At 40.6% G+C, this 144,179-nt stretch overlaps 4 protein-coding genes across 4 annotated transcripts; 2 read left to right on the forward strand and 2 right to left on the reverse strand.

The window, feature by feature from the left end:
• Positions 1 to 4,974: 4,974 nt before the first annotated feature.
• On the forward strand, positions 4,975 to 55,682 carry rrp12 (ribosomal RNA processing 12 homolog). Its single transcript, XM_060925909.1, has 34 exons — positions 4,975 to 5,177; positions 5,813 to 6,033; positions 7,301 to 7,384; positions 7,657 to 7,733; positions 9,928 to 10,033; positions 12,916 to 13,032; positions 19,761 to 19,899; positions 22,984 to 23,111; positions 23,232 to 23,330; positions 23,445 to 23,536; positions 23,630 to 23,741; positions 24,340 to 24,440; positions 24,703 to 24,817; positions 24,987 to 25,129; positions 31,511 to 31,632; positions 31,799 to 31,863; positions 31,977 to 32,139; positions 37,425 to 37,579; positions 37,720 to 37,787; positions 40,641 to 40,734; positions 40,832 to 40,990; positions 41,108 to 41,188; positions 41,279 to 41,384; positions 46,962 to 47,069; positions 47,165 to 47,322; positions 47,449 to 47,540; positions 47,646 to 47,804; positions 50,502 to 50,668; positions 50,786 to 50,899; positions 52,940 to 52,986; positions 53,068 to 53,143; positions 53,279 to 53,346; positions 55,090 to 55,172; positions 55,257 to 55,682. Exons 1-34 carry the CDS (start codon positions 5,039 to 5,041, stop codon positions 55,357 to 55,359), a joined length of 3,861 nt encoding a protein of 1,286 aa, XP_060781892.1. The 5' UTR covers positions 4,975 to 5,038; the 3' UTR covers positions 55,360 to 55,682.
• A 2,668-nt stretch (positions 55,683 to 58,350) lies between these two features.
• antxr1d (ANTXR cell adhesion molecule 1d) lies at positions 58,351 to 104,608 on the reverse strand. The gene is made up of 18 exons (XM_060925910.1): positions 104,261 to 104,608; positions 100,864 to 100,935; positions 100,677 to 100,748; positions 100,480 to 100,561; positions 100,355 to 100,385; positions 100,185 to 100,258; positions 100,014 to 100,082; positions 99,016 to 99,096; positions 98,840 to 98,900; positions 92,959 to 93,057; positions 92,637 to 92,706; positions 80,475 to 80,553; positions 79,228 to 79,323; positions 79,094 to 79,132; positions 68,057 to 68,155; positions 67,582 to 67,749; positions 65,464 to 65,544; positions 58,351 to 59,000 (listed from the first exon to the last, which is right to left on the reverse strand). The coding sequence occupies exons 1-18, from the start codon at positions 104,407 to 104,409 to the stop codon at positions 58,746 to 58,748; spliced, it is 1,677 nt and encodes a 558-aa protein (XP_060781893.1). The 5' UTR covers positions 104,410 to 104,608; the 3' UTR covers positions 58,351 to 58,745.
• A 917-nt stretch (positions 104,609 to 105,525) lies between these two features.
• Positions 105,526 to 107,860, forward strand: prdm8 (PR domain containing 8). The gene is made up of 4 exons (XM_060924730.1): positions 105,526 to 105,604; positions 106,039 to 106,258; positions 106,420 to 106,651; positions 106,778 to 107,860. The coding sequence occupies exons 1-4, from the start codon at positions 105,582 to 105,584 to the stop codon at positions 107,809 to 107,811; spliced, it is 1,509 nt and encodes a 502-aa protein (XP_060780713.1). The 5' UTR covers positions 105,526 to 105,581; the 3' UTR covers positions 107,812 to 107,860.
• A 4,978-nt stretch (positions 107,861 to 112,838) lies between these two features.
• gdf10a (growth differentiation factor 10a) lies at positions 112,839 to 116,456 on the reverse strand. Its single transcript, XM_060924731.1, has 3 exons — positions 115,877 to 116,456; positions 114,388 to 115,289; positions 112,839 to 113,979 (listed from the first exon to the last, which is right to left on the reverse strand). Exons 1-3 carry the CDS (start codon positions 116,103 to 116,105, stop codon positions 113,788 to 113,790), a joined length of 1,323 nt encoding a protein of 440 aa, XP_060780714.1. The 5' UTR covers positions 116,106 to 116,456; the 3' UTR covers positions 112,839 to 113,787.
• Positions 116,457 to 144,179: the final 27,723 nt, after the last annotated feature.

Consider the following 144,179-nt stretch of genomic DNA (forward strand, 5'->3'; position numbering starts at 1 on the left):
AGATTTCGATCAAACTCGCATACAATGTTCCTCAGGTGGATGTGCATAAAAGTTGTCAAGATGGTGGTGCCATGGTTGACATATGGCTAACACATCAATCAATCCTAACAGCTATAAGACAGAGTTATCGTTGAACTTTCACCACCAACTTTGTACTTAAGTGAAATATGCCACACCCTACACCCACTAGTGAAATGAAATGATACATATCCATTGGGGTGCTATAATAAATGAGCTTACATTTTGTTTTATATCTGCACAACTGTAGGGAATAGACTCAAATTGTTATATCGGCAGACCCCTGAGTCCTCTTGCATCTTTTTTTTTTCCTTACACATGAATTCATTACTTTTGGCTAAGATTTACTTTTGCCATCTTTAATTTTCTGAAAATTTTTTTTAAAACTAGCCCTAGGCTAATTTGTCTATTCTAGACTATTTTAAGGTAGCGTGGTGGCTACGATTATCGACAGTCCATAATTATCAACACCTTTTCAGATTTACCAATAAAAAACAATTTTACAAAGGTGAGTTTCAGTTACAACAGTTATTATTAGTTAATTAATCAACCCGGAAGACCCCTCCCCCACCCTTTGATCTTGTCATCTGATGATACAGCTCATTACCTGAGATGGATTTTTTTTTTAGCATGATCAGTAATTTGAGGAAAACCCGGATGTTATCATCGCAGGTAAGCATGGTGGAAAGATCATGGACATGTTTTTACTTATCAAATTCACCGATATTTCATGATCTCCTTGTCAAAACCTTCTTTGCTTCTTAGTCTTTCATTTAACAGTCACCATTTTGTATCTAAACGCGCGTTTGAGAAGTCCCATGAGGTGTCGATAATAGTGATCACTTTCACTGGTGTCCACCATTATCGACACCCTGGGGAATTAAGTGACATTTACAGCTGTTATGGATCGATCTTTGTGTAACATTGTTGAAGTTGATGAAGTACTTTAAAAAAATAAAACTGTTGTGATTTATGATAATTTTTTTCTGATTCATAACAGAATGGAATGCTTATAGAGTATTTGGAATCCTATTGTAATAAATAGAATTAGACCAGAATTAAATTCCTAACATATAAAAAAGTACATGCTTGAAATATTCAGATTTTTCTATTCCATTCAGAATTTTTTTTTTTTTTTTGCAGTTTGTTGTAAATATCTACCACATATTACAATATCAGTAGACATTTTATATTTTGGTTCAAGGAATGACATGCGACCTTTGACCTGGATTTTCATGTGGTTACAATGTCACAACACAAGAAATTAATACAAGCAGCAATGAATGATTAACAAAATATGATCTACAAAAATACTTAGAAAGTGGAACAAAAAGATTTTCTGATAGGTTAAACCTTATCAGTTCATTTGTTTACAAACATTATTACTTCCTCATTTACGTCAGCACCGACATCAATATATTTATATAAAATATATTTTGTACTAAATGTCTGTGTACTACAAATTTTAAATAAAACCTATGTTTTGTTAACTTAATACAACCCCGATTCCAAAAAAGTTGGGACAAAGTACAAATTGTAAATAAAAACGGAATGCAATAATTTACAAATCTCAAAAACTGATATTGTATTCACAATAGAACATAGACAACATATCAAATGTCGAAAGTGAGACATTTTGAAATTTCATGCCAAATATTGGCTCATGGGGCGGCACGGTGGTGTAGTGGTTAGTGCTGTCGCCTCACAGCAAGAAGGTCCTGGGTTCGAGCCCCGGGGCCGGCGAGGGCCTTTCTGTGTGGAGTTTGCATGTTCTCCCCGTGTCCACGTGGGTTTCCTCCGGGTGCTCCGGTTTCCCCCACAGTCCAAAGACATGCAGGTTAGGTTAACTGGTGACTCTAAATTGACCGTGAATGTGAGTGTGAATGGTTGTCTGTGTCTATGTGTCAGCCCTGTGATGACCTGGCGACTTGTCCAGGGTGTACCCCGCCTTTTGCCCATAGTCAGCTGGGATAGGCTCCAGCTTGCCTGCGACCCTGTAGAACAGGATAAAGCGGCTAGAGATAATGAGATGAGATGAGATATTGGCTCATTTGAAATTTCATGACAGCAACACATCTCAAAATTGGGACAGGGGCAATACGAGGCTGGAAAAGTTAAAGGTACAAAAAAGGAACAGCTGGAGGACCAAATTGCAACTCATTAGGTCAATTGGCAATAGGTCATTAACATGACTGGGTATAAAAAGAGCATCTTGGAGTGGCAGTGGCTCTCAGAAGTAAAGATGAGAAGAGGATCACCAATCCCCCTAATTCTGTGCCGACAAATAATGGAGCAATATCAGAAAGGAGTTCAACAGTGTAAAATTGCAAAGAGTTTGAACATATCATCATCTACAGTGCATAATATCATCAAAAGATCCAGAGAATCTGGAAGAATCTCTGTGTGTAAGGGTCAAGGCCGGAAAACCATACTGGGTGCCCGTGATCTTCGGGCCCTTAGACGGCACTGCATCACATACAGGCATGCTTCTGTATTGGAAATCACAAAATGGGCTCAGGAATATTTCCAGAGAACATTATCTGTGAACACAATTCACCGTGCCATCCGCCGTTGCCAACTAAAACTCCATAGTTCAAAAAAGGAGACGTATCTAAACATGATCCAGAAGCGCAGACGTCTTCTCTGGGCCAAGGCTCATTTAAAATGGACTGTGGCAAAGTGGAAAACTGTTCTGTGGTCAGACGAATCAAAATTTGAAGTTCTTTATGGAAATCAGGGACGTCGTGTCATTCGGACTAAAGAGGAGAAGGACGACCCAAGTTGTTATCAGCGCTCAGTTCAGAAGCCTGCATCTCTGATGGTATGGGGTTGCATTAGTGCATGTGGCATGGGCAGCTTACACATCTGGAAAGACACCATCAATGCTGAAAGGTATATCCAGGTTCTAGAGCAACATATGCTCCCATCCAGACGACGTCTCTTTCAGGGAAGACCTTGCATTTTCCAACATGACAATGCCAAACCACATACTGCATCAATTACAGCATCATGGCTGCGTAGAAGAAGGGTCCGGGTACTGAACTGACCAGCCTGCAGTCCAGATCTTTCACTCATAGAAAACATTTGGCGCATCATAAAATGGAAGATACGACAAAAAAGACCTAAGACAGTTGAGCAACTAGAATCCTACATTAGACAAGAATGGGTTAACATTCCTATCCCTAAACTTGAGCAACTTGTCTCCTCAGTCCCCAGACGTTTACAGACTGTTGTAAAGAGAAAAGGGGATGTCTCACAGTGGTAAACATGGCCTGGTCCCAACTTTTTTGAGATGTGTTGTTGTCATGAAATTTAAAATCACCTAATTTTTCTCTTTAAATGATACATTTTCTCAGTTTAAACATTTGATATGTCATCTCTGTTCTATTCTGAATAAAATATGGAATTTTGAAACGTCCACATTATTGCATTCCATTTTTATTTACAATTTGTACTTTGTCCCAACTTTTTTGGAATCGGGGTTGTACCACATACTGATTATTTTTTATATAAATAATCATCTGGATATCGATAATTGGAGAACAGTGTCGATAACTGTGGACAAAGGTGTCATGTGATCTGATACGCAGAGTAATCGGGAATCAACTCATTTTTTCTAGTGGAAGTTTGAGTAATTATTCATGCACAATTTATGTATTGAAAATCTTTTCTACTTTTGCAATGACCAAAAGATTGTTAAGGTGTCGATAATTGCTCCGCCACTCTATTTTATTTTTTCGCAGTCTTTTAGATCCATTTAATTTAGTTAGAAAGTTAATAACTGTAATTAACCATTTAGTATGTTATTAATTATTAACACTTCATTAGTTAACTAATTATTCATAAAATCTTATGATAACGGGGCGGCAGGGTGGTGTAGTGGTTAGCACTCTCGCCTCACAGCAAGAAGGTCCTGGGTTTGAGCCCAGCAGCCAACGAGGGCCTTTCTGTGTGGAGTTTGCATGTTCTCCCCGTGTCTGTATGGGTTTCCTCTGGGTGCTCCGGTTTCTCCCACAGTCCAGAGACATGCAGGTTAGGCTAATTGGTGGCTCAAAATTGACCGTAGGTGTAAATGGTTGTTTGTCTCTGTGTCAGCCCTGTGATGACCTGGTGACTCTAAATTGACCGTAGGTGTGAGTGTGAATGGTTGTCTGTGTCTATGTGTCAGCCCTGTGATGACCTGGTGACTTGTCCAGGGTGTACCCCGCCTCTCACCCATAGTCAGCTGGGATAGGATCCAGCTTGCCTGCGACCCTGTAGGACAGGATAAAGTGGCTACAGATAATGGATGGATGGATGTTATGAGAACCAAATGGAAGGGATGTTCCCCTTTCTCTGAATACAAACCTTCCCAGAATACTTTTGGGAACCAATTGTTATACCTCACCTGCTATACCTCAAGTGTCCTTGAATGTTTATTTGCTTCAATATGTATGTATGTGTGTGTGTGTGTGTGTGTGTGTGTATGAGTGTTTAGTCTATGTCCAGTTCTTATCTAGAGTGTTTATACTGTTTGTATTGTTTATTTCAATTATTTTTTATTTATTGCATTGCCTGTTTGCACCGTGGGTCAGAGAGGACTGTAATTTCATCCGTGATGTATGTCGAGCATGTATAGCATATTTGACAATAAAGTTGACTTGACTTGTTAGTTGCTGTAGGATTTATTAAAATTTTATTATTATTATTATTATTATGTCACATTGAAGCCTATTCTAAACATGTGTTATAAACGTTTTAGTTTATATATTCCTGAATCTCACACAGTGATTTCCACCGGTCTATATTAGTAACCAGGATATATTTTATTATTTATATTATTATATAATGAATATATTTTGTTGTAGTTCAGGTTAAATTGAACGGAATGTGTAAGTTTATTTTCTCAGTAAAGTGCACTACAGCTTATCTCAGCGAGTCGCGCGAGAGCGGCGCGTAGTGATGACGACATCTGAAGTGCGACGTGCAGGCCGGAGAGAAAGCGTGGCTGAGCGTTTCAGGGATCGCTTGTCTTTCCAAAATGGTGAAATCCGGTAAACTTCGGTCTGGAACGGCGCAGAAATTAAAGCGATGGAAGAAAGGACACAGCAGTGATTCAAACCCACAGACCAGTCGGTATCGACAAGCTGCCAGAAGCCGATTTTTCAGTCGGCCGATAGGTAAAAGTTAGCAAAGATGTGTTTACGCAGTTAAATGGGCAGCTCCTGTGTACACGTGGGTAATGTTGCTTAAAATCACACATACAATCACAATCTGCTGCATGTTCACTTCTAAACAGGGAGCTAAATGCATGCATTTTTAAATGACTCAGCTGTAAAGTTTTAACTTTGTTCACTTTGATGCATTTGGAAACCCCTATGATATTTTGGTTGAACTATGCAAAGCCCTGTTACAGTGAATGTTATAAACATGATGGGCTGATTTTTGCTTTATAACCCAGTTGTATATGTATAAAGTTACATGTATTCTGTAGACAATGATATATGTAAATATACATGTACTGCCATGTTTCTGTTCTAGAGAAAAACTACAAGGGCACTTGGTAGAATGCATACCTTTACCAAGCCACATATTAGAATATACAGATGTTTACATACATATTTTGATTTGCGTTAAAATCTAATCTTTGACACCATGTCCCACCTTTCATCAAAATCTGTTCACTACTTTGAGTTACGTTTGGAACAGGCAGACAAACAAACAGAGGTGAAAACATAACCACCTCCAACAAACTCGGCGGACGTAACAATAATCTGTGCTTATACGTACTGTACTGTTATTTTTTCTTTTACAGAAAAAAGTGATCTTACGGTTGATGCTCTGAAACTGCATAATGAGCTTCAGGCTGGGTCTCTGGAAAGAAAGAAAGATGGCTTGGAGGATGCCATGGATGAGACAGCAGCCCTCACTGAGAGAACATCAGGCACATTTCTGAGTGGACTGTCTGATTGCTCTAATCTGACGTTTAGAAAAGTTCAGCGGTACTGGGAGTCTAACTCTGCTGCACACAAAGAGGTTTGCGTCATGAGTGCTTTTTAATGTAATCTGTTCACATTAATGACTGTTTAAATCATGTTTTTGCCCTGCATTAAAGGGGAATGGAAGTCATTTTTAAACTTGCTTTATTTCTTAATGAAGGTGTTATTCAATTACCTTTTCAGTTTTATTAACCTTATATCATGACTCATATTGGCATCTTGTATTACACTTATCGGCCTTTTCGGTTTTTAGCCATGTTGAATGTAGTTCGTATGGTCCACGGCAGGCATCGCTTATCCACGTGATGTTCACGAGACTTATGCGAGACTTCAAACATGAAGTGTCAGTGCCGCCATTTTGAAAACTGTTTACACAGCGGCCAGATCGCCATGTCATTCCAATTTAGATTAATTTCGAGATTTGCCAGCTTCGTCAGTGATGGAGATTATTCCATGCGACTTCGAACCATTGGTTAAATGAAGAAGAAAAAAAAAAAGCTTTTGGACACTAGTTCGTCGCGCTGGTATTTGCGTCATTACTGTCACACAATTAAAACGTGCCAGATCAGGCGGCTGGTGAGTTTTCAAAATAATAAATATATGCATGTGTTTTTGTGATAAATCCATATTATACTGAGCACTTTTCCCACATTAATCAATACAAAGTAGCTGCACCTTTCAGTTCTTTTAAATCAAGGCTGAATACTTTCTTCTTTGCCGGTGCCTTTTATTAAATCAAGTTTGAGGCTTTTAATTTGATTTCTTTCAGCGCGACCACAATGCATGATGGGATATATTGCTTTGGTTAGTGACAATCGGTTGTAAACTACTTTTCGTGATGCATTGTGGGATACTTTGAGTGCACTATATAGGGTGTAAATAATCTTCCCTAAGGTTTCAGACAGCACTACAAAATGGCGTCCCCGCTATATAGTGCCCTATATAGTGAGTAGGGAGCGATTTCGGACAAAGGGAAAACTTCCGGCTTGATTACGTCAGCATTCGAAGGAGGGCGCGCGTGTCTTTTGACAGTGTTGGCAGATGCTGGTCACTTTGATTTCCGCTGTACGTTTTACTTCTGTCCTCCGATGTCTCGCACAGGTCTCAACGAATCTCGTTTACGGCCATTGCTTTGACATATAGACTGATGTAGCGTATTTCAAGCACGCATAACTTGCTATAGTAGTGACAAAATGGCTATCAGAAATGCATTCCTACATTTTATAAAATGAGATAATAGGATTTTGATAATAAAAAATTTTGCCTTCAGTTCCCCTTTAAAATACATGCTATCTGTTATACAGATCTGTGCTGTACTGGCAGCTGTTACAGAAGTGATTCGCTCTCAAGGGGGAAAGGAGACAGAGACAGAATATTTTGCTGCTTTGGTGGGTCTCAAACACACACACACACACACACACACACACACTTCATGTTGAAATAGTTCCATAAAACAGAATGAGTTCCACTGGTGTATTGCAGTAAAGTGCTATAAAAACACCATTACAAACACCACTAACACAATCATCAATTTATCTATATGTTATGTTTTGTAACATAAGATTTAGTAAATAAGTGATTTTAAATTTTAAGTAATTTTTCTAAATAGTTCTTGATGCTGTCAAGTTTATAAACTAGCCACAAAACCTCTTTATATTAGATGACGACCCTCGAGGCAGTTGAGAGCAGTGAATCGCTGGCTGCTGTTGCCTACCTACTCAACCTGGTAATGAAAAGGTGCGTCATGTCCACATTCCGTCCATATAAACACACTAATGGGAAATAATACCAGTTTGATTTACAGCACACGAGAGGTGCACATAGGGATTGGGATCCTGTGAGACCCAAACAATATTGCAGGAACAGGTTTATTAACTGTGTATTGGCAACTTGTGCAATGCTGCACATTGGATTTACCTCATTCGTTTATTTATTTTTGGTAATTTCTTTACTGGTTTGTTGTAGTTTCAAGTGCTTATTTACTTATATTTTGGGAAATTTCACCAACCAAGCCCATTCTTGGGCTTTAATCGCGTGACTTTTCTTAGTGATTTCATTTCCGGTAAAACAGCTGGTGGTCTAGCAAACCAAAACGGCTGCTGTAGTGCAAACACATAGCGATAACTTATCAGAGTACGCTCGTAATCTAGAAGCCACTGCTCGCTTTAGATATATTCAGAAGATTGCTATGCGCAATGGAATCGACCCCTACAGTCTGGGAAAGAAGGATTTGTCATACGATCTCGAAAACTACCCTTCAGTTGAGTTCCCTGACATCTCGAACTATCTGGTGTTGCAGACATTCTTCTACACCGCAAAACAGATGAAAGCGTGAAAGAGTATGGAGGCTTACAACTTTTTTTGTATGTGGCTGGGTAAAGGACCTCGGTATTTGCAATTTGGTTGCAAATTTGAATTTCCCTCCGGGGATTAATAAAGTAATTCTGACTCTGATCAAGTCACTGCCTAATGAATCCTGGATTGTTTTTGTCCATGTGTGTGTGTTTTTTTTTTTTAATGCCTCCGTCACCGTAAGGTGCAGGACGCATTATGTTTTCAGGTTGTCCGTGCATGCGTCCGTCCCGAAACCTTGTGAACGCGATATCTCAAAGGCTAATGAAAGGAATTTCACCAAGCTTTCACCATTTGTGCGCTTTGGGACAAACATGAACTGATTAGATTTTGAGATCAAAAGGTCTAAGGTCAAAGTCACTGTGAGGTCAAATGTCTGTCCGAGAACCTTGTGAACACAATGTCTCCAAGGCTAATATAAGTAATTTCACCAGGTCAAGATTACTGTGAGGTCAAATGTCCATCCCCAAATCACAACTTAATAAGGCGTGTAGTCTACCGGGCGGAGGCATCCCCATCGACGCTGTTGGCGTCGAGTTCTATCTAGTTTTTTAAGCTTTTTGTTTGCGTCTTTACAACAAAGCGTTGCAAGTTGAAGTATAAACAAACAACAGTTTACTTGATTCTCACTTGTATTTGCTCTTATCTCTCAGATAAATCATTCACAAAAATCATCTGAAACCCCTTTAAAGACCTGGATCTTAGTTTAACAAGATGAAGTGATCATGGCGCATTGTAACTCTACGGCTTCGTAACTAAAAAAAAAAAAGTACCGTAAAATAACGACACATCGCAAGAAAAGTACTTGGAAAACACTAAGGCCATAGCCGAGAGGGAGATACAAAGCGATCACTGCAAACTCGAGCATGCTTCGACTCGGCTGCCTCCGATTTCAGTGAGGGGTTCAAAAGCCTCCTTTCTTGACGTCTTTTTCTGAAATCATGTGTTCGTTCATCCTTTTTTTATTAGTTCACGGGGAACCCTGAAGAAACTTTTCAGTTTCACGGTTTGATCGATTTGGACAACCTAAAACAACGCAAGCGTAAGGCATTTTTCATGCAAGCAATGCACCTTCTCCGTACAAACGCTTTGTCACCTGAGTTTTGGTAGACCACCAGCTAAAGTTTTGAATAACTAATGAGGCGGATGTGATTTCACGTGAAACCCAAGAATTAGAGAACAGCACAGACAGGTACAAACACAAGTAACTGCAGGAGTGGGTAGGATTTGTGAAACTTTCTGTGGGAGCAAGTGGGATTGGTCAGAATTCCTTTGGGATGGGGGGGGGGTGTTTAAAGAAACAGTCCAGCGTATCTGCAAAAAAAAAGTGCCGTTTGAGTTACACATATCATTCTGAATCTCCTGAGGTTTCACGGGTTCTATCTGGTGAAGAACTAGTGAGCAATGTAAAGTTCTCAGTCTTGAGTAATATTCATCTTCATAGTTTGTTACTGTGCCGTATACTAGCTTGGTTAATTGTCATCAGAGTGACTTTGCTGTCAAAACATGAACACTGGTTTGAATAAATGACTGGAGAAACGGTTAATGCTATTTATTTTAACATGGACTCTGACTGTAGGGTGCCTGCTCCAGTGCTGATAAAGAAATTCTCAGACACAGCAAAAGCCTTCATGGATGTCATGTCAAAACAAGCCACTGCTGACTGTGTGTCCTGCGTTCGATGGGTATGTTCTGATATTTCTTCCATTCTGATTTCCCTTTGTATTAATGCATTTTTTTTCACAACACTATATGCAGTATTTATACTAATGAAATATACTGTACACTGAGAGGCTCTGGTTGAAATTATGGATCTTTGTGGTGACTGGCATAGTACTGTTTTGTGAGGGGCGCAGCCTACACCAGTCACCGAAGAGAATCCATAATTCCTGGTGCCTCTGAGTGCATGGTGTATTTGATTTTATATCCCTCATCAAAAAATTCCAAACTAAGTGTTAAGATTGAATCTCGACATAAACTCACTGAAGGCAGCCACGTTTGTTGTTTACGTCGGCGCGACCTTCGACCTGCGCATGTGCAATGTACAACCCCGATTCCAAAAAAGTTGGGACAAAGTACAAATTGTAAATAAAAACGGAATGCAATAATTTACAAATCTCAAGCTGATACTGTATTCACAATAAAACATAGACAACATATCAAATATCGAAAGTGAGACATTTTGAAATTTCATGGCAAATATTGGCTCATTTGAAATTTCATGCCAGCAACACATCTCAAAAAAGTTGGGACAGGGGCAATAAGAGGCTGGAAAAGTTAAAGGTACAAAAAAGGAACAGCTGGAGGACCAAATTGCAACTCATTAGGTCAATTGGCAATAGGTCATTAACATGACTGGGTATAAAAAGAGCATCCTGGAGTGGCAGCGGCTCTCAGAAGTAAAGATGGGAAGAGGATCACCAATCCCCCTAATTCTGCGCCCACAAATAGTGGAGCAATATCAGAAAGGAGTTCGACAGTGTAAAATTGCAAAGGGTTTGAACATATCATCATCTACAGTGCATAATATCATCAAAAGATTCAGAGAATCTGGAAGAATCTGTGTGCATAAGGGTCAAGGCCGGAAAACCATACTGGGTGCCTGTGATCTTCGGGCCCTTAGACGGCACTGCATCACATACAGGCATGCTTCTGTATTGGAAATCACAAAATGGGCTCAGGAATATTTCCAGAGAACATTATCTGTGAACACAATTCACCGTGCCATTCACTGTTGCCAGCTAAAACTCTATAGTTCAAAGAAGAAGTCGTATCTAAACATGATCCAGAAGCGCAGACGTCTTCTCTGGGCCAAGGCTCATTTAAAATGGACTGTGGCAAAGTGGAAAACTGTTCTGTGGTCAGACGAATGAAAATTTGAAGTTCTTTATGGAAATCAGGGACGCCGTGTCATTCAGACTAAAGAGGAGAAGGACGACCCAAGTAGTTATCAGCGCTCAGTTCAGAAGCCTGCATCTCTGATGGTATGGGGTTGCATTAGTGCGTGTGGCATGGGCAGCTTACACATCTGGAAAGACACCATCAATGCTGAAAGGTATATCCAGGTTCTAGAGCAACATATGCTCCCATCCAGACGACGTCTCTTTCAGGGAAGACCTTGCATTTTCCAACATGACAATGCCAAACCAAATACTGCATCAATTACAGCATCATGGCTGTGTAGAAGAAGGGTCCGGGTACTGAACTGGCCAGCCTGCAGTCCAGATCTTTCACCCATAGAAAACATTTGGCGCATCATAAAACGGAAGATACGACAGAAAAGACCTAAGACAGTTGAGCAACTAGAATCCTACATTAGACAAGAATGGGTTAACATTCCTATCCCTAAACTTGAGCAACTTGTCTCCTCAGTCCCCAGACGTTTACAGACTGTTGTAAAGAGAAAAGGGGATGTCTCACAGTGGTAAACATGGCCTTGTCCCAACTTTTTTGAGATGTGTTGTTGTCATGAAATTTAAAATCACCTAATTTTTCTCTTTAAATGATACATTTTCTCAGTTTAAACATTTGATATGTCATCTATGTTCTATTCTGAATAAAATATGGAATTTTTAAACTTCCACATCATTGCATTCCGTTTTTATTTACAATTTGTACTTTGTCCCAACTTTTTTGGAATCGGGGTTGTACCATGCTCTCGCCTGCCTCGCTAGGCATGATCATGATACATAGATCTACACACACAGAAATGCTCGCGGAGCCACAGCTGTGACTCGAGTCAGCCGTATAGCTTGAAATTGTGATGTCAGTTCATGGTATATCCAGAATGTACCATAACTGACTCGCACAATATCCATTTTGGATGTCACAACATAGATTGCTTAATCAATGGTGGAACTATTTTATGTCACGTGAGCCGTCCTTGGCCAATCCCTGCACGGGAATTTTTTGATGAGGGATATAATGTTAAATATCGTATGTAAATGGATTATTTAAAAGTTATAGTGTATTGAGAGAGGGTTATCTGTGTGGCATTGCAGAGTATGAAAAATATTAAACTAAGTTAATGTTATTGCACTTAAATAGCAATAGAAATGTGATTGACAGAGGTTTTATTAAACTGAAAATGATGATAAGTAAATGTAACGTATGATGGGTTGTCGTTCCCAATAATCACTTTTGACAAAACTAAATGCAAAGTGACTTTTGTAACATGTAAATGCAGAACTATCGGCTGGCATAGTATTCAGTTATAGACTTCTTGGTTTTTTTGGGGGTCACAGCTTGCTGGAACAGAATAGATTATTGGATAGAGGTGTTTTTGTGCAGTCCGTCAGCCCTAAAAGTCATCAGCATACTAACGTGCACTATGAAACAGTGAATGTTTTATATCAGTGTAAAGTCACATTTAGCTATTGAGCCAGCTTAACCCCATTTCAGATTTATTTGTCATCTCTAAACTGCAAACAAACTCCGAAAGAGAGGAAATTGTACACGCCATCATGCCACAGTTCCCACATTGAAAGTGTTCTCATTTGTCCTACATTTGGACTTAATTTTCTTCATTATCCTATTAATGAGGCAAGGATGTCCCGTTTCCTTGCAGATCTTGTCCTGCCTGGCCACATTGCTGAGAAAGCAGGATCTCTCCGTGTGGAGTTATCCATCCACCCTGCAAGTGTATCACGGTCTCCTCAGCTTCACTGTACACTCGAAACCAAAGGTCAGCATTTCAGAGCCTCGAACATCTCCACAGCATTTTTAAGTGATGCTTTTTACAGTAATGCTTGCCTTCCCCAAAAATAAACATAAGCAAACAAATAAATAAATGACTGTGTACAGAATTGGGTATGTGCTACAGCCCAAGTTGTAGCATATACCTATGACTGTGCAATATGTTTTGATAGATATTTTCTACATTGTTTATATTGGCAATGTTGCAGAAACTGCTTTTTGATAGTTAGTTTATATGCTGAGGTCAGAGCTAGGAGCTACTAGCAGTGTAATGGAACAAAAAGTATGGACATGCAGGTCACAGAGCGAAACACAGATTGGGCATCAGTCTGACTGAAGGATGAGGAACTTGTACCTGAAAAGGGAAGTCTTTCTGTCATTTCGGTGTGTTTTGGGTATAACTAATCAGACACTGACCGTGAGTTGGCCTAGTGGTTAGCGTGTCCACCTCTCGACCGGGAGATTGCGAGTTCTACGTTCAGTTCCAAGTTCACGGTCGGGTTATACCAAAGACCATGGCAAGGCACGCTGCAATACAGATGCGAGTGGGGAAGTCAAACTCTTGTGGTTACCAGAGGACTAGCCCCCCACTGTAACCCTAGCTGTATAGACCCTTTTCACTGACGTCACCGGAAACCAGAAGTAAACAAACCCTGCGCCATATTGGAAGACCAACAAACTCGTGATCAGGGGGAAATAACGGCAGCGCGCGGAATTTAAACCCACGAGGCACTTGATTCATCATAAACCTACAATGGTAAACTTTTGTGCTGTGTTAGGGTGTTCCAACAAAGCTGATGGGAAAGGTGAAAAGAAGTCTTTCTACAGAATACCAGCTGTGATTGAGACACAAGGGGAGCAAACCAAGGAGCTTTCTGCCAGGAGACAGAGAATAAGTGCATTACTGAGTGTCTGAGCAAAGGAGAGCCTGAACGTTGCAACCAACACTACCATACATAAAAGGAGTTACAGAACGCATCCAACGATCCATGAGGAAATACCACATCAACACCCCGGTCAAACCATACAAGAACCTCCGACAGCTGCTAGTTCACCCCAAAGACAAAATACAACTGGACAATAAATGCAACATCATATATGAAATCCCTTGCCATTCATGTAATAAAGTTTATATTGGAGAAACGGGCAGATGCTTCCATACTAGAAAAAAAGAACACCAAATAGAATGTGAAAAAGAAACAACAAAAAGACTCACAAGATCCGAAAAAGAAAAAGCACACCAAGAAAACTTAAAATCAGCCATTTCAGACCACTGTAATCATATAATGAATTGGGAAGAGGCCAGAGTCATTCGCGCTGAAGAAAATAGATTCCAACGTTGGATTTTAGAGGCAGTGGAGATACGAAAGCGTGCGCAGAGAACGATGAACCGGGATGAGGGAGCGTATGCACTGTCGCACACCTGGAGTGCCGTCCTGGAGGAGCGACCTGACAGCAGGAGGCGTGAACTACCTGTCAAATTGGGCGGGACGTTCACGCCTCCGTAGCGTAACATCAGTTGATAAGGCACGTCACCACTCGACATCTGGTGACTGTTTGAAGAAGGCGGAAGTTTATCGCCGAAACTGTCAAGGTAACATCTTAAAAAATCCTTGTCTTAAAAAACGAATTTAAAGAATAGTTTCAATAGGTAGACATAATGAACTTTTACTACATGTTGCAACCTCCCTATTGGCTGTTTATTGGTTGTTTGTAAAAATGTATCAGTTGTTGCCCTTCCCACGGGAATCATCGCGGGCTCGAGAGACGAGACCTGACGAGTTAGTTCGTTGGTAGCAGAACAAAATGTCTGGACACAAATCGGGTTTTCAGAAAAGGAAAGAAAATAAACGGAGGGTCGAAAATACAAAAAAGGAGGCAGAAAATGCAAAACGAGTTTTAAGGTAGGACAAATGGTTAGTTTTCTGAGGCAGCCCGCCGTGGCTGCAGGCTTTCAGTTGTCATTGAATGGTTACTTTTCTGAGGCAGCCCGCCGTGGCTGCCTGCAGGCTTATTTATTATAGCCCATTTAGTTAAAATAGTTGATATAAAATGTTTATAGTTATAGTTATGTGATGGTTGTCCTGATTTAGACTGTTTTTTTTGGGGGGGTTGCGCGATGTTGCACCCGGGTCCAGATTAGGGCAGAACCGGCCCTGGCTACATTTCAGGTGTAGTTTGTTTTATGAATGTATGTACTTGCATAGATGTGTACTTGGTCTTCCAATATGGCGCCTAACAAAATCTCACAGCGCGGTGACGTCATGCGGTAGCCCTCTATAGGCGAGAGGCTGAGGGCTATCGAAACTGAAATTGGTGCCACACCCATACACCTTAAAGACTTGGTTAGTACTGGGACAGGAGACTGCCTGGGAAGACCAGATTCTGGCATGAGAGGGACTTTGACTTTTTTTGAATTGGACACTGACCAGAAAACATTTGTAAGGTATACTACTGACTAGTCAAGAAGGCCTGCAGTTATTTTGTATCAAGCATTTTTCCCCCCATCCATTTTAGAGAAAACGTAGTATATTGTGATCTGCACTCACAGAGCACTTTATTAGGAACACTTTATTATACTAATACTGAGTAGGGCCTCCCTTTAGTCTCACAACAGTCTCCAATTCTTCATGGCATGGATTCCACAAGATGCTGGAAACATTCCTTTGAGGTTCTGGTCCATGTTGACATGATTGCATCACATAATTCCTGCAGATTTTTCAGGTGCACTTTCAGTCTGCGACGCTTCCGTTCTACCACATCCCAAAGGTGTTCTTCTGGATTCAGCTCCAGTGACTGGGAAGACCACTGAAGATCATTCAACTCATTGCCATGTTCAAGAAACTAGTTTGAGACTTTTTCTTTGTGACATGGTGCATTATCATGCTGGAAGTAACTATTAGAAGATACGCATGGTCAGCAGCAATACTCAGTACTGTGGCATTCAGGCCATGATTGATTGGTATTAACGTGCCCGAATTGTGCCAAGAAAACATTCCCCACACCATTACACCACCTCCACCAGCCTGGACTGTTGATGCAAAGCAGCTTTGGTCTATAGATTAATACTGCTGGCACGAGATTCTGACCTGACTATCTGTGTGCCTCAGCAGAAATCAAGATTCATCAGACCAGGCTACATGTTTCCCGTCTTCTTCTGTCCAGTTTTGGTGAGCCTGTACCCACTACAGCCTCAGCTTTCTGTTCTTGGCAGACAGAAGTAGAACCTGACATGGTGTTCTGCTGTGGTAGCCCATCTGCTGTGATATTTGACATATTGTGCATTTTAGAGATGTTTTTCTGCTCATTGTACAGAGTGGTTATCTGAGTAACTTCAGCCTTTCTGTCGGCTCCAACCAGTCTGGATGTCGCTCATCAACGTGGCGTGTCCGTCTGCAGAACCGCCACTCACTGGATGTTTTTTCTTTATTGCACCATTCCGTGTAAATTCTAGAGACTGTTGTGTGTGAAAATTCCAGGAGATCAGCAGTTGTAGAAATACTCAAACCAACACATCTGGCACTAATAATCAAAATCAGAGATGACCTTTTCTCCCATCTGGATGGTGATTGTGAACATTACCTGAAGCTACTGGTCCATATCTGCGTGTTATGCATTGCACTGCTGCCACGTGATTGCATGAATGAGTAGGTGTACAGGTGTTCCTAATAAAGTGCTCTGTGAGTCTATTTAATTTCAAGATATGAAATTATCCATATTTCGTCCACATCACCCATCCCTATCCCAAGCAGTGTCAGTTCATGGGCCACAAATCTTCTGATGTTTTTCATGCTTTTCTGTCCTCAATCAGAAAAGCTTGAAGGTTGCAGTCTGATTTGCTCTCCAGACTGCGCTGTATACCCTCTGCTACATGCTGTTTGGAGCAGTTAGTAGTGAGTGAACTCGATGATCTTGCGTTTGTCAGCAGGCTATGGGAAAAGGTCTGTAGTCATTCCTCTGTCATGTGAAGTCAAATCGGTGGCTCTTGGCATTTATTAACACTGTTCCGGCTCCTTAGTGAGTGCGTTTACATGCACGTAGAGGAAATCGAATTTCTGCCGTTGCTCGACTGAAATCAAAGTTCTAAATGGCATGGAAACACCTTAGCTCAGCTGAAATTGAACCAAACTTGATTTCTCGTAATCAAGCTACACGACCTAGATTATGCGATTTTTGCCGAGCTACTTGGTGCATGTATACCCTATCGAGCTACGTAGTCCAGCTACTTACTTCAGCACTGCCCCTTCCGGAAGTGACGAGTGACGAGACCACAAGCGGGAAACACAACAGCCTCGGTCGGCATGACACTTCACCTTAGCCGCCACTTTATTAGGAACACTTGTGTCTGGGCATGTACGCACCTAGCCTGGGCCCGCCCATCCTAAGCGTGACGCAACACGAGGGCCTGTTGCGAGCTTAGTCTGGCCAGGCAGGCTATCTACAGCTCTTCCAAGCTCCCGAAAAATCGGGAACCAATCAGCTTTGAGCATTTCCAACGGCCCTGGGTAGAGGTGTGTTCAAGGCACTGACGTAGTAGAACTGCGACCGGAAGCCATAGATTGTTTACAGAATCTATGCCGGAAGCGCTTCATTCACGCTTCCGCATCTATTACGCATAGATGCTGTATTGAAAGCATTCAACGGGAAGTTCTCATTGAAAACGGAGCAAAGAGCAGCCCTGGAGGTATTTATTGAAAGGAAGGACGTTTTCGCCTTGCTCCCGACCGGCTTCGGTAAGAGTTTAATAATAGGATGTCTGTGGTTTAATCTACCAGTTAGCCCCGTCACGTCACATACGTCAGAGGAAAGAGTGATGTGATTGGTTTAAGTTTCGTCACAGCCTTTTCTGGCTTCGACCAGTAGCATTTCAGGGAGGCAGGTCAACCACGGGCTCTGGGAAACGGTTGGGCTTAATATCTTGGCCAGACCAATAGCTCGTAGAGCTTTGCAGTCGCGTTAGCCAGACTAGTACGTACCCATTTCCAATTAGTTGGTAAGTTATTAGCATGTTAGCAGGCTAACAGTTAATATGTTCACCATTACAGATCAACTTCAACTTAGTGGCCATTTTATTAGGAACACTTCTGTTCGTACATCCAAACTACAAACACTCTTCTTGTGAGCACCAAATCTATGGTGAACACGGAACTGATAACTTTGTTTATAGACCCATCCCATGTGACGTCACGACAAATGCGGCTACCAGAACTACCACATGCGGCTACTACATGAACTACCAGTAGTCTACCACAGCCAACAACGAGGAACAACGATGAAGCATTGAGAAGAATATAGCCATCAAAGAAAGTTTTTACTTTCAGCAAGACTTCCATCATGCCATTATATTGTTGTGCACCTGGATGTAGTAACCATCAACACACAAGGCAAGATTTATCATTTTATCGGATCCCGACAGATGCTGACCAACGGAGAAGATGGATGGTCTCTAAAATATTGGCAAAATGATGTTTATTGACACAGCAATTGTGTGTAACGGGAAGCATTTGCATATCCGAAGTGTTGTGTTTACATCAAAGATAAAATAAACCGATATGACAACGACTGCTGCTGCCAGGTTGGGGACACAAACTAGTAGAAAGGAAGTGTGCCAAGAGTGCCAACACACTTCCTTTGTGGTCGATTCTGCTTTAAGGTAAGATGCATTTAATTATTTGTCTGCTGTGGGTTTGGAATCGGTAGCCTGACCAATTCGTTCATGTTTGTGGTGCCATTTGTTTGTTAATGCGTGTTGAAATGGAAGATTGGTTGTTGACATGATTTCCAGTGATGCTTTGGTGCTGCTGTGGATCAGATGTGTTGAGTAGCCTGACTGTGTTTTTTTTTTCTTGCGTGTGGTATCATTGTTGACGCGAGGTTGTTTTTTGAACATGCCAATGTGGACATGATTTCCCCTGATGAGTTATGACTTCAGACGCAATCCGTGTGTGGAGGTGTGGAGTCCGCGTGATATGTGCGTAAGATAGGCTTCTCATGTGTTTGGAGATCCGCACTCCGAGACAAGCGCAAGTACCCCCCCCCCCCCCCCCCCCCCCCCCCAAGGGAAAAAAAGGGACCCCCCGAAAATATCAGCATAGTTCGAATACTGGGTTGGAGAAAGTAATGGCAAATAGTGAGTGCACAAACCATAGAAGGTAAACTGTACACAGCGCCAGGGCAGTGTGATGGTATGTCTACTTTTAGATTGTGTTAGCTTATCAATGAACACACTCGTCACTCGACGAGTTTCACGTCTTTACGACGGATACTTAAATGTGTGTTAGGTATTATTGTTGCAGTCTAAGCAGTCATTGTAGCAGCTAGATGAGCGAGAACCGAAAGGGTCTGTGCCATAAACCGTTATTTCTTCATGTCCAAAATGGCGGTCGCGTTTACGAAGGTCACGTGAGTGGGAAGGGTCAATACTCTTGAATAGCTCTTCTTCACGACGACAACCGGAAGTGTACCAACATGATGGGGCGTGTAGCGCCACCTGTGGCTCGGGTGCACAATGTACCTCACACAATAGCTTGATTTCCTTGTGTGCATGTAGGATTGGATTTCTCTGGCACCCCTGCTGGGACCCTTAGCTCGATTACCGACAGCAGCTCGATTTGGATGTGCATGTAAACGTACTGAGTGAATGTTACAAGACTGCCCTGAATGCAGCTCATCTCTCACAGGTAATTAACTTTATTGCTGGTTTGCTGTATGTTACAGGTACGTAAAGCAGCTCAGCAGGGCGTGTGCGCCATCCTGCGTGGCAGTGACTGCTTGTTTGGAGAGAACGCGCCCAGTCACCACCCTGCTGCTGTTACCACTGCCAAATACTGCATTAAAGAAATGGAGCAAGCAGGAGGTAGGTTGGTATCAAGTTGTTGAGGTTTAGATTCTAGTTTTGCAGACCATCCGACATTAACCCTCTGGGGTCTGACGGTATTTTCTGGCGCTCTAATGATTTTGGCATGCTCTGATTTTGTTGCCAATTTCAACAAAACTAAGCAGTATTTTCAAAGTCATATGACTTTTTTTTTTTTGTATTCAGTGCAAGTTCAGCTACAATAATATCTATGTAGTATGTATGTCATGATTGTACTTTTTTTTTTAATAACAGATAAATCAAGATGTTGTAAAAAGCAGTTTTGAAAATTGTGTTGGGTTGTGTGGGGGAAAAAAAAAAACATGACCTTACCCATTGTGACGAACCGTTTTGATTAGTTGAGGTGATTCTGTTCAGTCTTAGGAATGGATCAAGCACAAAAACTTACATCTGCTCCATTGATTTGGACAATTAACTGGCCATCAAAAAAATATGTCCTATTGTTTTGGGATAAAGGCTTGGCAGTGGGAGGGGTATTCAATGAGAAATTTAAAAAATTTGCATTCAATGAGAAGAGTGAAAGCCCCTCCCACTGCCGACTCTTAATCCCATCAGGTCAAGTCACAATGGGTAACGTCATGTTTTTTCACACGTTCCAACACAGTTCTAAAACTGCTTTTTACAACAGCTTCGTTTATCTGGTATTATTATTATACCCCCGCAAACAAAGTTGGGGGGGATAGGAATCACCCTGTTCGTCCATCCATGTGTCTTGTAAGTGCAACTCCTAAATGGTTTGATGGATTTTGATGAAACTTTACACAGTTGCAGTATACCACCTGAAGATGTGCATGAAAGAAAAAAATCACAGTCCGATGTTTGTTTCAAAGGGGAGATAATTCAACTTGTTTCCTTACATATGGCAATATATGATGACTGGCTCGTAAGCCGTAAGGGGGTATTCTATAGTGAGTTTACTCACAGTTCTAGTTTGACTTTATTTTGGTATTTGACTCTATTCAGTGGGTCTTGAAATTAACTTTTGTACTATTTTACTCAGCTCAGAGCCACAACCAACTCGGTTACTCTGTCATTTTGCTCCCACTCCAATTCCAAATTTTACTCTCTCAACTTAAATTTAACCATTTTTGAGGAAAATGCTTTTAACTCTGGAAAAACTGCTCAGTCATTTTTCCTGTGTATGCATTACAGTGCACGCATATCAACCGATCTGCTTGTCAGAAATAGAATAAATATTTACACTTACTCAAGTTGATCTTCAGCTGGATCAATTCGAAGTTAAAAAAAAAAAGCACCGCTTATCAGTGTTGCAGTTCTCAAGATTGAATTGAATCGCTGTCCTGAATCATGAATTGATTCGCTGCCCTGAAGTTGAATCGCTGTCCTGAATCATGAATTGATTCGCTGCCCTGAAGTTGAATCGCTGTCCTGAATCATGAATTGATTCGCTGCCCTGAAGTTGAATCGCTGTCCTGAATCATGAATTGAATCGCTGTCCTGAATTATCCGAAATGCATAAAATCTCTATGCCATCTCGCAACAAGTTTTACCTCCAAATAGCCTCAAGTATGTCTGACAGATTTCATCCTGTTTACGGTGGGCATTCCCACTGTAAGAGAAACCAATCGAAACCAAAAGAGTGAAAGTGATTATCATGCCGTTACCATGTGAACAGTCTTTTATGAATGCGTAAGTGGGCACTCCGACGCCGGTGTGACTGAGTAAGGTGACAAGTTTTATGTTTCATCTAATTTAGGTAATTTTAAAAATTATATTATTTGGCAGTGGGCACATAGGAAAGTATAAAGGTTCTGTCAATATGTTTATCATGCTTGTATGATAAAAACTTGCAAAGATATTTATCTAAATACATGACCTACTGTTCTAAACCTGCCGAGCTTTGTCGGCAAAGCTCGCGACCCCAGAGGTAGAGCCCTGCACTCCTGCAGGAGTCCCACGGGACTCGCGGGACCTGCCGCAAAGCAGTGTGGCGCGGGACAAATTTTGAAAGCTCATTGCGGGCGCGGTCGGGACCGGAAGTGCACATATGCGCGCGCGGGCGGGAGCGGTGATAAGCTGCAGTCCCGCTAACTAAAAACGTGCTTGAAATAAAATTTATAAATTATTAATTTATGTCTATCATATATAATTTGTGCTGGATATTTTATTTGGCATTAATAAAAACATTTTAAGATGCCTAAATTTGCAGAGAAAGTCAGATTGCCAGATTGAGTGAGGAATGGCATCTTAAACTTGCCATTGATCACCTTAAGGGGAAATTCTTTGATCACTCTAATGACTCGCAGTTCACACCCAGCTAGCAAGAGAACCATGAGTGAATTGATTTACTTGTTACGTTAGTCTACAACTTTAATCAGAGAGACAGGTTACACAGGGACGGTAGCTGTCCAATCAGAGGCGGCCAAATTTGCATATTACAGGAAGGATTTCTGGGATAGCATTGAGTCAAGCCTACCGTCACTGTGTAACCTGTCTCTGTGATTAAAGTTGTAGACTAACGCAATTCAATTCACTTCTTTTACTAGCTCTGCTTTGCAATAGAAAAAAAAAAAACATTGGTACAAAGCAAGCCCATTCACTTTTTTTTGCTGATCAGAGAATTACAATGGTTTCTCATGTAATAAAAATGTGCGATTTGTGATTAAATATTTTAATCGGTTGACAGCACTAATTATTATTATTATTATTATTAGAGATACTACATGCTGAATTCAGAAACAAGGTAAACAATAACAAACGTGAGCTGTAGATATTTATGCTCAGATCCACTCAAAGTAGGGGGCGGGGCACCATCACGCTGTGTCAAGACAAGAACTTTCCTGAGAAATAACGCGAACATTTGCATCATGCAGGATTTGCGGGCGGGAGCGGGACAAAATATGGCAGGCGCGGGCGGGAGCGGGACTGAATCATAATTTTTTTGTGGCCGCGGGCGGGAGTGGGACTGAAAATCATAATTCTTTGCGGGCGGGAGTGGGACTGCACAATGCGGGCGTGGGCAGGAGCGGGACTGAAAAATCCGACCCGCGCAGACCTCTACCCAGAGGGTTAACCTTCCTGCACTATTTGGAATTTGAACAGGTAGCAAGGAAGATACGACCACGCTGCATGTGCTGGGGCTTCTGAAGGAGCTGATTACTACATTTCCTCTGAGTTCAGTGAAGTCTTGCTGTGAGACTCTTCTTCGTGTGATGACCCTGAGTCACATGGTGAGAAGATATCTGTATTTTCAGTTGCTTCCAGGGTATGGATTTGTATACATTAACAGTGTTGTACTGATTTTTTTGTTTGTTTTTTCCCTTCTTCCTCTTCCCCTCTTGTGTTCAAAGCTAGTGACGGCGGGTGCGATGCAGGCTTTCCACAAACTCTTCAGTGGAAAGCCAAACCCCTCGTCCATGTCTGCAGAGCTCAATGCCCAGATTATCACAGTAAATCTGACACACCTGCAGCATCACACACACACGGATATTCATCCAAGATATTTATATTATTTATTTAATTAATCCTACTTACTGTTTTAATTTGATTTTTCTTTCTGCTAGGCTTTGTATGACTATATCCCTAGTGAAAACGACTTGCAGCCACTGCTAGCATGGCTTGCTGTCATGGAGAAAGCCCACGTCCATTTATCCAGGTAGTGTTTATCGCTTAATTATTGTGATTTATGGATTTATTTACTGTGCGATTCAGTGAGTGGGGAAAAAAAGCTGAAATCTGTTGTGTTTAGCTTACAGAGCTCTTTGAGTCTGGGTCACCTTCCTCGCCTCTTTTCCGCTTCCATGTCCTGTCTCCTTTCCCCACACACACAGGTCATCGCCGCCGCCACACAGACTCTGAAGGTGGGTTATAAATGGTTTTGGATGGTTCTATGTGGTTTATGGACTTTTTAAATTATTATTATTATTATTATTTTTTTTTTTGAATAAGGTTGCATTCTGCATCTATTATTATTATTATTATTATTATTATTATTATTATTATTATCCAGTAATCTGAATCCGGCAGTTAAGCCCTCTGAAGATGTACCATTTATGTTGTTTAGTGTTTTTGATAATCGTTTATATGAATTACTAGTTTTTATTGGAAAAAAAAAATTTTCTTCTCCTATCAGCTTGCTATTAAGCTTGAAATTGGGACCATAGTACAATACATTATTACATAGTTGTAAAGTAATAACGGTTACAGAAGTAAGAAATCATCTACTGTCTTTGTTGAGAGGTTCTGAGCAAAGAAAGCAATGCATTTAATTCTGTGGTGAACAATCAGTAATTTGGGTTTTTTAAAAATATCCCTTGTTATGCCTTTTGGACAACTACCAATTAAAACCAAGAGCTCAGGCACAAAATCTGCTTGTCTACCGATTTGTTCATTCCTGAATTCTGTTGAATATGCCTGTTTGTACTGCTACGGTGTTTAGTCTGATTATTCCTATCCTAGACCCTGCTCAATGAGTGTGTGGCACCTCATATGGCAGAGATCGGGCCTGTTCTACCCAGTGCATCTGCTGGTAATGGGCTTTACGTCTGTAAAATGTTCCGGTGAGTCTTGATTTGTTCAAAATGTATTTTTTAGATCTTTTTAAATATTGACCCTGTAGATCGCCATATATTACATACAGATTGTCCAAAAAGACCTTTTCCCAGTCCAAAAACTCTGTTTCCAAATTCCACCCCATCTAAGCTAGAATATACAGTACATCGACAAGTCTAAATTTAATCCAGCCCAGGTTATTTTTATGCAGCGGATCAAAGTTTTTCCTCACATTCACTCTCTTTTGTGTTGTGTTGTATTGCGTTGCAGTGTTGTGGAGGAGGGCTTGTCCTATCGCTTCCATGCTTCATGGCCTTTTGTGCTGCAGATCCTTGGCTGCTTCTACAAAGCTGCAGGGAAACAAGCTCATCCTGTTATGATGAAGGTGAGAGCTCTGACTTTGGCAGTCTTCAATTTTGGGCATTAACGTTTTGCATTGATGTAAATCAGTATGTTAATTAGTGATTTGAATAAGATCAGCTGGTTCTCTGATAACAGAATAATAATGTAATCCTCAATTGCAATCATTTTATTTGTGTGCTATTGCTTTCCAGAGTCTGCAGTCTTTGAGTGATCTGCGTGCAACGCCACAGTTCCCGTTCTGTGGAGAGTTGGATTTGGCAGTAGGGGGCGCAGTGGAGAGCATGGGCCCACAGGTGGTCCTCAGTGCTGTCCCACTCCTCATCACGGGAACTGAGTGAGTCATTGTGGTGGAACGCCATAGAGTTAACGTTGTACTAATTCAATTTTAGATGACTGGATGGATTGCAACGTTTGTTCATAAAATGCATCCCAAGAAGAACAACAATTTTATTCATCACATGCTTGTGAAATTCCTTTTTGCATTTAACCCATCGGAAGTAGTGAACACACAGATGCGAGCAATGAGCACACACACACATACCCAGAGCAGTGGGCAGCCATGCGAACAGCGCCCGGGGAGCAGTTGGGAGTTAGGTGCCTCGCTCAAGGGCACCTCAGCCCAAGGCCGTCCCATATTAACCTAACCGCATGTCTTTGGACTGTGGGGGAAACCGGAGCACCCGGAGGAAACCCACGCAGACATGGGGAGAACATGCAAACTCCACACAGAAAGGCCTAACATGCTGTTAGGCATTAGATTTTGCTTTTAGGTTAATATTAAAGCAGCAGGAGGGAGGATTTTGGAATTGTGCGTACTCTTTCATAGGAAGAAAAATCATTGAAGAATATTCAACACCTGGGATGTGCTGGACTGTTCTCCACTGCATGGATTGATTACATGGCTGCAAGTGCAGAATCATACACTTTCTGAGAGAAATTAGGGCTGTGTCTCGAACGGCATGACTCACAATTGCTTATTCAAGAAGTCATCAAATAAAGAATAAAATAATTTTATTGGACACAGTGTGACACTTACCGTTCTTGAGAACCAGATGAAGGAGCAAAACGTTTCTCGCTGGGGATGTTGCTATTAAGTTATAGCATGCATGAAAATCCCTCACCTTTCAGCGAAATTCGCCGTTTTGAAACCAAAATGGGTGACCTATGTGAATCGTGTAGATCTGATGAGAAAAAAATTTGGGGGGGGGGGTTTGATATTGACCCAAAGGGCAAGGAGGTCGCTTCGCACCCATAGACAGCTCGTGCCAGTTTGCGCCTCCTCCTCCTGCTTTGATATTGACGCCATAGCGACGAGTACATCTCGCTGCGAAGGGCAAGCAGCATCATTTCGCGCCTCTTCTCCTGCTGGCCAGAGCGTGCACACATCAGTCAGAGTGCAGACCAGACCACCAGAAGCTGGATTGAGTCATCGGACTGAATTTCCTACTTTTTTCAAGCTTTCCTGATTTGCCATCAAAACAAACAAAACTTCCGGCTTGATTACGTCAGCATTCGAAAGAGGGCGCGCGCGTCTTTTGACAATCCCTGTGTCCGAAATTGCTCGCTACTCACTATAGAGGGATTTCACTGACGTCACCCGAAACCAGAAGTAAACAGACCCTGCGCCATATTGGAAGACCAACAAACTCGTGATTAGGGGGAAATAACGGCAGCGGTATGTGAACCCACGAGAATAAAGTGCAGTGGCAAACGATTTAAACAAACAAATCTGAGCTGTTTTATTTATGATTTATTGGCCCAACAGTAGACTTGAAAGAAACCTGTGTGAGACTTGGCAAAAAACTGTGGATATAATGGATAAGTCTGTGCATGATCTGTGGACACTTTGAGGTAAGCAAACGCAAGAAATTCAGATTTAAAACATGCTAAATTGGCCCCAAGTTGATAACTGTATGCGGAGCAAGCCTCCCAGACTTCTACAATTTAATAATAATAATAATTTAGGATGGTTTGGGGCTTGCTCTCCCTCCTATTATATAAATAAAGCATAGTTGTTGTGTAGGCATACATCATAAATATATATGTATATGCCTTAATAGTAACAAAAAGTATTAATTTTTCAACTGAAAAGATATATTATTAAAAGATAAATATCAACAAGATTACCTTGGCCATAACTATGTGTAGGTTATTCTTAACAACAGCTGTAATATCACGAACCAAGCCACTAACAACATAATTGTAAGCCTGTAGCCCTTTGTAGGCTTTCAAGTCATCAGCAGTGTAGGCACTGGGTGTAAACAACAAATAGTTTACAATGTCTGGGTAGCAAACAGATGGCAGAATTGGTGTCAGGTCCTCCTTATGTTTCCATTCTCCCTTGCCGTGAGTCTTATCATATGGGTCAAACCCATCAATCACAGCCAGTTTCTCCACATACCGTGCCCTTTCTGCAGCTGGTAATGTACTCACATAACCAGAATTATCATCCATCGTGTCACTTTACTCTCGCTCATACTTTGTTTTATATTGTGAGTGCATGTACTTGGTCTTCCAATATGGCGCCTAACAAAATCTCGCGGCGCGGTGACGTCATGCGGTAGCCCTCTATAGGGCACTGTATAATGGAGACCCCATTTTGTAGTGCTGTCCGTGCTGAAAGAAATCAAATTAAAAGTCTCAAATTTGATTTAATAAAAGACAGCAGCAAAGAAGAAAGTGTTCAGCCTTGATTTAAAAAGAACTGAAAGCTGCAGGTACTTCCATATCTTGGCAGGCTGAATGGTATGCTGGGGCACCTCTTGCCAGCAGACCAGGATATCCAGAGGGAACTTGTGCGGTTCAGTGTTGACCTGACCATCCCCAGCTTCAAGGAGGGAGAGAGCATCGTGGAGTGGTGGGGTCATGTCTTCGACAAACCAGACAAGTACCCCTCCCTGGGTGCACTGGTTAAGTGTTGCCTCTCCATCTTTCATGGACCTAGAGTCGAGTCCTCATTTAGTCTGATGAATGATGTAATTTATCAAAGGAGTGGCAACATGAATGTGGAAACATTTAATGCAATACAGACGGTCAAGTACACGCTGATGTCCAGGGGGAAGACAGCTATGCAGCTCTTTATAAGGGAGGATGTGAAGTTTGGGGAAGTGGACAGAACATTGTGCAAGAACATTAACTCTGCAACAGCCACATACAAACACCAGCAGAGGGTGAACAAGGAGGAAAAGCAGCAGCAGCAGAGCAAGTATGGCTCTCAAGCAACTTGCAGTGCTCAGCAGGCCAAGAAACCGACTGCTGAAGGAGAGAAGCGGGCAAGGCTGAAACATGTGGCAACTCGGTGAAAGCGGGCCATGGAGACACTGGTGGTCCAGGAAAATAAAAGGAAAAAATGATCACTATTCCTTGTGTGCTCTCCACTTTCTTCGTTCTATTATTTGCATTTTTTTCCAGGGCATAATTTCACTATAACTACATGTATTTGTACTGTATGTCCTTGTGCAAATGCCAATACAGTATACTTAGTAAGGAGGCTATAATATTTATTCTGGGGGAGGACCCCCCAAACAAAACAACACCAGAGGCCACGTCACCACTCGCATACCCTTCTCACCTTTTTCACCCCTGACCCGTTTTCATGCCTGTTATAGGACTAAATACATCATTTTAATTTTAAGCGTAGCCTATCTGACATTGTGCTCTTTTGTAGGTCTGATGTTTGTGTTGATGAACAAGGATGCAAACACCATTATTGAATAATAATAACGATAATGATGCAGTGCAATGAACTCGCAGAAACTTGACTAGCAGACTTGTCACTTATCTATGTTGAGTCACATAAAATACTTTGTTTTGAAATCTCATCTCATTATCTGTAGCCGCTTTATCCTGTTCTACAGGGTCGCAGGCAAGCTGGAGCCTATCCCAGCTGACTATGGGCGAAAGGCGGGGTACACCCTGGACAAGTCGCCAGGTCATCACAGGGCTGACACTATTGGCCCTTTTCCACTACCCTTTCTCAGCTCACTTCAGCTCACTTCAGCCCGACACGGCTCGCGTTTCGACTACCTTAGAGCAGCACGACTCAGCTCGCTTCAGCCCTGCTTAGCACCCAAAACTCGCACAGTTTTGGAGTGGGGCTGAAGCGAGCCAAACCGAGCCGAGTGGGGCTGGGGGCGTGAGGAGACACTCCCCTGTGCACTGATTGGTGAGGAGGAGTGTCCTCACATGCCCACACGCCCCGCGAGCACGCTGGGATCTGTAAACACCGTAAACCCAGAAGAAGAAGAATTACGAATTACGAGAATTTCTGAAGCCTTATGCGCCTCGCCTTATCTATACGCTCTTGCCAGTATCTGTTGGCGTTGTCGGTGACAACAAGCCACAGCACCAAGACCAGCAACACTAACGACTCCATGTCCTCCATGTTTATTGTTTACTATTCGGGTCGTGAGATTACCGCTTAAAAGGTCACTGATGTCACTGTTTGCGCCGCCTAACGACATCACGTGACGTCCACCCACTTTCGCTAACTCCACCCAATATGTCCACCCACTTCCAGTCAGCGCAGTTCAGCGCGGTTGTAGTCGAAATGCAGCTCCAACAGCCCCACTCAGCTCGACTCAGCCCAACTCGGCACGGCACGGCTCAGCCCAACTCAGCCGCGTTGGTAGTGGAAAAGCGGCAATAGACACAGACAATCATTCACACTCACATTCACACCTACGGTCAATTTAGAGTCACCAGTTAACCTAACCTGCATGTCTTTGGACTGTGGGGGAAACCGGAGCACCCGGAGGAAACCCACGTGGACACGGGGAGAACATGCAAACTCCGCACAGAAAGGCCCTCGCCGGCCACGGGGCTCGAACCCGGACCTTCTTGCTGTGAGGTGACAGCGCTAACCACTACACCACCGTGCCGCTGTTTTGAAATCAATAAAATAAATCACAATTCCATCTTACCTTTGAATAGTTTTAAGCCAAACTTCATAGCATCTTCAGTGCTTTTAGGAACAGCATTTTCTTTCATAATTTCTAATTCTTCCTCACTTACAATGACAAAGCGATTGGCCACTATTTTGCCAAGTATCGAGAAATAGTCTGAATCTCTCGACCAATCAGCACATGCGATCTTGTATAAGAAAGAAATGATCAGGTAGTGCAGGTCATTTTAGAGTAAAGCATAAAATTGAAAGAAAAATCTATTTAAAAAATTATAAATTGCTGGATGTTTGTATTGTAACCCTTAAAGGCTATAGGCAACGGTCGGAGGTGAAACGTAGAATATCATCTTTATTGTCTAGAAGAACGACCCAAAAAGCAAATTCAATTTTCCTAGTGTTTAATTTTCACCCTAAAACTGAATAAAACGGTTAAAATATACTGTTTTGCCCAATTTCCGAAGGTTTGTTTACATCTCACTTATGCGCACTTTCACCGCCAGGGGACCGTCATTGTGACGCCATTTAAGCCAAACAGACCGGGAGCAGCTCTGTGTTTAATTGCAAACCGAGCACACGTGTACGGACTTTGGTTGTGTAAAATGTCTGATAGCAATTTTGAAGTAGGAACTCTCCAAATTGAATATCAAGAGGTGAAACCATATATGTATGAACCTATGGCTGTTGTGAAGCAATCGGTGAATGCGGCTCACTGGTTTGACCGTGCGACCTCTGAATCGGACAGCGTCTCGGCCGACTCTGATCGCAGTGACCCCGGACCTCAGCAAGACTCGCGCCCAAACGATTTATCCTGGTAGTTATGATAAATTCTTACTTTCGTCGTAATACTAAATAAGGGCCCTTTTGAAGAATAATTAAACCGCCTTCCCTCGTGGATATAGGGAACGATTACTTGACAGTGTACCAGTAGGCCACATTAACCTGCCATCCGCGGCATTATACTATTTATAGCCTACTCTAAGCGAGGAAATATCCCTTTGTCTCATTTCCACAATGATTGTACAGGATCCCTCAGGATTCTTGATTTGTCAATTGCAAGCAAAAGTAAAAATGTTTACCTCCAATCTTCTCCTTTTGCTTGAGCGTTGCTGCTCCGTTTCTTCTTTAACTGCTTGATTTTGTTTCACGCGCACAATCCACTCTCTCCGCCTCATCTCCCTTTCCGGAAAAAAACAACCCACTCGCTCCGCCTCTTCTCCTTTTTCGGAAAAAGCCAACCCACTCGCTCTGCCTCTTCTAGAAAAAGCCAATCCTCTCGCTCCGCCTCTTCTCCTGTCTCGGAAAAAGGTAAAAACTTTTTCCTGAACCGGTCCCGTTGTTACAGTTCATGGCACAACAATAAGGCATGGTTTTTCTTGGGAAGTTCCTGAACGCATGTCTGCACTCAAGCTGAACGGCAATGTAAGTAAACGAAAGTGGACTCAATTCAAGCGGTTTGTTTGGCGGTTCGAGTGGTCACGAAAATAGCCGAACAGAAATTCGCCACGATCTGCGCTAACTTGTTAATAAGTAGTAATTAAAATAATACTTCTTGGGACCAGAAGAAAATTACAGAGGTTTTTTTTTTAACATATAAAGTTTCAAATGTGCATAAAATTAAAACCGTTGCCTATGAGCTTTAACTTATCTGATACTGCTGCTATTATATACTGCATTATTACATACCAGGAAACCCAGTTTACCTGGTTCAAACTGTTCTCCTGTTATACTAGGTTATCCTCCAGTAAGGAGGTGTGGTGTTCTGATTTGGCCTGAGTGTTGGTTTTTGTGTGTTGTTGTTTGTTTTTCTTTCAGTGATGACCTGGAGTTCCCACGCAGCTGGCTGATCCCAGTCATCAGAGACAATGTAAAGAACACCCAGCTGGCATACTTCACCACTTACTTCCTTCCCCTGGCATCCACACTAAAACAGAGAGGTCAGTGCATTCCCCAAGAGGGCATACACGCACCTTTTTAGAGATTTGAAAAACCTCTGCTTTCATTACGTTACACTCCGAATGCATATGTTGACTTTGTACTTGTGTAAAGTGTTTTTCAGTTTAGATCGAATGTTTTCTGACTCTGATGGATTTTCTTTTCCAGCCGATGAGTTGGAGAAGACGGGACAGAAGCTCGTGGCAAAAGTATATCAGACCTTACAGCTGCAGGTAACATTGACAATCCATACACCTGGTTAAGATTCACAGATGGATTTTAAAGTTATTTCTTGATTTATAAATGCATATACACATTTATATTGTTTGTGATTTTTCTACCTCAGATCTGGTCGATGCTTCCTGGGTTTTGCACTAAGCCCACTGACTTGGTCAGCTCATTTAAGGGAATTGCCCGCTCGCTGGGTATGGCAATCACTGAGCGCCCTGATCTCCGCATGTGTATCTACCAAGGCCTGCGCACACTCATCCACAAGAGCTGTGAGACAGGTCGGTAACTATGTGGCTGTTCAGCATTCAGCGCTGTGCGTGCATGTGTACACACACACACACACACACACACACACACACACACACACACACCCATTATCCAGAGGTGATTTTATTTTAGAAAACTGTATCAATGGGCAATTTTTCGAAAGCAGGAGTCTATTTCCTGTTACTCGATACTATGATGTACACCAAACCCTTCTGGCCTCACCCACACGTCCCTATTACCCCATTCCCACTCACAGTGAAAACCATTTATTTTCTGTTGTTGTTATGCAGGAATGGTGTCCTGTGGGCACAGTTGAAATGTTAATCTACCCCATGGTGACCTAATAACATTTACAGAAATCTTTTATCACCATCAGTTGTGACCAGTCGTGACATAAATGATATTGCAACAGCACTATTTATACTGCCTCAGTGTAGAACAATCAGTGGTGAATTCAAAACCGCAAGCAGGTAGCTGAAACCGTGGATAGGTGCAAACTGCACACTACCGTTCAAAAGTTTGGGGTCACTTTGAAATGTCCTTATTTTTGAAAGAAAAGCGCTGTTCTTTTCAATGAAGATCACTTTAAGGGTGGTTCTCCACCATAGTTGCAAATTGGTGTCACCTCACTTAACAAGTATTCTGAGACCAGGCCTTTAAATAAAATCAGGGTGTCTGTGTTCATATGCCTTCCTATTGATTATAAAAATTAATTGATATTCAATTTTATCCACTCAAATATAATAGTGTTGGTAGAATTTTTCATTGGAAATACCCAAGGGGGTCCAAAATGCGTGTCTCATACATCCCAGAAGGAAAATAAACCCTTGCTGAAAAATATTTATTGGTGTTATTATTTTGTGTCACCCATTTAAATATGATCAATATTGTCCATGCAGCATGAAGAAAAGCACATTTTGAAAATATTTCCAATACTAGTCAGAAATTTTCCCGCCAAGAAATTGATTTTTGGTGTCCCAAGTAATTAAGTCAGTACGCTAACGGTACTAACTAGAGACACCTGGGGAAAATGGACAGAACTATTCTAATGAGATGACTGCAGTGCATTGTGGGAATCCCACAAGTTCAAGGGAGGGAAACATTGAATTTCATATTGTGGTAGTTTTCCAGCATTGTTCAGGTTTGTATGGCAATTTATAATAGCAGTCAATACACTAACACTTCTAGAATGATGTAGGCCCAGCTTTGTCATGAAAACATGTTTGTGCCATGAATGTGAGTTAGAAGACCTTTCAACTAGACTACAATGCACAGGCATCATATACACATCTGCACCCTGGTGACCAGATGATGAACTATTTGTCCATACACTAACAGTCCATACACTAACACCGGGGTCTGTTTGTGTACTGACTCTTGTGTTAGTGTATTGACCAATTTGATAGGATGACAGTTTGATGTCTCTCGATCCCTTTTGTCAACCTACTAGTATATAGGCCTATACCTAGTACATGTATCCTACCAGGATATCTTTAAAGGTTTTCTGATTAGGCCTAGTCAATTTCTGAGAGTGTCCCCGTCACCAGAAATTCCAAGAACTCTAGGCACATGATGATTCCTACATCTACATGGGCCCAACTAGTAAAAAATCACCCAGATTTGGTGTAGTGATTGGGACATTTATCCAGCGCCTGGTGTAGTCATGAATTTGGACATTGTTTGGATTGACTAAAATGTCAAAAGCACGGGCAAATTTAGAAAAGTGAGGAAATGTTAATTAGGCTACTTTATAATTGGTGTCATGAAATGTTGCCTTAGGTTCTTATGTTTTGTTCCTAATTTTGTTAACACATGGTTAATGTTGTTGCCATTTTTGAGGTTCAAAAATTAAATCTATTACTGTTCTGCTCAAATAATCAACTTCGTTGTCTTATTTTTGAACGTCAGTACACAAACATGCTGTCAGTACACAAATGCTGCACCCTTTTAATACATATATTTATTGTTCTATTGTGATAAATATACATTTTCAAATAGAATTATTTATAATAAGGCCCAGATTTGTAATTGGGGTCAGTTATAGGGGTGTGCAAAAATATCGATACGGCGATATATCGCGATACTTTGTCTTCCGATTCAATATCGATACTCAAAATTTGAATATCGATATTTTTTCAAATAATAAAATCATGTTTCAGACGGGTTGTAAATCCAGTACGACTTCCGCACCTCTGCTCCGTGAGGTGTCGCTGTGCCGCTACCTCACTGCAAGGCACTCTTCGTCTTCTCTTTTTTCCCCGGCGGTTGCAGTGAGGAAAAAAAACAGGCAAGCATGGCTGTTAACATAAACCTAGAGACGCCGCCGAACTTTAAGGCAGATGTTTGGAGGCACTTTGGATTCCAAAGGAAAGGAGAAAAAAAAAACAGTGAGCCGGACGAAGAGAATGCATTTTGCAAAACCTGTTTTGCTCCAATTAAATTAAGATGCTCCAATTAAGATGCCCACTGCACTTTTCAATGTGTTCCAGACAGTGTGTTGTTCCTGCAAAATAAGCACAAGTTAAATGTTCTCCGGTATATGTTCTCAAGTTTACAAAGAACAAATTGATATTAGTGTTAGCATTGAAATGTATGTGCAGTCTGCAGTGCAAGTTTTAAGTTTTCATAAAACAATTTGATTCTGCTTGTTAAGCAGCACTGATGTGTCCATGCTTACAGAAAAGTTGATAATACTAGCACAGAAATGGGAATTTTCTGTATGTTGTAGTGAAGCAACTCTTGGTTTTGCCAGCAGTGGAATAGAGACAAATATATGTCTGGCAAGAGCGTGTAGTTATGTATATGAAACGTAATTTTACAGTGGTCAATAAATTCTGATTTTCTTCAGTGACACAGATATCGTGATGTGGTTGAAATTTCTTGCAATATATCGATTATCGCAGAATCGCTGTACTGTGATATTATCGTTATCGTGGGCAAAATATCGCCATAGTATCGTGAGGTATCTGGTGATACCCAGCTCTAGTCAATTACATTTTGATTTTGGTCAGAGATTATGGATTTATTAGGCATTTCAGAGACCTGTTTGTGTACTGACAGAGACAAGGGCAACCTTGACCTTTGACCTTGAATTTTGCCATATCGAGCAATAAGAAGATACTTTGATAAAACTCCAAAATTGGCTACCAGAATTCTGCCTTATGAATTTATCAGTTTGCTCAAGGTCCATATCCCAATTTGCAACTATAGTGGAGAACCACCCTTAAACTAATCAGAAATCCACTCTATACATTGCTAATGTGGTAAATGACTATTCTAGCTGCAAATGTCTGGTTTTTGGTGCAATATCTCCATAGGTGTATAGAGGCCCATTTCCAGCAACTCTCACTCCAGTGTTCTAATGGTACAATGTGTTTGCTCATTGCCTCAGAAGGCTAATGGATGATTAGAAAACCCTTGTACAATCATGTTAGCACAGCTGAAAACAGTTGAGCTCTTTAGAGAAGCTATAAAACTGACCTTCCTTTGAGCAGATTGAGTTTCTGGAGCATCACATTTGTGGGGTCGATTAAATGCTCAAAATGGCCAGAAAAATGTCTTGACTATATTTTCTATTCATTTTACAACTTATGGTGGTAAATAAAAGTGTGACTTTTCATGGAAAACACAAAATTGTCTGGGTGACCCCAAACTTTTGAACAGTAGTGTATATAAAGCTTATTTTTTCCATGTACTCGCATGCCTGTGATAAAGTTTCATTTATAAACTACACACAATATCAACAGTAACTAATAATAAACGAAAAGTTATAACAGTATACTATAAAAAGATACATGAATGTGCGTGCTCTCTCTCTCTCTCTCTCTCTCTCAAATGAACCGGATTCTAACATTTCCACTTAATATATATATATTTTTTTATCATGGTTGTGGTTGGAGATGGATGCAAATGCAGAACCATTATTTACATAGGATAATCAAAGCAACAAAAAGACACCAGGCGTGAAAAGACAACAGTAGAAGTGAGGAACACAAATGAGCATTGGCATGGAAAATAAAGAAATTAAGACAAATTAACAGAAGTTGGGTTTTTTAATAAGGCGAGTAATAAGTGAAATTGTAAGCAGCTGTGCGTGGTTATGTGGGAGCTGTAGTTCGAGGGGTAATGCTTGTATGCTTGAGTGAGTGTGGATACAGTGTATAAGCACTGTATGTACACTGTATAAGCAAAAATGTTGTTATAAATAGCCTTTGCTTGAACAAAACAAATGTTCAGAAACAGGAAGACAACTCTGTCAACAGAGAAATGATACAGTTTGACTTGTGCCATGGTGCTAATTCGCTAAAATCTTGCCTTGGGCTTTTCACAACAATGGACTTGCCATCTCATGAATTATACATTACATTCGGGCTCGCGGGTGGCACGGTGGTGTAGTGGTTAACGCTGTCGCCTCACAGCAAGAAGGTCCGGGTTCGAGCCCCGGGGCTGGCGAGGGCCTTTCTGTGCGGAGTTTGCATGTTCTCCCCGTGTCCGCGTGGGTTTCCTCCGGGTGCTCCGGTTTCCCCCACAGTCCAAAGACATGCAGGTTAGGTTAACTGGTGACTCTAAATTGACCGTAGGTGTGAATGTGAGTGTGAATGGTTGTGTCCATGTTTCAGCCCTGTGATGACCTGGCGACTTGTCCAGGGTGTACCCCGCCTTTCGCCCGTAGTCAGCTGGGATAGGCTAGAGATAATGAGATGAGATGAGATGAGATGAGATGAGATGAGATGAGATGAGATGAGATTTGGGCTCGCATGGTTCACACTCCATAGCATTACATTTAATATAATTAGGTGGGTATATATGGTACCTGTTACTTTTCTGTTCTGGAAGACTAAGTGGGAATGAAAATTGATCTTTTCTGTGCTTTTCCTCATACAGTAATGGATTTCAGACGTGAATAACACTCTAAAAACATCAAACTCTCCGCTACAATATTAACGCAGTGTAGCAAAAGATAAACACACCCATTTCTGCTTATTTTCCTGTGCCTTTGGGGGTCCTAAATGATATCCTACGGTACATGCCCAGGCAGAGGCCCACACCCTAACATAGGCTCACTGTTTTGGCAAAAGATAATATTACTGTATTACTATACAGCTGGCGCAGGAGCCCTCAGTGACTGTTTGTTTATACCACTCCTAGCTGCAGTACATTTACTGTCACTGGCAAAGACGCACTTGCAAATGTCCCGTTAACTAATGTGACAGTCTGAACAGTGGGGTTTGTGTGTATCCCTCTATACACTTGCATACTACAGAGTAATAATGAGCTTGTTTGTCCTTTGCTGCAGATGAGGAGAAGGCGGAAGTGGGCCGCTACGCTAAGAACTTTTTGCCCATTCTGTTTAACGTGCACACACAGCAGCTAGCACCTGGAGAAAGCGACCCATCCAGGCTGGCTGTGCTCGACACCATCAGAGCTTACCTCTCGGTCACCGATCACAAGGTAGCTCACCTTTTTACCTTCTACTCAACCTACTGTAGTTCAAGTCGTATGTAAACTTGATATTCTAAAGAATTATAAGGAATCTAATTGTCAAGCTGGTTTAATAAGTGTGTGTTTTTTTTTATTTTTTATTTTTTTAGATGGTAGGTTCATTTCTTCAAAAAGCCTTGGAGAGGCTGAGCAGTCCCGACAGCTCCGAGTTCACACGGTAAATACAACTTCACATTCCCTGCACACACAGTGTCAAATGGCCTCCAGCTAAACACTGCTTTAGTGCCAGTCTGCTTTTTATTGTACTTTTCAAAGAATTCCTTGAAAACTAGATGAGAGAGAAAATCCTAATTTTGTTTTAATCTTATGAACACTTTTTAAGATCATCAAATGCTGGATTGCTTAACATTTTCCAAAAGTAAAATACAAGAACTATGAAGAAGTGGCCTTTTGTTTTTATGCACCAAAGATGTGGAGTAACCTGCCCTTCATCATCAGGCTTCTTCTCTTAGTATTTTTAAAAAGCTGCTTAAGACATCCTCTTTTTAAGTTTGTTCCTATCTTATTAATCCAAACAATCCCTTATTGTTTACTTTTTTTGTGTGTATTTTATTTGCATTTTTTGTGAAATACTTTGAGCTGCATTTAAAAGTAGACTGCCTTTCAGACTTTTCAGGTTTAGGTCATAAAAATAATTTTCCCTGACACCCAATTATTTTTGTTTAGTGGACCGACAGCTACTGAATTCGAATTCTGGTACAATGAATGAATGAATTTAGAGCCACGTGGCCCTAAATTCTCTATTATTTCTCGCTTCATCATGATGCAATGCGAGATACTACGTCATGCATCGCGTGGTAGGCTTTCCCCGTTTGTACAAGGCATTGTGGGATACAAATTTGAAACAGGAGAGGAAAATGGCGGATGTGAATGAACCGTGAAAGACCGGCTACAGTAACGGAAAGCGAGAAGCAAAGACGTTATGTTGTGAAGGAAAGGAAACACAGGACCAGACTAATAAAGATCGGCGGTCAGCGAGTACCTCAGTGTGATCAGCTGTTCGTTTAGCAACTGAATGATGTAACGGTCAGTGCACAGTCAAGGTAAACCTGTAGATGGCAGTAATGCAACACTGGATGCTGTAAAATCCAAGAGAAATGGATGATGATGACGCCTAAAGGTAAACCTACACATGCGCACACCGGACTTCTCTGTCTGCTTGACTGCAAGAAGAGAGCGATTTCATGTACATTATTTGCTTGGGAATCCGCTCAAATTAAATAACTTCCCAGCCACAGAATGGCCTGGGTTTTTTCCATAGATATTACAGAAACAAACATGTATCACATTGACCAAATTTCAGAGGGAACTAAATTTCACGAAATCGAAAGGCCGTCTACTTTTAAGTGTCTGAAAGGTGCCGTATACAGTGGTGCTTGAAAGTTTGTGAACCCTTTAGAATTTTCTATATTTCTGCATAAATATGACCTAAAACATCATAAGATTTTTACACAAGTCCTAAAAGTAGATAAAGAGAACCCAGTTAAACAAATGAGACAAAAATATTATACTTGGTCATTTATTTATTGAGGAAAATGATCCAATATTGCATATCTGTGAGTGGCAAAAGTATGTGAACCTCTAGGATTAGCAGTTAATTTAAAGGTGAAATTAGAGTCAGGTGTTTTCAATCAATGGGATGACAATCAGGTGTGAGTGGGCACCCTGTTTTATTTAAAGAACAGGGATCTATCAAAATCTGATCTTTACAACACATGTTCGTGGAAGTGTATCATGGCACGAACAAAGGAGATTTCTGAGGACCTCAGAAAAAGCGTTGTTGATGCTCATCAGGCTGAAAAAGGTTACAAAACCATCTCTAAAGAGTTTGGACTCCATCAATCCACAGTCAGACAGATTGTGTACAAATGGAGGAAATTCAAGACCATTGTTACCCTCCCCAGGAGTGGTCGACCAACAAAGATCACTCCAAGAGCAAGGCGTGTAATAGTCGGCGAGGTCACAAAGGACCCCAGGGTAAGTTCTAAGCAACTGAAGGCCTCTCTCACATTGGCTAATGTTCATGAGTCCACCATCAGGAGAACACTGAACAACAATGGTGTGCATGGCAGGGTTGCAAGGAGAAAGCCACTGCTCTCCAAAAAGAACATTGCTGCTCGTCTGCAGTTTGCTAAAGATCACGTGAACAAGCCAGAAGGCTGTTGGAAAAATGTTTTGTGGACGGATGAGACCAAAATAGAATTTTTTGGTTTAAATGAGAAGCGTTATGTTTGGAGAAAGGAAAACACTACATTCCAGCATAAGAACCTTATCCCATCTGTGAAACATGGTGGTAGTAGTATCATGGTTTGGGCCTGTTTTTCTGCATCTGGGCCAGGACGGCTTGCCATCATTGATGGAACAATGAATTCTGAATTGTACCAGCAAATTCTAAAGGAAAATGTCAGGACATCTGTCCATGAACTGAATCTCAAGAGAAGGTGGGTCAACATCCCAGAGTTGAAGCTGTTCTGTACAGAGGAATGGGCTAAAATTTCTCCAAGCCGGTGTGCAGAACTGATCAACAGTTACCGGAAATGTTTAGTTACAGTTATTGCTGCACAAGGGGGTCACACCAGATACTGACAGCAAAGGTTCACATACTTTTGCCACTCACAGATACGTAATATTGGATCATTTTCCTCAATAAATAAATGACCAAGTATAATATTTTTGTCTCATTTGTTTAACTGGGTTCTCTTTATCTACTTTTAGGACTTGTGTGAAAATCTGATGATGTTTTAGGTCATATTTATGCAGGAATATAGAAAATTCTAAAGGGTTCACAAACTTTCAAGCACCACTGTAAATAAAGTTCACCTTAGTTACTACTAAAGCCCTCAGTTACTAAAGAGACTTGCCTTTTATGAAAAAGGTGGTTCAGAAGCATATATAAATAATATAAAAACGAGAATATTAGAAATTTAAATCTCATTTTATAAATTGATGAGACTAAGCACCGTTCAGTGTGCAGCTGCTGTATCTGATTGTATCTGATTGCTTTCCCCAGGCTTACTGTGATGGATTTAGTGGTAGCCATGTCTGCGTTTGTGGACGAGGAGGCTATGGCACAAACATGTGAACAAATCAAACCCCATTTGCAAGTATGGCTCACAGATATTCGGTTTCAAACCATGCAGTCTAAATTTCACTTATAGCTGGTTGTAATGTGTTTGTTTGTGTCTGTGGATGCCTGCTCAGAGTAAGGAGTCTGGTATTCAGAAGAAAGCGTACCGGGTGTTAGAGGAGATGTGTGGCGGAGAGAGAGAACCGTGTAAGAGTTTCGTCATTGCAAATCTGGAACAGCTCAAGGTTGTCCTTCTGGACAGTCTGAAGAGCGCGTCCTCACCTGCCAAAAGAGTAAGAACTCTGCGGGGACATCAGTGTCTGAATGTTTACCCGGATGGTGCTGAAACACACACATATATATATATTACATTACTCTAGCTGACTTTTTTCCCTCCTGTTATTGTACAGCCCAGACTGAAATGCCTTAGTCACATTGTGAAGCAGCTGAATGAAGAACACAAGGACTTCATCACTGCACTTCTCCCTGAGGTAGCGTGCGCGCACACACACATATGATAACCCCCCCGTCTAGTTCTGTGTGTTTCAGGATATTCATAATGCTAATTAATGTCTTATCAGGTTATAATTTGCACGAAGGAAGTCTCTATCGGAGCGCGCAAAAATGCCTACTCCCTCTTGGTGGATATTGGCAATGCTTTTATCCGGTTCTCTGAAAACGCCAAAGGTAAGTCTGATTGATTTTTACACACTGAGCACAGCAAACTGAGTGATTGTAAAGTGTTGTGTGTTGCAGGTTTGTCTTACAGAATAGCTGAGATAAAAGTACCCATAATTCAATAACGCTTGTTATACAAATCAGAACGTATCAGATCGTAATGCTCTGAGAAGATATTTCATTTCTCAGGCTATGTTGGGTCCTTGTTGGTTATGCAAAATTAGTTATCTATCAGAATTGTATAAGTAGTACTTGTCCCCTTTCTGTTAGTGGGGTGGGTTTTGTGGTTTTTTTTTAAAAATCCCGTTTTCTCCCCAATTTGGTCACCTGCGAGCTCTCTCCTATCTTATTAGAGCTCCTAGTCAGTGAGGGTGAAGGCAAATGCATGCTTCCTCTGTGGCCCTGTTCACACCTGGTCTTAAGATCTGTCTCGGTTGATCCGTTCACAAACTCCTAACCGTTTACACGGGATCAGGACACTTCGTCCAATGACCATTTCATCCAATAGTTGAGACATTTTGTCCAAAGCCTTTTTCATACGCACTATCAGTTATTTTATATCTGCGACAAGATCAAGAAAAAATCAGAAACTAAGAACAGGAAACCGAATCGGAAAACCAGGGCATCTACACGGGAGACTAAGGCCGAATCCCATTTCACCCCTTGGACCAACCCCTTGGCCCTTCCCCTCCATTTTGCGCGTTCACGTGAAGGGGTAGGGGTATCCCAATCCCAGTTAACGCAGAGGGGTAGGGGAAGGGGTAGGGCTTCTGTACCCCTCCAAACGGAGATTTTCCTGGAGCAGACTCCGAACAAAGGGGTTTGAGTGACTTCCCACAATGCCATGCGGATTTCAGCGAGATTTCATGCGGATTTCAGAAAGATGGCGGTTCCCGCGGCGAAAGATTGTCATAAATGTATTTTCTCCATTATTTACGTGTTTTAAGTTGTTATCCAGAGGAAACACGCCGCTTGATTCGCTTTCGAGCTGAGAATGAGCAGCGATTTCTGAAATCCAAGCTGCTGCTAAAAAGCTTTGGGAGTGAGTATTGTTTTCGGTTGCTTGACTGCGTACGTTTTGTTCTGTTATTCTCGCTTTTATTGTTTACATGAGTGTTCTGACACCTCATTCTGTCGGATGTGGTGCACGAAGCGCCAAAGATATCCCATTCAGTGGTGTTAGTTAACAAATCACACCCTGCCAGCAGAGATTTCTGTTCTGGCTCTGACTGTAGCGGCTGGTCGCAGCCAATGACGCATTTGGTCGCGTTTTGCTAACGTAAACGCTGACGGAGGTACGCGATGACGTATGCGATCGTTGAAGGGCTATCCCAATACGTAAGGGTTGAATTTCAAGCCCTATCCCTTGTAGCTCAGTTTCAAGGGGAAGGGCCAAGGGGAAGGCGGAGGGGTAGGGGTAGAAATTAGAATTGGGATTGGGCCTAAGGCTCGGTAATGTGCACCGATGTGGCGTAATACTTCACACCAAACATGCGCTTTCTCAGTCTTTATATAGGCACACTAATGCCTCTTGATCATGTGCAGGTGAGCCTCATTAACCGCGCATGTGCGAGAGTCGGCTCGGCGTGCGTGCAGTCCAGAGTGCGCCCGAGAGTCCTTCAGGTGCACGTGCCAAAGCGCGCAGGACTGACACCTACATTATAGTTGGGGCCTCAAAAAAGGATATCTGACAAGTGTGACTCATACGAGTATAGATTTTCTAGGTAATTTGGTCTAATAAAAATGATCTCTCCCCACAAGCGGCCCCAGCCGAACACGCCTGAAGCTGACACTCGCTGATTCCCATCATTTCCGGTTTTGTTTTCATTTTTCAGTGGCGGCCCCCAACATGCGCAAGGAAGGAGTTTTTGTCGAATGTTTCTTGGATTTTATGTGAATATTAGATAAGAACCCATCATTTTGACCACACTTGCCGAGAAAGGTGAGTCTGGGGCAATCTTTACTCGCCATTAGATTTCACAACTTGCATTTGGTGAGTGGCGAGTGGTTAAACTACACGCTGCAAAAATGTGTTTTGCTTCAGTCAAATTCCTTTGAGAATTCTTCCTTTTTTCGAACGAACAAACAAATACCTGAAATATAAAATAATTGATAGTGCGTATGAAAGGCTCTGGACGAAATGTCTTAACTATTGGATGAAAAGGTCATTGGATGAAATGACCTGTATCTGTTTACACATGGCATTTTGAATGTGTCACCAGTGCATTTGTTTTCAGGCAGAAATGTCTAGCAGATCCTATCTCCTGTACCTGTACTGACTCTTTCAAATGTTTTCACTGCATGGGCTGTTAATGAAGCTGCATTCATAGATGCATTCTCTTTATTCATTAGCTTATGGCCCTTTTCCACTACCCTTTTTCAGCTCACTTTAGCCCGACACGGCTCGCGTTTCGACTACCTCAGAGCAGCATGACTCAGCTCGCTTCAGCCCTACTCAGCACCCAGAACTCACACAGTTTTGGAGTGGGGCTGAAGCGAGCCAAACCGAGCTGAGTGAGGCTAGGGGCGTGAGGAGACACTCCCCTGTGCACTGATTGGTGAGGAGGAGTGTCCTTGCATGCCCACACACGCCCCGCGAGCGCGCTGGTATCTGTAAACACCGTAAACCCGGAAGAAGAATAATTACGAATTACGAGAATTATGAAGCCTTATGCGCCTCGCCTCATCTATATGCTCTTGCCAGTATCTGTTGGCGTTGTCGGTGACAACAAGCCACAGCACCAAGACCAGCAACACTAACGACTCCATGTCCTCCATGTTTATTGTTTACTCTCCGGGTCACGAGACTACCGCTTAAAAGGTCACTGATGTCACTGTTTGCGCCGCCTAACGACATCACGTGACGTCCACCCACTTTCGCTAACTCCACCCAATGTGTCCACCCACTTCCAGCCAGCACGGTTCAGCGCGGTTGTAGTCGAAATGCAACTCCAACAGTCCCACTCAGCTCGACTCAGCCCAACTCAGCACCGCACGGCTCAGCCCAACTCCGCCACGTTGGTAGTGGAAAAGCGGCATAAGTGGTGGAGAGCTCTGCTGTTCATTGTAATTGCCAAACAATGATTTACAGATCATCTCGCAGTGATTACATATTTTCCAGCTCAGGTAATGATGCAGTCAGTTGGGCGGTCCTTCCTTGCTGTCTGGGATGCATGTAGATGCTTTTGTGTGATCACTACAAGTATTCTGCCACCGGTTATCCTCTGGTGGTGGTAATACGATGGTGGCTGTTAGGACAAGGTGTTATAGTAACTTGCAGTAACAGGGCTTTCGTTGTATTGGTGTTTTTAAAGTGAACATTTAATCTGTCTTTTTCCAAATATCTGAAAAGAAGAGGTGTTTATATTTAGTGTACTTTTATTGCAAATGTAAATTATATTTGAAGTGGCATAAAATAATTTACATTTTACTTGACAATACCTGCAGGCCCTGTGCACAAGTAAGCATGCTATATGCTACGTCCGTAGATGCATTGTATCCCTGACCTATATATTTATTTATTCATTTATTTATTTATTTTTCTTTCCCTATGGATAAATACTTATAATTTATGGATATTGGATTTGCAATGGATTAAGAGTATGTGGCCTTTCCATAGCCCATGTAAAAGCTACTTCAGATCCCATTACTTGGCCAAGTCAGTCATCATTAATCCAACCCCAATTCCATAAATTTGGGACACTATGTAAAACTTAAATAAAAACAGAATGTGAAGATTTGCAAATCATGGAAACCCTGTGTTTCATTGAAAATGGTACAAAGGTAACATATCAAATGTTGAAACGGAGATTTTATAGATTTTTTTTTTTTAAATATTTGCTCATTTTGAATTTGATGTCAGCAACACGTTTCAAAAAAAGTTGGGACAGGGCATATTTACCACTGTGTTGCATCACCTCTACTTTTAACAACACTCTATAAATGTTTGGGAACTGATCCAATTGCTGCAGTTTTGAAAGAGAAATGTCCCATTCTTGCCTGATATGCAGTTTCAGTTACTCAACAGTTCGGGGTCTCCTTTGTCGTATTTTGCGCTTCATACTGCGCTGAATGTTTTAAATAGGAGATACAGTAGGTCTGGACTGCAAGCAGGCCAGTTCAGCACCCGGACTCTTTTACTATGGGGCCATGCAGTTTTAATATGTGCAGAAAGCGGTTTGGCATTATCTTGCTGAAAGAAGGAAGGCCTTCCCTGAAAGATTTTGTCTGGATGGCAGCATATTGCTGTGAAACGTGTGTGTGTATATATATCATTCAGCATTAATGTTGCCTTCTCAGATGTACAAGCTACTCATGTCATGTGCACTAATGCACTCTCATACCATCACAGACGCTGGCTTTTGAACCGTGCACTGATGATAAGCCGAATGGTCCCTCTTTTCTTTAGCCTGGAGGACGCGGTGTCCGTGATTTTCTAAAAATAATTTCCACTTTTGATTCGTCAGACCTCGGGACAATTTTCCACTTCGCCTCAGTCCATCGTAAAAGAGCTCAGGCCCAGAGAAGGTGGTGGTGTTTCTGGATATTGTTTATATATGGTTTTAACTTGCGTTTGTGGATGCAGAAATGAACTGTTTTCACGGATGATGGTTTTCTGAAATGTTCCTGAGCCCATACAGTGATTTCCACTACAGACATGTCTGCTTTTAATGCAGTGTCGCCTGAGGGCCTGAAGATCACAGGCATCCAATGTCAGTTTTCAGCCTTGTCTCTTGCATACAGAGATTTCTCCAGATTCTTTGAGTCTTTTAATGATATTATGTACCATAGATGATGTGATCCCCAAATTCTTTGCAATTTTACATTGAGGAAAGTTATTCTTGAATTGTTGCACTTTTTGCCCACTCAGTCTTTCACAGAGTGGTGAATCCCTCCCCATCTTTACTTCTGAGAGACTCCGCCTCTCTGGGATGCTTTTTTTATACCCAATCATGTTACTGACCTGTTGCCAATTAACCAAACGAGGTGTTTGTTTGTTTGTTTGTTTGTTTGTTTGTTTGTTTGTTTGTTTGTTTGTTTGTTTTGGGGGGATTGTATTACACAACTTTCTTCAGTCTTTTGTTGCCCCTGTCCCCAGCTTTTCTGAAACGTGTTGCTGACATCAAATTCAAAATGAGCGTGTATTTTTCAAAAAAACGAAATTTCTCTGCTTCAACATTTGACATGTTGTTTTTTGTACTATTTTCAGTGAAATGTAGGGTTTCCAAGATTTGCAAATCATCATATTCTGTTTTTATTTACATTTTACACAGTGTCCAAATTTACAGAATCGGGTTGTAATATGATGGCAGTTTTTCAAGATCTGATGTAGAGTTGGCTTGTGGTTCTGTTAAGAAGGTTGCATTGGACACGGTTGGTTGGGAAGCTTCTTTCTTCTCTATCTGTAAATACTGAGTATGTTAACAAATGTTTGACTTTTTGGTCATGCATACAAATTTGGGCAGTAAGCATTTGATGTATGAGCAACTCAAAAAAAAAAAATGCGGTGATTGGCTACCTGTGAAGTGGACATGTCTATTTATGTTGTGCTATGCTAAAAACACCTGAAATCCCTGTATGTTTCAGATGCCTTAAATGAGTACTTTGGCCATGTGTACATTGGGCTCACTGGATCAGTCACGATGATCACCTGCACTGTACTGGCCCTTACCAGACTTGTCTTTCAGTACAAAGGTAACCAACATAGTGTTTTGGAGAGAAGTATCTAAAGAGTATAATTCTAACAGGACTGTGTGTAGAGGGCTGGTTCTGACCATAATTTTATTTAGACTCCATGGACATATCATCCCTGGAACAACTCCTGCACAACATCTGCTTGCTGCTCACTTGCAGGACACGGGAGGTTGTCGGGGCCTCTTTAGCCTTTATCAAAGTCATCATCTTCATCCTGGATGTAAAAGTTCTAGCCAGTCATGTGACGGTTATTGTAAGTATAGAAGCCAAATATGTAATCTCTGTCTCTATTTTCCTCTTTTTTTGTCCAGTGCTAGTTTTACTCGAAGATATTTGGCTCAAATAACATTTTATATATCCACGTTTTATCCTCTGTCAGATGGAGGGCATTGGTGCTATGAAAGACGATATGAGAAGGTACTGCAGGACAAAGCTGAAAAACATTTTCACTAAATTAATTCGCAAGTTTGGGTAAGTTAGCTACAGTCCTGTCAAAGCTGCACTTCAAGATGTGCTTTTCCCCTGTGTATGACTCTAAATGAATTGTTCTGTCCATGCTTACCTCTGTGTGCTCAGCTTCGAGCTGGTCAAGAGCATGCTGCCTGTGGAATTTCACAAAGTGCTGGCAAACATCCGTAAAGTTGAGGCCAGAAAGAAGAGACACAAACTGTTGAAAAAGACAGAGGAGGAAGGTTCAGACAGTGAGGAAGACACTCCTAAAGCCAAGACTGACAGGTGCTCAAGCTTTTTAATGTGCATTGTTTTGTTTTTGTTTTTTGTTTGTGTGTGTGTTTTTTTTTTTTTTTTGGGGGGGGGGGGTATGCCCCACTAGCCGAAAGGCCTGAAGGGGGATTATGTTGTGGCGATGTCCGTCCCGGGAAGGGTACTCACCTTCTGAAATCAACTACTCTCGCAATTTTTGGAAGAATTTCACGCAACTTGGCAGGATTTTTTTGTTATGTGTCAGTAATGCACATATTTTGTTAAATTCGGTTACATTTTACCAGAGTTACAACCCTTGATTAACAAAATTATACTTTGACAATTTCATGAAGGCTAAAGGCCTTGTTATATGACGGTAATACTCGTATTGCAATTTAATTTTTTTTGTGAAAATTTTACCAGAGTTTTGACCCTTGATTAAATACAGTGGTGCTTGAAAGTTTGTGAACCCTTTAGAATTTTCTATATTTCTGCATAAATATGACCTAAAACATCATCGGATTTTCACACAAGTCCTAAAAATAGATAAAGAGAACCCAGTTAAACAAAATATTCTACTTGGTCATTTATTTATTGAGGAAAATGATCCAATATTACATATCTGTGAGTGGCAAAAGTATGCGAACCTCTAAGATTAGCAGTTAATTTGAAGGTGAAATTAGAGTCAGGTGTTTTCAATCAATGGGATGACAACCAGGTGTGAGTGGGCACCCTGTTTTATTTAAAGAACAGGGATCTATCAAAGTCTGATCTTCACAACATGTTTGTGGAAGTGTATCATGGCACAAACAAAGGAGATTTCTGAGGACCTCAGAAAAAGTGTTGTTGATGCTCATCAGGCTGGAAAAGGTTACAAAACCATCTCTAAAGAGTTTGGACTCCACCAATCCACAGTCAGACAGATTGTGTACAAATGGAGGAAATTCAAGACCATTGTTACCCTCCCCAGGAGTGGTCAACCAACAAAGATCACTCCAAGAGCAAGGCATGTAATAGTCGGTGAGGTCACAAAGGACCCCAGGGTAAGTTCTAAGCAACTGAAGGCCTCTCTCACATTGGCTAATGTTAATGTTCATGAGTCCACCATCAGGAGAACACTGAACATGGTGTGTATGGCAGGGTTGCAAGGAGAAAGCCACTGCTCTCCAAAAAGAACATTTGCTGCTCGTCTGCAGTTTGCTAAAGATCACGTGGACAAGCCAGAAGGCTATTGGAAAAATGTTTTGTGGTCAGATGAGACCAAAATAGAAATTTTTGGTTTAAATGAGAAGTGTTATGTTTGGAGAAAGGAAAACACTGCATTCCAGCATAAGAACCTTATTCCGTCTGTGAAACATGGTGGTGGTAGTATCATGGTTTGGGCCTGTTTTGCTGCATCTGGGCCAGGACGGCTTGCCATCATTGATGGAACAATGAATTCTGAATTATACCAGCGAATTCTAAAGGAAAATGTCAGGACATCTGTCCATGAACTGAATCTAAAGAGAAGGTGGGTCATGCAGCAAGACAACAACCCTAAGCACACAAGTCATTCTACCAAAGAATGGTTAAAGAAGAATAAAGTTAATGTTTTGGAATGGCCAGGTCAAAGTCCTGATGTTAATCCAGTTGAAATGTTGTGGAAGGACCTGAATTGAGCAGTTCATGTGAAGAAACCCACCAACATCCCAGAGTTGAAGCTGTTCTGTATGGAGGAATGGGCTAAAATTCCTCCAAGCCGGTGTGCAGGACTGATCAACAGTTACCAGAAACGTTTAGTTGCAGTTATTGCTGCACAAGGGGGTCACACCAGATACTGAAAGCAAAGGTTCACATACTTTTGCCACTCACAGATATGTAATATTGGCTCGTTTTCCTCAATAAATAAATAAATGACCAAGTATAATATTTTTGTCTCATTTGTTTAACTGGGTTCTCTTTATCTACTTTTGGGACTTGTGTGAAAATCTGATGATGTTTTAGGCTGTATTTATGCAGAAATATAGAAAATTCTAAAGGGTTCACAAACTTTCAAGCATCACTGTAACTTGTACTTTGACAATTTCATGAGGGTGTATGTTCTTCTGAAATCAACTCCTTTCACAATTTGTGGAGGAATTTCACCAAACTTGGCAAAAGGCCTTGTTATATGACAGTTATACGCATATTGAAATTTCGTTTAATTTGGGCAAATTTTACCTGAGTTATGCCCTTAATTATTAACAAACTTGTACTTTGGCAATTTCATCAAGGTGCGCTTGCTTTCTGAAATCAACTTCCCTCACAATTTTTATCCCCCACTGGCCGAAAGGCCTGAAGGGGAGTTATGTCATGAAAATGTCTGTTCCGGGAAGGGTATTCACCTTCTGAAATCAACTCTTCTCACAACTTTTGGAAGAATGTCATGAAACTTGACAGGATTCTGTGTTATATGTCAGTAATATGCATATTGCAATTTCATTCAATTCAATCGCATTTTACCAGAGTTATGGCCTAGTTGCCAGCAGGGGATATTGTCCTCTCAGAGCACTCTTGTGGTTTTTATTTATTTTATTTTCATTTATTTATTTATTTATTTATTTTAAAGGTGTGAACGTGCACAGCTATGTTCTTCTCATGTCATAAAAATGAAAATGTTTTCACGTCCAACGCATTTTTAGAGTTTAGAGGAGAGATTACTGAGCTAGAAGGAAGCACTAAAATCAACTTCCTTTTCCTCTGTGCCTGTAGTATCGAGGACATCCTGGCAGAGACGGACTCTAATGATTCAGAGGACGAGAAGCCTAAAAAAGGCCAGAAGAAGCCAGTTAAACAAAAGGCACAGGCCTGGCTGAAAGAAGGAGTGTCTGATGAACCACTCAACTTCCTTGATCCTAAAGCAGCACAGAGAGTTCTTTGTAAGTTTTTTTTTTTTTAATTATTGATCTTTCAGTAGAAGAAGTAAACAATAATACTAGTTGATATATATTAGATTTAAGATTAGATTTTGGTCATTTAGTTGTATTTCCTTATAGCCACCAACCCTGACTTGAAGAAGGCGTCCAAGATTGAGCATGGGTTCAAGGTGACATCAGACGGGAGATTGATCATTAAAGATGACGATGATGAGGAAGATGATGGATCTAAAGGTAAGATGTAGTTTGTGTTGTGCCGCATGTGAATCTGGGCTTTTGGAAGGGTGTTACTAAGGGGGTCATTTCACCGAGAAATCTTCCCGGAAGACCGTGCTGCGATCTCAGAGCATGGCTTGGTCGCCGCAGGTCGTACGCAGTCGACGGTTGACCGAGGGTTGGTCACGCCTTGGTCTTCCGTGGTTGCACGTGGTCAAGGAATGGTCTCCTCGACAAAGAGATCGTAGCTTGGTTTTTTGACATGTCAAGAAACTGAGCCTCGACCTAAAAGTCGCACAGAGAGCGTCGAAAGAGCAAACAAGGTCGAGGAAAGGATGCATTGGTCGAGAGACAATCGAGGCTAGAACGGGGATGAGCGATGCTCAGTCTTCTCGAGCGAGAACTGATGGGCCGAGCAGCATGGTTGTGCTGCTTGGCCCGTCCTCGACACTCACTCGATCCGTGCGATCTAGCTTCACTTTTTTGCGATCAAGCCTTGCTCCGCGCAACCTGTCCCAGACCTTCCCTAGACCTGTATGCTCCCCATTCTTCCCACGATTGGATTCTAAAGAGGATTAAGGTGCGACCTACTTCAACCAATAAAGATCGACCATCGCTTAAGTTGCGACCTACCTTCGCCTAATCCTATTAAAGCTACGCGTACTGAATGTCATATAAATAGGGCGCATAAATAGGGTGCATAAAGAGGACTAAGGTGCGACTTACTTCAACCAATAAAGATCTACCATTGCTTAAGTTGCAACCTATCTTCGCCTAATCCAATTAAGCTACGCCTACTGAACGTCATATAAATAGGGCGCAATAGCATGATGCAGAGCGATTGGGTCCATGTTGCCCCTTCGGAGGCTGGTCAAAAACTGATGGTCGGCCACCGATCGCCGGGCCTTTTTATACGGTCACAGTGGGTCACACGCAAATCCGGGCGACCGTGACAAATTTGCGCGTAGCTCAGGCGAGAATCTGTCTAGAAAAGATTGAGAATTGAGCGTACAGAGCGAGGCTAGAACGTTTATATCGCAGGCTAAATCGTATTGATCGAGGGTACGTTGCAATTGTATGTAGCTAGATCGGCCAAGATTGAGCCTTGATCGGCCGAGGTCGCGCACTTGCGAGGATAGATCGCCGAGAGATCGACGCTGTGTCGGAGATTGATTGAACAGAACGAGCCTTGGTCATGTTAAGATCGCATCAGATCGAGTGGATAGACGCAAGTAGAGCGTATGTAAAGCATCTACAGAGCGTATAGGACGCAGGTAGAGCGTACACATCGAAGGTCGAACGAGATAACATCGAACATAGAGCGTACACAGAAAATAATGGGTTTAGGTCGCACGGATTTTGCCCGCGACTACGGGAAAACATAGCTGTGATCATAGTCGCACGCGATTTTTCCAGATCGTACTCGGTGAAATGAGGGGCTAAGAGAAGCACTGTTAGTGCTTCTCAGTCCAATTCTGTCCCTCTGTTGTGAGAGTTGCGATGGAGCAAATTTTGTGAACTGTCTTAAGGGAGGTGCCCTGAGGTTTGAGGACCACTGCTTCAGAAACATGCACCTCCCGACAACTGCTTCTGTGATTTCGAACCGGTCTTATGCTCATCTCAAAGACATGCGGTTAGGTTAACATGGGACGGTCTTGGGCTGAAGTGTCCTTGAGCGAGGCACCGAACCCACAACTGCTCCCCGGGTGCTGTAGCATAGCTGCCCACTGCTCTGGGTATGTGTGTGCGCTCATTGCTCGCATGTGTGTGTTCACTGCTTCAGATGGGTTAAATGCAGAGGATGAATTTCACTGTGCTTGAGTGTACATATGACAAATAAAGGCATCTTCTTCTTCAAGGCTCCACAATACACCCATATCTAGCATCTTGTATATTTTTAAAACCGTCATGTACTTGCATTCTTACTATATGATGCTGTATTGTGCAGCTCGTTAGGGTTCTAGATTTACGTCAAGATTTTTTAAAAAGCTATATAATGACTGTCTATTGTTAAAAGTGCTAAACAGTACACTGAACTGAATTGTGCCCCCCCTTCAGATGACAAGGAAATTGATGACATCCTGAAGGAGGCTGGAGTGAAAACGGTGAGGAGTTGTTGATCTTTTGACAGTGTTGTGCATGCAAATGAACATAGTTTTTAATATTTTAATCTTTCTTTTGAGCAGAAAAAGAGCAAGAAGAGGAAAATTGAAGATGATATGGATGATGATATGGAGATTGAGCCACAAATGAAATATAAAGGTATGACACCTTTGTATGTGAGAAAATTACAGAAGCAAAAAGTGTCCATGGTGGAAGTGCGTTTCTCTGCATTTTAGCAGCATTGTTTCAAAATAAATTTCTTTCTATAATTTAGTAACTTTTTTTTTAACTCAGCTGGTGGCAGTGGGATTCACAGACCTCTGGGAGGAAGACAGGAGACGGGTGCTGATTACAAAGCTAAGGTAAAGTTGGATCTAATCATCGAGAAATGGTTATCAGTGTATAAACATAGCTCGTAGAGATGAGGGTTGTTGTTTTTTTTTTTAAATCCCACAGTGCTACTGAATTCTCAGATCTGATTAGCCAGACGTTGTTGAGATAAGAAACAGATTGTTACTGTGCTAATTGTGTTTATCCTTTCTATAACAACTTGCACAGGGATGTCTTGTGTCAGACGTGTCACATGACCTAAAGAAAATGGAATAATTGTTGATTTTACTCAAGTTTTCTGTGAAAAGGCAGTTATTTAGCATTTAATGGAGGGGTTGACCATGTCGGTGCTTTGTAATAACCAAAAGACTTAACTGATTAAGTTTTCCAACATGGGAAAGTCTGTAGGACAGAGGGGCTTTGTGTTTCCACAGTAGCATTTTTTTTTTAATCCCCCAATGGTTGAAAGGCCCAAAGGGGGATTATGTCGTGGCAATATCCATCCATCCATCCATCCATCCATCCCGGGAAGGGTGCTCACCTTCTGAAATCAACTTCTCTCACAATTTTTGGAAGAATTTCACAAAACTTGGCAGGATTCTTTGTTATATGTCGGTAATATACATATTGCAATTTCATTAAATTCAGTCGCATTTTACCAGTTACAGCCCTTGATTAACAAAATTATAATTTGACAATTGCATGAGAGTATGTTTTCCTTCTGAAATCAACTCCTCTCACAATTTTTGGAGGAATTTCACCAAACTTGACCAAAGGTCTTGTTATATGTCGGTAGTACGCATATTGTTGTTGTTGTTGTTGTTGTTTTGTTCAGTTCGGTCACATTTTACCAGAGTTGTGGCCCTTAATTAACAACCTTGTACTTTGACAATTTCATGAGGATGTACGTTCTTCTGAAATCAACTCCTCTCACAATTTGTGTTGGAATTTCACCAAACTTGGCAAAAAGCTTTGTTGTATGACAGTTATACACATATTGAAACTTTGTTTAATTTGGACAAATTTTACCAGAGTTATGCCTTTGATTATTAACAAACTTTGGCAATTTCATCAAGGTGTGCTTGCTTTCTGAAATCAACTTCCCTCGCAATTCTTATCCCCCACTGGCTGAAAGGCCTGAAGGGGAATTATGTCGTGGCGATGTCCGTCCGTCCCGGGAAGGGTACTCGCCTTCTGAAATCAACTCCTCACACAATTTTTGGAGGAATTTCACGAAACTTGACAGGGTTCTTTCTCAGCAATACGCATATTGCAGTTTTGTTCAGTTCAGTCGCATTTTACCAGAGTTATGGAATAATTGACAGCGGGGGATATTATGCTCTCCGAGCACTCTTGTTTGTCTTAACTGAGAGAGAGAGGGGAAAGGTGTGGCTGGTGAAGGGAGGACTGTTTATAGCTGCTGTAATGCATGTGATGACAGGACATAACTTTGTTCCACAACTTTTAAATGAAACCATAACTGGATAAACCCTATGATGTGCCATTTCTTTAATAACTAAAAGATTTAATAATTGATAAATAACAGTGGTATAGAGGAGTAAAACCCTTCAGTATATGCTGTTAAGGAAAATAATTATCTTTGGGGTGGTAACGATCCTCTGATTTTGCTTCACGTTGGGCTGAATCACATCGCCCCATCATCGATTTATTTTCCAATTGCAGCACAGCCGATTGTGTTTAATTCTTTTACATAAACCTGAGTTAATTATAATGTGATAAGAACAAAGTGGCTAATAAGTGTGTTGTCCATGCAGAAAGGAAAAGGTGACATTAAGAAGATGGGGAAGCATGACCCGTATGCCTACATCCCTCTTAAGAAGGCCCAACTCAACCACAGGTAATGAAGCTGTGGAGTCCCTGAAGATGTTTTGCCAGTATTTTGTGATGCACTCGGTCTGATCTAGTGATTTTGTGTTCACAGGAAAAAGGCCAAACTGCAGGGCCAGTTTAAGGGTATGGTCAGAGGAGCGAAGAAGGGAGCGTTGTCTGGAAAGAGAATGCAGAAAAATAAGAGGAGAGCCTGAGGCAGATATAAGCATGTGCAATATTTCAAAATATGGATGGACAGTTGTGTTTATGGACTACCTTAAAGCAGTTAGAGTTCAGATCAGATGATTTTATCACACTGCATCATGCTTTGTGGCTTAGAAATGTGAGGAAAGTTGCACAGATGGTGCAACTAAGAAAGCTGTTCTGCTACGGAGATAACTAACGGTGTTCCTCTCATCAGTGTGCACTGCTCTTCAACAAAGTGTTTGTTTTAAAAGTGGAAATGGGTGGATTGCACAAGATTGTATTTTGATGTGAATGTATTTATGCGTTGGAAAGTAAACATGGTTAAAACTCAGATGACCGAAGGAGTAGCTTGTGTGGTGTTTTATCTTTGTTTGGAGAGGGAAGGAAAAAAATCACTATTCTTATGGGTTTAGTTCTCCCATAAGAATATATTAAAAGAAGTATATTTTGTGTGTTCTAGGTTTTTTTTTTTTGGGGGGGGGGTCTCTTAGGAAAGAGGTTTTTAATAAAACGGTTTGATTTCATAGAAAATATGTAGTTGTTTTTCCTCCTATAAATTCAATAACAATGTGCTTTAATTGGGGCGGTGTAGTGGTTAGCACTGTCGCCTCACAGCAAGAAGGTCCTGGGTTCGAGCCCAGCGGCCAACGAGGGCCTTTCTGTGTGGAATTTGCATGTTCTCCCCGTGTCTGCATGGGTTTCCTCCGGGTGCTCCGGTTTCCCCCACAGTCTAAAGACATGACACTGACACTGGGTGTGTCTAAAGACATGACAAAGCTGACACTGGGGTGGCACGGTGGTGTAGTGGTTAGCGCTGTCGCCTCACAGCAAGAAGGTCCGGGTTCGAGCCCCGGGGCCGGTGAGGGCCTTTCTGTGCGGAGTTTGCATGTTCTCCCCATGTCCGCGTGGGTTTCCTCCGGGTGCTCCGGTTTCCCCCACAGTCCAAAGACATGCAGGTTAGGTTAACTGGTGACTCTAAATTGACCGTAGGTGTGAATGTGAGTGTGAATGGTTGTCTGTGTCTATGTGTCAGCCCTGTGATGACCTGGCGACTTGTCCAGGGTGTACCCCGCCTTTCGCCCGTAGTCAGCTGGGATAGGCTCCAGCTTGCCTGCGACCCTGTAGAACAGGATAAAGCGGCTGCAGATAATGAGATGAGATGATTTATATAATATTTTAATAGGGCACAGTTTAAATTGAGTGTATATGCCACAAAGACATTCAAGTAGTTTCTTCCCCTGCAAAACAAATGTTTTATTTATTTATTTATTTATTTATTTATTTGGTGAAGCTTACCTTGGAGAGACCTAATTTCCTGTAATGTCTAATTAGATTGGAAACAGCTCTCGGACCATTTCTCCATGCAGAACCTTTTCTTCTTTGTTTTTTTTATTTGTACAGGTGGGCTGCAGTCTTCAGTTCAGACCTCAGGTGGAAATATGGAGAATGGGATGATTTATTGCCGTGTTGAATTTAAATGCTAGTTTTGGGATATTGTCTTGGTAAAAGACTTGTCTATGGCCAGATCTTGAATTCCTGGCACAGGTGACTGGGTTTTGAGCTAAAATATCCTAGTACACAGTATCCTCCTAAATGTGTGCTCATTATATCCATAAACTTTAATTTATTTAAAACCCCCCCCCCCCCCCCCCCCCCCCCATTTTTAAAACACCCTTTAACCCTTTAGGGTGGGGGAAAAGGGGGGATTTCACATGGGTGCAAAATCATTTAGACCTTTAGCAAACAGGAACTCGTCAATCCGGATGTCGGTATTGGGTTGGCCAGCACTCAGAGGACTTATATTAATATCACATGCAAAACGGGAAAAAAAATCTTTCTTGTGTCCTTATTATAGTAGTTTGTAGAGTGACCTACAGTAGAGATAGTTATGGAAGTCTCATTCATAGACTGTAAAACAGGTTCTACAATTCATCACATGTTCCTTCCAAGTGTTTGATTTGCAAAAGTTCTTGATGTAAATGAAGAGTTTCTGCTTGGTGTGAGGGACAATAAAACATAAGGTGATGGTGTTAAACTCTAAAGGTGGATTTGCAAAATAAGGTCCTAAAATGTAAAGTGACTGTGAACCAATGGTCTATGTGTCCATCATATCTGAACTGAAAATGTGAAAAGTACGCCTGGTTAATGTAATTAAATTAAAGCAGGAGAAAAGTCACTCTGTTACAGAGGTAGTAAGCATTTAGGTTTTGAGCAGAAATGAACAGGCTTGCTAGTACCAGAATGTCAGCGTAGGTCCAATCCCAACACAGAAATCACTAAATACAAAATACGCTATTATTCCATATAACATCCCTTTGAACTTGCTTCTAACTATTATTACTCAACCTCAATAGGTGAGTCGGTGAGATGGGGGGGGGGGGGGGGAGTTGTTTGTGTTGGCAGTGTTAAGGCCTCTCCAGTGTCAGATGTAGGTCAGAGTAGGACTTGTGCAGAAAACACGTGCAGAATGAGAGAAAGTGGATCTTGGGGGAAGCACCAGGACTACAGAGCACACCAGACTGAGACACAACAGGAAATATTCACTACACCACGTCTCTGCAGTCCAACAACAGGCTGGACCCATATATGACCTGGTGTCTTTCTGGTATAATCAGTTAATATTTAAAATAAATACTATGTACATTTGGTTACAAAAATGTTTAATAAATGGCAGTAATATTTGATTAGTTGTGTGTGAGAACAAGAAGAGAACAATTTAGTTTGGGTGTTTTTTTTTTTTTTCTCCAGAGAAAGTTGTTCATATACAATAAAAAGTAAGTAAACACAATTACATTTAAAAAGTTGATCACGTAGTCTGCAGTTGAAGCATCCAAAGTATAAAAACCCAAGCCCTGCTTTCCCCTCGACGATACAGTTTTAAAAATTTGCAAAAGTAGGCCATGTTTAGTGTCCTGTAACAGTGGTGGACACCCTGTCCTTCTATGCTCAAGTGCTTTCCAGGAAACCAAGGTGAAATAAATTAGAGGATGGAACTGCCCTGCAGTTGCAATTACTTTATTTTTTTTTCAGGTATAACCAAGTGATCTAAGGATAGTGCCTGCAGAAATTACTTACAGCTGACTAACCTACACTTCAAAATGCTTCAGCTCTTGATTCTTCACCTTTCTGCCAAAACCTTAAGTCGTCCATTCATGTAGTACATTAACATGTCAATTTCATTTCCAAGCCTAAAATAAAACTTTTCCAAGACTTGTACATACTGACTACGTAACGTGATAATTCACAAAACAATATGACTCTTTTAAAGCAGACCCAATACCCAACTAAATACATTATATCACATATCCATCTCTGGGGAAATCAGTAGTTGACTTTTTTTTTTTGCTGTCCAGCAACAACTCTTAGTTAGGGTGCTTAGGATTCTGCATTGTTCTCAGTGCTGGTTCCCAGGGCAGGGTGGGGGAAGAGAGGGAGGGGGTCTTGGGGGTGCTCGTGATGGTGGGGGCCCATGGGGTGATCGCATTGGTGGGGGTCCGGGTGGTGAGCGGGTTGGTCGGTTGGGAGGTGCTGAGGAGGAGGGGTGCATCAGAGGTCTGTGCTCTGCTGGGGGAGGTGGAGGTGGAGGACGGCTGTGCGTTGGAGCCCTGACTGCCTCGTCTTTCACCCGGGTAAAGTTGATGCATCGACCCTGCAGGCACACAGCAGATGGCAGGATAAGTGACAGTTAAAAGCTAAAGCTTACCTCCTTGTCATGTCTGCACTTTACCATCCAGTTCTGTTTATTACTTAGCAAAGATGCCCCACTGACCCAGGCCATCACTTTATTTTCACTATAAATGCAAAACGTTTTATCCATGAACCCCAGGGGGCCGTAAAGCATAGATAAGGGGTCTTTTCTAACAACAACCCACCATTATCAAAGCTCTTATAAATAACGTCAACTGGAATCTAATGTCAATTTTAATAAAAATGGGTTCTGTGAGTGCACAGTTCCAATTAAAAGGCAAAATATTATTGTGCACATTTCAATAATGCCTGATTTAAAAAAAAAAATTAATAAATAGTGTTTAAAAAAGTGCCCTATCATTTTGAATAGTTGGTCTGTAAAATAAATATCAACTGAGGGGATTTAATAAAAAAAAAAAAAACTTTTTTCATCTCTTATTTGTACATGTACACTCCTGCCCTTAAAAAAAAAAAGATCCTTTTCACTGGAAAAAAAACACTTTTTTTTTTAAACAGTAAAAGGGATCTTTTTAAGGGTAGGCATGTACATGTATGAATAGGAGATTAAAAAAGTTTTTTCCCCTTTTTTTTTTTTTTACAGTAAAAGGGATCTTTTTAAGGGCAGGAGTGTGTATGTACAAATAGAAGATTAGGCTAATAACGTACTAAAATCACCTCTTTGTTTCATATTTATAGCAGCCATTTAAGAAACATTTTACAGAGTTACTCTCAAGTCAGAATAATCTAATCATAATCATGTCTAATCACGATAATTAAAAAAAAAAAATTTGTTGGCTAAACAAACTGATCCAAACAAGTTTCATCCTGAAAATTATTTTAAAGTCATTTAAATTTTTAAAGTCAGTTCTGCACTGTTCTCTATAAAAATAATTAAAAACAAACCAAGCATAAGGGTTAAAAAGATGTTATGTAGGAGACGAGAGGGTGAATTCTAGTACAGCTCTAATATCTACAGAGACAGAAGAATAAAATATCATAAAAGAATCCTAATCTCAGAGTGCTGTGTCTTTGCCCAGATGATGATCCTTAAATAGGCACAAGATTTCACACACTCAAAATTTCAGCTGTCCGTCATCATTCGGCCCCTAAAATCATGGTGGTGGAGTTTTAGGAGTTGCAACATTGCACTTTAGGAAAGTTGAGTATCAGTGGAAAGGGAAAAAAAAAAAGCATCCTCCAAAAGGAAATAAAACCTGCATTCTTACAAGAAACCTGATTCATCATTGTCAGGAGGGCTAAACTTTCAGAAGCCATTGTGAGAAAGTTTTCAAAGGTCAAAGCAAAGAAAAAGGTATTCAGAGTGTACTTTACGCATCATTTATTGTGAAAAATAAAACATTCAGCAATGTTGGACTCACGAACTGCTGAAAGTGGAACAACTTCCTCCTTTGTCAGAGTACTAGACATACAAGTCTCTAGAGACCCATCTGTAATTCCTTTTTTTAGACATGCGTCTGAATAAATCCATTAGGAAATAAACTAACGTCATTTTCTATCAGTTTGTAAAGAATGAAAGTAAAAATAACAAATGTATGTACTCACATTTGCTCTAATAAAGTCAATAAAGGATATCTGTTAAAGGTTTATCGAGCTAGATGAAAATGTTGTGGAATCCATCTAATTCTAATCAATCAGGTACATGTGATAAGACTGGTGTCGATGCTCTATTGGCGAAGTGGAACAAAAAGCACAATGCTTGCTGATGAATATTTGTGCGGTGTTGAATCCAAAAAACAGGGTCAGAATCTCCTTTAAATCCATTTGAATTACTTTCACTTGAGTGGCAATGAGAGCAGCCGTCAGGGAGGTGCCACTTTCTGCCATGCTGCTTGATTGCTCAGCAGACAAACAGATGGAGAGATTAAAGGCCACGAGCCAGACCATGACAGGAGAGATTCCATCTTTTGTTCCAGGTCTCTATAGCACTGGTCATAAGTGACCAAGAGCATCACTTTCTGTTTTATGGGCCATAGCGATGAGGACACATTCAGGAAATGCTGGGTAGTTCACATTAACTCGGTCCACACAGCCGGTCAATCTTTACAGCTAATGATGGGAAAGAAACTCTGTGACCTCAGCACAGAGTGTAAAAATATGCACTGATGTTTACTGAATTTTTGCTGTCTAGCATCATGCAAGTTGTCAGATCACATGCATCGCTTTAGCTTTGTGTGCTGTTTCACGCCATGTGTATTACATATACAGTAATAAAAGAAACAGTTTTATAAAATCACCAGCACAGGAAGAGAGACATGTACAAAATTAGCAAGAATTTCCTCTCCATTAGAGTGCATTGTTCAGCTGAAGCTTGGACGTTTTTCTCCAATCTGGTCTGCACATGTAAAAGTCATTGATTACAAGTCAGTACTGTCATGATGTGACATGATGTACTGATTTGTACATGTGAAACGCCATGTGGTCCAGGTCTGGGTACAGCAATGCACCAGATAGTTGGTGGTTGTTCTGACACGTCTTTTTAGGAACTGCTGAGGGACTGCTGCCAAAGCTTGAAGCCTGCTGGGGGACAGCCACAGTAGTTAAAACACCATATGGTCTGATTTCCCCTGCCCCCTTGCTCTTCCTCTCTCTCTCCCTTCTTCCACCAGCACATCTGCACAGCATTCAGGAGGTTGCATTCTCATTCGGCCCATATGCTCACTCCGGTATAGGCCTGGTGCTCTGCTGCTCGCCAAATTGTCCCATTCACTACACATGACTGCTAGAGTGATGGCTTCAGCCTCCCAGCTAGGCAACCATGAATTAATCCCCATCACCCCCAGTGCCGCCCAACAATGGTCAAGCACAATAAAATTCAAACCCTACCCTGCTCACTTGCCCCATGTCACATTAGAGGGCTCTCGGTTTAATAAGCTGTTAAATCAGACCACCAAGTATCTGTTTGAGGATGCTCTGGCTCTGACCGAGATCCCAGGAGACAAAAAAAAAAAAAAAAAAAAGGCTGAGCAACTCGAGAGGAAAATCAGTTCAAAACTTAAAATCACATGATTTTCATTCTCACTTGTACATAATGCTCACTGGGAAATCCTGCGAGTCAGAGTGGGCCCTTTTGCCTTTACATACCAGTAGGTCATTACCAAACACTTCCCCCTTTCTCCTATGAATTTGCTTTGTCTTAGCAGTAAATGGGCAGATCCAGACCATGCAAGGTTACTCACTTTCAGCCAGAGTGGCCTTGTAAACCAGGCGGACAAAGGATTCGACAAAGAAAGTTTCAGTGACAAGAACTCCTTTCTTCGGAGAGTAATAAAACAAACCTGTCACCTTTGCATCACAATGTGTGCACTGAGGCTTTTACATAATGAGTTTAACCTAAATGGCCTCTGTGTTATATATTAGCTATAGGTTCTATGTTAATGTTGGGTATTAATATTAACCAAGTGCCTTTTCTCTTCTCTAATTTCTTGCCTTTTTCTCAAGCAAACAATCAAAGAAACCCCCCAAAAAATCATAAAACAAATCAACTAATGCAGGTGTGTATCTGATGTAGTCTAATCAGTTTCTTTTTCATTTTATTAATCTAGCCTCACTAGTTTCAACACATTACTGTTGTGGGTCTTTCAACCACACATTTGAAATGAAAGTAAAATAACAAATATTAATATATTTAACGTATTAACATATTACAAATATCTGGTTGTACCCCAAGTCTGGATGCTCAGCCGCCCAACTTCAGAACTTCAGACTGGCCAACAAACCACAAAACCCTTGCAGAAGGGTTTTTTTTTTTTCATTTTTTTTTTCCCCCCATACATGGAAAAGAGCAAAAACATCTATACATACCTGTTATTTTATTTTCTAAATAAAGAACTTCTAAAGAATTTGTGTTCATTTTATTGATATTTACTGTATATAATACAATTCTTCTGAGTATAAATATGGAGATGATGATAGGAAATCGTGCGTGCTGATTGGTCGAGAGATTCAGATTATTTCTCAAGAATCACCTTGAGTGACTTGGCAAAAATGGCAGCCAATCGCTTCATCACTGTAAGTGAGGAAGAATTACAAATGATGAAAGAAAATGCTGTTCCTAAAAGCACTAAAGATGCTACAAAGTTTGGTCTAAAACTATTCAAAGGTAAGGTGGAATTGTGATTTATTTTATCAATTTCAAAACAAAGTATTTTATGTGACTTGGTGTACATAAGTGACACAAGTCCCATTATATTCGCATGCTGCTTTTGAAGATTGAAATAAAATTTTTTTATATGATTTTTTTTAAATAATCACCTGTGTACTTATACTAAAACAATTATCTACCTCAGGCTCAGTGAATATCGGTGAATAATAACCTCGACTTCATCTCATCTCATTATCTCTAGCCGCTTTATCCTGTTCTACAGGGTCGCAGGCAAGCTGGAGCCTATCCCAGCTGACTACGGGCAAAAGGCGGGGTACACCCTGGACAAGTCGCCAGGTCATCACAGGGCTGACACATAGACACAGACAACCATTCACACTCACATTCACACCTACGGTCAATTTAGAGTCACCAGTTAACCTAACCTGCATGTCTTTGGACTGTGGGGGAAACCGGAGCACCCGGAGGAAACCCACACGGACACGGGGAGAACATGCAAACTCCGCACAGAAAGGCCCTCGCCGGCCACGGGGCTCGAACCCGGACCTTCTTGCTGTGAGGCAACAGCGCTAACCACTACACCACCGTGCCGCCATTGTTAAATATAAAATATTATATTCTTATAATCTATAATTATTTATATAATTATTCTTAAAATACAGAATTATTCTTACAATCTAAGCTGTTATCTTAGCAAGATCAAAGGTTTGAATAAGACCAAAACTGAAAAATACTGCCATTTCACAGTGCTATAGAAGGATATAAAAATAAGAAGTGATTACGGATACCATTACCAAAAGAAATAAGTGACGGAAAATTGCCAGAATCAGAAAACATTTACAAAAGAGAAATGAAAAAAATATTTTTAGAAAGTAAAATAGAAGCCTTTATTGTCCTTCCCAAGTTATAAAAAAACACACTACTCTTCCTAGTGTTTTTTTTTTTATTTTGTTGGTAACTCCTGTGTAAAGCATCCTTGGGTTTGTGAAAGGTGCTATATAAATTAAACTTATTATTATTATTATTATTGTTTTTGTATTCAGAAATATCATTTTGGCTGTTTCAAAGTTCATACCTTAAGGTTATTAGTTTGCTGAAATAAAAGGAGACAGAAGAGGAATAGCTGGAGAGAAATCAGCACGTGAAGGAGATGTAGTAAAACAGTGAGTGTGTCAGAGTACGTGAACAGAGAGACTGCAGCAAGCTTGGGAGTGTATTTACTGTGGTATGTACTGTCTGTGCCAGGGCAGATCATGGGATATTGTCCTGCAGGTGGGCACGAAACACGCGGCTTACTGTGGACATGCTCAAACCAGCCTGAATGCTACAGCTGTTATCAGCCAAGCCCTCTTCTTTAGTGAATCTGCTGCCTTTCCCGATGCTTTTCGAAGCTTCTGTGCAGTATACAGAGCAGCTGGGCACTGATCCTGCCTCACACAAGCAGCCTATTCTGCAGCGCAACTCAATAAGACAAAATTCACATGAGTCCTTCCACAATGAGAGTGGAGCAATAGCTTGGCCGACTCAATAGAGTCGGACTGTATGGTCTTCATCGCTCCGGCCCACATGAAAGATGCCTTTCATAGCCCTGCAGATGTGTTGCCATGATACGGTCTGCTATGGCAGAATAACGCAACGTGTCGCAGAAGATCTCACACATTGAAAAATGTCTTGTCAGAGAAACAGGGCTAGAAGAAGAGACTGTACTGATAGAAATCTGCTCCGTATGAAGGAAATAACTGCTGTCGTTTAAGGTGCAGAGTGTCACTGCGTTTTCAGTGTGCAGGTTAGTGATGGAGTCGCTCTCATTTCCGAAACTGCTCCAATGAACAACGCAAATGTCTTAAGTGCTACAATGACAAATATTCATGATTGTTATATGGATAGAAATAATACAGAAGTAGTGCAATTTTTCTTTTTACATTTCTAAAAATACTTCGGCTGAGCAGCGATGCACAGCAGAGTGCCAGTTTAAACTCTGACCCAACGATCTTGTCTCCTTATTTTTACACACAAATGCACACACTGAATCCAACCAATACAAAATTCATGAAGTGAAATCATGCACTTCAATAGTTATATGCTAGTGAACACAAAAGGAAGAAAAACACAGTCTCCGTGTGAACCCAAAACCACCTTATAAGGCAAAGAGGCATACCAGGTCTGGTCATGGAAGCCAGATAAAACTACATTCCATAGATGGAGACTGTGATATTTGGTCATACATCTCACTCAGACACAGCCTGCTACAGCAAATACATGAAGTAATAATTTATTGGATGGATTTATATATTATTCCTACCTGATCTCCAGGCTGGGGCCTCATGAGGGACACTTGGTCATATCCACGGCGGAGCAGAGCCCACAGAGCATCCAGTTTCCCCTGAGCAGGGTGGATACAGAAACAAAAATCACTCAGTAATTACCATAAACCTACATCACTGATAGTTTATGAAACACTGGCTTTAATTAAAATGTCTTATAAATGTGAAAAAGTGATATCCAAAGGAACAAGCCATGACAGGCCACATCACACTCTCCTGTCATGGATATTTTCCTACAAGGGCACATCTTGAAGTGTTTGAATAATACTCTTACACCACATTAACATGCCAATGATTACAATTTTCATTCAGTTCATTCATTCATGTCATACATTTTATCCATTTATAGTTGCATTTAATGCTGTGGAACAAGTTAGTTCCTGTTATTGCTTCAGTTATATTAGCTATAAACAGTCATTTGCTCATTCGTCTCTTTTTCCTCTCTCTTGAAATTAATAAAAAGAAGTAGCTTGTTATATTACTGAGAAATCGTAGTGCTGCAAAATCTTAAAGACTCTCCCATGGTGGAAAACCTACTGACCATTACAAATTGCTGACACTCCTTCCATTAATACAAAATAAACTTCTCAATATACAAAATTTTACTATGCCAGTGATGACATTTTGCTGTTTTAGATAACAACATTTAAAAAAAAAATCCATTTATCATTGCACTTAAATTCTATGGAGTATACAGCATACAAGTCATCGTCCAGTCCAAGAATCTGACAACATAATAATAATAATAATAATAATAATAATAATAATAATAGGCGGCATGGTGGTGTAACGGTTAGCACTGTCGCCTCACAGCAAGAAGGTCCTGGGTTCAAGCCCAGCAGCCGGCGAGGGCCTTTCTGTGTGGAGTTTGCATGTTCTCCCAGTGTCTGTGTGGGTTTCCTCCGGGTGCTCCGGTTTCCCCCACAGTCCAAAGACATGCAGGCTAGGTCAATTGGTGGCTCTAAATTGACCGTAGGTGTGAATGTGAATATGAGTGTGAATGGTTGGTTGTCTCTCTGTGTCAGCCCTGCAATGACCTGGAGTCTTGTCCAGGGTGTACCCCACCTCTCACCCATAGTCAGCTGGGATAGGCTCCAGCTTGCCTGTGACCCTGTAGAGCAGGATAAGCGGCTACAGATAATGGATGGAAGGATGGATAGCGCCTTTCTCACACCCAAGGTCGCTTTACAATTAGGGAGAAAAAAAAGAGTTCACCAAAAGAGGTCAGGATTTAATTCTAATGGCGTAGCTACCACAGTTCCACCAAAAGGCACATGAAGATAAATCCCATACCACCTGCACAGCTGCCGTGACACCGTCGGGCAACATCACTTGGAACACTACGCCATGGATCCACAAACTGAGCACAGAAACACTGCCACACAGAGTGCTGGTACGTCCCAAACCACCTGCACAGCCAACGCGACGCCACCGGGCAACATCGCTGGGAGCACTGCACCAAGCACAGAAGCACCGTCGCACAGAGTGCTGGACAACCCTGATGTTAAAAAGAGCAACGAGCTCATTGCAGTCCATAGCGAGGAGCACAGGCACCCCCCACGGCGGACCAAGGCCTGGAGGGAACCGACGTACATTTGCAGAAATATTTTCACTAATTTTACCAGATCGCTATGGATTTTTGTTTTTAAGATACGCTAATATACATTATCAAGTCAACACACCATGTACAAAGATGCTTCATTTATTAATATCACACAATACGCATTAAATTCATGCTATACAAAGCATCGTGAGAATACCTACAGGTCAGGTAAGCATCACCGCTTACCACAGGTAGTCGGATCCTAAACCACTGGTCTGTTGGTTGAGTGTGGCTATAGCCCATGTAGCCAGCTAGTGGTAAAGTAAACAAATGCCCCATGACTGATGCTAAGTGGTGCATATATATTTCTGTCCGAGGCATGTGCATCGGTCTGGATCCGTCCCCGTCGTTGTGAATGAGCTGTTACTACAGAACTGATAACGTATAACAACAAGCACTTTAATCTAAAGCTGTGGTATAATAGTTGGCTAATGTTCAGACATAAATGACGTGCATAAATCTACAGCAAAATATCTGTGGAGAAACTCAGTACCTTGATGGGAGTGTACCACCTCCTCTGCTGTGAACGCCGGTATGCTGTCGACCTCCTCGGTTTGGGCTCATAAGGCTCAAACTCCTGCTCAGGTAACTTCACCACCGCGTTCTTGGGTTTCTCCAGCTTAGCGCCTTCCTCTGTAGAGCCTTTCTCCCCCCAGCGCACCTAAAAAACAGCAGTAAAACAATCCTTATGGACAAAAAAGGAACCTAAAAATCCTTATGTTTGTGTATTTTTGTATTTATGACCAACACCTTCTATTAATAGTTTTAATGCACCATTACAAAACAAAAAAATAAACATAAATGTATCCACAATTATTAAGGAGAAATCGTACGTTATATAATAATGTTCAAATGGCATCGTTCTTAAATTCATGGTTGCTTTACAAAATCCATATCTCCTGATATGCGTTCTAAAAAATGTATTTAAAAAGTTATTTCAAAACTACAAAAGCAAAAAAAATGATTACCTCCATTCTTTTAATGCCTCCAACTCCTCTGCCCCCATAGTAAGAGGCATCAACTGTAGGCCACTTCTTCTTTGGCATCCCATTCTCATCATCAGACTCCTGAACACACACAATAATTTCTTTCATGAAAAGATTAAACCCGAGTCACTGAATGCACAAAGCCCCAAACCTTTTCTGTTCAAGACTCACTCTGAGTCGACTTCCACCCAAACAGGATAAACACAAAAACACATCTGAACCATGCAAGCGACACAAATAGCATCCTTATTGTTATTCCTAATCAAAGGGAAACTTGCATCCATTTAAACCCCAGCAGACAGAGGCTCTTGTTTATGGATTCAGTGTTAAGTGGCACAGATGCACACACTAAAGCTACTCCCACAAAGCTCTCTTATTTCACATAAGCATTGGTGACTGCTCGCCGTTGACCTCTGGGAACAAAATGAGCACAAGAGGACCATTCTGCATGTTCTGCTGCACGGCACCCGTGTACTCTATCATGCTGGAGGTCGAGGCTCTCTCCTTATAGTTGCTCACTTGTACTGCTGCAGTACCAGCACATATGTCACTGTGTCACTGACACTAATCGAGTCAGTCGGGTGTAAGCCAGTGAAGCTTTATGCACACATTTTGTAGTTCTGATAAAAACTTCAATCAGATCAGTCTTATTTTATTCTGCAGACATTAAAAAAAATCCCAAAGAGTTTAATTCACATGTATGGGAGCTTAGGGGAGCGGGTTTACCGATGGATGATGCCAGTGTAATACAATTCCACATTGCTTTACACAGAAATGCTTTTATTTCAAAACTGTGAAATGGATGCCACCAACTATTATTCAAGGCAATAGTTAGCAGCAGTGTACACACATCTGATCATGTCCTTGTTTAAAGGTTTTAGTCTATTCATGTATCTTTGCCACAAAAGAATAAGTAGATATACTGATATCATTTTGATGTGAATATTGACAATGAATACTAAAAACCCAATTATGTGCGTGGAGTGAAGCACCATACTTCAGAGAATACAGAAATGCATCGACCTGATTTTTGATGGCTTTTGCGACTATACATCGTCCATAAAATACACATACGTGTACCACCACAGGGAACCCGACCATAAGTGCAAGGCAACGTATCTCATAAACACTTGACCACCAGACCATGAAATTTGTATCTTTATTTACATAAGAGTGATGGGTTTTTATCCAGCGCTTACTTTTAATTTGCTTTTTAAAAAATAATATGCGATTATTTACTAACACATTTTAGACTCATTGGGAGCTCTGATGAGTGCCTAAACATACAAACATACATACATACATGGCAGCACAGTAGTGTAGTGGTTAGCACTGCCGCCTCACAGCATGAAGGTTCTGAGTTCAAGCCTAGTGGCTGATAGGGGCCTTTCTGTGTAGAATTTGCATGTTCTCCCCGTGTCTATGTGGGTTTGCTCCGGTTTCCCCCATAGTCTAAAGACATGCAGTTAGGTTAACTGGCTACTCTAAATTGTCCAAGTGTGTGAATGGTTGTTTTCTCAAGCCCAGAAATGGGAGGGTTGCGGCAGGAAGGGCATGTGGATCAATAGGGCCCACATGCACTGTAACCTGGCAACAGTGCTGGACAAGGGAGAAGAAGATTTTATATATATATATAAGGTCCGGGTTCGAGCCCCGTGGCCGACGAGGGCCTTTCTGTGTGGAGTTTGCATGTTCTCCCAGTGTCCGCGTGGGTTTCCTCCGGGTGCTCCGGTTTCCCCCACAGTCCAAAGACAGGTTAAGTTAACTGGTGACTCTAAATTGACCGTAGGTGTGAATGGTTGTCTGTGTCTACAACCCCGATTCCAAAAAAGTTGGGACAAATTGTAAATAAAAACAGAATGCAATAATTTACAAATCTCAAAAACTGATATTGTATTCACAATAGAACATAGACAACATATCAAATGTCGAAAGTGAGACATTTTGAAATTTCATGCCAAATATTGGCTCATTTGAAATTTCATGACAGCAACACATCTCAAAAAAGTTGGGACAGGGCAATAAGAGGCTGGAAAAGTTAAAGGTACAAAAAAGGAACAGCTGGAGGACCAAACTGCAACTCATTAGGTCAATTAGCAATAGGTCATTAACATGACTGGGTATAAAAAGAACATCTTGGAGTGGCAGCGGCTCTCAGAAGTAAAGATGGGAAGAGGATCACCAATCCCCCTAATTCTGCGCCGACAAATAGTGGAGCAATGTCAGAAAGGAGTTTGACAGTGTAAAATTGCAAAGAGTTTGAACATATCATCATCTACAGTGCATAATATCATCAAAAGATTCAGAGAATCTGGAAGAATCTCTGAGCGTAAAGGTCAAGGCCGGAAAACCATACTTTTCCACTACTTTATGCTGGAATACTCATCATGGGTGATTTCAACCAATTCAAGCCTGGCGCTTTATTGACATCATTTAGCCTCAAGCAAGTTGTAAACAAACCTACACGTGGCAAGAATATACTTGATAAAGTATATACTTCTATGCACAAGTACTATGACAAGGTCGACATCTTACCACCGATTGGTCAATCTGACCACTCTTGCGTCCTGTTACAGTCTACAATATCTCGTGCTGCCCATCAACAACCTGTTTACTCTATTAGGAGAAAATGTAAACCCGCGAACAGACGGGCATTTGCTGAGGCTTTGTCTTCCATAAACTGGACCCCCTTATATAGAACGGTATCTGTAACTGACCAATTTGACCTCTTCTCGCACACTTCGTTATCTACCATGGACGCTCATCTACCACTGCATAAAGCCAAGTCCCATCCTAAAGACAAACGATGGATAACAAAGGATATTAAAGACATCATCTCCAAGAGACAGCGGGCTTCAGGGATGAGAATGGGACATTTAAAAAAACTCTGAAATGCCTGGCCGGTCTAGGGGGCATCTGCCATATATATATATATATATATATATATATATATATATATATATATATATATATATGTGTGTGTGTGTGTGTGTTTTCAAATTCAATGATGGTTTAAAATGTTTATAAACTTTAAGATTATATAATATATATACATATATATATACAGTGGTGCTTGAAAGTTTGTGAACCCTTTAGAATTTTCTATATTTCTGCATAAATATGACCTAAAACATCATCAGATTTTCACACAAGTCCTAAAAGTAGATAAAGAGAACCCAGTTAAACAAATGAGACAAAAAAATCATCTCATCTCATTATCTCTAGCCGCTTTATCCTTCTACAGGGTCACAGGCAAGCTGGAGCCTATCCCAGCTGACTACGGGCGAAAGGCGGGGTACACCCTGGACAAGTCGCCAGGTCATCACAGGGCTGACACATAGACACAGACAACCATTCACACTCACATTCACACCTACGGTCAATTTAGAGTCACCAGTTAACCTAACCTGCATGTCTTTGGACTGTGGGGGAAACCGGAGCACCCGGAGGAAACCCACGCGGACACGGGGAGAACATGCAAACTCCACACAGAAAGGCCCTCGCCAGCCCCGGGGCCCGAACCCAGGACCTTCTTGCTGTGAGGCGACAGCGCTAACCACTACACCACCATGCCGCCCACAAAAATATCATACTTGGTCATTTATTTATTGAGGAAAATGATCCAATATTACATATCTGTGAGTGGCAAAAGTATGTGAACCTCTAGGATTACCAGTTAATTTGAAGGTGAAATTAGAGTCCAGTGTTTTCAATCAATGGGATGACAATCAGGTGTGAGTGGGCACCCTGTTTTATTTAAAGAACAGGGATCTATCAAAGTCTGATCTTCACAAAACATGTTTGTGGAAGTGTATCATGGCAGGAACAAAGGAGATTTCTGAGGACCTCAGAAAAAGCGTTGTTGATGCTCATCAGGCTGGAAAAGGTTACAAAACCATCTCTAAAAAGTTTGGACTCCATCAATCCACAGTCAGACAGGTTGTGTACAAATGGAGGAAATTCAAGACTATTGTTACCCTCCCCAGGAGTGGTCAACCAACAAAGATCACTCCAAGAACAAGGCGTGTAATAGTCAGCGAGGTCACAAAGGACCCCAGGGTAATTACTAAGCAACTGAAGGCCTCTCTCACATTGGCTAATGTTAATGTTCATGAGTCCACCATCAGGAGAACACTGAACAACAATGGTGTGCATGGCAGGGTTGCAAGGAGAAAGCCACTGCTCTCCAAAAAGAACATTGCTGCTCATCTGCAGTTTGCTAAAGATCACGTGGACAAGCCAGAAGGCTATTGGAAAAATGTTTTGTGGACGGATGAGACCAAAATAGAACTTTTTGGTTTAAATGAGAAGTGTTATGTTTGGAGAAAGGAAAACACTGCATTCCAGCATAAGAACCTTATCCCATCTGTGAAACACGGTGGTGGTAGTATCATGGTTTGGGCCTGTTTTGCTGCATCTGGGCCAGGATGGCTTGCCGTTATTGATGGAACAATGAATTCTAAATTATACCAGCGAATTCTAAAGGAAAATGTCAGGACATCTGTCCATAAACTGAATCTCAAGAGAAGGTGGGTCATGCAGCAAGACAATGACCCTAAGCACACAAGTCGTTCTACCAAAGAATGGTTAAAGAAGAATAAAGTTAATGTTTTGGAATGGCCAAGTCAAAGTCCTGACCTTAATCCAATGGAAATGTTGTGGAAGGACCTGAAGCGAGCAGTTCATGTGAGGAAACCCACCAACATCCCAGAGTTGAAGCTGTTCTGTATGGAGGAATGGGCTAAAATTCCTCCAAGCCGGTGTGCAGGACTGATCAACAGTTACCGGAAACGTTTAGTTGCAGTTATTGCTGCACAAGGGGGGTCACACCAGATACTGAAAGCAAAGGTTCACATACTTTTGCCACTCACAGATATGTAATATTGGCTCATTTTCCTCAATGAATAAATGACCAAGTATGATATTTTTGTCTCATTTGTTTAACTGGGTTCTCTTTATCTACTTTTAAGACTTGTGTGAAAATCTGATGATGTTTTAGGTCATATTTATGCAGAAATATAGAAAATTCTAAAGGGTTCACAAACTTTCAAGCACCACTGTATATATATATTGTGAGTGATAATGGAGGTAACCGTAACGATATATTAGATTCCTCCTGACTCTATCTTTGACAATTTAAGTAAAACGTACCTTTTTGCTTTTTTGTTTTGATGTGCTCCTGGATGTTTCTAGCTCCTCTGTTTCCATAATTGATCATATCTGAGCACAGAATACACAGAACCTTTCCCGGCACGTCCACTTTTCGGATATGTTCCGTCAGGCACGTCGTCAAAGTTTGTGTCCCTATCTGCACGGTAACGCTACTATCGAGCCATGCCCATCGGAAACAGTTCTTTACAGTTCTTTCCCATTCGATTTACCGATTTCCCTGGCACGATCCTCATTTTTGCGGTCCAAAACTTTCGCCATATTGGTGAAGTAACTTTGAAAACTAACCAAAATAACTAGAACTTAAGAAGTGATCAAAACCGTGTACGTATAGCTTGTTTCTCCGTGAATTGTAGAAGTGAGATGAAACTAGTGCCAAAACATTGCCGGAAATCGTTGTGAGTTGTCGTTAGAATAAATATTGAAGAAAGCAATGACGATTTCCATTATAACAGCTGCAACTAATTTTACGATGAGCATTGCCGAAAGATGCTGGCGGGCGGTTGGTCGGGCCTGCCTGCTTGTGCCACCACAAGCCTCGCCTCGCGCAGACCCCTACCCCCCCCCCCCCCCCCCCCCCGCCCCCCCGAAATTTTCTCAACGGATTTACACATTTCACAAAAATGACATTTTCAGCAGGAAAAATTTGGAATTCCGCAGATCCGCGGAAAATTCTCATCCCTGGGGCTTGGTCATCTGGACACACACTTAAGTACAACTTCTACAGAAACTGAGTCAGAAAACTCTGCAAGTCAGCTCGCAGTAAATACTACGACAGCAACATCCTCGATACCAAGAACCAAGTTGACGCTGACAAATGGTGGAAGAACGTGAAAGCCATGGCTGGTCTACTGAAATCTGAAGCACTGTCAAGTATTTTGCATGAAGGTCAGTTCAAGGAAGGGATTGAGCTCGCTGAGCTAATTGCCTCCTCGTTTTCTGATGTTGCCAACAGCCTGCAACCTCTCCAGTTTGAAAGAATTCTGGTAGACCATGTTCCAGACTCATTTACCATCACAAGCCAGGAAGTGCAATCTGAATTAGAAAGACTTAGCATCCATAAAGCTAGTGGTCCTGACGACATCCCTAATTGGATACTGAAGTCGTGCGCACCTGAACTGGCTAGACCAATCTGTTCTATCTTTAACTCTAGTGTCGCACAGGGAACCGTACCCTCTCTTTGGAAATGCGCAGATGTAATCCCTGCACCAAAAACAGCTAAGCCCAAGGCGGTTGACTCAGATTTAAGACCTATCTCGTTAACACCTGTCTTGAGCAAGGTATTAGAAAGCTTTGTTTCATCTTGGCTGCTACGGTACATCGGGCCTTGATAGCCTCCAATTTGGGAACACTATAAACTGCTCTACAACACACGCTCTGATTCATTTGATTTACAACTGGCTACAGGCACTCGATAGCCCTAGTGGTGTCATTATCAGAGCTTGTATGATTGATTTTTCCAAGGCCTTTGATCGAATTGACCACAATATTCTCAGAATGAAATTGCAAGTGCTTGGAGTCCCACCGATTTTGATCAATTGGTGCGCAGACTTCCTCAAAGAATACAAGATGCGGGTCAAGCTCGGTCAAGTGAAATCATCTTGGCATGGGATAAACGGATCAGTACCGCAAGGCACCAAACTGGGACCAATCTTCTTCTTGATCATGATTAATGATCTTGGATCCCATCTCCCAATGTACAAGTATGTCGATGACTGCACTGTTTACGAAGTCGTCTCAAGGACGTCTAATTCCTCACTCCAGGCCGCTGTTGATAACGTCGCTATATGGACTGATCACAACAACATGCGTTTGAATGTCAAGAAAACCAAGGAACTTCGAATATCTTTCATTAAGTCTCCTTTGGCACTGGAGAGCCTTTCCTTGGCTGAAACTGAGATTGAAGTTGTTGATCACTTCAAGCTTCTTGGTGTAACTATCCCTTCCAACCTTACCTGGAATTCCCATATCAATGACATATGCACTAAAGCCAGCAAGCGGTTGTATGCTTTGCGTATCCTGAAATGCTCTGGCGCCCCACCAAAAGATCTGATAACCGTCTACTGTGCATTCATTCGTCCTGTTCTTGAGTACGCCTGCCAGGTTTGGCACTTTGCTCTGCCACAATTCCTTGCTGAAGAACTAGAATCCATTCAACGTCGAGCACTAAAGATCGCTCTACCAAGCTTGTCTTATAATGATGCTCTCTACCATACTAAGTTATCCACCCTCAGTCAACGAAGACTGGCTCAATGCCAGAGACTCTATAAAGAAGTCACTCTTCAAGAATCTAACAAACTGAGGGATCTGCTATCGGATACAAAAAAACATTCATACCATCTCCGGAACCCACGCAACTATCAGACGTTCAAGTGCAGGACTAAGCGATTTCAAAGTAGCTTTGTACCTAGCTGTGTTAGGATATGGGATAATGATTTATAGGATTTGATTTTTTGATTATTATATTTTTATAGAGTAATAAGATTTTTATTTGTACATTTGTAAATATCTATTTTTCAAACTTATGGTTTGCAATTGATATTAATAAAATATTATCACATACTGGGTGCCCGTGATCTTCGGGCCCTTAGACGGCACTGCATCACATACAGGCATGCTTCTGGATTGGAAATCACAAAATGGGCTCAGGAATATTTCCAGAGAACATTATCTGTGAACACAATTCACCGTGCCATCCGCCGTTGCCAGCTAAAACTCTATAGTTCAAAGAAGAAGCCGTATCTAAACATGATCCAGAAGCGCAGACGTCTTCTCTGGGCCAAGGCTCATTTAAAATGGACTGTGGCAAAGTGGAAAACTGTTCTGTGGTCAGACGAATCAAAATTTGAAGTTCTTTATGGAAATCAGGGATGCCGTGTCATTCGGACTAAAGAGGAGAAGGACGACCGAAGTTGTTATCAGCGCTCAGTTCAGAAGCCTGCATCTCTGATGGTATAGGGTTGCATTAGTGCGTGCGGCATGGGCAGCTTACACATCTGGAAAGACACAATGCTGAAAGGTATATCCAGGTTCTAGAGCAACATATGCTCCCATCCAGATGACGTCTCTTTCAGGGAAGACCTTGCATTTTCCAACATGACAATGCCAAACCACATACTGCATCAATTACAGCATCATAGCTGTGTAGAAGAAGGGTCCGGGTACTGAACTGGCCAGCCTGCAGTCCAGATCTTTCACCCATAGAAAACATTTGGCGCATCATAAAACGGAAGATACGACAAAAAAGACCTAAGACAGTTGAGCAACTAGAATCCTACATTAGACAAGAATGGGTTAACATTCCTATCCCTAAACTTGAGCAACTTGTCTCCTCAGTCCCCAGACGTTTACAGACTGTTGTAAAGAGAAAAGGGGATGTCTCACAGTGGGAAACATGGCCTTGTCCCAACTTTTTTGAGATGTGTTGTTGTCATGAAATTTAAAATCACTTAATTTTTCTCTTTAAATGATACATTTTCTCAGTTTAAACATTTGATATGTCATCTATGTTCTATTCTGAATAAAATATGGAATTTTGAAACTTCCACATCATTGCATTCCGTTTTTATTTTCAATTTTTACTTTGTCCCAACTTTTTTGGAATCGGGGTTGTATGTGCTAGCCCTGTGATGACCTGGCGACTTGTCCAGGGTGTACCCCGCCTTTCGCCTGTAGTCAGCTGGGATAGGCTCCAGCTTGCCTGCGACCCTGTAGAACAGGATAAAGCGGCTAGAGATAATGAGATGAGATGATATGTGTGTGTGTGTGTGTGTGTGCACTGTAAAAAAGAATAGTTGAGAATACTTGAAATTTCAAGGCAACAGTCTGCATTAATAATTTTATGTTTTGCCAACGATGTGCCCATGATAATCCAAACTATGATAACACTGTTATCTTTATTAAGAATTCTTAATTAAGTCAATTTTCAATTCCTCATTCTGCCAACATAGATTTCTCTTTTTGCTGAACAGTGGCATTCACAGTAGTGCAAAAAGGCAATTGAGGTTATCACAATTTTTTTTTTTGGGGGGGGGCTTTTTTCATCTTTATTTGGATAGGACAGTGTAGAGAGAGGAAATGAGCAGGAGAGAGAGAGATCAGGAAATGACCTCAGCTCGGAATCAAACCCAGGCCCCCGGATTTATGGTATGGCGCCTTATCCACCTGAGCCACGACAACATGAACTTCAACCGGAGAGAGAACCACATTGCCCAGCCCTTGCATTTGGGAGAGGAAACCACACGTCTTGGTCATTCAGAGCATGCGCTGAATAAACACCTGTGACAATTATGTATTTTCAATTCAGATTATTCACTATTGTATATTTACACATCATTGAGGTGCACCCTAACAGTTTGATGTGGATTTTTCTTGATGTGGATAATTCTAAAAAATAGAATTATGCTTTGTTCAAGTAATTCCATATTCACAATTGAATGGACAAGAAAATATGAATAATTATTAACGAACAGAAAAATCCACATCAAACTGATAGGGTGCACCTCAATGATGTGTAAATATGCAATAGTGAATAATCTGAATTGAAAATACATAATTGCCACAGGTGTTTATTCAGCACATGCTCTTAATGACCAAGACACGGGGTTTCCTCTCCCAAATGCAAGGGCTGGGCAATGTGGTTCTCTCTCCGGTTGAAGATCATGTTGTCGTGGCTCAGGTGGATAAGGCGCCATACCATAAGTCTGGGGACCCGGGTTCGATTCCGACCTGAGGTCATTTCCATCTCTCTCTTCTGCTCATTTCCTGTCTCTACACTGTCCTATCCAAATAAAGGTAAAAAAAAGCCCCCCCAAAAAATTGTGAGAACCTCAATTGCCTTTTTGTACTACTGTGAATGCCACTGTTCAGCAAAAAGAGAAATCTGTGTTGGCAGAATGAGGAATTGAAAATTGACTTAATTAAGAATTTTTAATAAAGATAACAGTGTTATCATAGTTTGGATTATCATGGGCATACATCGTTGGCAAAACATAAAATTCTTAATGCAGACTGTTGCCTTGAAATTTCAAGTATTCTCGACTATTCTTTTTTTACAGTGTGTATGTGTGACTTGAATTATTCCTTTCGGACAGAAACAAATGCAAATATGTCCAAAACTTGATTTTCCTTGATAACAATACTACTCTCATATTGTAGGCGTGTCCTAAATCCATTCCAACCCTAACTCCACACAGTAAAAACCTGAGACATAAATGAAACTGTACAATTTAAATTAACACTGTAGGTCTTTGAATCTGTAGAGGTGATTTTGATGCATGTTAAGATCCTGCCATAATCTTATATTTCCACAATGTAGCGGTACTATGTGGGGGATCTGAAGGATAAATAAAAAATATTAGAGCTCATACAGTACCACTTTTTCTTTTCTTATCCATTTGTGTGTTTTTTAAAGATTACTAAGCATTTTCTTTAATTGAAGCCCTTCCTGTTTAATTGAAACACAGTTAAACTATTTCATACAAAAAAATCACTTGCATTGTAAGCATAATAAAAATTATAAAAATCATTCCTAACAAAAGAAAAAAAACAATCAAGTCTCTTTATATGTAACCATTTTCAATCCCAAAAATAAATTTCTTTTCCAATTCCAACTCCAATATTTGGAATTTGTTACATGATCCAACATATGATATGTTTTTTCTGATATTCGATCCACCATGTGTTTTGTTGGTATCAACCTGATACCAATATCGGGTATCAGATCAGTGCCATCTCTAATAAACATACAGTTTTTTCAAAGCACGTGGACACATTTAAAAAATAATCACAAAAGTAATACAGAACACAAACAGAAAAACACACCAAAAATATTGTGAACGCTAAACTTACAGGCTCAGGTGGTGGCGGAGGAGGTGGCTCTTTAATGACCTGTTTACAATACAAAATTAAATTTTATCAAATACAATACTGATGATAATACTAAAGAAAGCAATGAGAACAACCTCAAATCAGTACATACTCACCACAGTACAGCACAGAGGCCAGAACCACCACATCAGCAGCAGACCCACAAGCAGGAAGATCACCAGTAATGAAACGAGGAGAATGATGCCATCAAACTGCACTCAGACAATTACATCAATAAACCAGATCATTTCCACATCAGCCAAGACACAGCACACAGTGGAAACAAGTGAAGAGAGAACTTATCAGAACTTAAGAGGCCGAAGAGGAACTATCACAGATCAGAATGTGAACTTACTTGATAAAAAACAGATTCCTCTGATGAAAGAAAGCAGAGGAGATCTCACAAAAGTATAGAGAAAAGAGAAGGAAAGGAAAACAGGACATGTGAGAAACCAAAAGAAGGGACAGAGCAGATACTAAAAGGAAGTCAGAGAAACAGAAATAACATTATCAGCTGAATCGCAGCCTATAAGCTACTCTTTTTGCATTGGCCTTTTTCTCTCAACTGCAATTCAAATGAATTTTACCAATAAAAACTGTAAAGAAGCAGTTTTACACAAGTGTCAGTTCAGACCCCTAATAAGCAAGCCAGAGGCAACAGTGCCAAGGAACAAAGAAATGAGTAAGAAACGTTCGTCCATCATACTCTGGGTGATGCTGTATAGTATGATGATTAAAAAATTAGAGCAGACAGATGTAGAAGAGTAAAGTCAAAGAGTAATAAGTGAAAGGACATTTAGTGACAGCATACTATGAATAACAGTCCTGGGATAAACACAAAACTGTCTTCATGATTACAGCAGCAGTTCTTACACTGCAAAAATAATATCATAACAAATGAAAATATTTTTAATACTGGTAAATGTACCTACATTTCTTATTATGAGATTATTATGCATCAAATATAAGATTATTCAACCTGTCTTAGATGCTTTTACTCATTTCAAGCTTTTTATTTGCAGATAATTTTGCTTCTTTCTTTAAGTACGTTTAGAAAATTATCTGCTTCATGTTAGAAAATTATCTTCCAGTCGAACAAATTTTACTTTGCAGGAAATGATCAGAAATGGGATTAATTATCATATATTTGGTTTATTGAAATCGTACAATAGGAAACACTTGATCGATTTGATGATATCCAAAATATTCCCAGATGCATTGTTGCAGTGTAGGTACAAGTCTACAGTATCCAGTTGAGATTTTCCATTTATAAAATGTTTTGTGAAAAGTGCAAATATTTAGGTTGTTTTGGATAAGAGGATGCTGCAGTATCAGTCCTATACCACATCCTAGATATACTTACACATTCAGTAGTGGTGATATACACTGAACTAGTAATGTAAGACAAGCCCTCATTCATGCTGACCTGAAGATATATCACCCTGCATCAGAGCACAAACACAGATACAAAAAAAAAATTAATTAAATAAATAAATCAAACTTTCAGCAGCACATTCCTCCAGTGACCTGTATGAGCTTGTCTCAGTTTTCTTCCATCAGAGCTCAGCCCTGGCAGAGTGGACTCTAAAGCTGAATAAGACTGTATGTTTACAGTTCTGCCAAAAAAAAAAAATCCTAAAAAATGCCTCAATTACATCCACTGCACTGTTCCCTGCTGTGTATCAGATTTCACCATTGGAATGCTGGGAGAATGTAAAAAAGGTCATTAGACTGACCAGAGCCATTTGGACACCAGTTTTCCCAGAACATTACCATGAGGTTTAGATGTCAGAGAAAGATGGGATGATAGGAGGACATAAATTCTAGATAGCAAAGAAAAGTGGAATGACAGAAGTGGGTTCTGGTATCAGGCAGTATGAGGAAGAAAGGAAGGGAAAAGTAAGACATTTCCTTGCTCTGTCTTATAGACCCTCCTTAAAAAGCCCAGAAGTCATTATCACAATACCAAGGGAGTGCACACCCATATATTTGCTCATTATGTAAGATAAATTACTGCATATTTGTCAAGTTCAACAGAGAAGAACCCAATGTCAATGTTTTAAAATGAGATTTGCTACTTTTGTTATAGGTTATGGATCATTCCCAGCTTTTGGACACTGAAAATCCATCCATCCATCTTCTGCCACTTGTCCGGGTCCGGGTCACAGGGGTAGCAGCCTAAGCAGAGCAGCCCAGACTTCCCTCTCCCCGCCACCAGCTCTTCTGGGGGAATACAAAGGCATTCCCAGGTCAGCTGAGAGATGTAATCTCTCCAGCATGTCCTGGGTCTGTCCCGGGGTCTCCTCTCAGTGGGGCATGCCCAGAGAACCTCCCCTGGGAGGTGTCCAGGGGCATCCTAACAAGGTGCCCAAACTACCTCAACTGACTCCTTTCGATGTGGAGGAGCAGCGGTTCTACTCTGAGTCTCTCCTGAATGACCAAGCTTTTCACCCTATCTCTAAAGGAGAGCCCAGCCACCCTGCGGAGAAAACTCATTTCAACCGCTTGTATCTGCGATCTCATTCCTTCAGTCACTACCCACAGCTCGTGACCATAAGTGAGAGTGGAAACATAGATGGACCAGTAAATTGAGAGCTTTGCCTTTTGCCTCAGTTCTCTCTTTACCACAACAGACCAGTTTAGCGTCCGCATCACTGCTGATGCTGCCCCGATCCGTCTGTCCAACTCCCACTCCCCCCTACCATCACTTGTGAACAAGACCCGGAGATACTTAAACTTCTCTACTTGAGGTAACAACTCCCCCCTGATCCGAAGAAGGCACTCCACCCATTTCTGGCTGAGTGCCATGGCCACGGACTTGGAGGTGCTGATCCACATCCCAGCTGCTTCACACTCGGCTGCAAACTGTCCCAGCGCATGCTGTAGGTCACAGATTGATGAAGCCAACAGGACCACATCATCCGCAAAAAGCAGAGACACGATCCTGATGCCACCAAACCGGACATCCTCCACCCCTTGGCTGCACCTAGAAATTCTGTCTATAAAAGTTATGAACAGAACTGGTGACAAAGGGCAGCCCTGGTGGAGTCCCACATGCACCAGGAAAGAGTCCAACTTACTGCCGGCAATGCGAACCAAACTCCTGCTCCAGTCATACAGTCCGAATGGCCTGCAGTAGTGGGCCCTGAACCCCATACTCCTGAAGCACCCCCCACAGGGCACCATGGGGGACACGGTCATAAGCCTTCTCCAGGTCCACAAAACACATGTAGACCAGTTGAGCAAACTCTTATGCACCCTCCAGTACCCTTGCAAGGGTAAAGAGCTGGTCCAGTGTTCTACGACCAGGACAAAAACTGCATTGTTCCTCCTGAATCCAAGGTTCAACTATCGACCGGACTCTCCTCTCCAGCACCCCAGCATAGGCTTTCCCAGGGAGGCTGAGAAGTGTGATCCTTTTTAAAAAGGGGGACCACCACCCCAGTCTGCCAATCCAGAGGCACTATCCCCGACCTCCACACAATGTTGAAGAGGCATGTCAGCCAAGACAGCCTAACAACATCCAGTGCTTTCAGGAACTCAGGACGAATCTCATCCACCCCTGGAGTCCAGCCACCGAGGAGCTTTTTAACCACCTCGGCAACCTCAGCCCCTGCAATGGGCGAGTCCTCCCAAGCACCCTCAGACTCTGCATCCTCCTCGGACAACATGAAGGTGGGATTGAGGAGATCCTCAAAGTATTCCTTCCACTGCCGGACAATGTCCCCAGTTGAGGTCAACAGCACTCCATCCCCACTGTAAAAAGTAGGGACAGAGCACTGCTTCCCCTTCCTGAGCTGCCAGACGGTTTGCCAGAATCTTTTCGAGACTGACCGAAAGTTGCTTTCCATGGCCTCACTGAACTCCTCCCACACCCGAGTTTTTGCTTTGGCGACCACCAGAGCCGCGTTCCACTTGGCCCGTCGGTATCTGTCAGCTGCCTCTGGAGACCCACAGGCTAACCAAGCCTGACACGACTCCTTCAGCTTGATGGCTCCCCTCAACACAGGTGTCCACCACCGGGTTTGGGGATTACCGCCACGACAGGCACCAACAATCTTGCAGCCGCAGCTCTGCACGGCTGCCTCAGCAATACAGAACATGGTCCACTCAGACTCAATGTCCCCATCCTCCCCCGGTATGCAGTTGAAGCTCTGCTGAAGGTGGCAGTTGAAGATCCAATGGACGGGAGCCTCTGCCAGATGTTCTCAGCATACCCTCACTACACGTTTGGGCCTACCAGGTCTGTCTGGCCTCCTCCCCTGCCATCCGTTCCAGCTCGCCACCAGGTAGTGATCAGTTGACAGCTCTGCTCCTCTCTTCACTTACAGTGGTGCTTGAAAGTTTGTGAACCCTTTAGAATTTTCTATATTTCTGCATAAATATGACCTAAAACATCATCAGATTTTCACACAAGTCCTAAAAGTACATAAAGAGAACCCAGTTAAACGAATGAGACAAAAATATTATACTTGGTCATTTATTTATTGAGGAAAATGATCCAATATTACATATCTGTGAGTGGCAAAAGTATGTGAACCTTTGCTTTCAGTATCTGTTGTGACCCCCCTGTGCAGCAATAACTGCAACTAAACATTTCCGGTAACTGTTGATCAGTCCTGCACACCGGCTTGGAGGAATTTTAGCCCATTTCTCCGTACAGAACAACTTCAACTCTGGGATGTTGGTGGGTTTCCTCACATGAACTGCTTGCTTCAGGTCCTTCCACAACATTTCCATTGGATTAAGGTCAGGACTTTGACTTGGCCATTCCAAAACATTAACTTTATTCATCTTTAACCATTCTTTGGTAGAATGACTTGTGTGCTTAGGGTCGCTGTCTTGCTGCATGACCCACCTTCTCTTGAGATTCAGTTCATGGACAGATGTCCTGACATTTTCCTTTAGAATTCGCTGGTATAATTCAGAATTCATTGTTCCATCAATGATGGCAAGCCATCCTGGCCCAGATGCAGCAAAACAGGCCCAAACCATGATACTACCACCACCATGTTTCACAGATGGGATAAGGTTCTTATGCTGGAATGCAGTGTCTTCCTTTCTCCAAACATAACGCTTCTCATTTAAACCAAAAAGTTCTATTTTGGTCTTAGCTGTCCACAAAACATTTATCCAATAGCCTTCTGGCTTGTCCACGTGATCTTTAGCAAACTGCAGACGAGCAGCAATGTTCTTTTTGGAGAGCAGTGGCTTTCTCCTTGCAACCCTGCCATGCACACCATTGTTGTTCAGTGTTCTCCTGGTGATAGACACATGAACATTAACATTAGCCAATGTGAGAGAGGCCTTCAGTTGCTTAGAAGTTACCCTGGGGTCCTTTGTGACCTCGCCGACTATTACATGCCTTGCTCTTGGAGTGATCTTTGTTGGTCGACCACTCCTGGGGAGGGTAACAATGGTCTTGAATTTCCTCAATTGGTACACAGTCTGTCTGACTGTGGATTGGTGGAGTCCAAACTCTTTAGAGATGGTTTTGTAACCTTTTCCAGCCTGATGAGCATCAACAATGCTTTTTCTGAAGTCCTCAGAAATCTCCTTTGTTCATGCCATGATACACTTCCACAAACATGTGTTGTGAAGATCAGACTTTGATAGATCCCTGTTCTTTAAATAAAACAGGGTGCCCACTCAGACCTGATTGTCATCCCATTGACTGAAAACACCTGACTCTAATTTCACCTTCAAATGAACTGCTCAATCCTAGAGGTTCACATACTTTTGCCACTCACAGATATGTAATATTGGATAATTTTCCTCAATAAATAAATAATCAAGTATAATATTTTGTCTCATTTGTTTAACTAGGTTCTCTTTATCTACTTTTAGGACTTGTGTGAAAATCTGATGATGTTTTAGGTCATATTTTTGCAGAAATATGGAAAATTCTAAAGGGTTCACAAACTTTCAAGCACCACTGTAAGTGTCCAAGTCATATGATCATAGATCAGATGAAACAACTACAAAATCAATCATTGATCTATGGCCTAGGGTGTCCTCATGCCATGTGCACTTATGGACACCCTTATGCTCAAACATGGTGTTTGTTAGGGCCAAACCGTGCATGGCACAGAAGTCCAACAACAGAACACCGCTCAGGTTCATATTGGGCAGGCCGTTCCTCCCAATCACACCCCTCCAGGTCCCACCATCATTGCCCATGTGTGCATTGAAGTCCCCCAGTAAAACAATGGAGTCCCCTCATGGTGCACTGTCTAGTACCCCCACTCAAGGACTCCAAGAAGGCCGGGTACTCTGAACTACCATTTGGCGCATAAGCGCAAATGACAGTCAGAGACCATTCCCCGACCCGAAGGCACAGGGAAGCGACCCTCTCATTTACTGGGGAGAACTCTGATGTTAGCGCACCGAACTGGGGGGCTACCAATAGCCCCACCCCGCCCAATGCCGCTCACCCTTGGCCACTCCAGCATAGAAGAGAGTCCAACCCCTCTCCAGGAAATTGGTTCCAGAGCCCATGCTATGCATTGAGGTGAGCCCAACTATATCTAGTCGGTACCTCTCAACCTCACGCACAAGCTCAGGCTCCTTCCCCACCAGAGAGGTGACATTCCATGTCCCAAAAGCCAGTTTTATCAGTCGGGGATCAGTACGCCAGGGCCTCCGCCTTTGGCTGCCACCTGATCCACAATGCACCAGACCCTTACGGCACCTCCTGCGGGTGGTGGGTCCACAAGAGAGAGGTTCTGTGTTGCTCATTTGGGCTGGGCCCGGCTGGGCCCCACAGACATCAGCCCGACCACCAGGCGCTCGCCAACAAGCCCCTCCCCCAGGCCTGGCTCCAGGGTGGGGCCCAACACTAAAAATAATTTATTCAATTAAATCAATTAAATAATTAAATAACGTATTAAATTAAATTCAATAAAGTGTTAAATTAAACAAGTTTATTAATAATAATAATAATAATAATAATAATAATAATAATAATAATAATAATAATATCAGTTATCATCATCTTAAAATGAATAGTTAGGAGAATGAGTGTACCTTATCACTGATTCACAGCATAATACATTTTGCATTATTACAATAACATATGGTATACTGATCATGATGACAATGGGAATAAGAGCTGTATGTAAGTGAGAAGAAGAATTTTGAATAATCAGAGAGGGAATTTTAATGGGGTGGCACGGTGGTGTAGTGAGTAGCACTATCGCCTCACAGCAAGAAGGTTCTGGGTTTGAGCCCACCGGTAGGGGTCTTTCTGTGTGGAGTCTTTCTGTGTGGAGTTTGCATGTTCTCCCCGTATCTGTGTGGGTTTCCTCTGAGTGCTCCGGTTTCCCCCACAGTCCAAAGACATGCAGGTTAGGCTAATTGGTGGCTCTAAAGTGAGTGTGAATGGTTGTTTGTCTCTATGTGTTAGCCCTGCGATGACCTGGTGACTTGTCCAGGGTGTACTCCGTCTCTTGCCCATAGTCAGCTGGGATAGGCTCCAGCTCACCCGTGACCCTACACAGGATAAGTGGTTATGGATGGATGGATGGAATTTTAATGGCAACTTGTGCATGTGAGTATTTTTTATACATTACATTAAACAGTCAGTAGCAGTTAAAGAACAGTCCAGTTCTAAGGTTAAACAACAGACTGTAAATTAAAAAAAAAAGTAGAAATGGAACATTGCTCCACATTGTCCCTTCTAAGCTAGTTTTACCCCATGTTCTCACAATTCTCCCACTCATTAACCAGCCCTCCACAATCATGCAACAGCCATCAACTAGGAAGAGTGAAGGCTAACATATGCTTCATCTGAGACACAGGAAGTCATGAGTTGAAACACTAGAGTAAAGTGCTAACTGCTCTCTTCCAGATACACTACCAATCAAAAGTTTGGACACACTTACTCATTCATAGGTTGTTCTGTATTGTATGGAATTATGTTGTAAACAAAATAAGTGTTAAAAAATAAAATGTTTGATATTTTAGATAGGCGGCACGGTGGTGTAGTGGTTAGCGCTGTCGCCTCACAGCAAGAAGGTCCGGGTTCGAGCCCTGTGGCCAGCGAGGGCCTTTCTGTGCGGAGTTTGCATGTTCTCCCCGTGTCCGCGTGGGTTTCCTCCGGGTGCTCCGGTTTCCCCCACAGTCCAAAGACATGCAGGTTAGGTTAACTGGTGACTCTAAATTGACCGTAGGTGTGAATGTGAGTGTGAATGGTTGTCTGTGTCTATGTGTCAGCCCTGTGATGACCTGGCGACTTGTCCAGGGTGTACCCCGCCTTTCGCCCATAGTCAGCTGGGATAGGCTCCAGCTTGCCTGCGACCCTGTAGAAGGATAAAGCGGCTAGAGATAATGAGATGAGAATGAGATGAGATATTTTAGATTCTTCAAAGTAGCCAGCGTTTACCTTGATGATGCTTTGCACACTATTAGCATTATCTTAACCAGCTTCATGAGGTAGTCACCTGGAATGCTTTTCAGTTAACAGGTATGCCTCGTCAAAAGTTAATTAGTGCAATTTCTTGCCTTCTTAAAGTGTTAGAGATCAAACAGTATAAGTAAATAATAAAAATACAGTAAATAGTCCTATTGAACGACTGTAGTAATCCATATTATGTCAAGAACCGCTCAACTAAGTAAAGAGAAACAACATCCATCATTACTTTAAGACATGAAGTGTCTTTTAATTAATAAAAATAAAGAAAAACAAGTGAATTAGAAGGTGTGTCCAAACTTTTGAATGGTATCATTATTGAAACTTTTGAATGTGGCATCATCAGGATTCTAACTCTTAATCCCTCCATGATATGGCAAATAATTTTTGCTGTTCCACTTCTAATACTTGATCATTTTTGAAGAATGAGATGTTTTCAGTAAAAGAAAGAGGATTATTTGTGATATGATGAGAAGTTTGACACTAACTGCCCATTCTTATGGATATGAAAGCTGTCAGTCTGCCCCTCTGGACTCCTCTTATGACAGGTCTCTTAAAAATGGAAGCTCATCCAACATGAGACATGCTTCCATGTTTGGCTCCATCATGGGCATTAAAGTATGAGCCTGGTGGAAATATCCACAGCTTTCTCTTTTGAGGCTATCCTCCTTCCATATACACAAAGAAGAAGAAGAAGACTGAGCTGTCAATAAGATACTGTAGGGGTTTCACTCCTCATCACTAGCTCTCCCTCGATTTCACTTCTGTCACATGGTTCTGTCCAGAAGGCCTGCTCAATCCCCCGATAGCCCCTTGTCAGGGGGAGCAGAAGCAGAATGAACAGGGCTCCGGTGACACAGCCATCTCACTCTCCATCAATCTGGCAGTGGCTGGCCCTTTTTAAGCACATATTCCAAGAGCCTTTGAGTCATCCTGCATTTGGGCGACAGCAGTGACAACTTTATCCTATAAGACATCTCCAATAGAAATGGGGGGGGGGGGGGGGGGGGGGGCAGTTTGTGCCCTAAAATCAGCTTCTCCCCCACCTCTCTCCCATCTTCTCTCCAAACATGACAAACATCTCATATGGCCATCTACAAATCTGTTAATAACACTGACATACATTACATTTGACATACTGGTTAATTAAGTGTAAATAACTGTGTGCAGTACCTGACCAAACTAGTCTTTAATGTATGTTTATTACTAGCATGGCCATTATCATGAGCCTTTGTAATCTCATGATAACAGTGTTCTACAGAAGTACTCAAAAGGCATACATGAATAGAGGTCAAGATCAATCAAGGCTTAAATTAGATTTACTGATATGTATTTACTTACAGAAATAATGAAAAACTATTATTTTATAATTTATATATGGCCAAAACGTTATTGATAATAATAAATACTAGCTTATTGTTAATAATAGTTTATTCAAAATATAGTATTAATACTATTAACAGCAAGAAAAACAAACAGAATATGCTTAGGATCCATTCAAAATTCATTTCAGTCAAGTATGGATAAAACAAGTCATAATTTGTTGGATAAAAACAGATTGTGCTATGCTCATTGCTTCCATGAAGCGTGAGCTGGTCATAACCATGGGAACAATAGATAATCTAGGTTATTGGGGAGGGGGCAAATAAAAACCTCTCATAAGTAGCAGTTCTCCAGGCAGAAATATTTTGTTAATGAGGGCGGTCAGAGGAGAAAAGCCACATTGGTTCAAGCAGACAGGAAGGCTACTGTAATTCAAATAACCACTCTTTACAACCATGGTGAGCAGAAAAATATTGCAGAATGCACAACATGTTGAATCTTAATGCAGATGGGGTACAACAGCAGAATATCACACCAGGTTACACTCCTATTAGCCAGGAACAGGGATCTGAGACTACATTGGGCACAGACTCCCCAAAACTGGACAGCTAAAGATTAGCAAAAGACCAGACAAAATCTTTTCACAATCTTCAACTATCCAGTCAACTGTCCAGACATTTTCCACATTCGGATGTGAAAATAAACTGAAGCTCTTGACCTGTATCTATATTATTTTATATATTTTGCTGCTGTCACATGATTGACTGGTTGGATAATTGCAGGAATAAGCATGTGTACATATGTTTCATATGTAACATGGCCGGTGAGTGTATGTGCTGATTTTTTGTGCTTTAAAGGAACAGTCCACCGTATTTCCATAATGAAATATGCTCTTATCTGAATTGAGACGAGCTGCTCCGTACCTGTCCGAGCTTTGCGCGACCTCCCAGTTAGTCAGACGCAGTCCGACGCGCTGTCACTCCTGTTAGCAATGTAGCTAGGCTCAGTATGGCCAATGGTATTTTTTGGGGCTGTAGTTAGATGTGACCAAACTCTTCCGCGTTTTTCCTGTTTACATAGGTTTATATGACCAGTGATATGAAACAAGTTCAGTTAAAAAAATTGAAACGTAGCGATTTTCTATGCTATGGAAAGTCCGCACTATAATGACAGGCGTACTAACACCTTCTGGATGCTTCGGCAGCGCATTGATATCTGAGCTCCGTATCAATGCGCTGCCGAAGCGCGCAGAAGGTGTTAGTACGCCTGTCATTATAGTGCGGACTTTCCATAGCATAGAAAATCGCTACGTTTCAATTTGTGTAACTGAACTTGTTTCATATCACTGGTCATATAAACCTATGTAAACAGGAAAAACACGGAAGAGTTTGGTCACATCTAACTACAGCCCCAAAAAATACCGTTGGCCATACTGAGCCTAGCTACATTGCTAACAGGAGTGACAGCGCGTCGGACTGCGTCTGACTAACTGGGAGGTCGCGCAAAGCTCGGATAGGTACGGAGCAGCTCGTCTCAATTCAGGTAAGAGCATATTTCATTATGGAAATACGGTGGACTGTTCCTTTAATATTGTACTATGTAACAAACATGTCAGGATAAATGGATTATAATAAAGGTAGGCATTTGGTTTGAAACATACTGAGTTAAAAGATGAAGTTGGCATTGCCCTTTTACACGCTAGTACATTAGAAATATTCCCAAAACATTACAATACCCACAAGAGCAAACTTTTTTGTACTGGAAGGCATGAAATTGTCCTGGCAATCACATTCACGAAGCAGGCTTGTGCTAAGTTCAGGCCAAGCATCTACTAATGACTCTGAACACTCTGTCAGTCAGCAGACTCAGAATACATATCAACCATGTCTATAAAACAACATGACAAACTGTATGAGGAATGTTATGGAGAGCTAATTATAATACACAATATATTAGTAAATTATAGGTTCACCATTACTGCCATTCTTCTTGTTCAGTCTATTAAGGTATAAACAAACTACTGCTTAAAACAAGCTACTCTTGTGATTAAGCTGTGTGTGATGCTACTCCTGTGATGTGAATTATCCACCAGGACATACCACCTACCTGTATGTACAAACTTTCTGATAAGGTCTACAGTAGCTCTTCACAAGAATCCAGTTGCCTTTCGGCTTCCTGGCTTCAATAAATTGAGTTTAAACCACTTCTGAACCAGGTTTGCACCACATTTGGACCAGATAATAAAAGTAACATTTGGACCAGCTCTGTAAATTCACAAATGTTAATATTAATTCAAATAGCTAAGAATATAGCTTAAACAAGTGTCCATTATGCACAAATAACTATTTTTAATATAAATATGGAGGTGACTATAGAGAATCGCATGTGCTGATTGGTCGAGAGATTCGGATTATTTCTCGCTAATCACCTCGAGTGACTCGGCAAAATGGTGGCCAATCGCTTTGTCACCGTAAGTGAGGAAGAATTAGAAATTATGAAAGAAAATGCTGTTCCCGGGTGGCACGGTGGTGTAGTGGTTAGCACTGTCGCCTCACAGCAAGAAGGTCCTGAGTTCGAGGCCGGCGAGGGCCTTTCTGTGTGGGTTTCTTCCGGGTGCTCCGGTTTCCCCCACAGTCCAAAGGCATGCAGGTTAGGCTAATTGGTGGCTCTAACTTGACAGTAGGTGTGAATGGTTGTCTGTGTCTATGTGTTAGCCCTGCGATGACCTGGCGACTTGTCCAGGGTGTACCCTGCCTCTCACCCATAGTCAGCTGGGATAGACTCCAGCTTGCCTGCGACCCTTTAGGACAGGAAAAGCGGCTACAGATGATGGATGGATGGAATGCTGTTCCTAAAAGCACTAAAGATGCTACAATGTTTGGTCTTAAACTATTTAAAGGTAAGGTGGAATAGTGATTTATTTTATCTCTTTCAAAACGAAGTATTTTATGTGACACAGTGTAGATAAGTGACACAAGTCTGTACGCACCTTTATTATATTTGCATGCCGCTTTCGAAGCTTGAAATAAAATTTTTTAATGCAATTTAAAAAAAAATAATCACCTGTGTATTTATACTAAAACAAATATCCGCCTCCGACTCAGTGAATATCGGTGAATAATAACCTCGACTTCTTCTCAGCTATTATTTACTGATATTCACCTCGCCTTCGACAAATAATTGTTAAATATAAGACCCAAGTGGATTTAATCTATTTGAAAAAAAAAAAAAGACAAAGACAAGGGCTATGAAATGTAATAGAGTATGATACAGATGATATGCATTGATATAAATACACAGACCAAGTGTTAAGTTGCTTAGAAAAAGACCCCTTTAGCAGCAGGACCATGGCTCTTTCTCCCCAGCAGACAAGAATTGGTTCAATCATAGAAAATCTACTTTGACAAGAACAAGACATAAATTCCTCAAGGTGTCTAGAGCCAGTGGTGCTCGACATTATGCAGCAAGCTTGAAGCACAGCATGCAGCTACTAGCAGCTCATTTGCTGTGAGAGAAGATTACGTAGATATCGGGCTCTATGTTTTGCTGCCTCTGTGCATTCCAGGCTTATACACACATTCATGTCTTCTCAAATGAGAGAAGCCAATTCTAGTTACCTCTCATCTTTTAGAGATGCTAATTAAACATTCTGCACAACACATCTGGTGTCTTACCGTGTTAGAACGCATAAAGCTTGACTGGCGCAAAGAATTTACAATGACATTGACCTCAATTTTTCAAGGGTAGTGATGTATTAGGGCAAAGAAGGTAGTGATTGGCTTTGACACTTACTTTCCAACTTCATCTATAACTGGTGCTGGGCAAAGCAGAAGTGTGTCCTCAATGTTTACAGGCTTCTCATCTATGGATGGATGGATGGATAGATAGATAAGAAAAACAGTATGCAAATAAGCTGGCAGTGCTCGAAAGTGTGTCAGTTAACCCTTAAACTTGCATCAGCCTTCTGTAGGTCCAAATACTTTTTTTTCTCAAATATATAAACCAAATGGTAACCTTTAAGACTGAAATTAAATTTATTTAAATTGACCCAATTTACATCTGCAAATATAACTTGGAAGTAATTGTAAAGTTACTCAAACTCACTGTTACTTACCGACTGTGACCGTGTCATTGATTTTGAAGCTGCACAAGACCTGATTGATGTTTCTGGCATACAAAAAGCCGTTGCCCCTCACAACCACTTGGAATGCCTCTGCAAGAAATACACACCAGGAGGGTTTAAAATTCCCGTCGAAGACACTACTCTTCTTTACACACATCTATAATGATTTATTCATTCAAAAAGAAATATGTAAAAAGTATGAAATGATCAGAAACTGTAACTGTGTGATTACATCTTTGCATATAATAAAAACAAACTTCAAAATATCACTGGCCTATGTTTCACTGGCCTTATATAAGATAATGCCAGTTGTTTTTGAAAAATGCCATCAAGTGTGCAAGACCATGGAGCATGCGACAAATCCCACACATTCCCCATTTTAACTTTTCTGAAACACTCTACTCAATGGGAGAGTGTTAGAGAGCATATTTTCCCACTGGTACTGGTGATAAAAGCCATGTCATTCTCACATCTTGCATCTCTATGCGCTGTTTGACTGGGGAAGGGTGGCGCTGGCGGCTGACAAAGCTGGCTGTCTGACCTTTGTGCTGCCTGAGGCAGTGCTGCAGCGCTACTGACGGCTGCTAAGTAACATATGTTAGGAAGAAAAACACCCTCGACCTCAGTGGGTGTTACAGAGTGATCATAAGCTTATGCGTTTACGGGGAGGATTTAGAAAGTGTGAAAATCAAAAGGTCTTACTTCTTTCAAAGGAAAATCTCTGCTATATCAGTGAGCATTCTTTCAACCTTTAAGAGTTGACCGAAAAGTTCACTGAATAGAAAACAGACATGATTCCATCAAGGAAACACTGCGGTAGGTAAATGTCAGGCGAATATCAGTGCTGTAAGACATACCCTTACATTATCTGTTGTTTCTTTCACCTTATGGGATAATATTTCCTTCCTAGTACATTCTTAACTACTTTAAAAATACACAGTGTATTAGTAAGAATAATTGCATTAATCCCAATGACATGCCTCAGCCTCGCTCTGCCTTTGCCTGGCTTTCCTCAGCGCTGCCTGTCTAATGGGACATCTGCATGGCTGAAATCACTAATTCCATTTAATTTCAGTGACTGGAGCATCTTTGTCCTTTTCTTCCCCTGTTACTGTCAGATGTGGTGTGTTAGGTTGTGACAGGGCAGCAGGGGGATAAAGGTCAGCGCTGGGGAGTGCAGTGGGTACTGCTTGGAGCAAAATGGTGAGCAGGGGCTGGTACGTTGCTGACCCGCACCCACCACACCACGCTGAGAAACTGACGGTTCCCATCCACACCTTAGTCCTTGACTGGCCAGGTCTCATTAAGCCAAGGTGACAAGTACAAGAAGGGACTTCAATCACTGCCAATGAACGTTGGGGTGCTGGGGCAATGGCTGAGCAGTCATCAACGCAACAATCACTGTCATGTCAGATATCAGGCTATGCTCTCATTGTGGTGAGAGATGGCCCGTTTTCAGGCTGTGTGGCCTGGTCACTTCACATCAGCCTCACATATGAGAGGGCTAATCATGACATTGTCTATAATAGACTGAACAATACCTGTGCCATTAAATTACATCTTCCTTGTGTAAGACAATTTGGGTAAGAATTTTCATCCTTTTCTGCATCCTTACTTAATAATACAAGTTAATATGAAATGATTAAACCTAATGCATGGTGATAAAAGAATTATTAGTCCATGGTGGTTTTCACAAATGCATTTTTATAGCATCTGTATTAATTACTGGGCAATATGTTACACTAATATACTTATGACAGTCATTGTCAGTAAATGTTTCCATTAAGGATTAAGTCCATCAATCATTGCATTAATAATGTAAATTTGACATGTTTGGAATTATTAATAAATTCTTAATTTCCCTGAGGGAACCCTCCCAAAGGGATCAATAAAGTTTTATCTAATCTAATCTAACAAAATGTTTAAAGAGTGTAAAAAAAACATAATCAGCATAATCATGTGCGATTAAGACAATCAGAATGATTAAACACTCAGTTAATCTATCTAATGATGACTCTACTACAATCTTACGTTTGAATAACAATAAAATGTTTATCAGTCTGCACTTGGCATCTCACTTGGTGATTGAAATGATCTCTCACTGTTGTAGGAAATGAAGTAATAGAGTTGGTGGTTGTTTTTTTTTTTTTGCCTGGCTGATCCGTTGTCTGGGTTCTTGTGCTTCTGAATGCTTAGAGGCTGTCCACACGGCAACGGATTCAGGTGAATCTGATAAAATTGTTTATCGTTTCGGCCTGGCGTCCACATGGCACCGGCGTTTTGGGTGCCCCAAAACGATATTTTTTGAGAACGGTTTCCAGAGTGGAAAAATCTGGCAATGGCGGCGTTGCGAAGTCGTCTGGATGAGTAGAATGGATTTGTTTACGATGACGTCACAACCACATGACTAGAACAAGCAGCACTCTTGCTGTTTTGTATGAACCACTGCATTGCATTCACTTTTGTATACAGCTTTTCTTTTAAATAAACAAGTAACTGAACCATTTCTTGAATTTCTTTTTTTATTGGATAAGACTGCTTTTCAAAATGTTCACACACAATATAAAAAGTTATATAAATTATATAAAAATGCTTTTCAAAATGTTCACACACAATAAGAAAATTAAGTTATATAAAACTATGCACACTAATAAAACTAATTTGTACACACAGAAGGCACGATTTCCTCGCGTAGTCGCAGCCATCTTCTTCTTGTTGTTGTGTGTTCCTGTGAGTGCTTCACGCCGGGTAGAGGAAGGGGTTTATGCGCATGCGTCCTACTTCTTCTATTGTTCTGGTGTCTCCGATGGGACCGTCTTACAGCGCACGTAGAGGTGTGGCATGTGTATTGCATCGTTTTCAGCAAGCGTTGTGTTGCCATATGTACCTGATATTTTACTGATCCGTTGCCCATGTGGACGCGATATTTTTTTTAATAAAATCTCGTTGACGTTGTCGTGTGGATGTAGCCTTAAACTCCTACACAGTCTTGCATTTAACAGTGAAACGCCCATTTGTTTAATTGCCTACAGCTCAGTGGACAAGCCTCCACACTGAGCACGCTTGTGTAGAGCACACAGGATGGATGAGGCTTGACATGACCTTTTTAGCATGCACTTACTGCAGGAGAGTGCACTTACAGCACAGTCACTGTGGCAAAGCCGGCGAGCAGATTAGCACTGCTCAGGCATGATCAATTTTCCTTTGCTGAGGAGCTGTGCAGAGTAAACCTCAGTACACACATGACACTACAACCGGCCAGTTAGTAATGAATAGTAAAACAACGCAATGCAGTCACACTTCTTCATTCAAAATATTTCATCTCTACATAGTAGTCTTAGAAAGTTTGTGAATGCTTCAGTATTACATATTGGTGAGTGACAAAAGTATGTGAACCTGTAGGATTAGCAGTTCATCTGAAGGTGAAATTAGAGTCTGGTGTTTTCAAACAAAGCAATGACAATCAGGTGTGACTGCACACCATTTTATTAAAAGAACATGTATCTATCAAAGTCTGATCCCCCAAATCTGTCCCTCTGAGTTACATGTCGGTCCTGGGATCGAGATGCTGACCTCTTCTGCTCCTCGGACCTGCCTGATCCATCCTGGTGCCCTGTGTCTGGTTGGAGTCTCATCGCATCGCTCCTGTGGAGGACGGCCCCATGTGGACAGTTGAAAGTCACACCTGAAGGACGCTCTGGACTCTTACAGTAATGCTTTTATGGCTGAGGACTACAGTTAACTTGCTAACTTTAGGACTGCAGTTGTCATGAACAGTTTTGCACTCAAGTTTCCATCAATGAAGAGTAACAACATCAATGAAACTGATTTCATGTTAAAACTGTTAATGTTATAGTCATGTTGTCTGTTGTTGCCCAAATGAGGATGGGTTCCCTTTTGAGTCTGGTTCCTCTCGAGGTTTCTTCTTCATGTCGTCTGAGGGAGTTTTTCCTTGCCACCGTCGCCACAGGCTCGCTCATTGGGGATAGATTAGGGATAAAATTAGTTCATGTTTTAAGTCGTTCAAATTCTGTAAAGCTGCTTTGCGACAATGTTTATTGTTAAAAGCGCTATACAAATGCACTTGACTTGACTTGACTTGACTTGATCTTCACAACACATGTTTGTGGAAGTGTATCATGGCACAAACAAAGGAGATTTCTGAGGAACTCAGGAAAAGAGTTGTTGATGCTCAAGCTGGAAAGTGTTCTAAAACAATTGCTAAATTTGGACCAATCCACAGTCAGACAGATTGTGCACACATGGAGAAACTTCAAGGAAATTCAATTGTTACCCTCCCCAGGAGTGGTTGATTGACAAAGAACACATCAAGAGCAAGGCATGTAATAGTCCACGAAGTCACAAGGGAACCCAGGGTAACTTCTAAGAAACTAAAGGCCTCTCTCACACTGGCTAATGTTAATGTTTATGAGACCATCATCATAAAAACACTGAAAAACAATGGTGTGCATGGCAGGGTTGCAAGGAGAAAACCACTGCTCTCCAAAACATTGCTACCCAACTACAATTTGCTAAAGATCATGTGGACAAGCCAGAAGGCTACTGGAAAAAATGTGGGTTTTGTTGATGGGTGAGACCAAAATAGAACTTTTTGGTTTAAATAAGTGTCATGTTTGAAGAAAGCAAAACACCGCTTTCCAGCATAAGAACCTTATCCCATCTGTGAAACATGGTGGTGGTAGTATCATGGTTTGGGTCTCTTTTGCTGCCTCTGGGCCAGGACGGCTTGCCATCATTGACTGAACAATGAATTCTGAATTATACCAGAAAATTCTAAAGAAAATGTCAGGACATCTGTCTGTGAACTGAATCTCTAAAGAAAGTGCATCATGCAGCAAGACAACAACCCTAAGCACACAAATTGTTCTATCAAAGAATGATTAAAGAAGAATAACATTAATGTTTTGGGATGGCCAAGTCGAACTCCTGACCTCGATCCAATAAAAATGTTGTGGAAGAACCTGGAGTGAGACAGTTCATGTGAGGAAACCCACCAACATCCCAGAGGTGAAGTTGTTCTGTACAGAGGAATGAGCTAAAATTCCTCCAAGTTGATGTGCAGGACTGATCAGTGGAAAAGTTACTGGAAATGTTTAGTTGCAGTTATTACTGCACAAGGGGGTCAGATGAGAAGCACAGTTCACATACTTTTGCCACTCACTGATATTATAATATTGGATCATGTTCCTCAATAAATAAATAACCAAGTATAATATTTCATATCATTTGTTTAATTGGGTTCGCTTTAGCTACTTTTAGGACTTGTGTGAAAATCTGATTATGTTTTAAGTCATATTTATACAGAAATATAAAAAAATTCTAAAAGGTTTACAAACTTTCAGGCACCTCTGTAAGTACCCAACAGTAGTACTGTAATTCTGTAGTCATTGCATGAGCTTTAAACCTGTGGTTCTCAAAGTAGTGACCAGGGACTCCCAGGGGTCCATACAGATATTTTTTTAATTTAGTTACAGTGGTGGTAATCACAACCTACCATTATCAAACGTATTATATGTATTATTCTTATAGTTAGTAAACTGTTTGACCAGTCCCTTGAATTAAATGGGTTTAATGCAAACTGCAATAACTCAGAAGTGAGACAAATAAATAATGTCACCCTGGACCAAATGTGTTCTGTCACTGCAATGTTTAGGAACAGAAAGTGTCATGACTTTAATTAGTATTACAAAATATTATTGTACACATATACATAAAGTTCATGAAGTGCGTCTGTGGAATTTATTTTACACTTAAAGGGGTCCCTGAATGCAAAATGTTTCAAAACCCCTGTTCTAAACTGCCCAAACCAATTTTAATAACATAAATCCCAGACTTCTGCTGAAGTTCTTACCTCCAGCACACACACTTGATGGCTCTGCTGCTAAAATTTCAATGCATGATTTTTTGATTATCTAAAAAGAAAGAAAGAATTATATAGCTAAATAATATGATATGTTATACACTATAATCATATAGCTTTCACTTTATTATAAAGGAACACTGAGACAGTCACAGCAGAAAACTTACCGAATCAATCATTCCCCTCAGGGCATGGAAACCTCCCACAACAGGAAACACATGCTCAATGGTGTCTGCAATGGTAGCCAACTAACACACAGTACAATATCATTCCTATGTGTTCTGTGAATCTAAAAACAGCCAGTACTTAAAAGTAGACGGCCTTTCGATTTCATGAAATCGGTGAAATTTAGTTCCCTCTGAAATTTGGTCATTGTGATACATGTTTATTTTTGTCATATCTAAAAAAAAAAACCCAGACCATTCTGTGGCTGGGAAGTTATATAATTTGAGGGGATTCCTGAGCAAATAATGTGAATGAAATCGCTCGCTTTGCACAGTCAAGCAGACAGAGTAAGTCCGTGTGCGCATGCACATGCTTACCTTAGTCGTCATCGTTTTCTTCATCTTTTGGGTTTTACGGCAGCTGGCATCCAGTGTTGCATTACTGCCATCTGCAGGTTTATCTTGACCGTGCACTGACAGTTACATCATTCTGTCGCTAACCGAACAGCTGATCACACCGAGGTGCTCGCTGACCGCTGATATTTATTAGTTTGGTCCTGCGTTTCCTTTCCTTCGCAACATAAAGTCTTTCCTTCTCACTTTCCATTACTGTCGTCGGTCTTTCACTTTTCATTCGCACATTCACGTCCGACATTTTTCTCTCCTGTTTCAAATTTGTATCCTACAATGCCTTGCATGAACAGGGAAAGCCCACCATGTGATGCATGACGTAGTATCTTGAATTGGGTCATGTTGAAGCAAGAAAAAAATAGTGCAGAATTTAGGGCCACATGGCCCTAAATTCATTAACTGTTCTATTTTAAAAAGATTAATAAAATTGGAAGTCTGTGATTTGACTTTCGGTCCATTAAACAAAAATAACTGGTTGTCAGAGAAAAATTTTTTTATGACCTAAACTTGAAAAATCTGAAAGGCAGTCTACCTTTAAGCTTTCAGTGAACATAGTGATAGATAGTTTAAGTTATGTGTTTGTTGTTTACCTGAGTTTGGTTAAAGTCTTTCACCCCCACACAATACACTATGGCTCCCAAAGATCTGGCCCTCTGTGCCTGTACACAGACACCCAACACATGCTAAGCCCTAATAATACATTAATGGCGTACAGAATTAAGTAATTGAAGAAAAAGGCCACCACTAGCTTGTTTACTTGCCTCTTGCTGTGCTGTGATAAACTGATTTGTATTTAACTCTCCATCTGTCAAAGCAATGATAACACTGGCTGTCCCTGATAAGAAAATGTCACATAATTTGATAAATTCATTTAACCAATTTTGTTAAGTACACAATTACTATATACACTCTATCTTGGTGTGAAACTTACCATAATTTCCATGATATATTTGTTCATTTGCCTGAAATTGCAAAGCAAGCATTTAGACTCAATATAGTCACAGTGTAATACATCAGGGTAAAAGTTAAAGTGTAATAAGAAGCATGATATCATACCTTTTGTAATCCAAGATTCATAAATGTGTCACCTCCTGGTACAACTTTCTTTAGCACACTCAGGCCTTTGGTAATCTCATCCCTGTTTATTAGGAAAACAAAACCAACTGTTGAGATTTTATACATAGGCAATTTATTTATGAACTACACTGATTATCTAAACAAGCATTGTAAATTGAGGTTTATGGATGTCTTACTTATTTTCAGTTAGTCTCATAATGATATTTCCATGTGTAGAGAAGACAATGAAGGACATCCTTAGCATTGGGCTATAACAGTAATAAATGTAAAAATAAAAAAGGAATTACGAATATGGCATGAATATATCACAGAAGAACATATGATATCAATAGAAAATATCAGCCAAAACAGGACTGGGATTACCTTGTGAATTTCTCTGCGAGATGTTCCACAAAGGAGTAGATCTCAATCCAATGGTTTTTGACACTTCCAGATCTGCAGAAAAGCACAGCATTAGAATAAACTCTTCAACATTTAAACTGTAATCTCCAGTAATTGTTAGTTTTAATGGTCTGACTGAAGTAACTGCTAGACCACCATATGCAAAGAATGCAGATTACTAATTAATTACAGGCCCCACAGCACTCCCAACAAAGTCTAATTGCCTTTGTGTCAGATGATGGTGTCCCCTGCTAACAGGGAGCAGAACCACCTCCGCATGGATCTAGTGAATTGAATTGGAACAGATGGCAAGGGCCAAGTGTAACAGACTGAGATCCAAAGTAAAGCTGGCATTTACATCAACATCTTTTTAGGCCTTCATTGCCAACAAACTGAACATGCCTAATCTAATACATATTTTGGCAATGTGATGCCATAAGATAATATAAAGAAGACTATAAGATGTGGCACTGGACTTTTTTTTCATGCAATTTGGTTTGCACATTGTTTTTAAGTTATTATCCATCTTGGACCCTTCAGCACCCTTTTGTATTGTTAGTAATAGAGTAACTGCCACAGGTTCTGGGAGTGAAGCCCAGACTAGAATTCTTATCTTAATATGTTGTGAAATTATATATATATATATATATATATATATATATATATATATACACATATATATATATATATATATATATATATATATATATATATATATATATATATAGAGAGAGAGAGAGAGAGAGAGAGAGAGAGAGAGAGAGAAGTTTTCTACAAGCCCCCACACAAGAATTCAGGAAGAAACTGCATTGTACTTCAATGATTATTAAAAAAGTTACTCCATGAAATCGAGTTGTACATGAGCTGACAGCGGCTATAAGTCATGTACGACGAGATTGAGTGGAATAACTGTTTTATTATATCTACATTCACTGGATTTTGAGAGACAGATCATTTTTATTTTTATTTTTTTGCAAATTCGATAAATAAAAACTTTATACCAAACATCCAACAAAATAATTTCCGCTTACAATATAAACAAACAGGCGAAATGACAGTAGCAATTTGTGAAAAATGCTATTATAATAATAATAATTCTTTAAAAAAATTAAAAAGATACATTCTTACTATCAAATACAACAAAATTATTCCATGTTTTGTTGCTTTTTTGTATTTTTTGGGGGGGTTTGCTTTCAAGTAGAGTTTTTATTTCATCCTCAGTTGGTTCAGTAACATGCTCTGCCATTTTGTTTTTCTCTACTCACAGTATATGAGCTGATAGCCTAGTAGTAGAGTAACCAATCAGAGCGTGCGATTGCTTATACCCAGTGAATGTGGACAGAATAATAGTAGTTATTATCATCAGACACAGCAGCACTTGTTGTGCTCATATTTTTTTTTAACTACATCTACTTTTTATATATATATTTTTTCCAGATAAATTTTGAATGGGTTGTATGATATGCAAAAGAAAGAAACTTTGCACAAATTTACCTGCATGCAGAATACATACAATTAAATAAACCATATTGAATTAGTGGATACTAAAGTACATTCAGTTTAAATTCATGCAACATGATACATGACACCTTTATAAAAAAAGTGTATCTGACCACTTTTGATTTTGGAAACAGCTTAAAAGACATTTTTAATTACTTTATGAACTTTAATCATATGGCTGATAAAATCCACATAAAAATGATTTACATAATATAAGCCTGTCTAATGTGAGAAATGGGTGTACTGTATTCTTGAATTATCCTTGAATTTGTGACTTCAGGTGGCTTAAATACTCTTCAGTATTACTGAACGATTGCGGACAAATTTACTTCAGTTAAACGAAATGAAGTATTTACAGATGTTTTGTCTCTTCGTTGCATTTCTTTATTTCTAAAAATGCTTATCGAAAACGTGTACAGCATTTGAATCAACTAGGATATACTGGACTGTGTATGCTCGAAACTGGTGTAGAAAAAGATGGTTAGGCTCATTACTACTGTAAAAGAGCGAGTTAGAGCATGTTAAGTTATTCACAGCTTCCAGGTGCTGCAAATCTGTTAATAACATGCCATAGAAACCTACACCATCCTGCCCTGAGTGTTCAGTGTTGGGCCGTGGAAGGAGGTGCTATAAGCTAATAATAACAACAACCCCAAAATTTAGTAAGTAGAATACGAGCAAATTGCCTTTTGTGACTTTGTGTATCACACATGTCCAATATTTTAAATTATATGTTCATAAAAAATCTTTCTATTTAAATTACATTATGTTACATTAATTTTTTTAATTAAAAAGGGGGGGGGTTGTTCTGAATCCATTGTATTGATAGATTTTGATTAAAAATTTCTAATTGCAACTATACACACTACCGTTCAAAAGTTTGGGGCCACTTTGAAATGTCCTTATTTTTGAAAGAAAAGCACTGTTCTTTTCAATGAAGATCACTTTAAACTAATCAGAAATCCACTCTATACATTGCTAATGTGGTAAATGACTATTCTAGCTGCAAATGTCTGGTTTTTGGTGCAATATCTCCATAGGTGTATAGAGGCCCATTTCCAGCAACTCTCACTCCAGTGTTCTAATGGTACAATGTGTTTGCTCATTGCCTCAGAAGGCTAATGGATGATTAGAAAACCCTTGTACAATCATGTTAGCACAGCTGAAAACAGTTGAGCTCTTTAGAGAAGCTATAAAACTGACCTTCCTTTGAGCAGATTGAGTTTCTGGAGCATCACATTTGTGGGGTCGATTACATGCTCAAAATGGCCAGAAAAATGTCTTGACTATATTTTCTATTCATTTTACAACTTATGGTGGTAAATAAAAGTGTGACTTTTCATGGAAAACACAAAATTGTCTGGGTGACCCCAAACTTTTGAACGGTAGTGTATGTTCATAAAAAAATATTTCTATTTAAATTACATTATGTTAAATTAATTTTTTAAATTAAAAGGGGGGGGGGGTTTGTTCTGAATTCATTGTATTGATAGATTTTGGTTAAAAGTTTCTAATTGCAACTATATATAAGATTTTTTACTCAATTCAGTAATATTGTAGCTTGCAAAATTAAAGATGACCTCTGCAGGAAACACAAGAAATCCCTGTCAAAGTCCAGCCATAAATGATAAAAGGACCTTTTTTGTACATAGTATTCATCTTAGACCTGTTAAAGTTTTTCAGCACTAAAGTTTTTAGTTCTTTCCTCGACTCCTCACTGTGGAACAGAAATGAGATTAACCCACACGCTGGGGTTCAGTGGGTTTAGTAAACCTCGTGGTTCAGTGTTACTTGTCATGCGCGTCACATACAATAGACAGCAGTGTAATGGGACGCATGGGCACTTCAGACTGGTGAATACTTTTCGAGCACCACTTACTTGTCGAGGACAAAATACAAGTCGAAGGCACCTTGACAGGCGCTCTCCTCCTCTTTAACATGAAGCTCGGCTTTTCCATGTGGAAGTGTGAACATCGCCATTCCTATCAGAGCCCCAAGCAAACCACAGCTCAGCACAGGGCGCGCCATCTTTCCCCAAAATAGCTCATTCAGTCCCAGACTAAACAAGCGACAAAACGCAGATTCCTCATAATTCCTCAGAAAAGAAACAAATCTTTCCCACAGAACATATTCCACTCAGATGACACCGGGTTGTCAGTGTGTTAAATGCTGCAGGGATCCGAGTGTCCGCTTCCAAACCATCCTGAATCGCCCCTCCTCTAGTGCACACTCTGGACACAGAGTGCACTTTATCAGAGGAAGTGCTGTTCACCCACACACACTTCACTAACATGCGGGTTTAGTCATGATTTCACCTAGACATGCTGCATTACAGATATGTGAACACATTTGGGTAAATTAGGCTATATATACATATGATCTAAACCTACTCCCAGTAAGTCTGAATTGCCTGTAAACAATTTAGCCAAGAACATCTTAATGCACTCAGGAATAAGGCACCATGGCGCTCTGTTAGCTGCAAATCTGATATCTGATGCACACTGCTGTTTTACTATTCTGTACTAACCTTAGTAATCAAAGGAAGTCCTATGGCTATTTCACTATTGTTGTTTGTCCCTTAAGGTGCGCACACACACACACACACACACACACACACACACACACACAGAGGAAGGAGACTAATTTGCCGACTTAGGCTTCTAAATATGGAAATGAAGTAATTTTCAGGGAATGCCCCTGGATAATACAGTAGTTTATCATGTTTAGCCCACGAATACTGCTAGCCTGCTGCTCTTACTATTACTTAATAATAATAATAATAATAATAATAATAATAATAATAATAATAATAATAATCTAGACTATTATGGAGCTTGTTTGAAAATAGATATCTGTCTGTCAATCTATGAATGAATGAATAAATGAATGAATGAATGAATGAATGGTTTTGAAGAATTCAGAATATTTTAATGAGCTGCATAATAATTTCACAACAGCATTCTGGCAGCAGTGTTTGATATTAGTGTGCCTTGGGTCTTCTAATTTCTGAGAGATAATTGCTGATTAGTGATGATGTGTGATCTCAGTGGCCAGCAGTCTGCCTCTCGCCTCCCCCTTCTCTAATGAGCGCTCTGTAAAAACGCACAAGCGCACAGAAGAGCTGCAGCAGATCGGACACACACTTCAGCCTCATCACACACACACACACACACTCCTGCTCCTCTGCTAGACCAAGTGCTATGGAGCATCCTGTCATCTCTCTGTAAGTCCAACTCTTTGACTTAATATCATTTTTTGATGTATAAATGCTAGTGAAATTATATATATATATATATATATATATATATATATATATATATATATATATATATATATATATATATATAATTGTAAATATACTGTAGTTCTCTTTTTTTAATGCATTTGCTAGTGGGTCAGAGAATTAGATGAGACAGAACATGAAATTGTTAGGTCTGTTTAAAATGACAGATACACCATTTTATTTATAGACTCTCCAAAATGAGCTCATTAATGTTATATATTAAGCCTAAATAATTTTTAAATGGCTCGAACATGAATATTTGATCAGTGAAATAAACTGCATCATATATACCCCCCCCCCCCCCCCCCCCCAAAAAAAAAGGACATTTGGAAATATACCTGGTATTAATTACAGTATTATCACGTCTTTTTCAGGGCCATGGAACAGAGTTTAATGCCGCGCTCTTTATGGACCAATGACAGCAAGTTTCTCCACCATCATGCCCCTGATTTCTTCACCAGTGTCCAGGTTACACAGGACATACCAGCCGGAGTTTCCTTCGGTCCTTGTGTGCTTCATGATACATTTTATGACACAATAGCCTTCATCGCCTTGAAGTCTTTTGACAGAGGAGGGAAATCCTATGTGTTCAGGGTGAGTTACTGATGCATCACAGAACAACACTGATTTTGCAGAAATAATATTATGGTATGAAGGGGATCATCAGGCTGTGCAATGAAATGCACTTTATTAGCGTGATTCATTCATTAGTGTGGGTGCACAAAGAGTTACGAGTCGACCACGTTTATCAACAGGTAGATCCGGATGCACTGAAGAGCTCTCCGTTAGTGGTTCCTTGGCTCAGGTTGGTGCAGGCTGCTGTGGACGCAGAGGAGCAGAACACAGAGGCCTACCTGAAGGGCGGCCAGCTGTATTTCCGCACTATCCGAGACATTAGCCAAGGGGAGGAACTGCTCGTCTGGTACGATGAGGAGCTGTCTCATCTTCTGGGCTTTAGCGACATTAAAACCAGAGTCCTGACAGATGGTGAGATCTGCTCACATTGTTCTAGGTCATGAATGTTCAGCAGTGCGCCTATTCACAAACATCTACTGCTCGCTATAACGGTCCTGACAAGTTGGGTGTAATTACATGAATGTATCTTTTATACAGGTTACTCGTGTCGGAAGTGCGGACAGGCTTTCAAGCACGAAAACCCTTTTCTAGCTCACTGTCGCTTTTTGTGCGCTCAAGTCAAAGCGGACACACTGCGAGCCGAAAGCGAGCGCAAAGCCACTGAAACGCGGCGCAGCGTCACTGACTTCCACAACATCGCAAGGGACATGGAGCATAAAAAGTCCCCAGACGATCGGAAAAGGAGGCATGACGAGGCTCTGGGTCCGAGATGCAGAAAACCTGTTTTGCTGGAGAAAAAGAACATGGCCAATCATAATAACGTGTCACACATGCACAAAGACTATCCACATGACCAGGATTTGACTGGAGAGAGCCTGAAAGCGTCCAAGTTAAAAAGCGCAAAAAGCAGTGCGTTTGCAGAGGTCAAGAAAGCGCAATCAGAACAGCCGTCCAAGACAGAGGATAGAACACGGGGAAATCCATCAGCTTCGACTTTAGCGCTGGACAGAGAGGCTGCTTTGGGCCTTCAGTCCGACTCCAGTGCCTTTTTGCTCTGGAGTGCGCATGCGGATCAAAGGAGCGCTTTCTGCAAACCCGGGAAGTTCAGCATCACTGAGGACCAGCAGCATCACACACCCGCTGGCCCTTCGGAGGATGTTTCAGAACAGGCAGCTTTGGGATACAGAAACATGTTGTCCGCTCACTTGTTTCAAGGCGAGACACAAACTGTCTCAGCGGCTCCTCTGAGCGCAGCGGGTTCCTTCCATTACGCACCGGAAATGTGGTGCAGGAACATCAGCGGCCCCTTACAGCCCACCTCCTCTCTCACTCTTCTTCCGCCGAGTCTCAGCTCTCTGGGCGTCACTGTGCAGAACTGGTGCGCTAAGTGCAACCTCTCATTCCGGATGACTTCGGATTTAGTGTTTCATATGCGCTCGCACCACAAGAAAGAGTTCGCCGCAGAGGCTCAGGGTCGGAGGAGAAGAGAGGAGAAACTCACCTGCCCTATCTGCCATGAGTACTTCCGCGAACGTCATCACCTCTCACGTCACATGACTTCACATAACTGAACGATGGACTGAGAAAGTTTTTTTTTTTTTTTGGAGTGGGGGGGATTGTTTTAGGCCCGTTTAGTAGGGTGCATCAGTTGCCCCCTAAAAATGAAAAGTTCCTCCGATCATGATGCATTTTTGTTTTTATGTTCCTTTTGGTAAGAAAACACACTGGGTGAAATATTTTGACAAAATTCAAAAGTTTAATGGTGGCACCAGGAGCTCAAAGTTATGGAAAAAGCTGCTATTTTATGACTTTTATGACAAAATTTCGATCACTTTTCATGAAACATTATGGCACCTTATAGAGTATACCAAATATTTTAGAGATATACATTTTTAGTACATATTCTAAATATATTATCAAGCACAGTTTGAGTTTTAGCTGTTCATTGAATCATTGTTCAACTACTTTTAAACAATACAAATGTATTATGAATCACATTAATGCTTCTCAATCCCTTGCGAAGGTTCTTAACATGATCTCTGGGTCACAAGAAATCAATAAATGGAGTCCAACATTGTGATTCAAACCTTACGCGAAAACATAAAATAGGCATTTTTTGGCAAAAAATGAACCTCATGGTGCCACCATTAGACTTTTGAATATGGTCAAAATATTTTTACAGGATGTCTTTATTGGTGAAAAGGAACACCCAAACAAAAATGCATCAGATTTTATGAAAGTGAGGGCAACTGATGCACCCTAGTGTTTAGTGCACCAGGTCATGCGAATATTAGCTATAGAGAGAAATGACCTCAAGTAGCTATTCCTGAATGTTAAACATGAAGCAACCCATAATAAAAAGAAATCTGATCAAAACATGAGCCCGTAACATTTCATATACCTAGCCTACTATTTAGCTCCCTTATTAACATGAAGTGATAATTGCTTAATTATTTCATCAGGACACTATTTAAACATCAGCAGTCTAATCTAACCAGTGCTCTAAATCAATCTGAGATGGGTTTCCTAAAACGCTAAGAGCGTCTTAACTAGGAGAGAGAGAGTGTTCATTGTGATGCTGGCTCTACCATTCAACGATGATCTTTGTGCTACGATGCTTTGGGGAAACCCACCCCTGATCAGTTTGCATATACTCTCAGTTAATACTGAACTTTCTGTGGGTGCCATGAATCTCCACAAGATGGCCACAGAACTCCACAACAGAATTTCCAGCCTGCATTAGTTCTCTATCTGTCCTCTATCCACTCTATAAGGGATCATCCATCCATTATCTCTAGCCGCTTATCCTGTTCTACAGGGTCGCAGGCAAGCTGGAGCCTATCCCAGCTAACTATGGGCGAAAGTCGGCAGGTTATCGCAGGGCTGACACAGAGACAAACAACCATTCACACTCACATTCACACCTACGGTCAATTTAGAGCCACCAATTAACCTAACCTGCATGTCTTTGGACTGTGGGGGAAACCGGAGGAAACCCACACAGACACTGGGAGAACATGTAAACTCCATACAGAAAGGCCCTTGCCGGCCGCTGGGCTCGAACCCAGGACTTTCTTGCTGTGAGGTGACAGGGATCATGAAAGGGGGAATCGAACACTTATCTCATCTCATTATCTGTAGCCGCTTTATCCTGTTCTACAGGGTCGCAGGCGAGCTGGAGCCTATCCCAGCTGACTACGGGCGAAAGGCGGGGTACACCCTGGACAAGTCGCCAGGTCATCACAGGGCTGACACATAGACACAGACAACCATTCACACTCACATTCACACCTACGCTCAATTTAGAGCCACCAATTAACCTAACCTGCATGTCTTTGGACTGTGGGGGAAACCGGAGGAAATCCACACAGACACAGGGAGAACATGCAAACTCCATACAGAAAGGCCCTCGCCGGCCACGGGGCTCGAACCCAGGACTTTCTTGCTGTGAGGTGACAGGGATCATGAAAGGGGGACTCGAACACTAATGTCACGATATGGCTGAACTAATACTGAATTACAGCTGATAGTGCCTTATAAATCTCAGGTTTGAAAATATAGAGCTATGTCTAGACATGTCATTAACTTTGCTAGCAACCTGACTAATCTATGAGTAGGGTGTTTGTTTTTCTTTTAGTTGTTGCACTACAGTCAAAGTAATAATTTCTTCCTATAATGTAGGGTTTAGGACATGTTCAGTGACCCTTTCATCATTATAAATTCACTTTCACCATGACAAAGGACAAAAAGCTGTATTTATTTTGATGCTAAATTTTATTTGGAAAATGGTATATATCTAGCCTTTATATATTTGGCGAAACCTTATATCAGTAAAAGTCCTACTTTAAAGACTGCAGCATGTGTGCGAGTATGGCTTTTATCCTTAATTGTCATTGTAGATGCTCAGTGCATAATGGCTCAAGGATTATATGATATTTTAAATGAATTGTTGAAAATGTCTGTCCAAGTAATGAAGCTAGATTACTGTGTATGGATAGATGTTAAATTAGCATAATAATAATAATAATAATAATAATAATAATGGACTTAGCTATAATTCATTCAGTCAACAAGAAATGAACCTTTGTGTTATGTTTCATCTGAATTGAAGGTTTAAACAATAAACTAGTCCATTTTTTTTATCATGGCTCCTCATACTATGATCTGAGATCTGGAATACCATTTAAAGACTTTCAAGATGCTTCAAGCTCAACTTGAAATGGCATTAACATTAATCACTGTAATACAACTTGACTCTGATTGGAAAATGTGTTTATGTTATGGAGAACTCTGCAAAATGTCTTCAAGGGCAAGAAGAACAAAATTCTTGATGTCCATAAATTGTGCTCATCCATTTTTCATGAGGTTTATTCAACATGTCCTTACAGGTGATACACTCTGAAGTGAACAGATGGGCTTTAGGAAGCAAAATTTGTTATTATAGCATTTAAACATGCTCTAAATAAAGGCTAATATTACTCTACTGGTTCTGGTTTTACAAATACATCTTGCGTCAGTGGCTAATGTTTCTCAAAAAGGAAGTGAATATTGATTTTCTTTTTCTTCTTTTATGGTTGTTACATATTAGAGGAAGCAGTATGCTGTGTCAAAAAGACACGTTAATGTAAACTGATGAAATGCACAAGAAAATACACAGGAAATGACTTATCTTTTGACTTAGTCTAAGACTTAATGCTTATAAATGTATAACTCACAAATACATAACTTACAAATTCATGTTTTCTAATGTCAAGTAGGGTGTAGCTTACTTATGCTCAATGGCAAACACTGTGTGAGTTTGTATGTAAATATATGACAACACTATTCAAATATTTTATTTTAATAAAAGTCAATTTATCAGTTAATGTATGACTTTAGTAAAAATTATATTATGTAAAAGTTATTGACCACAAACACACATACACTCGTAGTCCTGTGGAGGGTGCTCTGTACTACATTTTGAAGTAGAGTCACAGCCTGTGCAAGTGGCATACACTCATCTCTCAGAGAGAGAGAGAGAGAGAGAGAGAGAGAGAGAGAGAGTTCATGGGAAAGTCAATCTTATGTCCTCTGCAAAGTTCTCAGTGCTGCCTGTCATCAATTTGTGAGACAAACTCCAGCATAATACTGTTATAATTAGTGATCTGGCTGCAGTAGATGATAATCAGATGAAGAACAAGATGTTTCAGTTGTATACAAAATGCCATCTGTACAGTCATAATACTTGCCTCTTAGGAATAGTCTTCTGTAACTTGACCTTGTTTGAAATTCGACACACTGAAAAAATGGCCTGTTAAATTAACACAAAAAAATCTTGTACATCGGTTGCACTTATTAAAATCATATCCACTAAGCCCAATTAAGTCATGTTCTGTTTGACGAACATGACTTAATTGGTCTTAGTGAATATGATTTTAATAAGTGCAACCGATGTACAAGATTTTTTTGTGTTAATTTAACAGGCCATTTTTTTCAGTGCATATTGGAATATACCAATTGCCAAGTATTTACATCCTGATGAAACATCTAATGTTATTAAAGTAGTTCCCAGAAGGACCTGGGACTGGGGATTCCCTCTTGGGGATCATGTTGAAACTTGCTACTGATTTTAAGTGTTTTAGTGGATAGTGGTTGCTGGCAGTAGGACTATGATTTAAAAAAAATAAAATAAAATAAAAAAGTCTCACTCATAGCACAACACAATATATACAATTAAGCATATGGTTGATTTCATAAAATAAAAAGCTGTATTTACATTCCAATTTCTAAGTCATTGCCAACTACATGATGAACTTATTATTATTATTATTATTATTATTATTATTATTATATAAAATAATTTGAAATGAATTCATTCACAATCTTCTGACAGTTATTATTGGTATTGCACATATTATACAAATTGTTTCCAAATTATTTGCCTGCATTTAGAATGTAACGCATATCATTAATTCGCAACCAAATAACAGTCATACATCTGGGAAATGCATTCATGAGAATCAGCCGCATTATATAAATATTAATAACACATATTGTAGATTTTGGAAATACAAATCAACTGAAACTACTGATGGGGGGGAAATATCATCCCACTTTGTAATTCATAGCACTGACTAACTGGTTAATGTTCAAATAAATCATTAGCTTTTCTGCTGTGCTGTGGATGACAATGTCTTGAGTGTGTTTGAAAGGAGTGACATCATTTGTTGTGAGAAAAACCTTAACATCCTGCTCTCAAAGGCCCAGTGCTCTAGAAGTGGGTTTGAAATGTCGACCAGGCGAAGCGAGGACTCATCTATCCTTTTCTTTGATGTAGAAGTGGAGAAGGGTGCTTTCAGACAGCAGTCAATGTTAACCCTCTTCACATGTTATTCAAAGATCTTTACAACAAAGCTCTCTCAACAGAACTTGCTTTGAACAGTAAACATCGATATGCTGTTACAAAATCAAGAGTCTTACAAATACACTTTGGATTTTTTAAAAATTATATATATATATATATATATATATATATATATATATATATATATATATATATATATATATATAACTACACATATAACTAATTTCAGTTCATAATTTAAAAAAAACGTACAAAAATACACTTTCTAACATATACTGAAACATTGACCTTACATATTTTGTATGCAAACACATTCACTCCAAATATTTCACACTTAGATCAGTTATTAAATACTGTTATGTAGACATGGATAAGGAGATAATACATTCCCATTCATAATCATAATCCCCTATAGCATCTCTGAACTCTTGGATTACGTCTCTAAAGGTAATACAAGCTGTCTGAGGATGATTTAACACATTGGTGACCTTGGTGAGTAGTCTACCTCTGACATACAACCACTTGGAAATATTCCAAGGAAAACTTTTAAATATGAGTGGCTTATTGTTAGCTCAATGCTTAACAGTCTTGAAACCGAAGCCTGGTTTCAAAGCCTCATTATTAGTTTTAAAACTGAATCTCCGGCTGTGGAGTGTCTGCTGATGTTATGTGATACATATTGACATGAAAACTCAGTTCAGAAGGCAGTATATGTTTATATTCTATTTAAAGTAACTTAAATGGCAAGCATTTCGACTACCTGGTGTTTGGTCTTGTTGCCCGATAGAAGCACGACACTGTTTCCTATGTTTCCTATGGACGTTTTTATTCCAAGCATAATTTAAATAAACTCTGTTCCACCTGGATATCTCTACATAGTATTCTGACAAAATCTTTGCTCTTTGTGATCATTTGCCATGAAAATTAATGACTCGATTTCATACAAAAAGCAGCAATGCAATAACTAGTGAACCAGAATGTTTTCTCAGAGACACAGTTGATAGAAATCCTCATGATAAGAAAAACTGTAAGTTGGAAAGAATACACAGAGGGTGTAAAGCCCTTGGCAACGTAATTTTGCAGTGTGCACTGTACAGTATGTGGCAACTCCAGACAATATGCCTCTTCACATTTCATTTTGGTGTTGTCACCACAACACATGACCATGTCTCCACATTTGTGGTTATTCCATTGACCACTGAGTCTATCGACAGGAACATGTCTCCACTGACATGTCGGGGTAGTTCTTTAATACAATGTTTTTGCCTTCGTCCAGAAAGAGGACGCTGAGAGGGTTCATTTTCTCAGGTACACAGCAGGGCTCTGGGATACCTGGAATGATACCAACCTTCTTCACTATACTTTGAATGGTTGCATGGTTGGAAGGGCGAACGACCTGAAATAGAGGAGGAAAAAAAACCCAGACTGAATAATGTACAAAATATACAAATATAACTTCAAACACATTCTACTGTCTATATGTTTGTTCAGTGTGTGAGAGGACAGTATCTCAACATTTCACATCACCCTTAAAAATCCCACAAGTGACTGTTTCAAGTAGTGGGGGGAAAAAAAAGGAAATCAAGAAAATAAGTTCTTCTAAAACCCCCATTAAAGTTAAAATGATGTGAACACAATTACACCTAATGCTTGTGTGCTTCAATAATGTTGGAACTGAATGCCTTCTAAAGGGATTCTTTGTTTAAAGTCTGGCTGCAAAAGTCATTCAAAGGCATTTTTAAACATTTCAATATGTCTAAACTATTCACTCTTATCTCTGTTACCCACTATAGGATGGTCAGACCTTAGGTATGGGAAATTCGCACGTTCCTGCGCAGTAGTAGGCATCAAAGGATTTAGGGGACAAGATCCATTCACTCCAGCCAATATCTGCAAAATCCACCTTCAGGTACCTCCTGGAACATACTCGAGGCTCTCTCCACTGTCTCCTCCGTGCTTTCTTCATGGTTTTCTCATCAAAGCTGAGAACCTGTAACTTATTCAGTCCATCAACATGCCCTTGGTCTTTCTTTTTCTGTTCCTTTTTAGAAGGCTTTAGCTTCAGTGCTAGATAAGTGCTTTCCCACTTATCGTGCTCCTTGAAGCTGTTATACTCCACCTCAGGAAGTTCATTGTTCTGGATGGGGTCAGGAAAATACAAGTCCCTTTTAACCCGCATATCAGGTGAAGTGTTTGAAGACTGAGTGGGTTTCTCATCTACATGGAATGGATCGTATCTCTGTAAGCTCATGGCCACACTGTTGGGCTCTGATATGGCTTGGTCATTGGCATACACCAGCATATATGGCAGACTAAAGGCTGACAAGCGGTCCTGATACCGCTGGTATTTTTTACCATAGTCAAACTCCAGCGTTATCGCGGCCTGTTTCCTGAGTCTTGCTTCATTTATAATTTGAGACACATCCTTGATTTGCCATATCCCTCTACTGTGTGGGTAAAAAGTGATGTTTCCAAGCAATGAGCCCAAAGGTGAATTGGAGGAAGAACTTCGGAATATAAGATGAAACGAGGGCAAGTAGTAAAGGTTCTGGATGCGACAGGAAGGACTGCGGAAGCGCTTGCAGAACCAGGACCTCTGGCGTGGCCGTTTGTCAAAAAAGAAATGAAGTGTAGCGGTGAGAACAGCCTCAGAATCTTGAAGCAGTGTTAGATTTAGGTGATACAAAACTCGCTGCTCCAAGCTTTCTGCAGGGAAACAAAGAACAACTGCTAGTTATATTATGCATTGTAAAAAACTGACTTCAACAGCAGGCTTTTTGTTCGAAGGAAGGATAAAATGAGGTGATACATTACTCCTGGAGCAGCTGGAACCATGTGGATATGATTATTTAAGCTTCCTTATAAGCCTGTCTAGAATCTTGTAATGTGATATCAATAAAACTTTGCGATAAAATGCTTTTGCAGACTGAAACATTGCTTGAAATCGGTTGCCTTTAGGACAAATGTAAAGCTCCTGTATGGCTTCTTTAAACTTCTTGGTTTGTTAAGCGCATGGTTGTAGTTTATTGGTGATCAGATCAGTGGACATCTCTATAGTGTCATCTCTGAGCCTAGACATAATGTCAGGAGAATCTGGAAAACGAGTTTGGACAGTTGCTTAGACAATATGAGGCATTCATATAAAATAATAGAATATTATAAAAGACATAAGGTCTTATTTTTACATGGCCACAGAGAATAACTAAGAGGATTGAATAGTCTTGACAAGAGTAAAATTAGACTTAATTAAGTGAAATTCACACTCTGGAAGATGTAATGTTCCCCCAACTTACCAGGTTTGGCTTTAAAACTTCTCACAGTGTTGGTATTTGCTGGCCAGTGCGGTTCTCTGTTGTATTTCTCGTAGAGTTTGAACATATGCTGCAAAACTCTGTCCGTTTCCGTGCTGTCACTGACTTCATCAGGTAGGACATCCAACACAAAGTCAGACACTTCGTGTGCAAGGACGCATATGATCGAAAAGAGCAGCAGGTGCGCCAAAGCGGTGCATTTAAAAGCCATGATTTCAAATAAAAAAAAGCGCAAGACGGACAAAGAACCAGCGCGCAAAAACAAACTATAACGTTTTTACAAAGTTTTTAAATTGTGCATCCGGTGAGCAACTTAACAAATTGTCCATTTAAACAGGTTTAGGAGATTTTTTCCCCCCTTTAATGATGAATAACCGTGTCAGGAGAGGATCCGCTGGGTCTCGGTGAACCTGTTGAATGTGCGCTTGTTTCTTCTGAGCGCCACTAAAACGGGGCTTCGAACATGTGCTGCACTGGAGGCTGACGCACGCGCTCACGAGCCAACAGAAAGCACACACACCCCTGTTCTACTCCAGACTACTATGTGTATGGATAGCAATACTATGGCACACACAAGACCTGATATCCAGCTATATATGTATATAAAAGTTGTCATATTATAGGCTCTTATCCAGAGCGATGTACAATATACATGCAGTGGCGGCTCCAGGGATTTTTCCTTAGGGTGGCAAAGGAGGGGCATAGGTTCCAGGAGGGGGGCATAGATTGTCGATGCAACAGTTTATGCAAATCGTAGAAATCATTTTTACTTACACTACCGTTCAAAAGTTTGGGGTCACCCAGACAATTTTGTGTTTTCCATGAAAAGTCACACTTTTATTTCCCACCATAAGTTGTAAAATGAATAGAAAATATAGTCAAGACATTTTTCTGGCCATTTTGAGCATTTAATCGACCCCACAAATGTGATGCTCCAGAAACTCAATCTGCTCAAAGGAAGGTCAGTTTTATAGCTTCTCTAAAGAGCTCAACTGTTTTCAGCTGTGCTAACATGATTGTACAAGGGTTTTCTAATCATCCATTAGCCTTCTGAGGCAATGAGCAAACACATTGTACCATTAGAACACTGGAGTGAGAGTTGCTGGAAATGGGCCTCTATACACCTATGGAGATATTGCACCAAAAACCAGACATTTAGTAGAATTTAGCTAGAATAGTCATTTACCACATTAGCAATGTATAGCGTGTATTTCTGATTAGTTTAAAGTGATCTTCATTGAAAAGAACAGTGCTTTTCTTTCAGAAATAAGGACATTTCAAACTTTTGAGCGGTAGTGTACGCTCAAGAAAGACTCACAATCAAGTCATCTTGTCAAATATGTCTTGAGCTATTGTACCATCAAGGAAAACGGATTCAACCATCTTTTTTGAAAGTATATTCCCAAGCAATGAATGGAACTATTCTGCCCTAGCGATGTATCAAAAAAATAGACAGATAGCGAATGGTTTAGATTGTGGATCTTTACTGAAGACTTCAAACTTATACAGATGTGTTCATCCTCGATTTCCGTAAAACTAAAAGAAACAAATTAAGTATATCACTAAACTGAATAGGCGGCATGGTGGTGTAGTGGTTAGCGCTGTCGCCTCACAGCAAGAAGGTCGGGGTTCGAGCCCCGTGGCCGGCGAGGGCCTTTCTGTGTGGAGTTTGCATGTTCTCCCCGTGTCCGCGTGGGTTTCCTCCGGGTGCTCCGGTTTCCCCCACAGTCCAAAGACATGCAGGTTAGGTTAACTGGTGACTCTAAATTGACCGTAAGTGTGAATGGTTGTCTGTGTCTATGTGTCAGCCCTGTGATGACCTGGCGACTTGTCCAGGGTGTATCCCGCCTTTCGCCCGTAGTCAGCTGGGATAGGCTCCAGCTTGCCTGCGACCCTGTAGAAGGATAAAGCGGCTAGAGATGATGAGATGAGACTAAATAGCACACAGGGTGAAACCATTTCAAATTCCGGGGGGGTGGGTGGGGTGGGGTGGGGTGTGAAATAACGTAAATAACGGTAGGTAGAGATGAGATGAGGGCTTAGTACGTCTGTAGATAGATAATTGAATTTCAAAAGTGTGTTTTAATAAATAATTATTTTTAAAATAGAGGGGCAAGACATATTTTTGCAGTGGCAACTGCTACCTTTTGCCACCCCTTAAAACCACGCCTAGATACATGGGGAGCAGTTGCCTTTAGGTGCCTTGCTCAAGGACACTTCAGCCATTCTTACTGGTCCAGGGAATCAAACCAGCAACCTTTTGGTCCCAAAGCTGCTTCCCTAACCATTAGGCCACAAGACACTGCATTTTTTTTTTTGCCCCATCCAGCTTATTTACTAATAACAGGCTACATAAAAGGTCTACTAGGTTGGATGAAGTAAACCACAATTGAAATTGAAAGTATAACATTACAGTGAAATGAACAATACCATACTGAATGAGACAAGATTCCACTTTCCAAAAAAAAGTTGTTCAGTTAGACAAGATTCTGATTGTACAACACATTGTCTCAGCAATCCCTCCTATTGTCATTCACACAATTGTTTCTGTGCAATACCAACATGTTTTCATGATTTACAGACGTTTTAATTGCCTTGCAAATTAATGATCACTTCCCCCAAATTAATTATTGATTAAGCTTAGAGTCCCATTTTATTTATATCAAGTTCATGATACTGTTGCCAGACTAGCAGTAATATGGGTAAGTGATATGATGTGTCAACAGTGTCTGAGATATTATTATTAGTCACACTGGTATGCAGGTCTCCACATTCTGACACTCGAAGGTGGCAGAAAATGCATCTGTTATGTCAGACAGCCAGTTATCTACCATGAAAATACTAAAATGTGAAATCTATAAGTGACATCTTATTTCATTGCGCTGAACACAGTTGGTTCGAAGGGAATGAAATGAACGGATTTGATTTGATATCAGAGCAGCACAGATAATCTCATTCCCATCTCATTATCTCTAGCTGCTTTATCCTGTTCTACAGGGTCGCAGGCAAGCTGGAGCCTATCCCAGCTGACTACGGGCGAAAGGCGGGGTACACCCTGGACAAGTCGCCAGGTCATCACAGGGCTGACACATAGACACAGACAACCATTCACACTCACATTCATACCTACGGTCAATTTAGAGTCACCAGTTAACCTAACCTGCATGTCTTTGGACTGTGGGGGAAACCGGAGCACCCGGAGGAAACCCACACGGACACGGGGAGAACATGCAAACTCCGCACAGAAAGGCCCTCGCCGGCCACGGGGCTTGAACCCAGACCTTCTTGCTGTGAGGCGACAGCGCTAACCACTACACCACCGTGCCGCCCGCGCAGATAATCATAAGTGTTAAAATGCATTTATCCATCTGATTTCCATCTGATTCACTTGATGAATTAACAGCTTTAAAGTATCCTAAAAGTTTACAAAATGCTAAATTTCAGTTTATAACTTTAAGAATTCTTATAGTATAGCTTTAAGTGACTTTCCACGACTTCTTAAAGATAATGAAATGCTGGTAAAAAGAATGTTTAAGATGTCATTTAACGTTACTAAATTTAATATATAAATGTAATTAAAGTCACTACTACTTTTAAGAATACCAGTAAAGGGTCTTAAAGTTACTAGTATATTTAATGAATTAAAAAAGTTCAGTGAAGGTATTTAAATTTACTACTAAATGTAAGGGCTGGTCTTAAAGGTCAATTAAATACACTACTAAATTTAAGGCTCCTTTAAGGTTTAGGTCAAATGCAATTAAATTAACATTTTCACCTAGTGATTGTGCCAACCTGCTCCAAAGGTCACGGAAACATCCTAGAAAATATACAGTAACTTAGTGATCCTGTGTTATATGTTTGCTCTTGTCATCAAGAAAATATGAGCTTTATATTGCATTCATTTCAGATTTAGTTTTTATTATTCCTGAGTGTCTATTAAATACACATGAAACTCTGAAACTCATGTCTCTCCAACTCACAGGTGGTTTTGTTTGTTTTGCTGCAACCACCCTCTAGCAATTAATATTCATAAGCAGATGTTCAGGAATGTTTATATTATTTAACAGTATGCTCGTAATATTGTTAGTGGACATGTGTAAGGTCTGAAATATCATGCGAGGTCTGATGAAGATAATACTCAGTAGTTAGCAAGGTTTTAAAATTTAGCTTGTTTAAATTTGGTTGCTAATGTCATGCATATACTATTGCACATCAGTTGTCTTACTGAAAATCACTTACTGTTTCAACTCTGAGCAGCAACATCTTGGTTAATGATTTTCTGCAATCAAGCAAATATAATCAATTACTTGGTGTTGCAACTTTGTTATTCAATACTGTTTTGAGACTAAAGTACACACCTATGCTGGACCCCATACATTATGAAGAGTTTTGTCTTTTGTGAACTAAAGGGATTAATTAGTTGATTTGCAAAAGAACCTTTCTTCTTTTCACTCTGTGAGTTACTTTTGAGTTTGTTAGTGAATGCTTGGTACAGGGCGGCACGGTGGTGTAGTGGTTAGCGCTGTCGCCTCACAGCAAGAAGGTCCTGGGTTCGAGCCCCGGGGCCGGCGAGGGCCTTTCTGTGTGGAGTTTGCATGTTCTCCCCGTGTCCGCGTGGGTTTCCTCCGGGTGCTCTGGTTTCCCCCACAGTCCAAAGACATGCAGGTTAGGTTAACTGGTGACTCTAAATTGACCGTGGGTGTGAATGGTTGTCTGTGTCTCTGTGATGACCTGGCGACTTGTCCCCGCCTTTCGCCCGTAGTCAGCTGGGATAGGCTCCAGCTTGCCTGCGACCCTGTAGAAGGATAAAGCGGCTACAGATAATGAACGAATGAATGAATGTTTGGTACAGTAAGTACAAAACTACTTCAATCTTTTCTTAAGTTTCATTTGACTATGGGCCAATTACAGTAAGCATGTAAATACATCTCTAGCGTGGAGTAGCTGAAGTCAGATTTCACATGTTCTCAGTTTGGCTCATACAGTCTAAAAATGGCAAATACAGGAAACGTTTCTTAGCACAGTATAACCTCTATATCAACACCTACAGTATTGCCTTCATCCAGTTTGAACTGTTAGATACAATCTTGATCCCATCAGTGTTCAAAGCCTGTGTCCAATGCAGACAGCAACCCATTCAACCAACCTCATTTTAAGTTATTTGCATTTTTGGTAGACTATATATTTTCTAAATGTGTGTCATTATAACAGTAAAACATGTTTATAGTTCTAGCTTAGAAAAATCTACTTGGACATGTTTTGGCTTCTCTTTGTTTGATTTTTTTTGACACATTTCAGTCCCATGAAATCCACCAGGGGTATGCCCCAGTCACCTCTGGTTATTTATTTATTTACTTTTTCACTGGCGTCTCTGCGGTGCTGTTCCAACAATGCGGTTCTGTGAAAGCTCTGGGCTCCAGTGGAGAGGCCGTAACAAGCTTGGTCTCAACAGCGGCACTGCACCATTAAACACCTCCTCTGGCCCTTTCAGGACCCCACTGGAGATTCCTTTTCTCTTCACCCTTAAATGTATCTTATGTCTGCATTAAAACGTTTTGAGACTCTGTCCACTAGGACACTGCTGCTGAGTGAATCAGAAAATAACTCGCTAATGCTCCTTCACCATCCCTCCTCCTCCCAACATCCTTCTGTCAACTGCATACCATGAAAGAGCAACACTATGGTTTAGGTTCAGCCATTAAGCTTCAGAAAGCTACAGAGTACTTGTTTTAACACAAAGAAAAGTGAGTGCAGGGGTGAAGAAATCCAAATTAATTCTGGGTCATAGAAGATCTGTGACTCTTAGTGGCATCTCTGTGGCACCTATGAAAGTGTGGCTCTGTCATGGTATGCAGCCTTTACTTACCCCCTCCCCCCAATAGTATAATAGTAATCATTAAAATCTATAAGGGAAACAGAAGCATTTGGCAGAGAGGACACTCAGTAGAACTCAGTATGGCCTTAAAAAGTTTTTTTCTTTCTTTTATTACCAAACAGCTAGTCGCCCATAAACTGTGCTATTATTATTATTATTTATGCATGGCCTTATTATCCACTCTCTGGATTTTTTTTAAAGGACTTGGTGTAAAAGAAGGAAATCTGTCAGAGGCCAAGAAGCAGTGTAGCGTGGGAAATTAATGAATAAAAGATAAATAAGAGTTATTTACTACTTATTCATCATAATGAAATATTGATGTTGGAGTCATAACTTTTACTGTGATTAAAAAAAAATCTATAAATAATGAAAAACAAAAGCATCATTGTACTGATGATTTTCTTTTGATTTACCACTTTGGGGATTTATTTAAATGTTTACTCATTTGCTATACGGCAAATCACTCTTAAGTGCCGAGCAAACAATATTGTTAAGCATGCATTTTACACAACAGTTGAAATGCTCAGTCTTTTTATTTCCTATGATATATTGATGAGGAAAAAAAAGTTTAGATTGGAAGCCACTCTTACATTCTGCACAGTATCCATGGCACCGGTCCAAACATATATTAAACAGCCATCTGTAACTGTCAGCAGACATTTCCAGAAGTGAGAAGGTAAATTACTGGCTGCTGCTTCTGTTTGTCTTTGCCCTTTCTATTTTGTTGGCTCTATAGCTATGTGAGGCAAACCCAATTAGCCCTGCAGTTCTCTATTCTGCCGGCTGTTCATCAATCATTTTAGGCAAACTTGAAATGCTCAGGCTCTCAGACCATTATGCAATCAGCAGGACAGTCATTTCACATTTCACTGTTCAGTAATATGCTTTTGCAACCATACAGCCTCCTTTCACCATAAAAGGCAAACTGAATGCATTTGAAAGTGACTTAAGGCCAGTAAAATTCTATTCAGCAGGAAATTCCTGCAACAAATTTAACTAAACTTATTGCCGTATAAAAATATAAAATCTGAATTGCATAACAAGTCAGAGGAAGAAATTTTTATAAACCTTTTTTGGCAGGCTGTTTTATAGAACCATCTACGTAAACACTATGTTACAAAAATGTTTGCCTATACTGAATAGCTCAAATTATTTACAATAGACTGCTTGTTTAATTTTGAATGAAAATGCTACATTTCAGAAAAGACCATTTTTCTACAGAATGTTATGACTAAAGAAATACATGTTCCATAGATAGATAGATAGATAGATAGATAGATAGATAGATAGATAGAATGTGAAGTGGTTTCTTTGGTCAAGGTTGTAATGCAACACCATGTTTTCTTTTTCTTCTATTTCCCTTCCATTTTATCATATATATATATATATATATATATATATATATATATATATATATATATATATATATATATAATAGATTTGTATTTTATGACTTCTGCATTATCGAGTCAGTACAGAAACATTTTAGAGTCCAAACATTAATTTTCCAGCACAAAATTAATTGTTACACAATTTTTTTTTGTACCTGAGCAGCATATTACATAAGAGAGCACTTTTCAGATTAAAAAGAAAACATAATGAAGGCTGCTGGGTTTTGCTGCAAAATGAAGAAGCGAGTGCGACAGTCAAAGTGTCCAGAAGAACTGGGGCTGGTTCTGTAAGATGCTCAGTAAAACCTACAGCTCAGTTCCTTATCAAACTGCACTCACTGTACCTGAGACTACTATTTTTTTTTAAACAAAGTGTCGTCTCACACCACATATTGACTTTGTTTCATTTATTATGGCTTACTGCTGTTTACAGTATTTTTTTAAAATGTTGAAACATTTCATTTCATTACTTTTAAGCCATTTTTGGTCGACAGCGTTTCTTTACATGTGCCTAAAACTTTTGCACAGTACTCTGTGTGTGTGTGTATATATATATATATATATATATATATATATATATATATATATATATATATATAAACGAGTTTTGGCATAGCACAGACAGATAGAATTTCGATCCAAATGATGACTGCATGTTAGAGATGTGCCCAAGGTCCTGGGGAGAGCTAGACTGACATGTCCGTTTCCCTTCTGTCTGTCCAGTCCAGGCCATTGGCCCAGTAACGGGGATGAGATCATTTGGCTGTATAAGGAGATGTAGAACAACCCTTTGTCCTGGTCCAGAGGTAATGAAAGTCTCGTGCTGTCCGAACTGCAAGGACCTACTGCTGCGGCTTTGTAGCTAACATGATTTCACCCCTTACTACTGTGATTGCTGAACTTCCTGCAACAGCCTGTCTTTGATCTTTGGCTCTCTGTCAATCAGAATTAGCTATCCTTCAATACTGACCCCTCCTTCCCCTGTGTTGAATCCAGCCGAAGAACAAACCATGCTTTGTACACACTGAATGTCTTCATGAAAGACGCCGCACCATGAGCTTGTTTATTTCTCAGCTACCACATGTCCACTCTGCTCATCTGTTAACCAAGTATTTCACTTTCATGGCGGTAGATTACAAGTATAAATGTTACAATATAAATCTTATAGTGTGTAATATTAAGGACCACGGGCTTTGATAATACGGGATATGTGTGACTACGAAAAGAGCAGCAAGCTGGAGTTCAGGATGATGATAATGACTCTGTGACAGGTTGACTTGGTGAATGAGGTAAATGACAGCTAAGCTGTCTCAGCACTGACCCCTAGGCTCCACTTGGCAGGGTGCTTCAGACAAAAGACCATTGTAGGTGAAACTCAAACACAACTGGTTATATTCTTCGAGGAAAAAATATCTATCTGGGGATAAAGGCATGGTCTAAAAGATTTCTCAACCATTCCTCAGAATATTATTATAGAATATTATTTTATACTGTTTAATTACATTTAGGCTTGATGGCTATTCCTCTGGTCTCTTGGCTTCAAATTTTCAACAAGTGCTATTGACTTTTTGAGCAGATAACTTCACATTTTTACTTTTTTTTGTCATTTCCAATTAAAACAAGCACTTGCGTTTTTATAGACAAATGAATGAATTATGTGTGAGTGAATATTGTTCCTGTTCAGACATTTTCCCAAAGACACAAACAGTGTCATAATTCCTGACTCTTATTCTGTTATTTTGTCTACATCATATTGTAGGTGCTCTTTATTCAAATTCTATTAATCATACTGTACATGTATTCAAACTTGAGTTTTGATTGATTTTGTGTTAAGAATTGAATGTGTTGTGGGTTAGTAAAAACATTTAGGCAGACAGATAGTGGAAACTGTTTCTGAACTGTTTTAGAGGAAGCCTGTTAACTGAAATAGCCGTCTTGCAAATCAGAGTTAGAGTGAAAATGGGAGATCTTGGGTAAGAACCTGACAGTTTTAATGTTTTAAGCAGAACAAAAGATACTTTGGATAAAATACCTTAATTAGATACAGAAAACTCGGTTTGTATACGAGCTAGCTAGGTCTTTCTTGTAAAAAAAGGCTGTTTTACCAAAAACATCCCTCCCTCAACACCAATTTTTTTTCACAAATTTGGTCACCTGTCAATTTCTACCTATCAGCCAGCTCTTCTCTGTTTTACAACAACTACCAATAGATGACTTGCAACCACATGATCAAAATGCGCTAAGTCATAAGCATCCACTATGATGGTGGATATACAGTACAAAGCAACTAGGATGGTAGCCGCTGAAAGTGTGTCTTTAAACACTGCTGAAATTTCTCAGTATTATCACGATTTGAACGGTCGAGCGAAGAGTCGATACAAAGAGAAGATAGATATGTGTGGTTTTGACCCATATTATTTAAAAAAGTCAGACTTTTCTGAAGATAAGGTGCTTCTACTGACCATCAAGTACCCAGATATCACGTTCTATCTGGTTTGGCTGCCGAAGAATCAAGTCCAACCTTGGACAAAACATAGCCCATTTTCTGCGTGGGTGCCCAGTCTGGATTGTTTCTATCATATAATTTTGCTGGTGCTCCTAGAAGTGAAATGGTAATACACGTGCTAAAATTGTAACAACGACCGAGTGAACCATGACAAGAGAGTGCTCATTTTATAACAAAATTCTAGCAACACAAAATAAAATTCTGCCATGATATTATTGAGAAAGCTTTTGAATTTCACCTGAGATAAATGATTACTGCAAACACGAGCTGTTTTGGTTTTATCCTCTGTTAGATCAGCCCTGCCGATGTTGTTCAACCGTGCTCGTCTCCTCTCCGTACTAAGCCTCAGAGTCTCCTCGCCCTCTTTCCGAATCACGGACGGAATTCTAAAAAATTGGAACGTGCCACGGTCACGAGTACTGTTGTGAACGCAACCATATACAGCACAAAGATATGGCATAGTTAAAAGAATGCTTAAAGCAGTGGAAAAACAAAGACAGTTGTGCATGCGTAACTATGTTTTGTATGAAATGTCGCTTGATCCTGCATTTGTATATCCACCAACATGGCCGACATCCGGGTTTCTATTTTGCTTTGACGTCATTTGCAAGTCAAGGATTAGGAAGGATGAAGGCTGCCAAGACATGTTATCCAGCCATTCACATCTTTTCAAACTGCTGCTCATGCTGCATCACAGGGCAGTGTAACACACTGTGAAGAAAGTGCTATCTACCTTCTTCTGCATACATGAACTCAGACACACACAATTAGTTAGTGTCACTGTGATTGACAGCGGAGTAACAGTTTGCCATTCCTCCCACCCAGACAGCCTGGCCAAATTTTGCTCTCTTGGCTCCTGGCCATGGATGGCCGTGGCATCATCGGAATCCAAATTCATGATCCCCTGGCGACTGGATAAATGCTTTTCTGTTACATAACACAGGAGTCAAACCTAAAGTCCATTTTACACCATGATGTGGCATAGATAGCACAAAACAATCATTCTTTTTCAGCTTAGATCATGTAGGACAGCCTTTCTCAACCAGGGTGCCGCGGCACACTGGGGTGCCGTCTGGCTTCGTTAGGGGTGCCGTCAAAAAATTATATATTCTAACATTGAAATAAATAAAATGAATTAAAATTCCAAAAAATGATAGTTACACTAATGCAGATCATCGCCGCCTCATGCATCATCAAAATTTGTCTCATGGCCCCCTTTCCCATGTCACAACGTCACTGCCGGGGTCAGTGTATGGTCAGCGTGACTGCACATATTTTATATGGGGGTGCCTTGAGAATTTGCATACTTCTGAAGGGTGCCGTGACTGAAAAAAGGTTGAGAAATGCTGATGTAGGAGAAGGGTGGTCTGTTCATTTAAATGTCTTTTCTTGATTAAATGTATAAATGTCTATATTGATAATCATATTAGCATAAAACTGCATTGCTACTTTGTGCTGCGTCATGTTGCAGCCAGTAGCATTGCTGCCTCACAGCACCAGGATCTCTGGTTCAATTCTGAGCTTGGGTGGAATGCCTACTTCTGCTTACTGAAGATGAGTGAATGATGTTTTAATACTTTATACTACAGGTTCTCAACCCTGTTCCTGGAGTACACCCTGTCCTGTATACAGTTGTGGTCAGAAGTTTACATGCACTCATCATGGACATGAATATCATGACAATATTGGGCTTTCAATTATTTCTTTAAACTGTTCTTTTTCTGGGATAGAATGATTGTACTACATATATCTTCAAATAAACAAGAAGAAAAATTTGGTGCATGAATTTTCTGAAAACGGGGTGGCACGGTGGTGTAGTGGTTAGCGCTGTCGCCTCACAGCAAGAAGGTCCTGGGTTCGAGCCCCGTGGCCGGCGAGGGCCTTTCTGTGTGGAGTTTGCATGTTCTCCCCGTGTCCGCGTGGGTTTCCTCCGGGTACTCCGGTTTCCCCCACAGTCCAAAGACATGCAGGTTAGGCTAATTGTTGGCTCTAAATTGACTGTAGGTGTGAATGTGAGTCTGAATGGTTGTCTGTGTCTATGGCTACGTTTACATTACGTCGAATCAGCGGATCATCAGATTAATGTTCTTAAAATGATTCGCGTTTACACTAAAACCGTTAGCCGTGCACACAGCAACACCAATACGCGGATACGCTCGGCTCCGCAGGCATCCTGCGCTCCAAATCACTCCGCCCTGAACAGCGAGTGCCCTCTGGAGGGTGTGCACTCCGGCCCTGCGCAGCTCACAGAGCGCGCGAGTGAAGTGAACAAGCCACGATTCGGGACTGAGCCGCTGTGTGTGTGATCCCAGCGCATATCACTTATTACTTGCAAGTGGAAGGATGGCAAGCCTAAAGACAATCATAACTACACAATGGGCAGTATTTGCATCAGTATTTGCAGTATTTTCATACTTTTATACTCTTTAATGAAAGGTGATACAAGGCGGAAGTCTGCGCCGTTTTTCAGCAGTCGCGTCACATGACCAACGCCAGCGAATCAGGAAGGTGGATGTCACAGTGACGTTGTCCAATGAGACGCCAGCTAGAGCTCAGCACAGCGTATTCGCGTATTCTCAATGTTTACACAGCACCGGAGCTGATACGATCTAGATTGAATACGTGGACGCTGGCGGATTCCCGTTTCCCCGCTTTTTCAGGGGGGTTAATGTAAACGGACAGTGCATCCGCGAAGAAAACGAGACAGATACGGTCTAGTGTAAACGTAGCCTATGTGTCAGCTCTGTGATGACCTGGTGACTTGTCCAGGGTGTACCCTGCCTTTCGCCCGAAGTCAGCTGGGATAGGCTCCAGCTTGCCTGCGACCCTGTAGAAGGATAAAGCGGCTAGAGATAATGAGATGAGATGAATGAGATGAATTTTCTGAAAACAACACAGGGTCAAAATTATGCATATAGAACATTTAATATTTGGTTAAATGTCCCTTAGCAAGTTTCACCTTGACCAGACACTTTTGGTAGCCATCAACAAACTTCTGGCAGAATTCTGGTTGGATATTTGACCACTCACAGAATTAGTAGATTTCAATTAAATTTGTTGGTTTCCTGACATGGACCCAAGTTTTAAGCACAGTCCACATTATTTCCAATAGGGTTGAGATGAGGACTTTGGGAGGGCCTTTCCAAAAGTCTGCTTTTGGCCTGCTTTATTCATTCCACAACCAGATTGAATATGTTTGGGGCCATTGTTCTGTTGGAACATCTAATTGTGTCCAAGTTTCAACCATCTAGCTGATGGTTTGAGGTTATGCTGAAGAATTCTGAAGTAGTCCTCTTTCTTCATCCACTTTGTTTAACCATGCTTAACAGCTGCTTAACAGCTGGCACATTGTTCTTGGGGTTGAATGCTTCAACTTTACTATTTCAAACTGGTCATTGTGGACAAACAACTCAATCTTTGCATCATCTGCAGATAAGGAAGTAACGAAGTATCAAGACTTCATTACTGTACTAAGGTAGAGTTTCAGCTATCTGTACTTTACTTGAGTATTTATTTTCTGACAACTTTTTTACTTTTACTCACTACATTTTCACACAAATATATGTACTTTCTACTCCTTACATTTTCAAACCAGGCTACTTACATTAGTTTTAATGCATTTGAGGGGAATTATCAATTATTTTTGTTTTGCATCATTGCACACCTTCCCAACATGAAGACCGATTTCAACCTAAATGAATGTGACAAAGACAGGTAGAAAAGATGACACTGATTACACCAACCCAATCTGGCAACCCTGACTGTGAATCAAAACATGAACTGTGTTTAAATTCAGGAAACTGGGACAAACCGGTTTTCTTTTAACTTTTAAAAGTTTTTCTGTAAACATACCAAATTGTTTGATTTTAAAACCTGATGCTTTAGCTCGATGCAATGTATGTTCTTCAAACTCTTCAAATAAGTTATTCACAAGAATGCAAGGAGCACTGTAAGTTAAAGATAGCTATAAGTTACAGTTGGGTTGTCAGTTAGCACCCTGTATATAGCTAGTCGCCAGTAAATTGACTGCATATGCAAGTGGATTATTTATTTGTCACAAAGTACTTGGCAATTGAAGTATTTGCAGTGGAGCACTTTGTATATAGAACAATTTAATAATTAATTTAAGAAAGTGTGGCTTTGCCTCCTTCCACATGCACAAACTGACCCCATGATTATCCATCCATCCATCCATCCATCCATTTACTGTAGCCGCTTATCCTGTCCAACAGGGTCACAGGCAAGCTGGAGCCTATCCCAGCTGATTATGGGCGAGAGGTGGGGTACACCCTGGACAAGCCGCCAGGTCACCGCAGGGCTGACCATTCACACTCACATTCACACCTACGGTCAATTTAGAGTCACCAATTAGCCTAACCTGCATGTCTTTGGACTGTGGGGGAAACCAGAGCACCCAGAGGAAACCCACGCAGACACGGGGAGAGCATGCAAAATCCACACAGAAAGGCCCTCGCCGGCCACTGGGACCTTCTTGCTGTGAGGCAACAGTGCTAGCCACTACACCACCATGCTACCCCCCATTAATGATATATGATATGACATATGATATGATATGATATGATATGGACACGAGTGTTTTAATGAGAAACACACCACTCGTATTTTTCATACGAGCTACATCCAGGACATGGAGAACCAAAACCGCAACATAAATCTCTATATGTCACTTGTGGGGAAATCAGTGAATTGTTTTGATAAATTTGGGTACTGTTTGTTTGTGAATGTGTCTATAAATATAAATGTGTCCACTCTTTGTAGATGTGTCCATAAATTTTATGGCCCTGGTCATGCTATTGGTCCCAATTACTGTATGTTGCACAAAGAGTAAAACTGAAACATCCTTGTATGTACCCAGTACTATATGTTTTGATTTCGTAACACCCTAAAGTTAACAAATCACAGGGAGTGATAGCTTATTGGCACCTAATGCACATTATCCAGGCATCTGAATGAAGTAACAAGAAGGATCTTCTACTTCAAATAAGAAAGTGGTGTAAACTCAGTGTTTCTAAAATTCACTTTACTTTGGCTTGTTAATGATCCAAGCGAGGTAAACACACTTTCTTTGTGGCAAAACTTGAAAATTTCAGCAGAATTGGAACCCCATTTACAGAAGCAATTGAAATTCCATATGTGACATAAATGTTTACAGAAAATAGTCAAATGAACTTTGGCCAAATGGCACATCTTAAAACCGTCAGTGTTTCAGAAGTCTGTGTATTACACCTATATATGTTAGACTCCGCCTTCTCAGAGAGCATATTGAATGACTCCAGTTCTTACCTGTTGGGACACGGCAGCCTACTAGAAATAACTTCAAGTTGTTTACGGAAAATGTCACATATGGAACCATGGGTTTGCATTGCATCTGGTGAGACTGATGTTCAACATGCAGCTTGAATCTTACTCCACATTTAAACTATCAACTCTTAGTAGTCCAACCAAGAAAGAATTTAGAGGCAATGCCAAACAGGCAAAAACTATGAACAGTTCCTATCTGGTCCTGTATCTGCATGCAACATGGCATATGGCCAAATGGGAGGCTTTGGGTGACTGTGGTCACCTGGAAATAGAGCAGAAAAAATCATTATGCTATCCAAGCAATTCCTGTATGAACACTATTAGGACATGTTGTGCTTTTGGTGATAAATATCCAACATGATCTAATAGGAGTTTAGACATGATGTTTTTTTGGAGTGTGACCAGGGCCTTATCTTCTCATGTTGAAAATACTTTCACTCCTTTGCTTCGCTCACTCATGAATATGTTCACTACTCAAAGAAAAACTTCATATTTTCACGCAACTGTGTAATATCCTCTCTATATTATATTATTTTGTATTTTGTAAGGTTCAGTTAGCTTTACACAGAAACAGCTGGTAGAAATGTCCTTCAAAGGGCCACTGTTTAATTGTATACTTTGAATACATTTCAGAGCCTATATTTTTTCTACTTTTACTTCAGTAAAGACTTGAATCAATACTTCTACTTTTACTAGAGTATTTTTTTTTACTCAAGTATCTGTACTTCTACTTAAGTAAAGAATGTGTGTACTTTTGGGACCTCTGCTCATCTGACCATAAAACTTTCCTCAAGAAGACTTTTCCTTTGTGGACAACTGCAAACTTTAGTCGAGCTTGAAGGTGTCGATTTTGGAGTAGGGATTTCTTTCTTGGATGGCAGCCTCTCAGTCCATGGCGATGTAAATCTCACTTGACTGTAGACAGTGACGTTGGTGTTCCAGCAGCTTCCACTTCATAGCAGGTCTGGTAGCCAGTGGCTACATATCCCAGTAACTTGTACTTGTCAAATAAACCCTTTTTATGTTGGCACAGAGAAGCTACCAGCTGTATTAAATCATGATCACTAACAGGAAGTTAAGAAGTCTTGGTCTTGGCAAGATAAAAGACATTTTGGAACTTTCAGCACCACTGCATTAATAATCTAAGTGGGTGTATGTATATTTTTGACACACATCTATATAATTTTGACCCTGTGTTGATTTTAGAAAAACAAAAATAATTTAAAACTTGTGCACCAAATTCTTAGGTTTTTTTTTTTCATTAAAGATGCACATTAAAGAATGTTGTACAATCATTTTTCCCCAGAAAATGAACAGTTCAAAAGAATCACTGAAAGCCAAATATTGCCATGATATTCATGATATGTAAACGTCTGACCATAACTGTATTTTGGTGCTTTCTTTGGTTTAATACACCTATTTCAGCTTTAGGGAGGGTTGTTATTTAGTTAAGTCATGAATTAAAATCAGGTTTGTTGTAAGAAGGGAAAACACTAACATGTGCAGGACAGAGGCTAATCCAGGACCAGGATTTGGAACCTGTACTTCATCCAGTCACGTAAACCTTGTTAAATTTTCAATATGCTCAGTGGCAGATATCACTTTCATAAAGTTTGGAATGTTGAACATCTCTTGCTGCAGTAGAGTTGGAAGGGTATGCAATTATTTTTAAGGGTATGTAATTTTGATAATACATGAACTAAATCGATTTGTTGAAGAAAACATTAACCTTCGTTTTGCACTCTGTGTTTCTTTGTGACTCCTGATTGCATTATCTTGATTGCATTTTCTCAGCAGTGAAACCTAATCATGTCTGTCGTATGCTTGTATGAGCAAACTGAGACTTCCTAAATCAACATTGCATTCTCAGCTGTTTGACGAATCAGGTGTCTTTTTACCTTGGAACGCTGTGCAGGCATTTTGATAAAAGGATTCAGCACACTCTTAAAGCTAGACAGCCTTTCGATTTTATAAAACCGGTAAAATTTAGTTCCTTGTGAAATTTGGTCATTGTGATATATGTTTATTTCTGTAATATCTCACAAAATATCAGACCACTCTGTGACTGGGAAGTTATTTAATTTGAGGGGATTCCCTAGCAAATAATGTGCATGACCGTTACATCATTCTGTTACTAAACGAAGAGCTGATCACACTGAGGAGTTCGCTGACTGCCGATATTTATTAGTTTGGTCCTGCGTTTCCTTTCCTTCGCAACATAACATCTTTTCTTCTTGCTTTCCATTACTGTAGGCGGTCTTTGAGATTTCATTCGCACACTCACATCCTCCCTTTTTCTCTCCTGTTTCAAATTTGTATCCCACAGTGCCTTGCGTGAACGGGAAAGCCCACCACGTGATGCATGATGCAGTATCTTGAATTGGGTCATGGTGAAGCAGGAAAAAATAGCAGAGAATTTAGGGGCGCGTGGCCTTAAATTCATTAATTGTTCTATTAATAAATAAATTAATAAATAAACCCTAATAAAATTGTAAGTCTGTAATTCTAACTTAGTAGCTTTCAGTCCACTAAACAAAAATAACTGGGTGTCAGGGAAAATTCTTTTTATGACCTACACTTGAAAAATCTGAAAGAGTCTACCTTTAAGATGCAGACAAGACAACAGCTTCTGGAACCCATTTTGGTTTATGTCTGGTTAAATAAATCCTTGATCTCTGTGCTTTCTTGTGTCCTTCTGAGTTCGGTCATTTCATCTTCAAGAACAATTGTGAACCAAGAACAGTTTAGAAACCACAAGCATGTCATCATAGCAAGCGGTAAAATATAGACCCTGAACGTAATAAAAAGCTTGTGTGACCACAGTGGTATTGCTCACCGCACGCAGCTGCTTCAAAGGGCAACACAGATTAACATAAAAGCATATCACAAGCTACTGCACAGAGTGCTAAACCTGCTCTGCAGTTTGAAACTATTGAAGTTTCAAAATTGAGGGCTGCGCTGCTAACTAAGCATGGTGAGCTAACGAGGCTCTTAGTTAATCAACCAAGTTAGCAAAGACTATAAAATCAATGTCTTGTGTCTTTTGCAGTTAAGAATGTGTTTAGTACTGCTTTGCCTGTAAATGTTCTGTAGGCTGTATGGACAGTCTTGCCAGCTCTTTTCAGGGGAAAGTAGCTAATGCATGCTCCAAAAGCCAATAGACATTCACCAGATGAGATCATAGACAACCAGAAGATGACGGGATATCTTTTGAGTCTGGTTCCTCTCAAGGTTTCTTCATCATGTTGTCTCAGGGTGTCTTTTGCTTGCCACAACCACCCCTGGCTTTCTCATTAGAGATCTAAATCTACGTCCAAATCTGGATATCTGTAAAGCTGCTTTGTTACAGTATCCATTGTTAAAAGTTTTATAAAATAAAATTGAATGAAAAAAAAACAATTTGCACAAATTGTCATTTGCATTTAAAAATAGAAATAGAAGAATTTTATGAGAATAGGAAATAATACATTATTACTTAATACTAGATTATTTCTTCTAGAAAGTGAAAAATTATTTATGTATTTCCACATTAGAGTCAAATCAATTTGTTTAAAATTTGCATAATACTATATTTTCTATCAGGAAAGCAGAAAAAAAGCACGGGTCATAAGAAGTTGGGTAGCAGACATGAAGGAACTGGTTACAGATGGAATAATTCACCTTTATTACTTAAAAATATAGTCAATATTAGAGTTTAAAATGAAGAACAAGGTGTGTGGGTGGGACAAACAGTGAGGATCAGTGGTTGGTCTTCAGGAACTACAAAACCAATTCCAAAATAAGTTGGAATGCTGTGCAAAATGTAAATAAAAACAGAATGCAATGATTTGCAGTTCCTTTTTTTAACTTATATTCAATTGAATATAATACAAATACAAGATATTTAATGTTCAAACTGATAAACTTTATTGTTTTTTGTAAATATACACTCATTCTGAATTTGATGCTTTCAACATGTTCGAAGAAAATTAGGACCGGGCAACAAAAGACTGGGGAAGTTGTGGAATGCTAAAAAACAACAACAACAACAACAACAACAACAACAACAACAAAAATCACTTGTTTGAAACATTCTACAGGTAAACAGGTCAATGGTAATTGGAAAGGCTAAGTTATTCACAAGCAAGTATGGGGCAAGGATCACCACTTTGTGAAAAACTGCAGGAGCAAATAATCCAACAGTTTAAGAACAATATTTTTCCATGTACAATTGCAGGAAATTTAGGGATTTCACCATCTACAATCCATAATATCAACAAAAGATTCAGAGAACCCAGAGAAATCTCTGCATATAAGGGGTAAGGACGAAAACCAACAATGAATGCCTGTGACTATTGATGCCTTAGGCAGCACTGCAATAAAAAAAAAAATTACTGTATAAAGGATATTACTACATGGGCTTGGGAATACTTTGGAAAACCATTGTAGGTAAACACAGTTCATCGCTGTATCTACCATGCAAAGTGAAAGCCATCTATCAATATCATCCAGAAATGCCACTGAATTCTCTGGGCCCATTCTCTGGGTGGCACAGTGGTTGGCACTGTCACCTCACAGCAAGAAGGTTCTGGGTTTGAGCCCAGTGGTCGACAGGGGCCTTTCTGTGTGGAGTTTGCACGTTCTCCCCGTGTCGGCATGGGTGCTCCGGTTTCCCCCACAGTTCAAAGACATGTGGTTAGGTTAACATGGGGCGGCCTTGGGCTGGAGTGCCCTTGAGCAAGGCTCCTAACCCCCCCCCCCCCCCCCCCCCCAATTGCTCCCTGGGCACTTTTAGCATGGCTGCCTACTGTTCTGGGTATGTGTGTGTGCTCAGTGCTTACTTGTGTGTGTGTTCACTGCTTCAGATGGGTTAAATGCAGAGGATGAATTTCACTGTGCTTGATTGTGCATGTAACAAATAAAGGCTTCTTCTTCTTTTTGTCTAAGATGGACTGACGCAAAATGGAAAAATATGTTGTCTGACACGTCCACATTTCAAACTGTTTTTGGAATCGTGTCCTCCTAGCTAAAGGGAAAAAGGGCCATCCAGATTGTTACCAGCACAAAGTTAAAAAGCCAGCATATGTGATGGTATGGGAGTGTGCTAGTGCCCCTGGCATAGGTAACATGCACCTGTGTGAAGCCACCATTAATGCTGAAAGGTAGATACAGGTTTTGGAACAACATATGCTGCCATCCAGATGTTGTCTTTTTCAGGGATGTCCCTGTCTTTTCCCACAAGACAATGCAAAGCCACATTCTGAATGTGTTACATAATAAACTAGGCTTCATACTAAAAGAGTGTGTGTGCTAAACTAGCCTGCCTGCCTCCCATTGAAAATGTGTGCCGGATTATGAAGCGCAAAATATGACAATGGAAACCCCAGACTTTTGAGCAAATGAAATCGTATATCAAGCAAGAATGGGAAAGAAGTTCATGTCCAAAACTTCAACAGTTAGTGTCCTCAGTTCCAAAACGCTTACTGAGTGCTGCTAAAAGAAAAGTTGGTGAAACACAGTGGTAAACATGCCCCGTCTCAACCTTCTGGAACAGGCATCAAAATCAGAATAATTGTAAACTTACAAAAAAAAAACAATAAACTTTATCATTATCACTTTATCAAACTTTTGAACATTAGATATCTTGTCTTTGTATTGTATTCATTTGGATACAGGTTGAAAAGGATTTGCATGTCATTGTATTCTGTTTGTGTTTATGTTTTACACAGTGCCCTAACTTTTTTGGAATTTGGGTTCTACTTTCTTCAGTGAGTTGTTTTTGAAAACAATGGTGATCAGTGATTGATCATTTGGAACAATGGTGATCCATGATTGATTGTTGGGAACATTGACTTGCTCAAGTGCAACTCAGGCAGGTTTTACACACTGGTGGCGAGTTGAAGAAGAAGAAAAAGAAAGAAGAAACCTTTATTTGTCACATGCATACTTCAAGCACAGTAAGATTCATCCTTTGCATTTAAGCAATCCTGCTCTCTCAACTCATGTAATCATCAGTTATGAGCAGGAGAGCTGTATCAAGCGCAGGATAGTTGCTAATATCTGGTAAAAAAAAAAAGAAGAAGCTAGATTTGTGGATAGACTCTTTTTAAATAAAGATGCTAAAGGGGGCTAAAATGACAGTTTATATGACAGCTGGTGTTTTGATTCCATTTAGCTAGCAGGTGAAGTTTTGCTAACTTACCTACTAAATATAATACCTTTTCTGACTTGAATTGTACTTGGATTATGGGATGAAGTCATCCACTTTTGTTAAGGCAAAGTAAGTGGTTGCGTTTTAACAAACATACTTTTTCCCCATTGTTGTGGTGGGCAGATTTGCACATATAGTGGATCTCTTTTCACTGGACTACAGTAGCATCAGATTAATAGGACAAAGACTAGCACACAAATGTCCTCCAACTTGTATGAATCCTGACAAAAGTGTCTTGTCAGTCCATGTCTCTCTTTCTTTCCCTACTCGGAGAAAAACACATCCAGATGCTAGATTGGCTCGGATATACATCTGTCCTTTTCTCATAACGAAAGCATGATAAGCTACATTCTCACAAAACCTCCAACCGCATAATACACAAGCATGGCTGAGGTCTAGCTGTTGCATGCATGCCTGCAATGCCAAGCTGTGCTTTCTCCCTCCAGAATAACAAAATGTGGATAAGTTGAATTACGTTTAGAATTGCGTGTAGTTTTCTCTTAATATAAGCAGATTATTCCCATAAAACTGTGACTCATGGTACAGAGTGAGTTTATACACTCTGCTTAGTTCTATCAGTGTACACCTTTCCAGTGATTTATGAAACCTCCCAACGGCAAAGCATGCCACATCAAAGAATTTCTCTTTTTTATAACATAATACTAGGTTAAGTTCAAGTTCATGTAGATTCCAAGTCCGTAATAAACAAACCATTAAAACATACTTTGCTGTACTTCATTTAACCATCTACCAGTATAAAAAAAGCATCTTTAATAGGCTATATAACACAAACAATTTCTGATCAAGCGCTGTATGCAGAGCAAGACAAGCTCACTAATTAATTTAACCTCAAATGTCTAGACACATTTAACACTCGTCTTTACCTGTCTGCTTCAAAAGTAGAGCTGTTTGAAACATGTGCCAAGACTTTTTAGATTACAAAGAGAGACAGAATGGGTAATTTACCTATAGGTATTCAGATTCATTAAGTCTGTAAAATATAGGCTAAAATATAGGCTGCAAAAATGCCAGAGTGGAAGATAAATCAAATTAATGCTATCATGGGGATCTGGGGATATACAGTAGGTAAGACCTGTAACCATTTTACCATTCCCCGGTTTGTTATTTATGCCTGTCTTAAAATGTATGGCATTTAATTTCTTTTTATTATTGTACACATGATGCACATATCCAGGCTTCTGAATTTTATGCTTTTAGCACCACAGAGCTGATGGCTCTGACAGAGAGCAAGAACACTTTCAACCTGATATACACCAATCAGCCATAACATTAAAACCACCTGCCTAATATTGTGTAGGTCCCCCTTGTACCTCCAAAACAGCTCTGACCATTAAGACATGGACCCACAAGACATCTGAAGGTGTGCTGTGGTATCTGGCACCAACATGTTAGCAGCAGATCCTTCAAGTCCTGTAAGTTGTGAGGTGCATGGCACGGTGGTGTAGTGGTTATGACTGTCGCCTCACAGCAAGAAGGTCCTGGGTTCAAGCCCAGTGGCTGATGAGGGCCTTTCTGTGTGGCGTTTGCATGTTCTCCCCGTGTCTGCATGGATTTCCTCCAGGTGCTCCGGTTTCCCCCACTGTCCAAAGACATGCAGGTTAGACTAATTGGTGGCTTTAAATTGACCGTAGGTGTGAATGTGAGTGTGAATGGTTGTTTGTCTCTATGTATCAGCCCTGTGATGATCTGGCGACTTGTCCAGGGTGTACCCTGCCTCTCGCCCATAGTCAGCTGGGATAGGCTCCAGCTTGCCTGAGACCCTGTACAGGATAAGCGGCTACAGATAATGGATGGATGGATGGATGGATGGAAGTTGTGAGGTGTAGCCTCCACGGATTGGACTTGTTTGTCCAACATATCCCAAAGATGCTCGATTGGACTGGGAGCTGGGGGATTTGGAGGCCAAATCAACACCTTGAACTCTTTGTCACATTCCTCAAACCATTCCTGAACAATTTTTGCAGTGTAGCAGGGTGCATTATCCTGCTCAAAGTGACCACTGCCATTAGAGAACACCTTTGCCATGAAGGGGTGTACCTGGTCTGCAACAATGTTTAGGTGGGCAGTGTGTATTAAAATTAATATCCACATGAATCCCAGGACCCAGGGTTTCCCCCAGAACATCACACTGCCTCTTCCGGCTTGCCTTCACAATTCAGCGCTTGCACTTCGAGAACTGACTGTCCACTTGCTGCCTAATATATCCCATCCCTTGACAGGTGTCACTGTAATGAAATAATCAATGCTATTCACTTCACCTGTCAGTGGTTTAAATGTTATGGCTGATTGGGGTAAGTTTCCCAACATTACACCAGCCTGTGTTGATATCACAGTTCTGTAATTCATGAACCTCATCTCATCTCATTATCTGTAGCCGCTTTATCCTGTTCTACAGGGTCGCAGGCAAGCTGGAGCCTATCCCAGCTGACTACGGGTGAAAGGCGGGGTACACCCTGGACAAGTTGCCAGGTCATCACAGGGCTGACACATAGACACAGACAACCATTCACACTCACATTCACACCTACGGTCAATTTAGAGTCACCAGTTAACCTAACCTGCATGTCTTTGGACTGTGGGGGAAACCGGAGCACCCGGAGGAAACCCACGCGGACACGGGGAGAACATGCAAACTCCACACAGAAAGGCCCTCGCCGGCCACGGGGCTCGAACCCGGACCTTCTTGCTGTGAGGCGACAGCACTAACCACTACACCACCGTGCCGCCCTAATTCATGAACCATACAGTATTATTTATAATGAAGCAGATGGGAAAGGAGTGTTAATTTGTTTCAAAAGGAACAGAAAGAAACTACTTACAGCTATTTGCAAACAAATTCCAGTTTTTTCTGGGAAGTGAATAAAGGAGCAGACTTCAATCACAGCAGTAGTAATCTGCACAACATTACTAATCTGAGCAATTTCAAGATGGTATCAGTAAGCATTAAATCCAGAGCCGTTCTGGTAAATTGCAGCGTAATGGTAAATGTTAAGAGTTCGATTACACTTGATATTCCATATTCCCAAATGGATCTAGAAACCAGCGCCAGAGAGGCTGCGACCCAGTGCGCCACATGAAAAGGGATTAAAAAAAAAAATCACATGGGGTTGGAGAAAGTGCTGACCTTCTAGAATGTTCTCAGATTGCAGTATGTTTTATGAGGGTAATAATAGTTTCAGGGGTCACCAGAAAACAATGCTGAGCTGGCTAAAGAAGATTAATAGAGTCTCCTTTTTCTTAATAGTTCTAACAAGTGATATTTAGATCGATTTGGAAACAACTTTGTTTGTTATTTAAAAATTAAATAGATTCTGTCATTTGTTGAAAAAAAAAACAAAAATGGAAAATTCCTTACAAATTTCCAATTAAATCTTGTTTACAATTACAATAATTCAAACTTGTCTTTCCTTAATTCATTTTCGTAATACTCTACTTGCTTGTTTTGGGGGAATTTGTTTGAAATAAGCACAACAGATGTTAAAAGTTTTCTTTTTCACAATCTTTTTTTTATCATTACAAAAAAAGAGAGAATTTCATCATTCAAAACTTCAGCACAACGATACCAGTGTAATGATTTAGCTTCCAGTCCTGTGTGTGTAATTTCCTGTTTGGTGTGCCTCCTAACCTCCTAAGGTTCCTTGTTAAGGTGAAGGTCATGGGCCCCTGGGACATTTTCAGGAAAGAGCAGCTCACAGTATATAATGAATATAACTGTGCTACTGTATACACAACACCAAGATTGTATCTTTGGAGGTTGCTTTGTTGAATTTTTTTGTATCTACAAAAGCATACTAGTGAACAGAACCTCAAAGCTAAATTTCCTTGAGTGCCAGGTTTTCACACATGTGGGGGGTAGGGGTTAGAGGGCTGCAGTTGGGGACTATGAAACCAACTGTCAAGAAGTGGCTCCAAAGGGATTATATTACCCTCAAAATCAAGTCATTTATATTTTGAGTGGTTGAGAAACCCTTTCCTTTGTCATTGCCAAGAAATGTTAAGATGCATATCTGCTGAAAATGACCAGCTGCCGTAGCTAATCTAAACAATGCTGTTGATGATGTCTTTGTACACTGAGTCATTTGAATAATAAAAATTTTAAAAATGTATACAGGCCCAAAGCTCTGTTATTAGAAATGTTGCCAGACATCACTTTTATGAGCATAGCGTGGAACTGTTTATTTCCCAGAATAAATAGTTGTGCCAAGTGAATTAAGAAATAAGAAGCAGCTTCTGTTGGATAGGTATAACACCAGTAGTAGCTTGTCCACAGTGGAAATAGGGCCTCTACTCAGTATATATATATTGAGTGACTAAGAAAAAATTAAAAATAAATGTTGCTGTTTGACAGATATAAGAGGATGCTCACTTGAGTTAGTCACCTTTCTAGCCCCACTTAGCATGGTAGATTTATTACTGCATGTCGAGGTCAACAATGCAAACTACAACGAACACTAACAGAACCCCATTGGGGCAGACACCACACTACCTTATGCTCACTCTATGAATATTTTGTTTATTAGTGTAGGGGAGGGGCATCAGACAGGACAATAAATAAAATTACATGTCCTGTGTTTATGTCGCATACTGTGACAATGGCAATGGGAACTACACGTGTTGTATTGAACACAGCTGAATTTCTTAACAACAGCAACAACAACTGCTTATAAATTTATAAAGATTGATTTCAATAAAGCAGGAAGATTGATGAGCGAAATGTCTTATGTCAGAGATATTCAGTTTGATCAACTAAGGGACTTGAATTGTTTCTTTTTTCATAAGGCTACAAACGCCCTGGAGGTCCCAGGTTTTAGACAAGAGTACATCTTTTATTCTGTCTAAAAAAATGGAGTACATAATTTAAATTCATTCAAGTCTTGTGGACTCTTAACTGCCTATTATGGGGTTAATAATAGCCATACTCTAGATAGTAGCCTATAAAATAATTCAAACGTGACTGTCTTGACTTAATTTTGTTTGACACTACTGTATGTCCTTATTTATTGTCATCCATCCCCACCAAAATCTGTGGCCCTAAGCTGTTGAGACATTCGGTTTACTGTTTTAATAGTCCTTGGTCTTTGTCAACTAAGGTCATGAAACAAACAAAGAAAGAAAAATCTCAAAACAGTATCAAACTTAAAAACCAAGTAATACATTAATTCTGGAAGACTTTAAGCACATTTTTCCACACAACCAAGCCAGGCAACTGGACAATGTGAATAATCACAAGAGCAAAAGAAGTCAGTGTGTGTGCTCAGTTTTCCCCCTTCATTAACACAAGAGACCTCACAAAACCTTTGGCCAGGAACTACAGTACAATAGCAAAAATAGGGAACATAGGGAAGAAGGGATTGAAGAGAAACACTATTTATTGAGACAATTTCTGTGAAGGAAGAAAAATATTTGATTGGCTTAACAGCAAGTAGTTGGCGGTGTTGTTCTAGCCCGTGATGATATGGAGGGGAACAGCAGGCCTTTGTTTGCAGACAGAATGGTGCTCTCTATGGGGTCACCACAGGATTCCAAACATCACAGACAGGGGAAAACTATACACTGGAATTCCTCTCTCCCTATGAATGTTTTATTAGCCATGTGAACAGGTCAGAAAGTCACTCCCCATCACACAATCACCCACTCTGGCACAGGGGCAGTTGTGTATATGTGCGCTCTGAGCCCAGCTTATAGGCTCCTGACTGGATCAGCTCAGATGTGGCCAGGGTGATGAAGACAGGATCAGTTTTACAGCTAAATGAACAGCATTCCAAAGTTCTGGAAAAAGATGTACTAATGGAATGCACATGTGAGAAGGAAGTCAAAAGCGGTGTTGAGTATTTGTAAATGTAAGATATTGTCTCAGCATTTCACCATTAATAGTTGACCTTTCTACAAAAGCAATAGTGGCCATTAGTGGCTCAGTAAAGTGTAAAATAATCCCATAAAAATGCAGTTTTTGAATTGATCAGAAACACTGTGAGTAAACTTTCAATGTTAACAAACCTGAGCACTGAAAGTGGAATTATTTCAGCCTTGTGCGTACTTCTTTGCTAGGTCCAGTACTGATTTAGAGAAGTTTTTGAGAGGACATTCATCACATTAAATATTTTGAGTGCTCAGCAAAGAAAGAAAAGTGACTGGCCAGTTTCCAGTGTAGACTTACAGTTTAGACCATTACTGGAAATCCTGGCCCTGAGATAATGTGGATTTGAAGCTTGAGCACAATTTTATATTCAAAGGTTTTCTAGAACCATGGATTTTTCCTCCAATAGAAATAGTTTAGTGCATATAGATGTAGATATTAATCCAGCACTAACCAAGGTGAAAGGCCAATGTAATTTAGTAGTCTGAAAGTTGGCCTTTTTGCTCCCTCTGGGTATTTACCCTAACCCAAATGCCATGATTTCCCCTGTCCATTAACCTCTGCCGAGCTTAGACCATTGCTAATGGTGTGAACGACCCCTAAAGTCAAATGGCTTTCCCTAAATCAAATGGGATCAGGACTGGGAGTATAAAACAGACTCGTGTTCTTTGATCTGGAGATCTGTGTGTGTGTACTGGGGATTAAAAGATATGCACACAAACATAAAGCAGCAAAACATCCTGTATGAGGATGAAAAATGATGCAGGAAATGCAGATATCTTTTGACTTGTCAGGATTAAAGAACAAAACAATCACTTCAAAGCATAATAAATAGAAATAAAGAGAGACACAATTTTTTTTATATCAAACAAACAAAAAAGTTATATTGATAAAGTTAAAAAATCTTGTTTAATTCAAATTGCTCTAAAATTAAAGGAGAGGTGAAGGCAATTTTTTTATTATCAAAATTCTATTTATCTCATTTTATTAAATATAGGAATGCATTTTTGATAGCTATTTCATCACTGTTACAGTATAGCAAGTTATGAGTGTTTTGAAATATGCTCTGTAATATATATCAGTCCATACTGTATGTCAGAGCAATGGCCATAAATGAGATTTG

Source organism: Neoarius graeffei, chromosome 7 (assembly GCF_027579695.1).
Source record: "Neoarius graeffei isolate fNeoGra1 chromosome 7, fNeoGra1.pri, whole genome shotgun sequence".
NCBI lineage: Eukaryota > Metazoa > Chordata > Actinopteri > Siluriformes > Ariidae > Neoarius > Neoarius graeffei.

Coding starts and splice junctions, on each gene's coding strand:
- prdm8 (XM_060924730.1), top strand. CDS start 105,582: ATGGAGCATCCTGTCATCTCTCT. Junction 105,605..106,038: donor GAGCATCCTGTCATCTCTCT/GTAAGTCCAACT, acceptor CGTCTTTTTCAG/GGCCATGGAACAGAGTTTAA. Junction 106,259..106,419: donor GGAAATCCTATGTGTTCAGG/GTGAGTTACTGA, acceptor GTTTATCAACAG/GTAGATCCGGATGCACTGAA.
- rrp12 (XM_060925909.1), top strand. CDS start 5,039: ATGGTGAAATCCGGTAAACTTCGGTCTGGAACGGCGCAGAAATTAAAG. Junction 19,900..22,983: donor AGAAATGGAGCAAGCAGGAG/GTAGGTTGGTAT, acceptor GAATTTGAACAG/GTAGCAAGGAAGATACGACC. Junction 23,331..23,444: donor TCAATGCCCAGATTATCACA/GTAAATCTGACA, acceptor TCTTTCTGCTAG/GCTTTGTATGACTATATCCC.
- gdf10a (XM_060924731.1), bottom strand. CDS start 116,105: ATGGCTTTTAAATGCACCGCTTTGGCGCACCTGCTGCTCTTTTCGATC. Junction 115,290..115,876: donor AAGTTTTAAAGCCAAACCTG/GTAAGTTGGGGG, acceptor GTTTCCCTGCAG/AAAGCTTGGAGCAGCGAGTT. Junction 113,980..114,387: donor GCGAATTTCCCATACCTAAG/GTCTGACCATCC, acceptor CCTCTATTTCAG/GTCGTTCGCCCTTCCAACCA.
- antxr1d (XM_060925910.1), bottom strand. CDS start 104,409: ATGGCGCGCCCTGTGCTGAGCTGTGGTTTGCTTGGGGCTCTGATAGGA. Junction 100,749..100,863: donor CTCGCAGAGAAATTCACAAG/GTAATCCCAGTC, acceptor TTACTGTTATAG/CCCAATGCTAAGGATGTCCT. Junction 67,750..68,056: donor GAGGCATTAAAAGAATGGAG/GTAATCATTTTT, acceptor GCTGTTTTTTAG/GTGCGCTGGGGGGAGAAAGG.